This window comes from Peromyscus californicus, unplaced genomic scaffold (assembly GCF_007827085.1).
Source record: "Peromyscus californicus insignis strain IS unplaced genomic scaffold, ASM782708v3 Scaffold_7__1_contigs__length_154581171, whole genome shotgun sequence".
NCBI lineage: Eukaryota > Metazoa > Chordata > Mammalia > Rodentia > Cricetidae > Peromyscus > Peromyscus californicus.
This window is the reverse complement of record NW_026294595.1, coordinates 102185148-102329326: the sequence shown is the minus strand read 5'-3', so window position 1 is coordinate 102329326 and position 144179 is coordinate 102185148. Positions and strand designations below refer to the sequence as shown.

General features: G+C 42.9%; 4 protein-coding genes across 7 annotated transcripts in view; 3 read left to right on the top strand and 1 right to left on the bottom strand.

Annotated features, from left to right (window-relative positions):
- Positions 1–38171, bottom strand: part of Acoxl (acyl-CoA oxidase like) — a 293969-nt gene extending 255798 nt beyond the window's left edge. The window contains exons 1-5 of the mRNA XM_052724686.1: positions 38035–38171; positions 23450–23546; positions 7136–7219; positions 2656–2742; positions 1505–1603 (exon numbers count right to left, since the gene is read on the bottom strand). Of these exons, the coding sequence (XP_052580646.1) occupies positions 1505–1603; positions 2656–2742; positions 7136–7219; positions 23450–23546; positions 38035–38159 (492 nt within the window). The 5' untranslated portion in view covers positions 38160–38171. The remainder of the gene's footprint in view (positions 1–1504; positions 1604–2655; positions 2743–7135; positions 7220–23449; positions 23547–38034) is intronic.
- Positions 38172–48433: 10262 nt separating this feature from the next.
- Positions 48434–81042, top strand: Bub1 (BUB1 mitotic checkpoint serine/threonine kinase). The gene is made up of 25 exons (XM_052725796.1): positions 48434–48497; positions 50573–50632; positions 50719–50857; positions 52824–53020; positions 55326–55369; positions 56851–56951; positions 58325–58377; positions 58463–58647; positions 60518–60672; positions 62474–62700; positions 63997–64055; positions 65200–65328; positions 65421–65531; positions 66270–66366; positions 67621–67702; positions 70312–70486; positions 72467–72554; positions 74033–74241; positions 75910–76053; positions 77123–77238; positions 77543–77704; positions 77865–78022; positions 78123–78291; positions 79174–79280; positions 80717–81042. The coding sequence occupies exons 1-25, from the start codon at positions 48472–48474 to the stop codon at positions 80910–80912; spliced, it is 3189 nt and encodes a 1062-aa protein (XP_052581756.1). The 5' UTR covers positions 48434–48471; the 3' UTR covers positions 80913–81042.
- Positions 81043–85310: 4268 nt separating this feature from the next.
- Mtln (mitoregulin) lies at positions 85311–86708 on the top strand. The gene is made up of 2 exons (XM_052724836.1): positions 85311–85573; positions 86285–86708. Exon 1 carries the CDS (start codon positions 85340–85342, stop codon positions 85508–85510), a length of 171 nt encoding a protein of 56 aa, XP_052580796.1. The 5' UTR covers positions 85311–85339; the 3' UTR covers positions 85511–85573; positions 86285–86708.
- A 2846-nt stretch (positions 86709–89554) lies between these two features.
- Nphp1 (nephrocystin 1) lies at positions 89555–140565 on the top strand. Of its 4 annotated transcripts, none has more exons than XM_052724831.1 (20): positions 89555–89672; positions 96402–96475; positions 97369–97429; positions 99778–99902; positions 104501–104702; positions 107171–107272; positions 108405–108517; positions 109154–109196; positions 110091–110175; positions 112863–112957; positions 116584–116712; positions 119130–119204; positions 120996–121106; positions 123009–123091; positions 124975–125051; positions 127299–127398; positions 133212–133324; positions 135310–135383; positions 138415–138459; positions 140104–140565. In XM_052724831.1, exons 1-20 carry the CDS (start codon positions 89604–89606, stop codon positions 140374–140376), a joined length of 2049 nt encoding a protein of 682 aa, XP_052580791.1. In that variant the 5' UTR covers positions 89555–89603; the 3' UTR covers positions 140377–140565. The 4 variants fall into 4 exon arrangements, with proteins under 4 accessions (XP_052580791.1, XP_052580790.1, XP_052580789.1 ...); XM_052724830.1 differs by having other exon boundaries at positions 112860–112957; XM_052724829.1 differs by having other exon boundaries at positions 110088–110175.
- The last annotated feature ends 3614 nt before the right edge of the window (positions 140566–144179 follow it).

Sequence of the window (144179 nt, the reverse complement as noted above, 5' to 3'; positions counted from 1 at the left end):
ACGGTGGTACCCCCAGGTTGTCAAGGAAACCCCATGCGAGCCATGGTTAAGATTACCGCACAGGGGCTGGGAGAGGACTCAGTGGGAAGGACACTTGCTGTTCAAGCACGAGGACCTGTGTTTAAATGCCCAGGACCCAGGGGAAAAGCCAGGTGCGGCCCTACATGGCTGTGACCCCATGCTGTGCTGGGAAGAAACAGCAGTATCACTAGGGCATGCTGGCTGCTAGCCTAGCTCCATCCACATTCAGTGGGGGATCCTGTTTCCAGGGAATAAGGTAGAGAGTGGTAGAGCAGGGCAATCTACTTCTTCTTCTGGCCTCCATATGCTTAGGCATGGGTGCACATGTGTGCACATATATCACACATACACTCACACCATATCTTAGGGTTTCTGTTGTGAAGAGACACCATGACCATGGCATCTCTTATAAAGGAAAACATTTAATTGGGGTGGTTTATAGTTCAAAGGTTCAGTCCATTATCATCATGTTGGGACATGGAGGCATGCAGGCAGATATGGTGCTGGAGAAAGAACTGAGAGTTCTACATCTTGATCCAAAGGCAACAGAAAGTGAACTGAGACACTGGACGTAGCTTGAGCATAGGAGACCTCAAAGCCAGCCCTCACAGTGACGCACTTCCTCCATCAAGGCCACACCTACTTCAATGAGACCACACCTCTTAATAGTACCACTCCCTATGAGCTTATAAGGGCCAATTACGTTCAAACTACCACACAAACACACACAAGAAGAACACTGCATAATACAATTAATTGACCCTTTATTCACATGAATCCTACATCACTGAAGTCAACCAACTATGTATTGAGATACATTTTAATTACATCTATACTGACTACCTACAAACATTGTTTTCTTATCATCATTCCCTAAATGATATCGTTTAACAGGTACATAGCATCAGCATTACATTAGGTATTAGAAGTCATCAAAAATGATGTAAAGTATACAGGAGAATGTGGAAGGTCCTACACAAATACCATGCTACTTATATGAGGAAATTGAGTGTCTGTGTATTTTAGATTTATCAGAGGTTCCTAGAAGTCGTGATACCCCGTGAATATTGAGGGACAACTGTGACAGCATAGAGGACTTAGCTCCTGATCAGGAAACCTCAGCTCTGGATGTGCTGCGGTGTTCAGAAACAGCAAAGACCTCTCCTCCCTGCTTCATAGACTACTGTTGGAAAGAGCAACAATGTGGCTAGTGCCGTTCCCATGGAAACGTTTCAAGGGAATCACTAAAGAGTGCATGTACAGAGCCGTGTCCCTTTGGTGGCAGGAAGTGTGTGACTGTAGGCTGGCATTGTTCTCAAAGGCTGAGCTCATGTCCATCTCTAAAACAATCAGATGCTGTTTTGAGGCTCAGCTTCTCAACCAGAGCGCATGCCGAGGGTGTGAAGCCCAGCTCAGGAAGATGGGAAGGTCCGTACAGGTCCCCTGTTGCAGTGAACCATGAAACAGGAAACAGATTCTTCACCTGATTGTCAAGGTCAAAGGTGGCCTCGGTCTGGATCCCTCTCACGTTGCTCCCGTGACCCTTCTCTGTCATTGCGAACATCCCAGTAGACGTCTGCTCCTGGAGTTCAGGAGATATTAAAAGAAAGTTAGCTGGTCAGATGAACTCTAACTGAAGAGCTCAGGCCATTAACAATATTACAAGAAAAGGAGAAGAAAGCTGGAGACGACCATAAAAAAAATTATTTTGTTGACATCTATTATGAGTTCAGGAACATGACAGGTGAGGCTGGAAAGATGGCTGGCTCAGTGGTTTAGAGCACTTGTTGCTTTTGCAGAGGACCTGGGTTCAGTGCCCAGCACTTATATAATAGCTTACAACCATCTGTGACTCTACTTCCAGAGGATCCAACATCCTCTTCTGGCCTCTGAAGGCACCAGACACTCATGTGGTGTACAAACATACATTCAGGCAAAATATCCATAGACATAAATTTTTATTAATCTTAAAAAAAGAATACGACAAATGTAGAATAATATTTAAAAAGATAATCTTGAAACTCTAATTTAGAACAAATTTTTGCAGATTCTAATTCTGTTTTTTTTTTTAATCAAACACACACTCACACAAAAGTACTATGAATTTTTTTAAAATCTCCATGGAAAAAGCTATCTACTAATGTTGGAGAATATTATTTTAAGGTATGTTACTTTTGTTTATGTTGTATTTCTTTACTCTGTGAAGCTGTGTTACAGTGACTGTCTAAAACACCTGATGGTCTAATAAAGAGCTGAATGGCCAATAGCGAGGCAGAAGAAAGGATAGGCAGGTCTGGCAGGCAGAGAGAATATATAGAGGGAGAAATCTGGGAAGAGTGAAGAAAAAGAAGGAGCCAGAGAAGGAGAGGAACATCAGGGGCCAGCCACCCAGCTATACAGCAAGCCACAGAGTAAGAGTAAGATTTATAGACGTAAGAGAACAGGAAAAGCCCAGAAGCAAAAGGTAGATGGGATAATTTAAAGTTAAGGAAAGCTGGCAAGAACCAAGCCAAGCTAAAGCTGAGCATTTATAATTAAGAATAAGCCTCCATGTGTAATTTATCTGGGAGCTGGGTGGCAGGCCCCCCAAAATATCAAAAAACAACCAACAACATACTAAGGCAAGCATCATACCTTGAGTTGCTGAAACCACTTGGTAACATGTTCCGGACTTCCAAGATTGTTGATGGCACCGCCAAATAACAAGTAAATGATTCCACACTAGAAACAAAGACAGTACAAACAATGACTAGCCACAATCAACATCTTAGCAAAAACTAGACCCACTGGCCAAATCCATTCAAGGGGTATCTCTAGGGATCCTTCATGCTACACAGGTCTTCACACACTCTGGATCTCCCCTAAGGACCAGCCTGCCCTAGAATGGGTCTGAAGGGCTTTCAGGTGGCTTTAAGGATGAGTGTTGCCTACACATATCTGGGCTGCATCATCGCCATAGCCCTGAGGATGTGGCTTCAGGAACAGACCACGGATCTCAATGGGACCATTCCGAGTGAGCCACCAAGACACAACGGAATCCAGAGAGATGGAGACCTGAGGCAGCTGACTGCCATCGCCCACGACCTACTGAAAGAAGCCAACACACAACCACAGGGTCAAAGAAAGAGAACGGCCAAGAGGTTCGAGAACGCAGGTCTCCCTCACCTGTGGAATTCGTTAATTCTAGCAATTAAGCCTATTTTCCTCAATCAAGTTTAAACTGGACCTGTCGGTCAGGGAGGCAGTAGCGGGGAGTCACTGGTAACTGAATGAGTCATCTGTACCTACACATTTGGAAAATGAAATCAATCGAAAACGGTATTTTTTTTCTCTGTGTCTAGCTTAAAGACAATATTTTACTCCAACTAAAACAAGTTGGAATTTCCACTCCTAAATCTCTTTGGCTGATGGTGAATGTATAGGTTATCATATATTTCTTTTCCAGGTTTTTTAACTTTTCCTCCTCCTCGAGAATGGGAAAAACTGGAATTTTTGTACACACACTTGAAAAGCTTCCTGCACTAGCTACATTAGTAAGCAGTTAGGCCAGAGCGACCCACACCTTCGAAGAAAAGTGGCCAGCTCATAGACAACATCTATGTCACTTTCACTCACACAGTCAGGAAATGTGTGGGGACTTCCCCTCACAAAACCACAGTCTCCAAACGGCAGACAACATGACCAAGGCGGACCAAGTGCAGGAAGAGTCCAGGGAGGTTCCTGAGCAGATGGCCTCTGGCCTGACATGTGTACCGCAGAGCTCCTAGGAGGTACACAACCAGTTTTCCAGCCAGAACACCAAGTCAGGCAGGTAGGAAGCGGGGATGGTGGAATACATTGGTCAGCGAGGAAAGAAGGGGAGAGATTCAGTATAAATTCTGGAAACAAGTTATGAGTTGGATTTGGGAAGGGAAGGAGGGACTCTGGGAGATACCTGGCCTTTGGCTGAGTAACTATGTGCATGAAAGCCCATTAGCTGTCATGCTGGGGCTTGCAAGAGTTGGCATGAACCAGGGAGGGGATGCTCAAATGAAGATACTGAGACAGAGATGCTGCAGCTGACAAAAGATGGACATCTATCCAAACTGTCCTCCCAGAAGACACTGCTGTAAAACCATCCATTGTCCTGTCCCTGGTACACCACAGGAGGCAGAACACCAGGAAGCCCATCTGTGTTGAGACAAACTGAGGAGAGCAGTTGAGACACCTTATGAAAACCCTAACTGCAAACGTGTACTCAGCATGTACTGTTTTGGGTGCATCTCTCTCCTCTCTCCACAATCTATAGAAGAAACAGAATGGCTGCAACATCAGGAGTCTGAAGCAATAACCACAGCATGCCCAGAAAGGGCTGGCAGCAGCCCCTGCAGCTGCCCCTGGAGATGCCTAGAGGCTGGCATCTGAAGTCAGGACAGTGTCAAGAGACAAATGATGAGCCTTGGCAGAGCCTCGTCTCTTACACATGGGGATGAGAAGGTGATTCTGGTCACCAGAGAAGATGACCTCACCTCCATTTACCAATGAAGCCACCACCTGGGAGAAAATTAAGGAGGGCTCCTGGGTTGGACCGTGAGAGAGCTTAGTCAGCAAAGTGCCTGCCTTGTCACCACAGGGACCTGAGTTTGATCCCCAGAACCTCCATGAATAATATCCAGGTGCCATGACATGCATTTGGAGTCTCAGTCAGTAATGGGAAGGCAGACAGGAGGATCTCCAGGGCTCACTGGCCAGCCAAGCCAGTCTGCTCAGGGAGTTCCAGGCCAGTAAAAGACCCTGTCTCAATTTTTTTTGAAGAAGAAGAGTGTCCAGGAGATAGCAAGATGGTTCAGGGGTTATTGTTGCCAAGCCTGATGACCTGAGTTCAGTCCCCAGAATCTACATGGTAGAAAGAGAGAAGTGATTCCAACAAATTGTCCTCTGACCTCCACAGGCACGCCATAATGCGTTCATATTCTCTCTGTCCCTGTCTGTCTGTCTGTCTGTCTGTCTGTCTGTCTGTCTCTCTCTCTCTCTCTCTCTCTCCTGATTTCCCTCTCCCTTTTGTCTTTCTCCTCCCCAATCCCTCTTCTCTTTCTTTCAATACATAAACAATCTAATTATAAAAAAATATGGCTGAGGAATGACACCATAGTTGTCCTCTGGCTTCCATATGTGAGTACGCATGTGCAAGTACACACACACACACACACACACACACACACACACACACACACACCCTAGTCACATCTCAGAAGGTTATAGCAAGAGGAGCAGTACTTGGGGATGTATTTTCCCTTCCCACTTTCTGTCTCGCTCTTGGTCTCCCGGTCTGCTGTGATGCCGATTATCTGCTACACACTCTTGCCACCACGGCACCACCTGTTTCACCACGCCTTCTTCTCAGCCATAATGAGCTGAAACCGTGAGCCAAAATAAACCAGCCATTCCTCCTTGGGTTGTCTCCAGCAGGCACTTGGGTCACTGTAACGCCAAAGTAGCCAATACCATCGAACTTCCACGTAGGCTGATGAGAAAGCAGCAATGCTCTCCGTGATGTGATATACTTATGTAAAAAATAAATGAACTAATACAAGTTTAAAGGGTTCAATTTCCAAAACCAAAGATTTAAGTTAATGAAGGCAATGTCTTGTGACAATGTAGATCGATCTCAGCAGTGAGATCTAAGGGAAGAAAGTAAGTCACAGACATTTATGGTACTGTCTTCATGAAATAAAGACAAAGGAAGCCTGGGTAGTAATGACACTCACCTTTAATCCCAGCACTTGAGAGGCAGAGGCAGGCGGATCTGAGTTCGAGGCTAGCTTGGTCTACAGAGAGAGTTCCAGGACAACCAGGCTACACAGAGAAACCCTGTCTTGGAGGAAAAAAAAAGAAGAGAGAGAGGGAGGGAGGGAGGGAGGGAGGGAGGGAGGGAGGGAGGGAGGGAGGAAGGAAGAGGGAGGGAGGGAGGGAAGGAAAGGAGAAAAGAAAAGAATGAAAGAAATTAAGACAGACAAGAATAATCAATTAATACATGATATGTGTATTAATGAAAACAGTATGAAAAACCAAGCAATAAGTATCAGACATGCACTAGTGATTCCAGTACTTGGGAGACAGAGGCAGGGGTTCAAGGCCAGCCTAGGCCATAGGAAAACTATCTCAAAAGCAAACAAACAATTAAAAGCAAAGACAAGAATGAATGACGGTAGTGAAAGAGCAGGAAGATGGGTCATGATGTGGGAATGGGTGATGACTGACAGTGAAAGAGCAGGAAGATGGGTCGTGATGTGGGAATGGGTGATGATTGACAGTGAAAGAGCAGGAAGATGGGCCGTGATGTGGGAATGGGTGATGATTGACTGACAGTGAAAGAGCAGGAAGATGGGTCGTGATGTGGGAATGGGTGATGATTGACTGACAGTGAAAGAGCAGGAAGATGGGTCGTGATGTGGGAATGGGTGATGATTGACTGACAGTGAAAGAGCAGGAAGATGGGTCGTGATGTGGGAATGGGTGATGATTGATTGACAGTGAAAGAGCAGGAAGATGGGTCGTGATGTGGGAATGGGTGATGATTGACAGTGAAAGAGCAGGAAGGTGGGTCGTGATGTGGGAATGGGTGATGATTGATTGACAGTGAAAGAGCAGGAAGGTGGGTCGTGATGTGGGAATGGGTGATGATTGACAGTGAAAGAGCAGGAAGATGGGTCGTGATGTGGGAATGGGTGATGATTGACAGTGAAAGAGCAGGAAGATGGGTCGTGATGTGGGAATGGGTGATGATTGACTGACAGTGAAAGAGCAGGAAGGTGGGTCGTGATGTGGGAATGGGTGATGATTGACTGACAGTGAAAGAGCAGGAAGGTGGGTCGTGATGTGGGAATGGGTGATGATTGACAGTGAAAGAGCAGGAAGATGGGTCGTGATGTGGGAATGGGTGATGATTGACAGTGAAAGAGCAGGAAGATGGGTCGTGATGTGGGAATGGGTGATGATTGACAGTGAAAGAGCAGGAAGATGGGCCGTGATGTGGATGCGCTACAGACACCCATTCACTAACTACACTGAGAGCTCATGGTGATGTCACTCCCCTCCTCAGCTCCTGAAGGGTGAGATGCCCAGGGCCTCGCACCTTCACACATGTGGCCACATCCACCATGCAGAGCACTTCTCCCAGGGCAAGGCTTCGGCTGATGAAGTTCTTCCTTTTTTCTTCCTGAAAATATAAGATTTTTATATGTCAAGATTTACTTCTGGTCTTCTGATCTCGAAATATACAATTTAAATAATATGTGATATGTGTAATACTTTCACAATAAAACAACACAAAGCAATTTTAAGTTAGGAAATAATCTCATTGCTCTTCTGAAAATAAAGTTTTCATCTTGAGTCAATGTGGCCTTTGGTCTCTGGCCATTTGGGTGTGGTTTTCAAGGACTTTTTTCCTTTCTTTTTTTAAGTTTAAAAAAATAACCATTTATTTAGGGGTGTGTGCAACACAGTGGATGTTTAGAGGTCAGAGACCAACTTGCAAGACTCAATTCTCTTGGAGGGTCCTGAGACCTCCTAGAGATCCTTAATGATCCTAAATTGGATCATTAAGGTCAGCAGCAAGTGCCTTTACCTGCTGTTTCACCACCAAGAGCCCTGTGGCCTCTTTTCTTACACAACAGGAAGTCAGTTGCTCCTGCTTGGAAGTCAGCCTGGGGACAGATACTTTGTCCCCATCTGCCGTCGTCCCCCCGCCCAGACTCTACTTAGCCTGACCAAGCTTGTCCCTGGGCTCGCAGGATGTTTCTCCTGCAGTATAGACAGCCAAGACACCCTGCTTAGCTTCTCTAAGTGTTCATACAGCAACACTGACGTGAAGAAAATCCTTTAGAAAATCTGGGGCATTTTAGATAAAGGGAAAGCCATGGTCTTCTCTTTCTAAGCGTAGGCCACCCCTGGGTTTGATTTATGATTTTAAAACCATGAGATCCTGGTCTCTCATCCCTGCTGATTCTCTCCCTGTCACAACATCAACAACTTCCAAAGCTCAGTGAGTGTTCCACTCTCCACTGTTTAATCATAAAAAACAAACTGGAGCAGGCCTTAGGAGAGGGCCCAGTGGGTCAAAGCGCTTGCTGCACAAGCCTGAGGCCCGAGTCTGGGGCCTCAGCACCTGTGTAAAAGGCCAGATGCAGTGACAGGTGGGTATCTGTCATTCCAGCAGTAGAAACTCTAACAGAGGCAGGAGGATGCTAGGGGCCTTTAACCAGCCAGTCTAGCAAAATTACATTCAGGGAGAGAGCCTGTCTCAAAAACATATAGTGGAGAGTGACAGAGAAAGACACCCAACACTGACCTCTGACCTACACACAGACACACACACACACACACACAGACACACACACACACACACACACAGACACACACACACACACACACACACACACACACACTTTTCAAAAAAAATCCAGAAGCAACATTTCCTGAGAAGGTGGTAGCCTCTTGAGTGGACAATTTGCAATTATTCATTATTGGAATCATGCTAGTTGTCCTCATGGGTCAGTTTCCTCTAAGACCCCCACCAACCAAACTTGTACTGATTGGTCATGTGTGCCTGCATGTGCATCTATCTGTGCACACATGTATTTGTGTATTCAGATGTGGACACATCTATCTAGTATATATTGTATGCATGAACCTTCGTGTGTGTGTGTGGTGTGTGTGTGTGTGTGTGTGTGTGTGTGTGTGTGTGTGTGTGTGCATATATACACATATGTGGACATGTACATGTTCCTTTAAATACATGTGCATGTCTTAGTGTATGTTTCTATACACACATTCACATGTGGGATGATCAGCAGCAGGATGATATCAACCTTCTTTGGATGACTGTTTCCACACTGGCTTCAACTCTCTCCCTAGACATCCTCCATATTTTTCCCTCCCACAGGTTTTTACAATGTTTCTCTCAAGCATTATTAATTCCATCAAACACCATACTGTCAAGATTTATGCTTCTCCACATGGCTGCAACCCAACACATCTTGTATTGATTATTTCCTAAAATACCTCCAGGCTCTCGCAGAAACCATCGCGTGGCTCCAGCCTGGGATCGCACTGACGAGTCGGTTACAAGCGGATAATGAAAAACAACTGTAGCAGATATCGGCAGACTCTTTCAAATGGCCCAGTGTCCTGTTTCACCAACCCTTAGAATGACCCTGACCCCACATAAAAGATGGAAAAGCCTATGCTCAGGGAAATCAAGTGACTTACCCAACCAGAGTTACCTGGTGAGCATCACAAGGGTCAGAAACTAGAGCTTCGGAGCTCTTCTGAGAACGTCTTGCCACCACTGCCCTTCACTGTTAAGAACTCTGGCGGCCCAGTCTTCATCACTTTATTTTTTTACCACCAGAGAGTACTCAACATCATCGTGTCAAGGTGTCCCCATGTCACCTTCCCGAGTCATGCTGTCTACAGTCACATGAACAAACATCCCTTTGCTTTCAACCATTTGCTCTGCTTTTTCTAAACCCAAACCATTAAAGTGTAGTGGCACATGCCTGAAATCCCAGCACACAGGAGGCAGAGGAAAGATCCCAGTCGGCCTGGTCTGCATAGAAATTCCACACCAGTCAGAGCTACATAGAAAAACCCTGTCTCTAAATAATTATTAGTTAGATGATAGACAGACAGACAGACAGACAGATAGATAGACAGATAGTAAATCTCTTAGAAATATCGAGTGTAGATGGTTTTCTTCATTCTGATAACTCACGCTATTGATACAAGAATATAATTTTGTTACTAGTAACATCCAATTGTGGCCATTTTTACTCGCGAGTTTGAAACTAACTGCAAGCACATGTGTTGAATTCATCCATCTTGGAGCATTTGAAATGGTTTCTTATGCTGACTTCCCTTCCCCTGTCTCTACAGGAGACAGCCATGGTTATTATTAGAGCTGATGGGAAACGTCAGTGGAGGTTTGCCATTCCCTGGTGTTAACTCGAATGCGCACTTGGCCTGGTTCATTTTCAAAAAGTCAGATCAAAGTTCTGAAACCTGGACTGGGTTCCGTTTGATTGACGGTATTGCTGGCATATATTTCTAACAAACATCATCTACACATATAAATTCTCTCTTTTTTTGACTTTGATTGGCTAATTGTTTAATTAATGTCCATTATTGGCAAATTTATCCTGTCATTAAATTGGCAGCACTAGCTGGACTATCTATGTTGATTGTGATCAATCATTAGTCGATGTGTTCTTTGCATCTTTTTTAATATGTCTGCTGTGTCAATAGCTACCTTCATTCACATTTGATATATTCAAACCCAACTCAATGATTATAGAGTCATGTAAATTGATCATCATTTTAAATGATAGTAAATCCATAAATGTACAGCCAATAATTCAAACACATCTGCATAGTCAGTTAGTTTCAAACAGAAGGAAGACAGTTTGTCCTAAAATACTCTTTCAGGGCATTTACGTGGCAGATCTCTATGCTGTGATATTCTGCTACAAATTCTGGGGAGAAAAAGGTCTTATTTAACCCAGAGAAGTCCCTGAAACACATGTATATTTCCTCAATGAACGTCAAAAAGGTCCAGAACTATCAGAAGTGTGGAATCTGCATTGCCTTCCCTCAGATGTTAACATGCCCACAGGACCCTCTGCACCCACAGGCAGCCTGCAGCAGCTTTCCCACCAGCTGTAAATTCGGGCACTTTTAGTACTGTTTCCTCTTGAAGGCGCAGCCTTCTGTCGGCCTTGCTTTTCCACCTGTGGGCTGATGGAGGCCAGCGGAGCAGCCTGCCCACAAGACTGCCATTTGCGAACAATGCAAGAGCATTGTTGCTTTATAGCATTTGGGGTGTTTCACATCCACGAAGTAGAAATTGGGGCCTGCATGGGCACCTTTTCTTGTGTTTCTTCTTCTTTTCCAGAGAGGATGAAGGAGATCATTTGTGAGAAGCATGTCCTCATGAGAGGTCATCATCAATTTTCCATTTTTAATGAAGACCAATTTATCACCTTTTGCTTGTGCACGTTCAGTGGGGTCTAGAGAGTATGCTCTCCCCCTCCCTCCCTCCCACCTCCTCAGGAACTCTTGCTTATCCTAAAGTCAACAAGATAATCTTTGCTCTTCTGTGAGCTGATTCTAAAATCTGTGTTCTAAAAAGCTATATAATACACCTCAAATTACTTTTGCATGTGGTGTGAGGTGGGGATTTAGGTTTTCATTTTTTCTATTTGCTTCAGCATCATTATTACAAAGATATTTCTTTTCTTGTTGAGTTGCCTTGGCAACACTATCAAAAATAAATCAATTGATCAAATGTATATTTCTGTCAGGAGTCTCTATTCGGTTCCCTTGCTATGTCTGTCTTTTTATCAGAGTCACATAATCTTAGAAGCTTTCTAATGAGCCTTGAAATCATGTAATGAGAGCCCACCAGCTTGCTCTGTTACAGAATTGTGTTAACCATTCTAGGTCCTTTGTATATCCATATGTGTTTGGAATCAACCAGTAAATTGTGATGATAGCACTAGACACCTCCAAAATCAGTCTCACATCATGCCTTTCCCAACGACGAGAGCCTCCAATGACTCCAGTTACCATCTCAAGAAAATCTGATCATCTCAGTGCAGCCTCTATGTCTGGCTTTCATGTCCCGTGATGGTTACTGGGATCACAGCTTAGAGTGTCTGAACACAGTGCCGGAAACATTTGGTAACAAGGACTAGCTGTGTATTTCACGTACTTTTCCTCCCAGGAACTTTTGGCTACTCCAGAAGAAGCCAGTACAGGACTGATAAAAGTGACACTCCCATGGCTTTATCTAAGGGTAGTTTTCATGTCATGAACACATTACTGCAGCATTCTGACAAAATAAGATTCTTCCAAATTCTTGCCTCAAAATGATATACATTCCAAGCCGGGCTGTGGTGGCGCACGCCTTTAATCCCAGCACTCGGGAGGCAGAGCCAGGCGGATCTCTGTGAGTTCGAGGCCAGCCTGGACTACCAAGTGAGTCCCAGGAAAGGCGCAAAGCTACACAGAGAAACCCTGTCTCGAAAAACCAAAAAAAAAAAAAAAAAAAAAAGATATACATTCCCTTGGCAACAGATGCCTCCTAAGTCCCTACCCACGTACCTACATTTGGAAATTTTTCCAGCTAAAGAATAATCACAGAATTAGTTGATACTGACAGCATGTAATAATGAATTTCTCTATTGGCCTTACCAGCTCAATACATGAGGTTTCTTTCTTGTGAATACAAACTAAGGCATCTGACAACAGTCTCAATGGAAATTAATGATTGCTTATCCATTTTCGTCCTTGGACAAAAATTGCTTAAGTCATTGCACATTTTGAAAAATGAAAAGATTACTTGCTAAAAACTCGATAGTAAATCATAATATCACTTAGTACTCATTCAGCACTTGAGATTGCCAAATACTGTCTGAAGAACCTAACACATGGATGTCATGTGATCTTCCTATGAACCCTTTAGGGTGAATGAAGGAAACCAAGGCTCAGAGAGGCAAGGAAGTCACCCAAGGGCTTGGGTTTCTCAATCTATTCTATCCTTCATCTATCTGACTCTAAAATGGGGCAGAAAATTACATTTTGACCACCCCAAATTAATTTTAAAAGCAATATATATAATAATGTATATTATATATATGAAGTGCACTGAAAAAGACAACAACACTGGCATACATAAGCCCATTATTAGTTACATATGGTATTATGAGTCTGTGTGTATGTATAATTTTAATTTTCCTAAAGTGAGCATATCTTACCTTGACAATGTGAATTTTCAACAATTCTTTCAGTGAGTTTTGTGAATTTTTCTATAATCTCTATCTGTAATTGTGTGACTTCTCTAAACCTCACAGCATGACTAGAAGGTGAAGAAGTGAGCTTGAAACATGGGGTAAGAAAAAGCTGATCCCAGTACAGGAACCAGAGAAAATAACCTCGTATGGCCCAGAACTCATGACCTCAGCTGGACATGGCCAGCATGAATCAGAAACCTGATTTCTCTACCTGCATGACAACCCTTACCTGCTCACTGGTCCTGAAGATAGATTCTGATGGTTGGCCTTGAGTCCTGTGTTCAAGCTTACTTTTGCTACGGGGCAAAAAGGATGCCATAGGAGCCACCAGTGTTATCCATACCCATGTTGAGATTATCCCAAATCACAACAACTTGTCCAGGAACACAATATGGGGTAGAGCTTTGCCACATTTGGGCTATGGAATCAAGCAGGTGGAGTTTGACTTTTGCCTCTGTTACTTCTAGCATTTGACTTTAGATAGGTTAACCTTTTCCTGTAACATTAGCCCCATGGCCTGTGGCCTGTAAAATAGGGAATAAACTTTTCTTTATAATTTTCCTAGGAGGAGTTTGTTTTTGAGACAAGACCTTGTCATGCAGCCCAAAGTAGTCTTAATTTTTTTTATCCTCCTGCCTCAGCTTCCTGATGAGATTACTTGGGCAGTTGCATGTACCACCATGCCCAGTTTGCACAGCACATTGTATAACATATGAAAAGTACTTGCAGCTCTCTTCTGCTTGTGACCTATTTCTCTGGCCAGTCCCCCACCCCAGTCTCCACTCTGATCCTTTTCCAGAATCCACCAGACTCAGTCCTTGAGCCTCCTCTTCTCTGCCAACACATGTGGGGCTCCATCCAGCTTCACAGCTCTTAATTCATCCCTGTACTCACGATTTTCTGCATCCTATCCTATACATCTCGAATTTCCGATCATAAGCAAAGACTGACTCCTGACTCCGTGTCAAGCCAAGCACAGAACGGTCCTCATTCTCCTCTCCGCTCTGTCTAGCCATCTGTCAGCAGACCCTACTGCCTTTTCAATCGGATTTCAGATGAATCTCTAATTCAGTCGTTTTGACTATAGCCAGTCTGGTCCTGGCCAGCACCAGCTCTCTCGTAGGGAAGTAAAAATCCCCTCAACTCTTGTCATTATCAGTCCTGCCCCAGCAGCTGGGAAGGCTCCTGGTGAAATATCAGATCATGTCCTGCTTCACTCAGTCCTTCCAGAAGCTTCCCATTTTACCCACTCTGAGGAAAGCCAAACCGATTAAAACCTCCTCGTCCACCTTTCCCCCAGCCCATGATAACCACCGTTCTAGTCCTTGTCTCCCTGAACCTGATTACTGCACACACCCCTCATAGAGTCACACAGTAATTGTCCTCTTGTGACAGTCTCTTTCTCTTTAGACATAATGGCTGCAAGAGTCATCCATGGAACAGGTGTCAAATTTCCCTTACTTTTAAAATCTAAATATTTTTGTTTCGCATTACATGCCTCATTTTGTTTGTTCTTCCCTCTGCTGACAGACATTAGCTATTGTGCACAATGATGCTGTTAACATGGTGTGATGGTAAATGTCAGTTGGATCTGGAGTCAACCAAGAGCCCAGCTTCCAAGGGTCTGTGGCAGTGCTTCCCGGAAGGATTAGCTGAATAGCAGTACCTTCAGAGCAGCCTGGACATAAAGAAAGCCCCGCTCCTCCGGAGAACTGTGATCAAAACACATATACACCAATATTTACCCGACTCTACTTTCACTTGTTGTGGAATATATTAAGAAATGGAATTTCTGTATCATATGATTTAATTTTTAATGAAATGTTTAATTAAGGAAATACCACAGTGTCTTGAACAGATGCTATATAGCTTTACCCAGCACCAGCAACACATAAGGGTTCACATTTTCCTATCCTTGAGGGATTGTCTCATTTTTTTATAGACAGCTATGTTAAAGGGTATAAAGCAGTGGGTTTCAACCTGTGGGTCACAACCCCCTTGGGGGTCAAACGACCCTTTCACAGGGGTTGAATATCAGATATTCTGCCCACCAGATATTTACAGTTCATGACAGTAGAAAATCACAGTTATGAAGTAACAATGAAAATAATTTTATGGATGGGGGAAGGTCACCATGACATGAGGAACTGTATTAAAGGGTCGCAGCATTATGAAGGTTGAGAACCGCTGGTGTAAAGGAATATGTATCTCACTGCAGGTTTGATCTTCAATTCCCTAATGATTAATGATATCAGGCATCATTCTGTGTATTTATTGGTCACTTGCATATTTTCATTAGAGAAAAATCACTTGTATATTTTCATCAGAGAAAAGTCTTTTCAAGTCCTTTGGCCATTTTAAAACAAATTGTTGTCATTGTTTTCTACATATAAGATCATGCCACCTGCTATTTACACGGCTGTTTGTAGTTGAATTGAGGGAGTTCTTTACATTTTACAGCTATATGTCTTTAAAAAAAAGTGATTTGCAAGTATTTTCTCCCATCTCACGGACTGTCTCTTCACTCTGATGCTAGTATTCCATTAGTCCATTCTGTGCTATTCCAGAATACCTGAGACTGGGTGATTTATAAAGAACAGAAATTTATTTCTTATAGTTACGGGGCCTAGAAAGTTCAAGGCTGAAGGTCTTGCATCTGACAAGCATCCTACTGTACCATCCCATGGTGGAAGGCAAAACAAAAACTCACCCTTTAGGAGGAACCAGCTCCCATAACCAACCCACTCCTGAGACAATGGCATTAACCCTTTGATGGAAGCTGTGATGGCTAGTCTTGGTTGTCAACCTGACTACATCTGGAAACCCAAGCAGCTGGGTACATCTGTGAGGGATTTTTCTTAAATCATTAGAAGTGGGGAGATCCACCTTGAATCTGAGCCACACCATCTGGTGGCAGCCTGTATAAAGGACATAGAAGAAAGAACCTTTTGCTTTGTCTGTTTGCCCTTGCTCTCATAGGCAAATCCATTCCTTCACCGGCATTAGAGCCTGCTTCTTCCGGACCCTGGCATATACGGAAACCAGCTGAGATCTCCAGCCTGGTGTACTGAACAACTACTGGATTCGTGAACTTTCTGTTGGTAAGTAGCCATTGTAGAATAGCTGCATCATAGCCTGAAAGTTGCAGTAATGAATCCCTCTTATATAGAGAGAGATACTAATACAGGAGCAGAGTCTTCATATTCTAACCACATCCCAAAAGCCCCACCTCTCAACACAGCTATGATGGACCTTAAGTTTTCAGCACAGAAGCTGGAAGCGATACATTCAATCCATGTCACCCTGATGCACAAAAGTTTTAAATTGTAAGCCAGGCATGATAGTGCATGCCTTTAATTCCAGTACTCTGTAGGCAGAGGCAGGAGGTGGATCTCTGTGAGTTCAAAGCCAACCCGATCTATATAGAGTTTCAGGTCAGTCAGGGCTACAAAATGAAGCTTTGTCTCAAAAAAAAGTTTTAAATTTGGATGCACTCCGAATAGTTCTCAGTATGTAAGTGTTATGCCTCTTCAGTTCATATCATCCCTTAGCATTTTGTTATTGTCATGCTTTTGTAAATAAAATTAATTTTCTTTTGATCGTGCATTTTAAAATATAAACATGCAAAATATTTCTGCATATTGATCTTATCCTGAAACTTTGCTGAATTTACTAGCTCTAACATATTTTTGTGAATTATTATGGTTTTCTACTATAAGATCATGTCATCTGCCAACAAAGACAATTTTATCTTTTTTCTCTCCAATTTATTGTCTGATTTTAGTTACAGGTCTGTCACTGTCTGGTGTACCATAAATGTGTATGTTTATTACTCCACAGTGTCTCCTCCTATACTAAAATATAAGCTCCACAAATACCTGCCTTACTTCCTCCCCTTTGGGGTTTGACTCACAGCAGGAGCTGGTAAATAACTGTAAAATGAGTGAATTACCTCACCTGGAACACAGAAGGGACCTAACAAATGGTAGCAAGTAATAATTATTATTACCTTTTACACAATACTTTACTGCAAAAGTCGTAATTAAGTTTTCAAATAAAAAGATTTTATTTGTGAAGAACAGTCACAGTATCAAGAAATAAACAGCACCATGATCCCAGCTGCTCTAGAGTCCCTTGGCAGGCCACTCACTCCCTGGCAGGCTCTTTGAAGAAATCCCTGTGGTCCTCACAGATGACAACACACTTCGAATGCCAATCTATACAGAGGGACTTCTATAAACAGTCCACTCCATCCTGTCATCTCTGCTCAACTCTTCCACAGTATCCCATGGGGCCAGGGCTGGCCTGGCCAGAGTGCCGGCCAAGTGGCGAGCATCCAAGCCTGTGGAGCTGGAGCTGGGACAAAGACTCCTGCCAAACGCAGCACAGAGGCCCAAGATCCAGAGCAGGCTGTCACAGCCTGCTAGGAAAAGCCAGGGTTCTAGGACAAACAGAAGCCAGAGGGCCAAAAATGAAGCCAAGGCCAAGGCCAAAGAGGAAAGATCTCAGAGAGAGCAAGTCAGGAGCCGGCATGAGGTCGGGGTGGGAGAAGGCTTCTCTGTCATGATCCAGATGACCAATAGGGACCGAGGTTGGTGTTTGGGGCCTGAACAGGATGGGATTGTCATGAAGGACCAATGACAGACTGACTTCCTTGGCTTCTTGACATAGTCCCTGCTCAACTGGAATTTTGAAACACACTCATGACTTCCTGGGACAGTCTTACCTCTCAGAGGTTATCAGGAAAGTAACCCTTTTCCTCACTCTCAAACACCTTCCGAGGTGAACCGACCTGACCTTAGAATGTCACTCTGTCTTAGTCACCAACTCACGCCTCTCTAAATATAAAACACTCAAAAGTGAGTTTTCCGATGAAAGTAATAGATAGTTAGGATAAATACAGGTATCAGGCTCTCGGTCTTCTCCAAGTCCCCTCCAGCTCCTGAGAGTGGGCTTCCTGGAAACTGTGGATGGTTTAAATCAGTGTTTCTCAAACTTCAAGGTCTCTGAACCCATTTACACAATGAGACGGCTCAGTGGGTAAAGGTGCTTGCCACCAAGCCTGACCACCTGAGTTCGTTCCTCAGGACCCACATGGTGGAAGAAAAGCACCTAATCTCACAAGTTGCCCTTGACCCCCACATGCACCCTGTGGCACATGTGTGTCCACACACATACACACACAAAACAAATAAATCAGTAAATAAATAATTGTAAAAAGAAGAAAAACTACTGAGAATGGCAAGGAGCTTTTCCTTGTGGGTATATCTAGCAATTTAGCATGTTGGTAATTAGAATGGATAAATTTGGTACTTATTCATTGTAAATAACAATAAACTCATTGCATACCAAAGTAACTCTATAAGTAACTCTCCAAAATTTAAAAAAAAAAAAAAACAGTAAGAAGAATAGAGTTATCCTACACTTTACAAACTGTTTGAATAGCTGGCCTAATTAAAGACACCTCAGCTTTCACATCTGCTTTTGCTGGGAGGTGCCATTTGAGTTAGTTTGGAATGCAAATCCTGCGTCACACACCTAGGGAACTGGGCATTTACTTTTCAGGTAGCGCCTGCAAACATCCCAGAGACGTCCATGGATCTTCAGACCATGCATACTTAAGGACCGCTGGTCTAGGTCATGGTACAGTGCCCTCCCCATGCAGATTATCGGGATGGCGATGGCATGGGGTCTTACAGGGAGAACTTTTCTTTCAGCCTCAGGAGAGATGGTGGAGGTGAGGAGCAGCCATGGGGTGGGTACTTCATTATCCAAGAATTTATCTCCAGCCAGCCCCATACATGGCCAAGAATAGTCTGACCCCAGCTGCTTCCTTCCTGGGAGAAGGAAATGTTGAGTTAGAATGTCCCTATGAGCCATCCCTGGGCCATTACTAGGAGAAAGACTGGCTGATGAATGGGAGCAGTTTGGGGGAATACTGCAAGGGTCCCAGGAAGAAGGCATGGCATAGCAGTATTAAACCCTAAGTGCATTCTGAATCACCCAGTGATTTAAACGCTAACTTCATTGGTCAGGGCAAAAGTCTAGACAGAAGAAGTTTTTTATTGAAAATAGATTTTTTTCCATATAATGCATTCTGATTACAGTTTCTCCTCCCCCAACTCTTCCTTACCCATCCAGATCCATGCCCTTTCTTCCTCTCATTAGAAAACAAACAGGCATCTAAAATAATAATAATGTAATAATAATAGCAATATAAAATAAGAAACAAACCAGATTAGGACAAAACAAAGAAACAAATGGGGGGGGACCAAAAAAACACATACCAATTCAGAAACACACACATTCACACACACACAGAAATCCTATAAAGACACAAAATTGGAAACCATAATATATAAGCAAAAGACAGTTTTTTTAAGTGCCCAGACAAAGAATTAAGAGGAAAAAAATAAACAACAAAATACTACTGGGTTTGTTTTGTGTTGGCCATCCAATATTGGGCATGAGGCTTATCCTTAAGTGTTGTTTGTATGCCCAGTGAGGCTCCATTGAAGAATTTTCCTTCGAGAGACATTATTAATTGGAGATAGTTTCTGGGTCAGGGGTGGGGCTTGCTAGAAGAATTTTTAACCACACAACTACACTCCCCAGCTGGCTGTAATGTATAGCAGCATCAGGCTGAAAAGCCTAATAAGTCAATAACCTGGGCTTGAATCTACTCAACTAGTTCCACATACAATTGACACCACTCCCCTCAAGTCAATCACCAGTCTTTTTCACCTGTACTTGGGAGCACCATGAACAATGTGATGAACATTTAGCACAATTACCAGTTCAAAGTTCCTAATGCTGTTACTGCAAATTATGTGAGTTTTAAGTTTGTGCCATCATTCTCTGTTATGATGATTGTATAGACCATCAGTCTCTATCAGCTTCCAGGGACAAGTGTCTCTAAAGATGCTGCCACACACGTGACCAGGCTCCTGTGTCAGTTACTTTTCTCCTGACAGAAACAACTTAAAGGAGAGGGTTATTTGGCTCATGGTCTCCGTCCATCATGGCAGGCAAAGAGAACATGGCAGAGTTCACGGCAGCAAGAACCTGGACGTTTCAGGAACTAAAAGAGAACAGGACTGGAAGAAGGTCTGGTCGTAACCCTCAAGGCTTGCCCCCAATGGCCTAGGTCCACCACCTAGATTCTGTGTCCCAAAGCTTTCATAACTTCCCAAAACAAAACTCAAGTTGGGGGCCAAGCACTCGAGTGTGTGAACCCTTAGAACATTTCACATTCAAACCATAACAGCTTCCAAGGAAGGAATGAAAGCTCCCATCCCAGGCCTGCCACAGAGCGGACAATCACCCCAAGGTTTTAATCTCTTCACAGGGATACAGAGGCAGCAGTGCCTCCAGCTAGGACCCAACCCTGGAATTGCCTGGGGAACAAGAAAGTTCTTGGCTAAGGTACACAAAGCTGATGTTACTAGAAACCAATATAGGAGGTGTCGGTATAGTATGCAGTGATGGTGTTCACACTATGTATCCTATGTACACACACACACACACACACACACACACACGAGAGAGAGAGAGAGAGAGAGAGAGAGAGAGAGAGAGAGAGAGAGAGAGAGAGGAGAGAGAGACAGAGAGACAGAGAGATACAGAAAGAGAAACATACAGAGAGACACACAGACACACAGAGAGATACAGAAAGCTAGAGATAAAAAAGACACTCAGAAAGAGACACACAGGGACGGACACACACACACACACACACACACACACACACACACACACACACACGCAAGGAGGGAGAAAGGAATGAAGTGAAGAGGGAGGGAGAGAGGAACATATACACACTCACACACATTTTAGTTGGTCTCAGATAATGTTTTTGCCCCTTTAAGATTATTGAAACATTGTGTCTTACAGAGCAGACACAGAATGGAAATATTTTGAATGGCTTGTGGACTGTCTGTAGAGAACTGGAACAAGTGAGGATCCCGGACCGTGTGTGCCTGAAAACATCATCACACTTGCACTCTGCCTCTGAGCTCACTGGCTCACCCATGAAAGTTAATCAGCAATATGGCAGAGGGGCCGGGGAAAGAGGGAAAGGCCTGATACGCTTTCTGAATGGGCAGGACAGCCATGACTCAATATTTTTTATTGAGAGGCAGCATGAATCATATAACACTTCTAGGGTTCTGGGATGTAGACAGCTTTTCCAGCTGTCTGAGGGTGGGATCTGAGAACCTTCAAACACAGATGTACCGCCAAGTCTCATAACATCTGCCCAATGAGATGTGCCTGCTGTACTGACAACTGTTGGCTTTCCTTCGGTTTCATTGATTTTTGCAGATTCACACAGAGGGGGAGCCAAATGTGTCAAAATAACTAACAGAAGATGAACCAGAAGGATACTCAAGGGCTAATCCTGAGCCTCATGGAGGAATTAGATCCATTCATCCAGGACAGAAAGTGGTCCAGGTTGTCTAAAGCCACCAGGGGAGTTGCAAAAACAGGAAGGTAACTGAATCGAGGGTTCAACACACTTCATTAAGAATTCAATTACAAAGGTTAATCCTCCAGAGTCAGCAAGTAGGAAAGCGGTTATCAAGCCTCATTAAAGGATCAACTTCCACATTAGTGTCTTGAGTCTTGGCATTAGTTTGAGCTCTAGGTATAATGGGTTGATTAAGGGAGCAGAGGGCTGGTCTCATGCCAGGAGTCTACCTTCCCACCAACCCCACAGTGAGTGAATGAATTCTGGTCTCTAATGACAGCATTGAAAGCAAAAAGGGGTTGTCCCCCATAGGCTCATGTATTTGAATGCTTAGTTCCCAGTTGGTGGAACTCTCTGAGAAGGATCAGAAGGAATGGCCTTGTTGGAGGAGGTGTGTCATTGGGGACAGGCTTTGAGGTTTCAAAAGCCATTCTCAGTTAGTTCTCTCTGCCTTGTGCTTGTAAATCAAGGTGTAAGCTCTCAGCTACTGCTCTCACACCATGTCTGCCTGCCTGCCTGCTGCTATAGACTCGAACCCTCTACTGCTGGAGGATGTCTTTCTGTATGCTGTGAACATATGTTGTTCTCATTGGTTAATAAATAAGCTGCTTTTGCTATGGCAAGACAGCTTAGAGGCAGGCAGGAAATCCAAGGAGAGAGACATAAAGAAGAAAGGCAGAAGCAGAGAGACGCAAGCCCACTGCGGAAGGAGCAATATGATGTCAGCAGACGGCCACGTGGCAACATATAGATTTACAAAAATGGGTTGATTTAAGATGAAAGAGCTAGCTGGCAAGCAGCTAAAGCCATAGGCCATACAGTTTGTAAATAATATAAGCTTCTGTGTGTTTACTTAGGTCCAAGAAGCTATGGAACCTCGGGTGAGAGAGATTTGTCTGGACCACGGAGGGCTGGGTGGGACTGGAGAAACTTCTGGCTACACTCTGCAACCATAGCCATGGACTCTAACCTTTTGCAAGCATGAGTTCCAAATTAAATGTTTCCTTTTATAAGTTGCCAATGGAAAATAATTGCAACAGGAGGGTTAGGTATACTCACAGCTCTAAGTACATATTGATTGGCAATTTATTAGCTTTAAAATCTTGAGCAATGGCTATAATGAAACATGGTTTTGTTTTGCTTTTTCCAACCATGTGCTCTGTTATGTGGGGGGTTGTCTTTTCCAAGTAAACATCTTTCCACATGTTCTCCACTGAAGAGCAGTGTAGTCAGCTTCAAGGTTGCTGGCTACATTAAGGGGAAGTTGTGTTTAGGCACTGAAATCCCCTCTTGAAATGTTAGAGTCAGCCCTTACATCTCCTCAAAACAAGTACTCGGAGGTGAGGGATTGGTAGATCTATTCTCATTTGGATCTGAGCCCAACTCCAGCTCTGACTGGTACTCCATGAGAGCCACAGAGGAAAACCCCCACCTCTCAAGAGGCTGAGCTTCCTGCAAGGTAGTCTCAGCATCTCCCACACTGAGGTCTACTTCTGTTCAGGCCCCTCCCCATGGCTCTGAAGGAAAGTGCCTTTTTCCTGTGTGAGATCGTAAGGAAACCGTTGAGCTGGATGAGAAGGAAGTGGATCTAGAACTATAGAATATACAGTTTCTAACACTAGCACGGCAGAGGAAACTCCCATCTCACCATCTCTCTTCCGCTCCTTCTTTATCATGAGGCTAAGCTGATTAAAACAGTATCAGTGACATAAAAGTGGCAACTTTTAGATGACCAAGACTCATAAACTTTGGACAAGTCTAAAATGTTTCCAACTTTTTTTCTTAATGAGTTGTTCGTCATGTGTCAGCAATTTTTATTTGATGACCTGAGTTACACCAGCTTTATGAATGGACATTTTGTTAGTTCTGTTGTGATTTTTTTTCTTCTCTAGTCTGAGAGGAGTAAATACGTGGCCCAAAAAAACTGACCCCGTCTGGGGCTTGAGGCAGAGAGGGGGCTGCAGAACACGCTCTGCTCTATAATGACTGTGTTAGTGCTTCGGGCCGTGACTAGTGAGTTTACACAAGTTGCAAAAGCAAATGAAACATGTCTTGCTTTCTTACAGGCACACACACAGAGAGACACATATTCACACGCACACACTCCTGCAGAAATAACGGTGTCACTTACCTGCTCCTGGATTACATGCTTTAACAGAGGGAGACTCAGGACAAACTTCACTCGCTGATTTGTCAAAGCTCTCATTTCATCCAAACTTAAATCATACCTGCACAGAAACGATACCACACGGGCATTAACACCTTGAGTCTGTAAGTTGCCAGAACCAAATCCAGAGCTCTGGGAGAACAGATGTTTTTGCCCTGTGTGGGTAACAACACCTGAGGTCGGCTGGGAGGAGAAAAGGGAGGGCTTCCTGATAAGATTGAGTTAAAATCAGGCTGCTGCTCCATCTCCTCTACAGAGCTTTAAAGATTGCAGACACTTCCGCAGCCTGGAATGACTCAAGGATAGAATCTGTGGAGAGAGGGGCAGAGAGGAGAACCCATGTGGTGTAAGGACTGGACTGTGAGAGTGTGGGGAGAATTATTCAGAGTCAAGTCCAGGGGCTCCATTGCCATGCTTTGGAATGAAGTTCAGAGTCACTGGGAAGTTACTCTCCTGTCTGGCTATCCAGGCAGATGATTGAGCTTGACCTAGTAGTGTCAAAACTACTCTTGTCCAGTGTGAAACTTCTGCCTTTCTCCTACCCTACCCACATTCTGTCATAACTGTGGCAAAGGCTTAGACTGTGCGGTGTCAGGGACTATCCAAGAAGCTCTCTTCCTGTCTCCTATCGCAGGGTCCACCCTGCCCATCTGTATTTCACCAATCCCCCAATACTTTTGTCCTTCACAGTTATTTTCCTCCATTAAGTCTCTGGCATGTCTAGCTCCATCTTGGCATCTATTTCTCAACAAGCCTAAACCTAGGAGGAGAGGTTCCTCTGTGTCATCTAATATTTCCATGCAGATCACAGCAGAAGCCTAGAAGAACCTCATCCAGGGTTGATATTAGCCTCTGTCTGTGACGGTATGATGGCAATACCAAGATGAATCTGAGAGGGCCAGGCAAATATCATGACAGCCTGTCCTAATAACTCAGCTAAAAACTAGGCCTTAATTCCTGCCTCTTGAAACTGGACAGTTTCTGAGGAAGCCATGAACAAAGGGCAATTAATCACTGATGCCCCTGACAACAGGGACAAGGGAGATAAGATGTGCCAAGCCTGGGCCACAGTCAGCTCCCACAGTCAGTCAGTGTGTACTAGGCTAGCCAGCCTCCACAGCAGCTCAAGGCAATAACCAAATAAGGACAGAGCTTGGGATTTGTCCAAACTTGTCCAAAAATGGGAAAGCTATAGCCTTAACCAGCCCCTGACTAGCCCTAGCCAATTAGAACATACTAATATGATTGCTACTCATATAAGCCAATCATATCTGAGATGACCTAATTGTCCCTGAAACTCCCCTTGGCTATGCTTAAAAGGAGCCTGTGAGCTTCTCTCAAGGTTGCCTTTATGTAGGATGGACAGCCTCAGCATGCTGGTAATAAATACTCGTGTTGATTGCATACATGGATGGTAGTCTTTTGTGGGACTTCTCCAGAACCCTAACATAATCAGACACTGAAATATTAGAGTCATGATCTTAAAACAAGCATCAAAATAATATTACAGTAAGAAATTCAAACTCTCTTAAAACAAATGGAAAAATTCTCACCAAAGAAATATAAGTTGTTTGAAAGGAGGGGCATTACATAGGAATTATATAACTGAAAAATATAGTAGCCAAAATTAATTTAAAAAATAAAAACACATCTCTGTTGAAAATGGCACCTATGGAGGTGACAGAGAGTAAGTCTGTGAACTCCATGAGAAAGTGCTAGGTCTGAAAACTTGTGTCCTCTCTCTTTTCTTCCCCACCCCTGACCGCCGCCACCGCCAAGACAGGATTTCTCTATGTAGTCCTGGCTGTCTATGGCTCTGTAGACCAGGCTGCTGGCCTGGCACTCACAGATCAGCCTGCTTCTGTCTCCAGTGCTGGGATTAAAGGTGTATACCACCACTGCCCAGCTGGTCCTCTCCCTTTTCAACTCTTAATCACCAAAGAGATGCATTTGGAGGTAAGAACCTTTGGGAGATGAGTCTATCACATGAGAAAACTTTCATGAATGGACTGAGATGTATCACAATTCAAAGTCCAAAAACTAAAAGCAAAAATTTGGAAGGCAGCTTGAGAGAACCAATGCAATGGAAAGATTTACAGGGATGGCAACAAATTTCTCATCTGAAACCACAGAGGCCCGAGGGGAGAGGATTCAGGTTTGTTTGTTTTTGGTTTTTGGTTTTTTGTCTGTTTGTTTGTTTGTTTGTTTGTTTGTTCTTAGCTCAAGAATAAAAGAATGATCAAAGCAGGTCTTAAATCCAGTGAAACTGTCTTTCGTGGCTGAAAGGACTTCCAAGGAGTTACAGGTAATTATGAGTTATGGGATGTGGGTGCTGAGATCTGAATGTGGGTTTTCTGGAAGAGCTCTTAACCATCTCTCTGGCTCCTTGGGATTTATTCTTGATGGAGTATAGTCTATGGGTTTAGACAAATTTATAGTTGCATGCCTCCAACGTCAGATAAAGCAGTTTCACCCTAAACACCCTCTGGGCCCCTCCAACTCAGGCTTCTCTTGGGTGGTCTCTTCTCACCTTATTCTGGTCTTTGTCCTCGTAGAGTAGGCTGAGCTGGTGACGGGACGGGAAGACAAAGCATCAGCAGAGTGGTGGTAGCAGCTGCAAAGGGAGCCGCCATCAAGAGCCACAGGGACAAAAGGGCAGCTGGAAAAGTCAAAGGTCATCGAGCGTAGAAAGAACCAGGACAGTGGAAGCAGAGAAGGCAAGATAGGACAAAGAGCCTAAAATGAAAATCAACGGAAGTTTGTGACTTCTGTTGCCAGAGAAGAGAAGCTGTGGGTCCTGGTCGCTGGAAGAGGTCTCAGGAACTTCTAAGCTCTAAGGACCAAGGTCTCAGACACCCCAAGTTGAGAGCCCTAATATCAGTTGCCCGAGAGCTATAATGCTTGTTTCTGTAAAGCTGATGTGCCAGTACCCAAGGCCCATGCTGTATCTACTGTTTCCACTCACAGCGGCTGGAAGCCTCATTACAACAGCTGCAGAAACCCAGTGCCAGGCTTCCGGTGATTAAAGCCCTTGGCTAACATGTCTCCAACTTGAATTCCTCCAGCAATCAACCCTGACTTTGAAAACCAAAGGTGACATCGTGCATGAGGAGATGAGAAAACAAATTGAAGCAATCGGTTCTCTCCTTGCATCACATGGGTTCTGGGGAATCCAACCCAGGTCATCAGGTTTGGCAGTAAATGTGAACCTTCTTGTTGGACTATAAAACACATTTCAAAGCATATACTTAAAACAACCACTAGATGGAACTTGTTCTTCATGTGAACTGTTACCACAACTGACTTACAGTTATCAAAGAAATCAAATCAGAGCTGGATGAAAAGCATTAGGGAACACCTGGAAACATGAATATTTGTTCATCACAATAGTCCACCTAAGTGTCTAACAGTCTTTAAAGCAGGGGACTGAGAAGCTAGGCAGCCAGTAAACCAGAGCCGTACAAAGTCACAAGCACTCTAAAGCTCTAAGCATGTGCAGGTTTGATGGTATATTTTCCTCATTTAAAGACCTTTATTGGTCACTTCAAACACTGTTTGTATAGCAATGGGGTATAAGTCATACCTAATAGTTTACTTAGTATTTTCGCAGCTATAATTCCTATTCTGTTTTCCTGAGTCTGCAAAATATGGAGATGTGGCAGATGTTGCTCCCCGGTCTCACTCTACATACAGGGGTCCCACAGAACTAAGAGACTTGTTAAATCTAAGAGTCAATGGCACTCATGCCAGAATTAGAAGCCAGGCCTGGCATGCTCAGGGACATCTTGGGTCAGCCATGAAGAGTAGTGACATGGCAGAGAGGGTCCAGCTGTAACCCCAGCAGTTCCCTCACCACCTGACTCGGCTACCAGTGCTCTGTGTGGGATTGTTCTTAAAAAAGAGAATACAACCAATTACTGAGAACACCAGTTACCAAGAAAGTTCTCTGCATTATGGCATGCAACTAGAAAGAACTAAAGTCAGAGATACGAGGCTCCACCTGTCCTGATAGAGGAGTTGCTGGGAAGGGGGTATCGTAGGGGCAGTAATGAACTCTCAGAATGAGAGATCTCTCCAGGAAGCATGGTTCATAAGGCCAGGATCAAGGCACAAGGTTCTAAGTGAAAACATAGTCAAGTCACACATGCCTGTAAGAGTGGCTAAAATAAAAACAGATCATGCCAAGTGTGAGCAAGGACGTCAAGCCACCAGATGTCTCATTACTGGTGTTGGGATTGTGAAATGGTACAGTCACTTGGAAAAGTTTGATAGCCTCTCATGGCATTAAACATGTACTTCACATACAACCCATGATTCCACTCTCAAGTATCCACCCAAGAGAAAAGAAACCTTCTGTTTATCAAACAACAACAAGACTCAAACTGTCCACAAATGTTTAAAACAGTGTATTTGCAACCATCCGAAACTGGACACAGTCTTACAGATGTAGGATTTAGATTGAACTCTGTGTGAAGGGGTGGAGACACTTGGGGCAAGGGTGAAACGGTAAGGGGGTGGGGGAGGGTAGCAAGAGGAAAATATGAGCAAGGTACAATAATATATACATATGAAAGTGTCATAATGAAATCCATTATTTTCTAGGCTAACTAAAAAAGTTGATTATAAAACATTTTGCATATGGGGAAAAAACCCTAAAGACAATCCAAATGTCCCTCACATGGGGAGTAGATAAGCCCACTATGCTGTATCCATACAGTGATACAAAATGAACATCATTTGGATGGCTCTCAAAGGCAAGCATAAAAAAGCCAATCTCAAAAAGGTTAATCCTGGGGGCTGGAGAAATGGCTCAGCGGTTAAGAGCACTAGCTGCTCTTCCAGAGGACCTGAGTTCAATTCCCAATGACCACATGGTGGCTCACAACCAGTTATAATGGGATCTGATGCCCATGCAGGTGTACGTACAGACAGAGCACTCATACATAAAAAATAAATAAATGCCAGTGGTTGTGGTGGCCGGAGTGATAGTGCACGTCTTTAGTCCCAGCATTCGGAAGCATAAGCAGGCAGATCTCTGTGAGTTAGAGGCCAGTCTGGTCTATAGAGAGAGTTCCAGGACAGCCAGGCCTACACAGAGAAATCCTGTCTTGAAAAACCAAAAAAAAAAAAAAAAAGGTAATACTGTACAAGTGCCATTTTATAGCATTCTCAAAATGACAAAAATAATGGAAATGGATAATACCTCAGTGGCTGCCAGAGGCTGGGGCTGTGGAAAGAGGTTGACTCTACAGGAGAAACACAAAGGGGTTACTTTGTGATGTTGTACACCTGATTGTAGTGTTGGCCATACACAGGGATAAAATTCCACAGAAACACACACACATGTGCACACACACACACACACACACTCCAAGAGTTCTGAACAGATGCTTCACATAAAATGATATACAAATGATGAGCAAACATAGAAGAGAATGTTCAATGTCAACAGGCATCATAGAAAAACAAACCAAAACCATAATGCAATGCCAGTGTGTGCCCATCTGGACAGTTAACATTGTTTTAAGTGATGCTATCAGCTGCTGATGAGTGATATGAGGCTATAATGTAAAGACAACTCTCCTAGCTCGCTGTGGGAATGTAAAGTAGTATAAGCCCTTTAAACGATCTGGCAGGCTTTATAAAAACTAAACATACAGCCATCCTTTAACCCAATGGTCACAGTCCTGGGTTTTCACTCTACCAAAATGGAATCACATGTTCACAATGATCCTTACAGGAAGCTGTCATACCAGCTTAATGTGAAAAACTCCCAGCTGGGACAGCCCAGGTCTCCACCAATAGGAGAACAGATAAATAACTATGGTTTTTCATGAATGGCAAATTAGAAATAAGAAGGGATGTAGTGTTGAGACACATAAATGGCATGTGTTAATCAGGAAAACATTATATTGAGCTCTCTCAAGTCACTGGCTCTAGAAAAAGCCAGCAATCATGACGTGAGGGTCTTTGGGCAGCTTTCTGAAGAGATCCACAGCAGGAAGAGATGAGATCTCCTACCCACAACCGTGTTCAATGGACCATCTTACAAGTGGTTCTCCCAGTTCTGGTCAAGCTTTACACAACAACCGAAATGTTGTCTTGCAGGAGACTGAGCCATACCTAGCCAGATCAGAAGCTCCAAAGCCCAGACATGGTATGAGACAGTTTGTAATGTCACGCCGCCTGCTACCCTTTAGAGTAACTTCCTACTTATCCACAAACAACAAGTGCATACGTTATTGTCACACATGCATACAAAATTGGGAAGCAGGAACCTGAATCTTACTTTTTTTCATCTCTAGCATCTTATTTTTAAAACACTCTAATAATATGTAATGTATCAAGAACAGAGGCATGCATTATAAGTTATATGTCATGAAATTATTGCCAACTAGATTTACCTGTGTAACTCCCCGCCCAAGTCAACAGGAGAAAGGTATTCCCAAACCAGCATACAGAACATGCTCTTGGTTTCCCTGTAAGTCTCTATTTCCTTTCTCCTGACCAAGGCTGGCTGCTATCCTGGCTTATACCTCCATAAACTAATGTCTACTTATTTTGAATATTGAAGAAATTGGATTATACACTATGTGTTTGTTCTTTTGTGTCTGGCTTCTGCCATTCAGGATGGCTAATGAGAGTTGTTTCCAGTGATTGTTGTATCCATAGTTCATTCATTTCATCCCATTGTACTGTAGGATTGGATCATTAAATTAGAACACACCGTAAAAAGTTGAGAGAACAAATTGCATGGTTCGGGTTATATTAAATTCTAAAAATAGACAAAACTAATCTGTAGCAAGAAGTAGGGGTAACAAAGTGGTGATTACCTCCTAGAAGGTAGGGTAGAGGTTACCAGGCAAGGGATAAGGAAACATCCTCAACCACTATGATGCCTTGCTCTACCTACAGAGAGTCCTTGCCACCAAGAAGGCTCTTGCAAGTCCACTGTGAGTGGTGCCACCCATGGGCAGGCAATCTTGGATTGCCTAAGAAAGCAAGCTGAACAAGTCATTCAGAGCAAGGAAGAGCAGGAAGCAACATTTCTCTGTGGCCTCTGCTTTAGTTCTTGTGATGCTGAGAAGGGTGGCTGGGAGGGCGAACATTTACTTTATTAAGATTATGCTTTGTGGGGAAGCAACGGAAATGAATTCTGCTTCATCAGCATTGCAAGGGAATTCCTCAAACTGAACATGTAAATGTATTTTATAATCATCAAATCCTATTGATCCCCTTCCCAAATTATTTAATCTGCCTTTTCTGCCCTTTTCACAATAGTTCTCCCTTATTATCATCTTTAATAGCCAAGTAAATTATAAAACATTTACACTGTGCTGACACACACAGGCCTATGTATTCTGGGTTCAGAGCCCCTTGGCAATGAAGTGTCCTTCATAGGCAGGTGTCTTAGTCCTTTTCGCCTGAAGGCTGCTCTTCTTACGTCCCTTCCTGCCACCTCTCCCCTACTCCTACCTCTCTCTGCCTCTTCCTTTCCCCTCTCCTTCTCCCACCCCCACACACCCACCTTCTCTAGCTGGACAGGTGCCCAGACAAGGCCTGACTGAAGGTAGAACGTTCTCTGCCTGGTGCAGGGTCAGTATCTATAGACCTCAGAGGCAATGCTCAACCCTTCAGTCAGCACGCCTATCCTGTGAATCACACCTACAAGTAGGAGTAAAGGATTGAATGTTATCACTCAAAAATGACACCTTGGGGCAGGCCAGGAAGTGCCATCTGTTACCTGATGAGTGGGTAGGGTTGCATGAAAGAGCAGAGGCTGAAGAGTGGGTGGGAGACTTCCACAACTCACTAACACAAGGCGCCCAGACCTCTTTATCCTGCTAAGTCCTAGATCTGCAGAAGATTGAAAGAACACTGGTCTGCAGAGCCCTGGCTTCTCCCTGATGGACTTCCATTTTCCCAGCATGAAGCAGAATTCATAGAGAGAAAGTAGATCACTGGTTGCCAGAGGGCAGACTGGAGGAGAAACAGGAAGTGATTATTGAATGGTTACAGAATGTTCCCAGGAGTGATTAAACTTTGGAATGAAGTCACAGTGTTGATTGCACAACATTGAATACACCGAATGTTACTGAAGTGAACACCTAAACAATAAACAATTGTATGTTCTCTAAGTTTCATCTCTTCTCTGAAAGAACGACAGAAAAGAGATGAGGAAGAAGTGAAAGAGAGACGGGGTAAGAAGAAGCCACCTTCAGAAGCTTTACTATAGCTATGTCAATACAGGGACCCCCATACATACATGGGTGACCTAAAAAAGGACACACATATGGGGAGGAATATCTTTGCTGAGAGACTACTTCACAACCATAAGGTGGTACCAGGACCATCCTTATCTCCAGTAAAAACACAAATGCAGCCACACATTCCCATTTGCCTTGAGAGGCAGCAACAGCCCTCAAGGAACGGGCATCCAGTGGTCAGCGGGAGAACTGTGGAACAAGCACATCTCCTTTGCATCACATCTCTCCCAGCTAGTCACAAAGAACCAGTGCTGTGTGGCTCCTCTCATGTGTGCTATCTGCAAGGGTCACAGAGAGAAGTCAGAATGATGACTTCCAGGAGCTAAGAGGAAAGGGGGAACTCGTCTTTAATGGGTAGAGTTTCAGTTTAGGAAGATAAGAAAGTTCTGGAGATGGTTGGTAGTGATGGTAGCCCATCAGTGCAAATGTAATCAGTGCCACTAAAGTATATATATGTATGTGTGTATGCATATGTATATATGTATACATGTATATATATATATATATATATATATAAAGTTCGTCGTAGTAAAAATTTATGTTATGTGTATTTTAGCACAATTTTAAAATTGTGTTTGGAGAGGGAACCATTAAGAAAACTTTATTTCCAATATTATTTGACTCTGAGTATTTGAACATTATGAAATACTTATGTGGATAAATAAGACTGAGAAAAAAATTAAACATGAAAAAGGCAGGAAGTAAAAGATGAATTGTTCCAAGGAAGGAAAAAGAAGGAAATAAAGAGAAAGGAGATACAGAAGCATCCGGAAACAGTCAAAGGGAGCCTTGTGGAGCATGAAAGGCCTTAGAGGAACAGAAACACCTACTAATGGAGCTTCTGAAGGTGTCTGGCTGAAGAGTGTGACATACCCCTAAGATGTCAACCGCTCACCATCTGGTCTGCCGTGACAGAGCCTCTGCTTGCCAATAAACAAAATGAAAAGTGTTTAGGAGCATATCTCACTTCCAGCACTGCTTTTCCCATCCCTTGTATGAGGGCATTTTCTGCTACTATAATGAAATAACAGAATCTGTATGGTTTATAAAGAAAAGAGGTTTGAGTGGGGGAGATGGCTCAATGGGTAGAGGAGCTTGCTTGCAAACCTAATAACCTGAGGACAGCTCCCCGGAACCTACATAAAAACCAGATGCTATAGCATGACAGTGTGTAATCCCAGCATGCCTATGGGAAGTGGGAAGCAGAGACAAGAGACTCCTCAAACAGTGTAGAAAGGGGAGTACCAACACCTAATGTTTGTCCTCTGACCTCCACACAAGCACTTTGGCACAGATGCAATCAGACTCAGAGAGAGAGAGAGAGAGAGAGAGAGAGATCAGGAGGTGCAAGGGCATGATGCCAGTTTTTGCTCCACTCTGGCAAAGATCACATGGTAGGTGGTATCACAAGGGTGGGAAAACAAAATCACACGGTTCTGTAATTACTGTTCTATTGCTGTGAAAAGACACCATGACCAAAGCAGCTTATAAAAGGAAGCATTTAGTTGGGGGTTTGCTTACAGTGTCAAATAGTCTATTATCATCATGGCAGAGAGCATGGCAGCAAGCAGGCAGGCATGGTGCTGGAGAAGTAGCTGAGAGCTTTACATCCTGACCTGCGAGCAGCAGGCAGAGAGAGAGAAACAGAGAGACAGACAGACAGAGAGACAGAGACAGAGAGAGAGACAGAGACAGAGAGAAAAGAAGAGAGAGGAAGGGGAGGGAGAGAGAAGAGAGGGAAGGAGAGAGAGAGGAGGGAGAGAGAGGAAAGGGAGCGAGAGACTGGGCCTGGGAAACCTTAAAGGCCACCCCCAGCAACACACTTCCTCCAACAAGGCCACGCCTCCTAATCTTTATAATACTTCTCAAATAGTTTACAACTTCGGACTAAGCATGCAAATAGTATGAACCTACAGGCGCCAATATCATCTAAACTGCCACACATGTTGTGATAGTTTTAGTTATCAACTTGACTGGATCCGGAATCACCTGCTAGATGAGCCCCTGGGAATGCTTCTGGAGGATTATTTTAATGAAGTAAATTGAGTGCAAAAGCCAGCCCACTGTGGGTGGCATCATTCCCTGGACTGGGATTCTGAACAGTATAAAAAGGAGAGAGTAAGCTGAGCACAGATATCCGTCACTCTATTTCTTAATAGTGGATGTGATATGGCCAGCCTTCTCCAGCTCCTGTTGCCTTGACTCCTCCACAGTGATGCCTGAAATATGAAACTGTTATCCAAAATAAGCCTTCCTTAAATTACTTCCTTAAGGACATATGACCAAAAGATAAACAGGAAGGCAGAAAATGTGCAAGAGATAATCTTAAGAGCTTCCAGTAGGCTCTACCTCTTAGAGGTCCTACCTTTACTTAATATCACCACACTGGGAACTAAACTTCTTATGCATGAATCCTTGCAGAGCAAAACCACATTCAGATCACACAAGCCTTAAGTCACCTAGAATCCTGTTCTCAGAAAAGACAGCATGCTATCATCACAACAGCATGGCATAAGAGTATGGGAGCCCACAGAGGTTTCCTAGCGAGATCTGAGCTTGCTTTACACAACAGGGCTGCATTAGGGGATGACTTGACCACGTGCATGGTCACCAGGTGTCTGGGATGGTCTGCACTTGGCTGTGCTGCGGGGGGAGGTCTTTTGCTCCACCCCTTGGCATTCCTTTAAAAGCCCTTTAGACTAGACAGAAGGGACTGGTGGGCTTTGACCCAAGCCCTCCTGAGGCTATCCTGTGTTCCTGTCTCTCTCCTCTATATTTCTATCTAAATCTCTTGTTCCTCACCCCTCAAGAGTCCCTGGGGTAAGTAAATGTGGGAGCTGCCCACCCCACACACAGAGAAGGAATAGACTTTAGCAAGTTAGGGTATTCCCAGGGTCTGAAGGACTCTAGTAGAGGAAATTTGCCTTGGAAACAAGTCTTTGAAAGAGAAAGAACCATTCCTCAGGAGGGGGCAGTGGGCTAAGCCCCTGCTGCTCCTTATTGCTGAGGTCCAAGGACAAAAACCTGCCCTGAGGAGTATCTCAGGAAATAGGAAGTTTCATACTATTTTCTTCAGGGGAAAAGTTGTTTCCTGGACTCTTACTCTGAGAGTGTCTGACCTTATACAAACTTCCCACTGTGTACAAAGCACTCAAAGAACTGGGCTGACACAATCCCCACCCCACCCTCAATACCTACTTGAACTTCAAAGGCCCATTTAGGGGGCGTGTCGAAAGGGATTAACTATAGGAGGCTTAACACCACTTTTGTGGACAAGCAGATTTCAGTTATATCTTCCAGGCGGATTTTGCAATAGCAGAATGAATATTCATCCAGAAATAAGAGCCCTGACCTTCTAACCCCATAAAGATGAAATCTGATGGCACAAAGTGAACTTTCATATAGATATCAGAATCTTGAACCATTCAGGGGCGGGGGGAAGGGAATAGTAAAAATGTTATCTATGCTATTATGATTCTGAGATTATGAAATAAGCAAGAAAGAATGGCAAAACATTGGGATAGTGGGGTATTGTCTTTTTTCTCCTATGAGTGTAAAAGGGAAAGAGAAGGGGGATGCACCTGTGCTGGTAGTTTTATGTCAACTTGACACAAGCTAAAGTCATCTGACAGAAAGGAATCTCAATTAAGAAAATGCCTTCATAAGATGGGACTGTAGGCAAGCCTGTAAGGCATTTCTTAATTAGTGATTGATGGGGGAGGGCCCAGCCCATTGTGGGCACTGCCATCCCTGGGCTGGTGGTCCTGCATTCTGTAAGAAAGCAGGCTGAGCAAGCCATGAGGAGCAAGCCAGTAAGCAGCTCTCCTCCATGGCCTCTGCACCAGTTCCTGTCTCCAGGTTTGAGTTCCTGCCTGACTTCCTCCAATGATGAACAATGATATGGAAGAGTAAGCCAAATAAACTCTTCCTCCCCAGTTGGTTTTCCGGTTACGGTGTTTCATCACAGCAATAATAACCCTAACTAGGACAGCATTCAACCAATGTTCCCTAAAACTCTATTTAAGGGTTTCTCTTTTATGCTTCACAGCAGCCAAGAAGCTCAGACATTATCTCCATTTGGGTGTGTGGGGGTGTTTTTGTGTGCGTGTATGCTTGTTTTGTTGTGGTATCATGGATTGAGCCTTAGGAATGCACTCTCCAGCTGAGCTATACTCTCAGCCAGGAGCTCAGTGTTCAGGGTAGGGGTGGGGAAGCACCCTAGTGTTGCACCCGGGAAGTCAGCTGCCCAGAGGTTTTGCAATCCAGGTTTGCCATTACCTCTGTCCCCAAGAGGTAGTGTGATATATAAGTTGGTGACCTTCTATTGGCCCACATCAGTAGTTTGGATTGTAGAATTCTGTCCCATGTTTTAAAATACAGTCACCCAAATGGAAAGGCTAAGAGCCACCCGCCCAGAAATAAACTGAAGGCTTGGTGATACAGAAGTGAATATAGGCTAAAGGGATTCCCTGAACCCCTAAAATGAAGCCTCTCAATTCCTTGTTTGGTTGAGTTATATTTATTGATATTTATCCTCCTAGATGCTATTACAGAAAAGATTTCAAATCTTTAAATCATTTTAAAGTAAACATAATACATCCATTAAGTGTGCTTTATAAAAAAGAAACTTTTTCGAAATAAAACAAAGTTAAGAAGAAAACCGAAACTGTTCTGCATTTCCATAAATTCTTTAATGTTCGTCTTAACGGAAAGCAGCTGGAGTCTCACATCTGCTTTCCCAGTTAGTCTGGGGGCTATTGCCCTTCATGTCGTCCCTGGGGCCTGTTTCTGTGCATGGGTGGGAATGTGCATGAAAAGAGCCTATGACACCTTGGGAAATTGATAGAAATAATCTTGACACTGTTGGAAGCCGTCTTGGGTACCTTCTAGAGTCTAGAGACCTGGACCACACTTTGAGGACCATAGCCTCAAGAGCTATTAGTGACCGAAAGAGCTATTACCACACTTTGAGGACCATAGCCTCAAGAGCTATTAGTGACCGAAAGAGCTATTAGTGAGCAAAAGGAGATGAAAAGTGAGGGGGGCATTCAAAGACATACCAGGGTCTTCTCAAAGGGTACTTCGAAATCAGGACATCACCTTCCACTTTCAGTCTCTGCTCAGACTCTCTCTCTCTCTCTCTCTCTCTCTCTCTCTCTCTCTCTCTCTCTCTCTCTCTCTCTCTCTCTCTCTCTCTCTCTCTCTCTCTCTCAAGATAGGGTTTCTCTGTGTAGCCCTGGCTGTCCTGGACCTCACTCTGTAGACCAGGCTGGCCTCGAACTCACAGAGATCTACCTGCCTCTGCCTCCCGAGTGCTGGGATAAAAGGTGTGTGCCACCAAGGCCAGGCTCTCAAGAGAGACAAATTACACTTGAGATAACTGGGTAGGAGGGAGTTGGTTAATTCTCTCTGGAACACACTGACTTTTGTTTAGTTTTGTCTGTTTGTTTTAGGGTGTTTTTTATTGGGGGGGGTGGTTTTGTTTTGTTTTTGAGACAGAGTCTCTGTGGCCTCGGCTGGCCTGGATCTATGTAGCTGAGAAAAACGCTGAATTCCTGATCCTCCTGCTTCCACTTTCCAAGTGGTAGGCTTATAAGCCTGATATTAACATTCTAAATCGGAGTTTTCCTATGCTAAAACTACAAAGTGGCTGTAATCAGGCTTTTCAGAATTTCCGAAACGGGGTCAGTGACCCAGCAGAACCTAGGAGCAAGAGTTCCAGTGCTCACTCTCATGATTGAGCCGCTTCTACATCCATAAACTTAAGCTGCACCGACCCCTGGATCTCCCCGTCTGGCCTGCGGTGACGTCAATATCGGTGCCACGGACCTATCTCCTCCCTCCCCAGCTTTGCTGTTCCTCAGCACTGGCTCACCCACCCCGACTGCAGTACCCACCCCTCCCCGGCGGGGCGTCCATCCCAGCTGCGCGCACCCCATCTCTGTTTTCTGTCGGTTCTGCCCGCCTCCGGTGGGACTCTGCCAGGCCAGGCGGAAACTCAGAAACAGATTTAGATGCAAAATGAGTCTGAGCACCTACTCCTGCCGAGCCCAAGCTTTAACTCGGCATCTTCAGAGAGAGTTGTGGCAGGAGGGACAGCTTTAGGAGCTCAGGAAGGTGAAGGTGGCGGGCTGTGACCACACTTCTGCTAGATTCCCTTCCTCACCAGAGGTGAGGATGAGGCTGGCTGCCGCTAAGGAGCAACTCACACCTCACCCAGCCTCACCAGGGGCAAATCTGGCTAACCCAGGCTGGGACAGGAGTCGCTACTCCACTGGGTACCTGGGCTGGAAGAGAGAAGAGCTCCCCAGGGCTCTGCGCAGCTTGTTCTTGAAGCTCCAGAATTCTCCGTCCAGGTAGCGGTGCAGGGATGAGTCCCCAAGCCCCAGGTCGGGAGTCGGCTCCATCTGTGTGTGTGAGGCTGCAGGCTGTTCTTTCTACACACCTCCTCAGAACTCTCGGCTTATGGGCCCTCCTACCTATCATTCCACTAGACTCGTTTCCTCCCGGCTCACTGGGCTGTCTCCTCCCTCTTCACCTGTCCATCACACACCCTCCCAGGCGCCCTCCCTCCTAGGCTTGAGGCAAAGAGCTAGCTGTCCAGAGCGTTTGAGCTCCACCGGTGTTCTCCCATCCTTACTAGGAACCACTCATTAACTCTAAGCCCTTATCCCACCAGTAAGTTGTCCCTCCAGATTTGTGGGTCACTAGAAGCAAGCATCAGCTCCTTAAAAGGGATGCTGGTCTGATTTCTCTGGGCCACAGCCAGACAGACGCTCAGCGTTAAGCCATTTCATCTACTCAACAGAACCACCCACCCAGCCATTTTGCCTGGCTCCCAGGACCTGAGGTGGTCTGGCCTCTGCTCAGATCCCACCACTCCAAACTGGGCATTGTGTACCTTCAATCTGGAGGCGGTACAAACCTACAGGATGGCGGGACAAGGTACTTGGGAACTATAGACAGAGGTAATGAACACAACTCACCCACCAGGAATCTCTATCTATCTATCTATCTATCTATCTATCTATCTATCTATCTATCTATCTATCTATCTATCTATCTATCTCTCCCCATTATTGCTGTGATCATATAGAGGAAAATGTCCGCTTCTCCCTTCCTTTCAAAGGCTACTTTGTGCTGTCTTCAGGTCAGGAGATGCCACCTCAAGGAGTAGTTTCCTCTGACTCATAAATTACCACAGGTTGATTGCCTTAGATGGCACAAATGTAATTATTTATAGTCCCAGAAGACAGAAATTGAAGCTGGATTTCCCAGGGCTAAAATCAAGGTGTTGGTAGGGCTGGGTTCCCTTTGGAGGCTACTGGGGAAAAATCTGTTCCCATGGCTTTTTCTAGCTTTGGGGGGGGGGAGGCTGCCTGCATTCTTGCCTCTCCGCTCCTTTCTCTGGCCTCAAAGACCATCATTCCAACCTCTGCTCCCAGCATTCCGTCTTCTTTTCTTCTTCTCACTAGCCTTCTTGACTCCCTCTTAAATGACTCATGTACACTGATTCCACCTGTATAATACATGATAGCCTTCCTATCTCAACATCCTGAAGTCACATCAGCAATGTCACCTTTGCCAAAAAAAAAATAAATAAATAAAAGGCCACATATTCTTAGGTTCCAGAGATCAGGACATAAGCATTATTGGTGGGCCATTTATTTATCTACCACACTATCTGTGTAACTTCAAGAAGCAATACCCACCTGATGGCAGAGAGTAACATCCCTGTTCCTACATAATAGGAATCCAGGAGGTGGGAGCATTCAGAAGACTGAGTGGTTGGCTCAGGGTCATTCTTTCTGCTCCACCCATCTATCAATCATTTCTCTGTATTTTCTTTATCTTTTCATTAACACTTGTCTCTTCCAACCTATAGTAAGGATGTTGTCAAGTACCATGTGTGCCAAACTGAAGAAGCATCTTCTCCTGCATTTCATGGCAAGCAATACCATATGGCTCTGTGTAGCGTGATCACCATTAGCACCCACATTTTAGGGGTTTTAAAGACAAAAGTTTATTTCTCACCCATGCCACCTGGGAATTCTACTTCTGTCCTCTCACTTCAGGTCCCAAATGATAGAATCATCAACATTGTGTCACCACACAGGCTTTCACAGCTGGAAAGGACACAGGTGACATCCAGATTCAATTAATCAGGCAGAGCATTTCACTGCTGACTTGGGAAAGTAAAATCCTAGGCATGCCCAGAAGGCCAACACCTAAATCAGTCTGTGAGCAGTGCTAGTGACTACTGAATCTGCTACTTTAGCTACTGTGTCTTCCACAGGTAAAGTGAACTCCCCTCTCTGCAAGGGAGGCAACAAGGACCCACACTGTCACAGCATCAAGTCCAAAGTCCCTTCAGGAGGCACAGTGGTCACTGCATCAGTCAGGATGTATTTTCTCCTGACCTAAAGATCTAGAAACTAGGAAGACAAGTGACTACACTGTCTTCTATTGCATGAAGTTGAAGTGGAGGTGGGGAAACCTTCTGCTGTTACAAGTCACCATAAGTTTTTGGAGAATTGTGCATTACATGTCTATGGAAGATATTGGAAGAATGTTGGTGAATTTAAATATGTACACACAATATTAAATATAGACACACAAAAATATATGTGTGTGTCTGTGTACATATGTGTATGCCCATATATATGAATACATACATATATATATATACATATACATATATGCCCATATATATGGGCAGGAAGGATGGTATTGGAAGGAGGTTCATTCTAAGAAGTGATAGATGATGAGGACAGAGAGATGGCTCAGCAGTTCAGAGCACTTATTGCTCTTGCAGAGGATGCAGGTCTAGTACCCAGCACCCACATGGTGCCTCACAACCATCTATAGTTCTAGTTCCAGGGGACCCAATGCCCTTTTCTGATCTCCATAGGCACCAGGATCACATGTGGTGGATACGTAGATGTAGGCAAAATACTTCACACATAAACCAAATATTTTAAAATTTTAAAGAAGTGATAGGAGTTAGACAAAACTGTCATTGGTTTGTGGCATGCTTAATGAACACATGGCTCCAGGAGACACCAAAAGCATAAAAGAACATTGTATGTTGGCTGATATTGCTATGACAGCCATTTTTTAGCAAGAAGTGGGCTTAGAAAAGGCACAGCTGGTCAGGCCTGGTGGCACACACCTGTAATCCTATCATTTGGTAGATGAAGGCAGAAGGTCATAAGTTCAAGGTCAGCCTGGGCTATATGAGACCCTATCTCAACAAACAAACAAAGCAAAAGAAAGACACAATCATTTTGCAAGTGGAGTGAAAGGGAATAAAGAGGAACTTTGGGGGTGGAAGAGATAACTGCTTCATAACTTCTTTTCTATTAGGAAAAGATAAACCTGAGTAGTAGAGAGGTTTTTGGGGGGAGGGGGAGGGGAGCTGTTTTTAGGACAAAGGTTAATTAGGACTCAAGACCTCCAAACTCCACACTGTGACAAGGATAGAATCGAAGGTCCAGCTTGAACCCTGGTGACAAGCAGACTTCACTCTGACAAACAACCCCCTCCTCACTCCCAGGCCACACTGCTCCAAACGATGCCCATGTGAAGCTTTGCAGGCTTCTGGGTCAGAGACCAAACCAAAATCTGCCCCCTACTGACTGAAAGGATACTAGAGATGACACTCATACTCCAGACTATCCTGGATGATACTAGAAGATACTTTTCACATGCCATACCTTCTTCCAAGGGCCAGAGAAACATAATCCTTTTCCCTGCCCAGAGCAATAAGAATCAAAAGTTCCTTAGCCATCTCCAAAGCACTTCCTGCGAATCTTTTAATATTAGCAAGGAGAATCTGTGAAATAAACAACTTAGGAAAGTTGCCTTAGACTCACTTGGCTAAATTAAATAGGTCCACTGGCCACTGTTTTAGTTTCCTGCCGCAGAAATACTCCAAACTGATAGGTTAGCCACAGAAACCCATTTTCTCACAGATATGAATGCTGTCAGTCTGAAGCTGAAATGTCTGTCAGCAGTGTCTGGTCCTGTGAGCTATAGGGAAGAATCCTTCCTTACCTCTTCACAGACTGTAGTGGCTTCCAGAAACCTCCAGCATTCCTTGGTTTGTAGCTGCATTGTATCGTTCTAATAACCGTCTCACTCATCATGTGACCTTCTTCCTTGTGTTTATTTTCAAAGTTCCCTCTCACACAAAGACACGAGTCACTGGGTCAAGAGCTCAGCCTAATCCAGTATGTATGACTTCTTCCCAACCTGATGACATCTGCAAAAATCCTATTTCCAAAGAAGGAGGACTTCTGAGGTTCCAAATGAACATATTTTGTGTGTGTTGGGAGTACTATTCAAACTATTACACTCACCTAAAATTAATCTTGGGCCAATAAATGGAAAGAAGTAATCACTGTTAGTTTAGATAATTGATTTCTGCGTTAACCACGTACCAGAGAAACTAGAGTTTTTTTTAAAGGCTCAGTGACACTCTTCCTATCTCATAATTTCTCTATAATATACCCCTTTTCCTTCAGAAAGAGAACTTTGAATCTAACTCCTCTGTTTAGGTTTTTTTCCCTTATTATGACAAATAATAAGTTGCAACAACACCCCTAAACAAAGACAAACATCCTTTGGGAATGTGGGCATTGTTTTTTCTAGATTGCTTCCTATTGTCTGGGGGCACTGTTATCTTTGGGGGATCCTGAGAAAATTTAGGATAATGGTTAAGTCTTGACTGGAGTAGTCTGTGAGGCTGTATCATCTCAGCCAGCAGCCTTGGATGCAAAACTCTGAGGAAACTGCAACAGAGGTGTTCTAAGATATCGGATCACCTGGGCCATCTGTTTTTATTGGTGTTTTGTCCCCTTGCTCTGAAAATACATAAACTTTTGAAGTTAACATACATATTTGCATTAATACAAGTATAGACTGTGTATTGTACACAATCAGCCAAAGATGATTTTTTGTTTTATGTTTGAGCAGGTAAAATATACATTATATGTCTCATAGTTTTTCTAGGTTTATTTCTTTATATCTGTGCCCAGGATTTTCAGGGGTCTTCATTGATCTTCTTCAACCCTAAATGAATTGATATCCTTTCATTTTCTGTGGGAACAAAAGCATAATCTTTTCCCCAAAGCAACATGTCTTTTGACTTCCATTTTGAAGTCAAGATATTTTTTAAATATATAGGATAGCTTAATCCAGTAATTTTCATAATCCAATGTCACTTAACGGCTATTGTTCGATCATCAGCAATCAAGGAATTTAAAAACAACACAATAACATATAAGATCCAGACTCCCTGTATATTTTCCATCTCTACATGGCTTGTTGTTTCTTTGTTTTATTTCTCTCTTTAAAGACTTTATTATTTTTAAACTATTTCTCCTTTGACTGTCTATATCCTTTCTCTTTTCTATCCCAAGCTTATATACATTTTTAAACACACTGTAACCCGTTTAGAGGGTTTTTTTTCCCATCTGGATCTGTCTTTACTGCATATCTGTAAACTTTTCTATTTGCATGAGCAAGACCTGAAGCCCGACACACGACTTAGTTCATGGTGCACTGGCGGCTCAACCCCGCAGGCAGCTGCCGGGAGACAGCTCTCTGTACAAGGGCCCGAGTGAGAGACTTTGGGACTAGGAAACTGTGCTTGGCTCTGTTTTTGTGTATCTGGAACTTTTTCTTAAGCTTTTCTCAGTTTTATGTGAATATATGTGGCCTTGCCCCGTGTTGGAATGCCATTGGTAGGCAGAGTCTTTCGTTGGACTGCAGGCTCCCAAATAACCACACAGAGACTTATTATTAACTAAGAATGTTCAGCTGATAGCTTAGGCTTGTCATTAACTAGCGCTTACATCTTAAATTAATCCATATTTATTATCTACACTCTACCATGTGGTGGTACCTTTTCTCAAAAGGGCATGTTTATATCCTGCTTCCTTTATGTCTGGCTAGTGACTACTGTGAGAAAATCTGTTTGAATTCTTTTCAGTAAAATTGGAAATGCTTTGATTCACAAAACTCAAGGAAAACTTGGACATAACTGGAGGTCATTGGTGTGAAGAGCATCTCAAACCACTGGAACTAGCTGTCTCAACTCTCTGTCTCTATTTGTAATTTTTTTCCTCTCTCTCTTCCTCCCTCTTTCTATCACTGTCTTTCCTGTCTTCTTCTCTTCGGGCAGACCAAAGCCCATTCCCAAGTAGGAACTACAGAGATCAACAGGCCCCCAACCTCATATTTCTCAGCTCTAACCATAAGAAACTACCTTTACCAGGCAGTGGTGGTGCATGCCTTTAATTCCAGCACTCCAGGGACAGAGCCAGGTGGATCTCTGTGAGTTCTCAGCCAGCCTCATCTACAGAGTGAGTTCCAGGACTGTTATGCCCAGATTGGGACCCCAAAGACAAACACCACAGACTTTAGGTTCAGAATGCAATTAGCATGGTTTATTTCTGTTTGTTTACAAGCCGCGGGCAGGGAAGCTCGATCCAAAGCACTCACTGGTAGTGGTGAGGCCAGGAGGAACTTGCTTTTCCTTTGTGTGGCTAGCTTTTTAAAGGCAAAATCCACAAGCCCTTCAGGGGGGGTGGGGGAGTTTTGCACGGGTGCAACTCGGATTGGTTTATCTTTATCTCTGTTCTCTTTTAATTGGGTGAGGGTATGTAACCTTTGAATTTACTGGTTGGTGGTTACAATTTATTACTTTGGGGGCAGTCCAGCACAAGTCCCAGGCTTTGTCCTTGAGCCACCATGGGGGCTGGCTGGCCAAGCACGTACTGCACATAACTCTAAGTTGGTGAGGGGCCCCAGAAAGTAAACATCTGGCTAAACTTTGAGCAGTCTTTTGTTCATGGCCCTCCCAGAAACTGCTTGCTCAAGTCTCAGGAAACTGAAATTGAGGCCTGATCTCTGAGAGAAGACTGAGCAGCCTGTTATGGCATCTGCTTGGTCCTTTCAGCACTACACAGAGAAACCCTGTCTGGGAAAACGAGAGAGAGAGAGAGAGAGAGAGAGAGAGAGAGAGAGAGAGAGAGAGAGAGAGAGAGAGAGAGAGGGAGAGACTACCTTTGTTTCTCCCTCATTTCCAGCTGCAGCAACAATTCTAATATGCTTTGATTGGCTTTGTATGGGTCAGCTACCCACTGCAGAGCAAACAAATGCAGTTGAGTGTGTGACAGGAACCTCTATGAGAATGCTATGGCTTTATGGGTCGAATGTGGAGGTGCTGCCTACTCTGCCACCCCATCCAGCAGCTTCCTGAGGATTGGCTTTGACAGCCACCTCTCCTGCCTTCCAAGATCCTCCCCAGCTCTTTCCTTTTTCCCAAAGCCTTCAACCTGACAGGCAGCACAGTTGGACAAAGATGTTGCCCTCTCCAGAATGCTGAGGAGCCTCTAAACAGCTCTACAAAGAAGTAACCAAAAAGTACCCAGCTGGGGACTAGGAGTCCTTTAGTACCATCAGGAGGATAGGAGCGGTCAGAGGCAGCAGAGCAGATGTTCCAGCTAATCCTGGGCCAGGCCCAGAAATCTCTCCCATGAGAGATTCCAGATGAAGACCTGAGGAGAAAAGCTGGCGTGAAGGAAGCCAACAGTGATTAGCCTTGGAGAAGAATGAACTGGTCTATAGTCAACTGGAGATGGCATCAGGATTAGTCCCCAAGAGCTGTCCAGGTCTTCAGTACAAGAGCAAGGCTCTGAAACTGTCTCTGGCTTCTCTCTGCACTGCGCCTGTCCTCATGACCCTGGGAGGAACAGCAGACCAACACTCTCCCTCCCAGTACATCAAGGTCATTTAGAGGGCATTCCCACATGCAGTGGTTGATGGTGGGCTATAACACAGCCTTGTGCATTTGGTGGGCCCGTTTCCTTTAAGCTGCTTCTACAAATGAACAACCAGCCATGTTTAATGACTTGCCCAAGGGCACATGGCTCTTAGTGGCCTCCTGAATGCCCTATCCAGGGCTCACGTAGCTGAGTTACACTCCGTGGGACTGATTCCGGGACCTCATTAATGGATGCTGCTTTTATGGAGGCTCCAGGGCATGAACGTCACCACCCAGGGCTGTGGTTCTGTAGCAAGGTACAGCCTGTCCTCAGCATTTCAGTGTGTGAATTTTAGAAATCATAGAGCCATAATAAAGTCAAGAGCTTAAAGATACCCTGGGGCTTGTCCAGACAGTCCCTTCTTTTCAGATGAGGACACTGTAGCGAGGGGGGGGGGGAGGGTCCTCCAATGACATCGTTCAGAATTGTTCAGAAACTTGAGGTAAGAAAAATGGCAAAATTGGGAGCGGGACAAAAAAGCTGCTATGTGGAACAAAACAGGCAGGAATTAGAGCTTTCCTTCATGCTGTTGCTCTGGGGTCAGGCTCACGATGAGCGCAAAGGCGACGGAGGGAACACTTGGACAGTTTTTACTTATTGAAACTTCTTATCCCAAATTCTAGACAAATGTCCACGGAGAGGGAAGGGATAGACTCCTGAAACAGCCACCACAGAGTCTTCAGGAACGGCAAGGTTATGGGGGACACTACAAGGGGCAGTGGCCAAAGAAGGGGTCACCCACGGCTGCTTGTCCACAGGAGCTGCTCTTTTGTGAGTCCCACCAGGTAATGAGGACGGTTTTGATGGGTGGAGGTTTGATTGGAGGCATGGTTTAAAGAGCAGCAGCTCTGCGGTGGCAGGTCATGGTTAATTTTGAACAGTCGTGCTAGCCACACTTTTTTTTTTTTTTTACAGTGCCCCGTAGACTTCCTCATAGACTTCCCAGCATGTGTAAAACAAGACTCTGAATAGAAAAGCACAAATGACTACTCTATGATAAACCAAGCTACCACAGTTTTCCACGTTATCTTAACTAGAAGCTTTTGTTCAGAGAAATCCTCAGTTCAACACAGAGTGTGCTTGCGTAACATACAAGAAAATGGACGCTACGTATGCCCAAACTAGACATCTAGTAGATGTGTCTATACATAACTTAGGTTCACTTTACCTCTCCTCTATCCTTTCGTTAGCTCCCAACAATACAAACTAGAGAGTGTTGTTCAGATTCTGACTAAGGCAAAAGAGTTCTGTGGAGAGTGAAGTCCAGAAGGCCTTACACAAAGGCTACTAAATTAGTATATGAGAGCGACCTGTTGGCAAAAGGGCAGCTGGAGACTGCTAGGCTGAGGCCATCTGGAATTGTCCAGAGCCACTGGCGCTGAACCCCAGGGTGCCTGGAGGTAACATTATAACACGAAAATGCTAATGGCACATGTCATGCATGGATTTATAAACAACTACATGTAACAGAGCATGCACATGAAATTTCATGCTATGAAAATGACCCAAAAGCCCAAGAATGTGACACAAAAGCCCCAGTCCTTTGTACAGCATTCATCAAGTGTCTAAGCTTTCTCTCTGCTCTAGGCCACTCTCTCTTTGGAAGTGTATTTTTTGTTCATTTGTTTGTTTTTTGAGCCTGAGTTTCCCTGTGTAACAGCTTTGGCTGTCCTGGACCATGCTCTGTAGAGCAGGCTGGCCTTGAACTCACAGAGATCTGCCTGTCTCTGCCTCCCAAGTGCTAGAATTGGGAAGTGTATTCTTAATCTTTTATTTTGCTTGCTACTTTCCACATGGACCACAAGAACCCGGAACTCCCCCTAGTGGTGCTTACCATATTCTGATATCTGCGACTATCATGATTACAGGCAATATTTTAGTGCCAAGCTATAAAAGACGTATCAGAACCATCCCTCTAATTAGATGATTTTAAGAAATCAAATGGGAAGTCACTCTTAATTCTTTTCTCTAGATTAGGAAATATCTACCTGTCCAGAGCTGCAATTTATCTTTTTTAGCAACTTAAGGGAGCTGAAACACTCATTGGACAGCTAGAAACAGGAAGGTAACCACATGAGCTTTTTATGTTCTACTTGCTTTGGTCAAATGAGCCTTGAGAGGCAAAGTGGGAAGTTATTAAAACTCAAGAAGCAGAGAAGACTAGATTATTTCTCAACTCACTCTTAGGGCGCGTGAACGTGTTATGTATTTATTCTTGGATATCTGGACTCTTTAAAAATTACTTCTTTTTACGCATATGTGTGGGTTTGACTGTGTGAGTTTAGGTGCAGGATGATTGTGGTCTCCTCATTTGTTATATGTGAATGTGCCACAGCGAGCGTGTGGAGATCAGAGGACAACCTGAGGAAGTGGGTTTTCTTCCCTTTCACTTTGTGGATTCCGGGATACCGTCAGCCCTTTACCCGCTGAATCCGCTCACCAGCTAAGCAGTTTCTGTTATTTAAGCAAAGATTCGCGACTCTCAGGATCCAAGAAGGCGCAAAGAGTCACACAGTCCTCAAGTCCAGCCTGGTGGTGTAATTTTGTAACCCAGCCGCAATTTATATGGTTTCTAAAAATAACAATAATAATCCCTGTGTAAAATGGTTAGCGTCTCACTAGAGCGGAAACGGCACCTAGGCCAGGGTTCCCCCGAAGGCTAGGGGGAAGTGGGAGGAACTGCCGGTGCTGGGGGGGCGGGACTTCGTCTCCTAGCAACGGCCCCAGCGATTGGCCAGCTCTCCCTCAACTGAGACCAATGATCAGGCGCGCTGCCAACGCTCGGCTCTACGTCTGCGGCTGCGCGGGGGATTCGAATCGGCTCCGGGGTCGGTGACGAGAGGCGGCGGCTGGTTCGGTGTCGCGCCGCCGTGCGCTTTATCGCGTCATGGACAACCTAGAAAATGTCTTCCGGTAAGTGTCCCTCAGGTGGAGTGAGGGCGCGAGCCGCGCTGAGAGCCGGCCAGGGCGGTTGAGTCCGGGTGCCTCGGCCGGGCTTTCTCCTCAGCCGTTCCCTTGGGCCCCACCAGGGCTCAGCCAAGGCGGCGGCGGCGGCGGCCCGGGGTCCCTGGAGCGGGAGCTGCAGCGGCCGCCGTCCCGTGGCGGGGTTTGGGCGGCGTGCGGACCTTCCGACGCGGCGTGCGTCTTCTCCGCGGGGAACCGACCTCCTCCAAACAGACGCCCCGCCTTCGAGTCCCCAAACCTTGGGTGGCGGAGTGTTTAGGAGAGGATTTCAGTCTCTTAATAAAAACGCTGGTCACCTAGGGAAAGAATTTACTGTTTCTCATTTACCTGCTAGGTTTAAAAAAACAAACAAACCTGAAGCTGAACTTTATGGGGGGAAGATGCTATTGTTGAGTCATTTGTTTCTACCTGCAAGCAGATTTTTTTTAAGTTCCCACACTGATTGCTTTTTTCTTTGTCTTTTTTTTATTTTTCATTTTATTTTATTTTATTTTTTGTCTTACCCAGCCTGTGTTGTAAAACCTTTTAAAACTGTTAAATCATATTACAGGAAGTAAACTTTTATTTTTATCAGTCCTTTGGGTATCCGAAGAGTCAGGTACCCAAAGCCTAGTGGCATAGAGCAATTTAATTTTTAATTGTATCTACCAGATACTCTCTTTTGAAAGCCCCTCCCCATTTAAAAAAAGAAACTAGGTATTTTGACTTTTAAAAGGCTAGCTTGTTTTAACGATAGATGTTTTGGTGTTAAGTTACAGTGTGTGTGAGCCACTTTGCCGGGGAGTAGGGTCGGTGTGAGGCTGTTGAGTGTTGTGCTCTTATTTTGCTAAATAAGAACCTCAAAGGACAAAAGTAGTGGCGCTAGCAATTCAGACATGCTGAAAAGAATCCAAAAAGTGAAATTCCTTGACTTAATTTAAAAAATACTAGAAATGCTAAAATCTATGCTACTTCTGTGCACAAAATTATGAAAGAGCCATTGCTGTCTATAGTTTCTCTGAATAACCATTTCAGTATGCCAGTGAATTGTATTTGGAGGTTGATTTTTCTAGTCCTTTCTGGAAAAAAAAAATGCTGGTTTTAAATTCTTTTCCCCTAATCTTATCATTTCTCAGTTTGAAAACCTAGGATGGTTTATTCAACTTGCTTCCTGTTCAGAATACAGTTTCTTCCCATCCTGCCTCTCTGGCGCTGTACTCCAGCTCTTCTCTCCTGGTCCCACATACTACCCACTAGGACTCTGCTCCCTAACCCATTCCTACTCGCATTCCCACCCCTGTTCCTTTCCGTGAAAGAACAAAGACGTGTTAAAATGCAGATAGAACTCGACTTTGTCCCTCAAGTTCTGTCAGCCTTTTGATTTCCCTCACAGGGCTCTGGTAGCTATCTAGCATTGGTCACATGTCACTAAAGACAGCTTTTGCCCTATGCTTACTCCTTAGTTTGCCACCCCCTTCCCCTTTTTATTACTTCATGTGACAGGGCACTGTTTTTATGATTTTTGTTTACCCCCTAGCAACCCGAGGTCATTGGAATTTGATTTGCTTGCTTGGCTCCTTGAGCTGTGGCTAGGTGCTATGGAAGTAAGGAAAGGAAAGTCCTCTAGGAGCTCTGTGGGTGTTTACCAGTACTGTCATCGTGAGCTTTTCCTCTGGGACAGGGTTAGATTTGGACTCAAGCAAACTGTCTCTGGGGCTGTCCCACCAAAGGAGAGGCTTTCTTTGCATCTTATTCTAACTCCCTATCTTGTCTGTGCTCCTGAGAATAAGGAGAAGGGCCTGAGTAGACCTGTCTCAGTCCCACTGGGTGGCAGTGACATTAGGGACCAGTGAATCTAGATTGACCTGGGGGCAAATACTGCTTCTGATTCTTCTGAACACCTCTAAATGATTGTCCTTTTATGTGATGTTTGGGTTGATATTCAAAATTTCCATTTTCAAGCATATAGATAACATGATGTAGAATGTATCTTTGGCTTCTAGGAATTATTCCTAATTTCTCATGTATGTACTTTTCTATTCTAGCATGTTTGAAGCCCATATGCAAAGCTACCAGGGTAATGACCCACTTGGGGAGTGGGAAAGGTTAGTGTGTATTTTTTTGTTTGTTTTCCTTTAAACAAAGGAACCATATGCTACCCTGTGGAAAACTAATATCCATATTTTTCTAGCTTTATGAAGTGGATAGAAGAGAATTTTCCTGAAAATAAAGAATACTTGATGATATTATTGCAACATTTAATGAAGGAATTTTTAGATAAGAAGAGGTACCATAATGACTCAAGATTCATCAATTATTGCTTAAAATTTGTGAGTATAATTTCAGGTAGATAACTAAATATAATGTTTTACTTTTGGTCCCCTCCCCCGTTAAGATCATTTTAGACTGCCTTTCCATATCAATTTCTTGTTTATATTCATGAACTTTTTTAGAAGTTATATAGTCAGAGGTATGTATTTTAGAGTCTTAGCTTTTGAAATATTGAGGAATCAGTGATTTAATTTTAAAACTCTTCTTTATTTCGTATGTTCCAACATGAGATAGAAACAGAAAGTTAAATGAATTGTTGGATACGAAATGTGGTTGAAGCCGGTTGTGGTGGCTCACACTTTTAATCCCAGCACTTGGGAGAAAGAGGCAAGCAGATTTCTGAGTTGAGGCCAGCCTGGTCCACATAGTGAGTTCCAGGCCAGTCAAGGGTATGTAGCATGACCCTGTCTCAAAAAAAGGAAAGGAGGAGCAGGAGGAGAACTGTGCTTGAGAGAGAGGAAATAAGCAAGAGCTCTTAGATGCTAAGGTCTCTGGGAGTTTTAACTCAGAGACTAACTGTAGTGCTGAAAGGAGAAGGCAGTCTCGGGCTGTAGTAGGGTAGGACTCTCTCTTTATATTTGCATTACGACTTCCAGTTCAGTGATTGTGTGGGATTCCTGGGTGTGGGGACAAGTATGTCTCTGACTCTTGTGCCTTCTCTTGGTTTGTCCTGTTCAACTTTGATGTGGAGTTTCAGGTCTCCTGTTCAGGAGTAGTTGGCCAGCAAATAATGGACTTCACAGTTTTTTGTGTGCTTTATTTGGTTGCGACTTTTTTGTTGTTGTTTTTTGTTTTTTCCTTTTGGGGCATTGATGTATTCTATTTTCTAGGTTTGAGGAGGGTTGTTGTATTGGTTTTTTGTTTTATTTTTTTGAGAAAGAACTTCAAATTGGGTGAGTAGGGAGGAGGAGAGGATCTGGAAGGATTTGGGGGAGGGGAAGAATATGATCAAAATGTATTTAAATTTAAAAATCATTGTAAATAATAAAAATATAACAAACAACACATTTTAAAAAGAATTTGAAAACCAGTTAAGATTTGTACATCATGCAGTACAGGTAGAATAATCCTTACTGGGAACACGTTTTTAATTAAAATATTGTTAACAAAGCCAGGTGGTGGTGGCACATGCCTTTAATCCCAGCACTCAGGAGACAGAGGCAGGCAGATCTGTGAGTTGGAGGCCAGCCTGGTCTACAGAGTGAGTTCCAGGACAGCCAGAACTATTTCACAGAGAAACTCTGTCTCAAAAAACCAAAAAATAAAAAAATATTGTTACCAACTGTTAAAAGAGAATAGAACTCTTCTTCAATCTAATCTGAAATGAAAGCTTGGGGCTATGAATTCTAGTAATAAAATCATATGGAATAGATAAAGTGCACATGAAATTGTTCCCTAAATTATAAAATACTGTAATTAAAGGCACCCTGTGGAACTTGTGTAACCTCAGGTTAAGACTAAAGCAATATTTCATGTAATGGATCATTGTGAAATACTGAATCGGTATTTTGTGAAATACTTTCATAATCCTTGAATATCAAGGGAAGAGATAATTTTTAGATTTATCATCTGAAAACAACATAATGTCTTTACCTATACAATACATTCCTAGACTTTCATGAAGATTAAACAATGTAGGGCTTTCTAGGTTCTGGGACAGACCCAGCCTAGCAGTTTGGTTGTCTTGTGTATAACAGTTATTCATATGGAATAGAGTAACAACATGTAAACAATGTATGGCGTTGTGATCTGAATAATTGGTATATAACCTCCAATAGTTATCATTTCTATGTGTTGGAAATCAAAACCCTCTCTATTAGCTATTTTGGAATATAAAATTATCAACCACAGTTTCCTAGTGTGGAAGATTAGAAGTCATTCTCCCTGTCTAGCTGCCCCCTATATCCATTTACTATCTCTTTATACCTCATTGTTTTTGTGTGGTTCTGCTCTGGGTTTCTGTAGGCTGAGTACAACAATGACCTCCATCAGTTTTTTGAGTTCCTGTACAACCAGGGAATTGGAACCAAGTCATCTCCTCTGTATATATCTTGGGCGGGGCATCTGGAAGCCCAGGGAGCACTGCAGCATGCCAGTGCTGTTTTTCGGAGAGGAATTCAAAACCAGGCTGAACCTAAAGAACTACTACAACAACAATACAGGTAGTTTAAAAGTCTATAACCCATCTTTTCCTTTGTGTATATTTTGTATATCTACTTTAACTGTAAGTCATACTGTCTGTGTATTGTAGGTCTGAATGCAAACACGGAGCTTCATACTGTTCTTAGGATGGTGCGTGACAGATTTTGTAATGTCACTTTAGACTGCAGAATTGTGAGGCAGTACAGAATATCACATCACAAGAAGGGCACATACAAGAGACAGAACAAATTGTCCCCTCAGAATAACCTCTTAAGCCATGAATAGACTTGTCCATTCATGAAGACAGAGCTCTCTTGATCTAATCACATTTTGGAGATAACCTTGGTGTGTGTGTGTGTGTGTGTGTGTGTGTGTGGTTTTTCAAGACAGAGTTTCTCCGTGTAACAGTTCTGGCTGTCCTTGAACTCACTTTGTAGATCAAGCTGGCCTCAAATTCACAAGGATCCACCTACCTCTGCCTCTGCTTCTGCCTCCCAAGTGCTGGGATTAAAGGCCTGTGCCACCACTGCTGGAGATAACATTTTATAAATCCTCCCAGTGGGGACTGAGTTTCAACATGAGTTTTGGTGACAATTCAAACCATAGTAAATACTGCATATCAACGAATACCTTGTTTTTTTGCACACACATGTTTTTGTTCTGTTACTTTTCTGTTATTAAAAATGTCTCATTTAGGAAAACTTAAAAATATAGAAAGCTTTTTTCTTGCTATATTACAGAATTGCAAACATGCTTTACAAAGTCTTGCTACATACATACTATATGTCAAGATCTTTGCCCCTAAAGATAATATATTTCTTACATTTACCTTGTTTTGATAGCATCTAGAATTGGAATAATTGAATAAAAGTATGTTTAAACAGTTTCAAGGCATGTGGGACATAAAACCAAACCATCTATTTAAAGATTTTCTTCTGCATTCTCATTAGACAAATTGAAGACCTACTATTTACACCACTTGCCAGCATTCAATATACTTACCTATTTTTTTCAGTTTTACTATAGTATTTGTGCTTTAAAAAAATTTATTATAAGAATCTTCAAATTTACATAAGAAAAATCAGTATGTTTAATGGTTAACAGTTTGTTTAAAATATGGTAGTTTGCCTAAATGTATGTATGTGAACTATGTGTATGCCTGGTCCCCACAGAGACCAGAAGAGGGCATTGGATCCAGTTGTGAACCATCATCTAGGTGCTGGGAATCAAACCTGAGTCCTTGGAAGAGCAGCAAGTGCTCTTAACCTCTGAGCCATCTCTCCAGCCCCTTGATCTTTTTTTTTTCTCTACTAATGATATTTTTTTTGTCTTTTTAACTTATTTGTTTGGGGCAGGAACACCACTGCAAGTGTGTGGAGGTCAGAGGTTTCTGGAGATTGAACTCTGGTGATCAGGCCTGGCAAAAGCATTTTACCTGCTGAGTAGTCTCACTGTCCCTGTACTGATGGAGAATCTTTTCTCTCAAACGCCACTGCAATCCTCTTTAAAAAATGTTATCTATAGCCGGGTGATGGTGGCGCACACCTTTAATTCCAGCACTCAGGAGGTAAAGCCTGGTGGATCCCTGTAAGTTCAGGCCAGCCTGGGCTACAGAGTGAATTTCAGGAAAGGTACAAAGCTACACAGAAAAACCAAAAAAAAAAAAGTTATCTATGGACTTATTCTATGTCACCTAATAAAGTAATTCTTTAATAGTATCTAATTTTGTACCTTTTCAAACCGTCAGGTAAAATGGTTTTGTTACCGTTAGTTTGTTTGAATTATGAATCAATCAAAATTTAGTGCTTAGTTGTGTATTTATACACTTTCGCTTTCATTACCCACAAATGTCAGGCTTGGGAGCTGCACAGTTTTTAAAAGGTCAAATTGGTATGCAAAAGTGCTATGAAATGATGTATGTGTGGAGTTCTTACAGAGCATGAGTGATATAACCCATTGTCTTTCAAAACAGTGGTCTAAGTTTTATATTTTGATTTCCTTGAAATAGTATAATCATTTTGTTTCAGATTATAAAATATGTGAAGTAGTAGTTGAAACATTTTTGAGTTTTAACATCTGTAGACTTGGTTCATGGAGAAAAAACGTGCATGTGCTAGGTGAATTTGAAAAATAATGATATAAACTGTGTAAAAAGAAGACTTTTCTAATATAAACATTCCCAGAATTTTATGTCTGAAGTTTAAAGCAACTTGAAACTCAGTTTTTCTTTTTTTGTTTTTATTGTCTGTTATATTTAGTTTCCATTTCAATATAGATGTATATTAAACTGTAAGATTAAGATCTATATGTGTTTTCTATTTTTAGTCTATTCCAGGCACGTCTTACTGGAGCCCATTTGCAAGCTCAAGGTAAAATAATACTTTTTAAAAATGTCTAGATTGTTGAAAATTTAGTCTGTAATTTGCACTAAGTGTTTTTTGTTTTGTTTGTTAAAAATAGCCTCATGTAGTATTTAATGAAAACCAAAAACCAAATTACTGTTTTGGGTAATAGTGAAAGCACTCTTGATAATAATCTCACAAAACAGCTCTGGATAGCAGGGGGCTGTGTCTTAGCACTATAATAGAGCGAACCTGCAAGCAAAACTTAATGAATCTACCTCAAAAAGTAATAAGCTAATATCTAGATATAGTGTAGTGTACTCAGAAGGAAGGCTAACACAGAAGGAACATAAGTTTTGAGGACAGCAAGGGCTACATAACAGTATACTGTCTTTAAAAATATATATATATATATATTATCCCAAAGATGTTGGGGTGCACTGTATAGCATGGGACAGCTGAAGAAGAAGACACTCCCAAGATGAAATTTTAAGGCCAATGTGGCAGCAGGAAGGTCCAGCCTCTTGTGATAGAATGAACCCCGAAAGCCATACAAAGGTGTATTTATTGATTGTTACACAAAGTATTTCCTCATACCAAGGTCCCCAATCTTGATTTACATGTCTTACTGAAGGAGAACATCACATGCCTCCATGGCTCCAGTCTTTTATTATGTATCATGTGCAATACATAATAATATAAGAACCTCAGATATACCTGCAGCTTCTTGTAACCAAAGTCGTGGGATGGCTGCAAAGCCCCTTCAGCAAAACAACTCTACATATCACGGGAAATAATCACTGTTTTCCACAAGGATTCTTCAACGTCAAAGTACTTCTAAAAAAAACAGTTGTTCATTCTAGTATCTGCTAAATATCCTACAACACAAAGTGGGGATACGCTGGACTCTCCATCTGTTCAGAGCTGACATCAAATAGGTGTAAATACAACTTTTAAAAACGTGTCCTTTTCTTTTCCCTTAGAAATAAAGATCCCATTTCAACAACAGTCACTGTCATCTTGTTTAAAATAACCACTCAGTCTTTATATTCCATCCAGGTATTATCTTAACTTCTTGAGTTGGTTAAAATATTGTTTCTCAAATATCTTTCTTCACTGAAAATTAGTCCATTTTCTGTGACAATTTAAAATGGGTTGATTTTTAAAGTAATTTTTTATTTATGTGTTAGATATTTTCTTTTATATGTATGAGTGTTTTGCTTGCATGTTTGTCTGCACTATATACATACCTAGTGCCCACCTGAGTCAGAAGAGGGTATCATATTCCCTAGAACTAGAGTTATGGATGACTGTGAACCATGTGAATGCTGGGACTTATACCTCAGTCCTCCAATAGAACAAATGCTCTGAACTGCTGAGCCATCTCTCCAGCTTCAAATAGATTTTATTAAATACAACATACTGAAAGAACAGTGGAATGTATTGTTTTAATTCTATTTAATGTTACTTTTCACTTATTACTCGTTTCACTTTCTTTTCCCTTATAGCTGCAACCTCAGAAACTCTTCAGAGTGCACAGATTTTAAACCAAGTCGTGACAACAAAGTCAAGTCCAGGAAAAAACTCAGCCTGTGTTCCTAAGAGTCTGGTAACAAGGACATTTATTTGTATGTTGTATAGAAATCAGGGATGTTATTGGACAGCCATTCTGGCTATCTTTTATGTCTGCCTTTGCATCTTACTCCATTGACCCTGTCTCCTGTGACTGACCTCCATTTCAGCCACCACTCCATGGCAGCGCTGAGCCTTTTTATCCTCTATCTGTTCAACTCCAATATAGCTTGTTGTCAGACTTAAGGACACCTGCCTGCCACACAAACCCCTGTCTGCAGTTTCTTCCTAATATCCTCTATTTGTTCTGCTGGCCTCTTTGTAGGTCCGGGAAATCCCTATTTTGGATCACATTTGGTGGTTTTTGAGCCCAGCTTTAGAAAAAACCCAGAACCTCAAACATTTATGCACATAACCTCAACCAGAGCTCTGGCACTTTTCAAGCATTTCTTCCCTATGTTCCACACCACTCTTGATATTATATGTCTCGTGTACTTACCAGTTAATTCTTTAATACCAAATTATTGTGATTTTAAACTTCATTCTCCTCAAATTTGAGATGTGTCTATCTCACTCTCATAGCTATAAAAATACAAAGTATTTCTGCAACATAGCAGAAGATATCTTCTCATTTTCTGCTACCAACCATTACATAGGTAACTGCATCTTTCTCTGCTGTTTGCCTGGGAAAAGGTAGCTTCGTACTTGTGCCTACTTTTCATCCCCCTAAATATTTTTGACCCATCTAAATCTCTTCTGCCTTGCCTACTTATAAACATAAAAATACTCCAATCTCCTCTTCAGCTTTATGTTTCTTAGCATCTTTCTCTTTCATAGGACAATCATTCTTTAGGACCTTCTTGTAGCTTAATCCAATGTAAATGGATTAAATGTCTGTTTTACTAATTCGGTATATTCCTAGACGTAGAACATGCATGTCTAACTTTGATAGATTGTGCAGATTGTCACAATTTGTGTCTTAGAATGTTTTCCACCCTCATTCTTTCTCCTACTCTAAATTTTTACACAGATGAAATGAGTGTTACTTTTGGTCATATTCCCCAAACCTAGCTCATTGTATGATATTTGTGAAATATCAATAAATATTTGTTGATAAATAAATAATTGGGTTATTGCTACTATTGGGAACTTCTGAGAGTAAAAAAATACCAGAAGGGAATTTTACCGTCTTAAATTTAAAGTGTTTTCTTTTGGGGGACCTCAGTTTTAAAAGTTAAGTAAAAATAATGTCAATTAAAGCTCCAGCTATTAATCATGATTTCTATAAACATGTAAATCTACTTGAGATTAAGAGGCTCCTTCTCATGGAGCATTTTCAGATTGTGAAGTAATTTGTGTGAAGGTTTGTCTTTGGTAAGTGAGTGCTCATGTTTGTTTTCTGTCTTTTAGGGCTCAGAATGTTTTGGTGTGACACCTTCTGCTTGTGATAAAGAGTCTAATATGCAAGTACAATGAATACATTATTACTTAAGTTTCCTTCAAGTTACTTTAGCACACTGTTGTAAATGGTGTCTTTCTCCCCAGTAGGGAACAAAGAGTGATCATGATTTCAAAATCAGAATGCTCTGTCAGCTCATCTGTGGCACCCAAGACTGACACTCAGCAGGTTGTTATGTACTGCAAGGAAAAGCTTATTCGTGGGGATTCAGAATTTTCCTTTGAAGAACTAAGGGCCCAGAAATACAATCAACGGAGAAAGCATGAACAGTGGGGTATTTGCACTCAATATCTTGTTTTATCTTGTGCCTTTTTAAAGGATGAGCAATCACATAATTGAATGAAAGACGAGAGAAAGAATGTCTTGAGCTCCTTCTGTCAGAAGCCTAGAAGTCTTTGTTAGACACTAGCCTAGCAGCAAGGCTTGACCATAGGCTCCATTGCTGAACTTATAACAGTTGAAACAGCACCACAGTAAGCATCCTTACTGGTGTTGCCCTTGCATTAGTGAAATAGGCAGCATTTTGCTATCATCTGTGTGAATTTGATTTGATTGAGAACTGAGGTTCAGAAGAGATTTTCCAAGTTTGTATCTACTGTAAACAAATATGCAGAAGTAGTCTTCTGATCAGCATGCCAGGTTATTTATGTTTATAGAGTGAACACTACTTTTTGTTCCTCATAAGGAAATGTGCCTTTACTATAAAGGCACATTTAAAGTAAAATGTTTTTACTCTAACAATATAGAGGAAAATAAACCTTGGTTCCACTCAGGGTTTTATGCCCTCTAGGTTATTTGGACTAGATCTACTATGTGAGCCTTTTATTCATTACCTTTTTAAAGATTTTATTAATTTAAAGCTATGTGTAAGTGGGTTTTGCATGTGAGTACAGTGTCCTCAGAGGCCAGAAGAAGTTGTGTGCTCTGATACAGGTGCCAGGAACTGAACTGAACTTTGCAAGAGCGGCAAACTCTCTAAACTGCCCATATGTTCATTATTTTTATATTTAATCAACTTAGAGAAAAGTCAGTATTTGTTGGAGGGCACATTTCGAATTGTTCATGTGCCACAACCTGTAGTCTCTAAGCAGATTTGATTTTTATTGGAAATTTGTTTGAAGTCTGACCCTAGTACACGTTTTCCTGAAGAGGTGAGCTGCAGAGGTGGCTCAGCAGTTAAGAGCTGCTAGTGCTTTTGCAAAGAACCTGAGTTCAGTGCCCGGCACCCATGTCAGGTGTCTCAACACCCTGTAACGTCCAGCTCCAGGGGGACACAACACCTCTAGCCTCTGTAGGCACCATCACAAACATGTACATGTACACATGCACATAATTAAAAAAAATTAAAAGTCACCAAGTATGACTACCTGAGTTCTGACCCTAAGACCCACGTGGTAGGAGGAGAGAACCAGCAAGTTGTCCTCTGACCTCCACATATATACCTTGCTTGGGACTTGTGCCCTTTAATGCTTCAATATTCCTTTGAAAAGTTACATTTTTAAAAAATCTGAAGTGGGGGACATTGGTGGATGGGGTGATAACTCAGTCAGTAAATGCTTGCCATGCAATAATGAGGATGTGAGTTTGATTCCCAGGAACTACATTAAAAAGACAAGTGTTATGGCACACACTTGTAATCACAGCACTCGGGTAGCAGTGGCAGCCTAGACTCCTCGATTAGCTCCAGGCCAGTGAGAACAAAACCGAAGGGATGCCTCCTGAGGCTCTTTGGAGCCATATATACATACATACGTGTGCACATGAACACAAGCACATATACACATATGTAAGATAAAGTAATTAGAAATAAGAATGAGTGGAAAATCATTTTCAAGTGATTTGTAGCACAGTATGATTGTTTTATAAGAAATGTTTAGTATTAGACTACCATTGCTGAGTATTATTGATCACATAACAGGCTTTTTTTAAATATAACATATGACCGTATTTAATAGTAATTGTGGTGAGGACAGGTAAAGATTACAATTAAAAGGTAATATAAGTTTCAGTTCTAAAATCGAAAAAAATATGGAAAACTTTGATTTTAAAAATATCTGTCCTAAATTGTGACCTTTTGCTCATTTTGCATGCAATACTCTGATGAGATTTTGAGAGCAAACCATGCTTTTTAATGTTTCTTAAAGTTAGTGAAGACAGACATTATTTGAAAAGGAAAGAAGCAAATGCTTTTGAAGAGCAACTGTTGAAACAGAAAATGGATGAACTTCACAAGAAATTGCATCAAGTGGTGGAGCTGTCTCACAAGGAGGACCTGTCTACTTCCCAGAACAGGCCTGAAGTATGTCCACATTCTTCACTGTTACAGCTTATCACTAATACTACTAGCTGTTGTTCTCTATGCCCTGTTTTTATAGTTATTCTAATGTAGCTAGGAATCTTACTGAGTTTTAAAATAATTTGATACAGAAAGATGTATAAAATTTGGAATGAGCTGGACTGTGGTGGTGCACACTTTTAATCCCAGCACTCGGAAGGCAGAGGCCAGCCTGATGTACAAGAGCAAGTTCCAGCATAGCCAGGACTACACAGAAAAACCCTGTCTCAAAAAACCAAAAAAAAAAAAAAAGGATGAGCAAAGAAATATAGAGACAGGGTGGAAATACTTATGTCAATCAAGTCTCTGTAGTCGCCCAAAGTACAAGAGACCCTGAGATCTGTGGTACTTCTAATGGGGTGGTTGACCTGCGTCGGGACTGTTTTCACTCTTTACTAACTTGCGAGGTAGGTCATTTAAGTTACTGGTTTTGGATTTTCTTTTTTGGTTTTGAGACAGATTCTTAATATGCGCTGACCTGGAACTTGCTATGTGAACCAGATGGACCTTGAACTGACAGATGCCCCTGCTTCTGCCTCTGACGAGCTGTGATTAATGGCATATGCCACCACATCCAGCTTAAGATAACTCTTAGAATTTGTAAGAATGCTTCTGTAAGATAAGGAATTAGCCTTTCTGTCTTTTATTACATTCTATTTCCGTGTAAATAGAAAAGCAGATATTTTAAGAGTTTTTTTTATCCTTCCTCTTATGGACCATGTGCCTTTGTAGAAATTAATATAAATATATCCTATTCATTAAATACAAAAATGGCTACTAAGAAGATCTGAGTAGAGCACTGTGAAAATTTGATAACATTAATTTTAGTCTTTTCCCAAAACTAAGTAAAGAGAAATAGGACACTTTTTGTTTGTTTTGTGATTCAAGTATCTTTTTTTTATAGTTTTAACATAAGAAGTAATGGGTTTCATATGACATTGTCATACTTTGTTTCTGTTGCCCTCCTTTTCTTTTCTCTGGCCCTCCATTTACCATGTATTCTTTTGCTCCTAGTAGTCTCCTTTCCACTTTGATCTCACTGTATTGTTTCTCACTCCTCCGTTCTTGTTTTTGTTTTATTAGACAGGGTTTCACACTGGCCTCGGCTGGCCTGGAACTTGCTAGGTGACCAGACTAGCCTCAGCCTCCCTGCAGTTCTCCTGTATCTTGGACTCCCATGAGCTGCTATGTCCAACTGAGCTACTTATTAAATGCTGATATTATTATAGAAGCCAATTTGTTTTTCAGTGGTTTAAAGTGTAAGATGCTAGGCTGGAGAGATAGCTTAGCCAATGAAGGTGTTTGCTATACAAGCGAGATCACCTGAGCTTGATCCCAGCAACACATGTAAAAAAAAAGCCATATATGGTGGCACACCTCTGTAATCCCAGCCCTCATACAGTGAGATGAGAGGCAGAGACAGAGAAATTACCTGGAAGCTTGTGAGCCAGCTAGAATGGAATATGTGGTGCAGAGAATTAAGACCTTAGCCCAACAAGTAAGAGGGAGCCAGATCCTAAAAGTTGTCCCCTGACTTACCTGTGTGTATGCCTGTACACAAATGCACACACACACACACACACACACAAATAATAACGATAATAAAAAAAATTTTAATATAAGCTTTTGGTATGTCCGTGTTTAAGAAACCATCATAGAGGCTAGTCTTTTGTTGCTGTATTTTGAGAAGCTCTAATGACTGATTAGTAATATTCAAGACTTCCTAGTTTTGTTTTGTTTTGTGTCTTTTTGTTCAACATGAAAGATTAATTCAGTATGCATGGGACCAAATACATGTTCCCGGCAGGAACCAAGAGTTCCAAGTCTTCCATCCATCAATCAACAGACTTCAGAGAACTCAGGAGAGAAACCACAGGAGGCACCTTCTGTTTCTCTTATGGTAAATGCTGTTACCAGTGCTTTGATGATCCCAGCTGCCAGCCAGCCAACTCTTCCTATTCCTGTAAGTGGCCAGTCAATGACAGACTCCAGGTAAGCTAAATGTTGTTCTGGAGGTGATAGTAATGTGAATGGCATGTATAATTTCTTTTCATGATCTATAGTATGTTGTGTAAAAGATGAATGGTTCTTGTTTTTTAAAATTTTGTAATTATGTTGAAAAGATTCTCAAAATATTGACCTTGAATCTTTCAGACTTAATTCCACACTTCTTTTACAGTATTGTTTACTTTGTACTTTTTTCTTGAATTATAAACTTCAGACAGTTTCTCTGTACCTTCAGAATAGATAGCTGTAAACTGCAAACTGAAAGTACTTACTAGCTTTGACTACATACCTGTCACACTATTACTGCACAGAAAGTTATTTGACATATGTTCTCATGTTTTCTTTGTCTTCCTTCAGAAGCTATGAAGCTATTTGAGATCTGTGCTGATGATTCTTTGTGCCAAGATCTATCTCCCAATATTCCCCAGTTTTGAAGAAATTTTCTAGGTTTCAGAAATAATAATAACAACAAATTTCTTGTTTTACATTTTTGTCTTTGGTTATTCATCACTTAACTTGTGATTTGATAGGAATTTGTAAAAATAAAAGTGATTTGCACTTCTTTGCTTAACATTTTAATAAGGTTCTTTAAGAGAATTCTGGCAGTATTAGGCAGATGAGGTTGACTGCCACAGTGTGTTTAAAAGCAAACTGTTGGGGCCTGGAGAGATGGCTCAGAGGTTAAGAGCACCGACTGCTCTTCCAGAGGTCCTGAGTTCAATTCCCAGCACCCACATGGTGGCTCACAACCATCTGTAATGAGATCTGGTGCCCTCCTTTGTATACATAATAAATAAATAAATAAATCTTAAAAAAAAAAAAGCAAACTGTTATGTAAGTGGTTTGCTGCCTTTTTCCTTCACCCTCCTTGCTGTTAATTTAAAATCTGGGCATCACTAGTGGTTCCAGGTAACTAGTACAAGAAAAGTACTAGTTCCACTAACACACAGTGCCTGCAACTAGGTCTTAGGCCTTTAACATGCACCATAAATGAAGTGTGTTTGAATTTGGGAAGCCATTATTCTGTCTTGCCACATGGAGGGATGGTTTAGTGTGCTGAAATGCAGATCCAGTAGGTCGCACAAAAACATTCAGCACAAAAACATTCAATGGTTATCTTTATTTGAAAGAATTAATATTCTCAAAGGCAATAAATATTTCATTTACTTACACCATGGCCCTAAGCAGTTTTATCCTCACCCTTTCTTGAGAGTTAGTTAAAAATTCTAATATATAAAGTGTTTTTATTCTTCAGTGTGTCTCAAGAGATTTCTCTTCCAGGTGTGTGAATCAAAGTATTCATGAATTCATGCCACAGAGTGGACCAGAAATAAAAGAAGGTAGCGTTGCATTATACTAACTTCATCCAACCTGTTTGGGTAGACTTGGTCTGCTAAGTGTCTGTATTGTGACTGTGGTGTAGGAAGGCTTTCCTCTTCAGAGGGTAAGAATGATGTTTAAAGCCTTAGACAATTTTTGGGCAACAATAGAAATTCGTTTATTAGTCACATCTTCCTAGTTCAGAATCCTTTGGCATTTTTCTATTAAGCTTCTCAGTGTATTAATCTGAAAGTCATAGTTAATGTGTTAGATGGGAAAGGTGATTCAAAGTTTAGTTAGTATATTATATTCTGTTTGGTACCACAGTGGAGGCATTTTCATAGAAGATAATTTTGTCCATTAAATAATAAAGGCACAGTTTGGTCATTCACTTCCTTTCCTTATATGACTGGCATGCCTTCCACTAACAGTAGGAGCAGGACTATTTGAAATAGAGACTTATTGCACCAAGACTTTGTTCATTCTCGCTAAATGCAAAGCATAGTTCTGAGTGGTTAGCTAGGTAGTCATGATGAAAAAGGTGAGAATTTCCACAAGAAAAGAGGTATTATTATAGGGTGATTTATTATTTATTATTATGGGGTAATTATAGTTAGATTTCGAAGAAGGTGACTAGGAAGGACTGGTAAGTAAGCAGCCAACTTGGTGAGCCTGTTTCAGGCGGAATGAATGACAGATGTGGAGCTTTCAGGCAGCAATATTCCTGTTATGTTCTAAGCACCAAGATGTCAGTACTTCCAGATGAGCACGGAGAAGAGAATGAGAAAGAGAAATAAAGTCTGAGCAAACACCAGCTGAGTGAAATGAAAAACATCCTTAAGATTCACAACATAGTGGGAAGAAATGATTCACACTATGACCATAAGCAAGTAGCAGTTGGTATATTGTGAGCTAAGGATTTTTTTCATGACAAAACTCCTAAGTTGATGTGACCTTTATTTCTTTTCCTATAAAAGGACAATTCTTGACCTTACTTCATGGTATTATTACAAAGATTGAAAAGTTTAATCAATGATAATGGAAATAATAATAATTATTGACATTGGTAAACTTTTTAATTATAATTACTGTAATCAATCGTGTGCCTTGTAATGTGTTCTGAATGGCATACTGATAGTACATTTTGTCCCACTCCTTTGCTAGTGTGTGAAACAAATAAGGTTGCCAGCATTAATTCTTTTCATACAACTCCAAACACGTCATTGGGAATGGTTCAAGCAACACCATCCAAAGTGCAGCCATCACCAACTGTGCACACCAAGGAAGCATTAGGTAAAATATTTTGTTTGTATGCGTAGTGCCTCCAACAAATTAATAAAAACTGATTTGCAACCTGTTGACATATATTTTTTCTGTTCTATAAGGTTTCATCATGAATATGTTTCAGGCTCCGACACTTCCTGACATTTCTGATGATAAAGATGAGTGGCCTTCTCTAGATCAAAATGAAGATGCATTTGAAGCCCAGTTTCAAAGTAATGATTTATTTAAAAGCTTCTCCTTAAATTTAAGTACACATTATCACAGGAAGTTGCTATAGGTATTATCAAGATTTAGATATGGCCCTGCCTTTGAATAGTGTGCCTTGTCAGAGCAGGGAATGAATAAATTTCATTGAAAAGGTTGCAGTGCGTGTGGTATTGGTTTGGGTTTTTTTGTTAATTTGGATTTTTTGTTATTATTTAATAATGAGTGCTAAAGAACAAAAGCATCATGGGTAGGAACAGTCAGGAAATTAAGTTCTCAACATGAGACTTAAGCACCTCCTGACAAAGATGTCTAGGTGGAGTCTGGAGCCCAGCAGTGCTGGAAGCCAAAGATCATGACAAAGATAAGTAGAGTCTAGTGAGAATTGGGAAGACTGGAAATTAACATTCAAACATTAATTTTTTTTTTCTTAAAGAACATAAACAACAAAAAAATCCCCACAACTTTTGTTTTGTGCACTTTTGTTGAGTGAGCTCTGTAGCAACATTATAGGAGGGCAGACACTGCACTGTTTGTGACAAGATCTCCACTGGGCCCTAACTGCTAGACCCAGTGACCATGAATCAGTCACTTCTCCTCACTGCAAAGTAGCTTATGTCATTATGTAGGACCTAGTATTTTTTGAAGATTTCAGTACTTTTTCTTATATGTAGCTGAAGTTGCTTGCTAAAGGATAATGCCTTTTCACAAGATAATAATGAGATGCTGTTTGTGTTTTCTTGCAGAAAATGCAGTATCTTCTGGAGCTTGGGGAGTTAATAAGATTATGTCGTTGTCATCTGCTTTTTCTATTTTTGAAGATGGAAACAAAGAAAATTATGGGTAAAGAAAAGTCTATTCAAAATAAACTCAGGGGTGGGGGTGGAATACATGTCATCACGTGCCATAAGATGCTGCAGAGGGGCTTTTAGGACTTGACATTGTGAGGCAGTAAGGAGATAGGGTGATCTGGGTTGGAGTTCCACTGATGCCACCAATGAGCCTCTTACGTGCTATGCATGAGTTCCAAGACAACAGACTTCCTGTAGCAGAAGCACAGCTGAAGAAGAAATGTAATCTAGTTATAAGTTGTCAGAGAACTGTAGCTAAAGTTTTCCTGCCTGGCCCACAGTCAGTACAAATCTCTCTCACCTGCCAGTCCCACAGCCGTCAGACCCAACCAAGTAAACACAGAGACTTATATTGGTTACAAACTGTATGGCCGTGGCAGGCTTCTTGCTAACTGTTCTTACAGCTTAAATTAATCCATTTCCATTAATCTATACCTTGCCACATGGCTCGTGGCTTACCGGCATCTTTACATGCGGCTTGTCATCATGGCGGCTGGCAGTGTCTCTCTGACTCAGCCTTCCACTTCCCAGTTTTTTCTCCTCCTTGTTCCGCCTATACTTCCTGCCTGGCCACTGACCAATCAGTGTTTTATTTATTGACCAATCAGCAGCACACTTGACATACAGACCATCCCACAGCAGAGAACAGATGGATTGTCTAGATTTGAAATTATATTAAATGTGGATGAATCTGCCTGTACATCCATAAAGTGCAGGGCCAATAAAGTAGAACAGAAAGTGGCTTATGTTGAGTAATAACCACAGAGAAAATGTTTTAAGGTAGAATATCCCATTAGCAAGATCAGGGCATAGAATGAGGTGTTTTCAGGAATCTTCACTGTAAGTTAAAACAAATGAAGCTATGTGAGTTACAGGTATCTTGGCATGGAGGAACTTCATACTGAGGTAGAAAAGAGACAGCATGACCAGCTTGCAGAAGTGATATCCATATCTAGAACAGGCACCATAAATAAGACTTAAATGTTACCTGATACCCAAGACATCTTGCTGGCCAAGGTCCTTGTTTTCACTTGCTTCTTAAATTTGGCCCAGTATAATAAAAATATCTTCTGTTTACAGTTAATTCAGTTTGGACCCAGTTTTGGTATAATTGCTATAAAAATAAGGAATCTGTAAAACCACTAACTCATTACGTAGGATAAATGACAAATTTTTCTAACACTTTTAAGCTTATTTATTTCATCAGTGTGTTTTATGATTCGTAATTATACAAATCTTTCTTTAGCTTACCACAGCCTAAAAATAAGCCTGCAGGAGCCAGGACCTTTGGAGAACGCTCTGTCAGCAAATTTCCTTCAACATCAAATGTAAGTAAATCTCTGCTTTATCAGTGAAATAGGTCTTAGGATCTGTTTTTATTTTTACCAAATGATTATGCTTATCAAATGGCATAAGGTGTATACAACTTCTGGAAAATCCAATGTTGTATGGAAAATGTATTTGTCAACAAAATTGAATTCTATAGTAAGTAGAGAAAATAAAAATAATTATGTGATCCTTACCTCTCAAGAGTCATTCCTTGAGCTTGGAGGTGCCACCCAGCGGTATATATTTTTTCTTAGACGTAAGAATTAAGACCTACAATGGGATATTAGTGAAAAACCCAGAAAATTGAGAAAAATAGACCAACAGTACACCACAGCAGACAAATTTCACCTGTTCATTGGCCCGCAGTGTTCTTGTATGTTACAGCCATTGCATCTAGACTGTCACCATGGCCCAGCGTATTCCCATTATGCTTTTTGTCCATACTCCACATGCCCCTGTGACAATGGTACACCAACAAGGATTCCTCGCTGTTAATTTACACTTTCTGAGACATGCTGCTGAACCCTGGCTCCCTGTTTTAAGTCCATGATAGGTTCTACTGAATTAACTATTGTGAGGCTCTCAATCTTTTGATAAACTGCTTACTTAGCCTTACAATTTTCCTGAATAATGGACCAGATATTAGATTCAGTGCAACTATTTCAAAACTGTATTTCGTTGAATTATTCCACTACATACTTTAAAAAACAAAAAAGGTACATTTTCTATGTATGCTGGTGCTGAGCAGAAACTGGTGCGTTTATAACCATTCAGTTTTTCCTTCAATACTGGAAGGGATGGTGGAATTTATTTTAAAAAATGTGATGTATAAAATGTTTATGTGGCATTTTAAGAACTGAAGGGATTTATCAAGTTTAGTTCTCTTTCCCCACCGATTCTAAAACTTAGCCTATAATTATGTTCTTAAAGAAATGTCTGATTCTATAGGCCATGCCAGGGTAAATAGAAGATGAGTGTGGGGTAGCCTGTGCCAGAAATTAAGAATGTGATTGTTTTGGTTTTATGTTTTTGTAAAGTGAGGTGGGTGGCACAGGAACCAACTTGAACAAGTCAGTGATCAAACCTGGGATGATTTGAAAGAGCAAATAAGTAAAGTAATATTAAATTATAGCCCAAGAAATAATACTGTATGGATATGTGTCCATATTTATACAATAGGGTAGAGGGGACAAATCTCCCTTACAGAAGCATTCCAAGGAATCTAGAAGGTCACCATTAGAACACTAAGATAGTAACTGCTATAGGCAAGGCCCGTGGATGACTACTAATGTCACTGAGAAGAAACAGTATCTGCATAGCTCCCAAGCATCTTTTCAAAATTGTCAATTACTAGACTGGTTTAACACTTCTCCAAGAGGGCCAATGAGATGGCTCATCAGGTAAAGATATTTGCCACCAACCTGAAAGACCCGAGTTTGATCCCTGGAACCCACATGGTAGAAAAAGAATTGACTCTCACAGTTGTCCTCTGACGTCCACATGTGAGCAGGTACATGTGTGTACCAAGTACACACACTCACAAATAAGTAAATGTAGTATTTCTCCACTAATTCTTTGATGATGCCCTCTGGCAGGTAGAGTTTACTTTACCTCCCTTTCGGTATGGGCAGGTCATGGTGATTTGCATCAAAAGAAGCCAGGGGGAGAGGAAAAATAATTTAGTGAAGAAAACCTCAGGGATACCTGACCAAGTGATTGGGTTAACTTCACTAATAGTAAGGTGTGTTTATGACACATATTCCCAAAGTTTAATGAGATGGCCCCTGATAGCCTCTCTAAAATCTATAAGCCTAGTACAGAAGCCTCCATAGTTCAGACTAGAGGCACAGTCACAGATCCTGACCTCTATTCTAAAGGATCAGTTGTTTCCACAGGTGGTTGTCGTCAGGAGCGGCTGGGTAGACAGAACAGCCATGTGTAGTGTGTTGACCTATGTTGGAGGTTGGGGAGGAAACAGAGAAATCAAATAAGGGCTCCAGTTACTCGTATTCTTTTTTTTTTTAAATAAACCACACTTCGGACAAGATTACCATTAAAGGGAACATAATGAAGAAAAACAACCCTTTACTATCTCTAACTCTTCAAATTTAATGAATTTTTACAAGGTAAAAACATGTCCAATTGTTACACAGCTCTGTTGAAGTTTGCTAAAATCAAGAGGTTTATATCTATGTTTCTTTAAATCTTCCTTTTTTGTTTCAATTTAAAAATATTTGGAGTTTTGTTTGGTTTTTTTTTTTGGTTTTTCGAGACAGGGTTTCTGTGTAGCTTTGCACCTTTCCTGGAACTCACTTGGTAGACCAGGCTGGCCTCGAACTCACAGAGATCCGCCTGCCTCTGCCTCCCGAGTGCTGGGATTAAAGGCGTGCGCCACCACCGCCCGGCTTGTTTGTTTGTTTTAGACAGGAGCTCACTATGTTGTTCAGGATGATTTTGAACTCCTAAGCTCAAGCGACCCTCTTTACCTCCTCACCCTCCTGAATTGTTGGTACTCCACGGTTACGTTAACGGCCAGACTTAAAATGTTGATGTGTCAAGTTCATCAACAAAGCAGCCGTTGCTCTTTTCAATTCATCTTCTGTTGTAGGAAATGCCTCACATTGATGAGTTTGTGGACGATTCAACAGTATGCGGTTATCGATACAACAAAACCCTAGCTCCCAGTTCTAAAAGTACAGGAGATTTTACATCTGCTCCCCAGCTTTCGTCTACACCGTTTCACAAATTCCCAGCAGATTCAGTGCAGATTCCAGAAGATAAAGGTGTGTGTTCAGTTATTTTAGTATCTTCTGCAAAAGTGTACTGTTTAAACTGTAAAGAACCTTAAAATCCACTTATGTGTGTATCCATGGTTTTGGTTTTGTTTTTGCTGGGGTTTTTTTTTGTTTGTTTGTTTTTTTGACATTCTGTCTTCATAGTCTATATTTTAAAATTTTAATAAATAGGTAGAAAGTGGAAAAAACCTGTACAGTCACTTAAAGGTGTATATCCAACAGAAGTATGTTGTATTGTGATAGCAAAGAAAGGGCTACTACAAAAAAATTAAGTTATTTAAATATTAGAAACAATGAACATATATTAATTAGTAATGAATAACCAGTTTTTGTCCATGATATATCTACCTTCAAATTTTATCACTTTAGATATATGGACAAGTATACTATGCAGAGAAAATCACATTTTAATATTTTTATCTGATGATTTCAAGAGAGGAATTATAAAACTCCTATCAGTCCTCATTTCAACCTCATGTCTTCTGTAACTTTTATATAAAGATATACATGTGTGAGCTGTAGAGATCGCTCACCAGTTAAGATCACTGACTGCTCAGTCCTTCAGGGTTTGGTTCCCAGGGACCACATAGCAGCTCCCAACAGTCTGTAACTCCAGTTCCAGGGGAATCTCATAGCCTCTTCTGGCCTCTGTAGGTACTGCATGCTCAGATGCACAGACATAACGTACAAATAGAGCACCCATCCACATGAAATAATTTTTAAAATATGTAAACGATCTACATTTGAATTTATCTCCAATGTTACCACATTGAACACAGACATTAGGTACTAAGTTCCTATCTAAAAGGTACAAACTGTGATATCTGGAAGCATTGTGCCCTTTGAATAACTGTCAGTTTACTAGCTGACTTACAGCTGTCAGGACTTTTAGAAAGAATAATTGTTTACCAAAGCAATACCAAGGTACTGAGCTGGCTCAGCAGGTAAAGGTGCTTGCTGCCAAGGCTGATGACCTGAGCTTGATCTCCAGGACCCACATGCGAGAAGAGAGAGTATGACTCCTGCAAGTTGTCCTCTGACCTCCATACATATGCTCTGGCGTGCACTCACTAAAGCACACACACAAACACAATTTTAAGAACAGTAATTAACTGCTCGAAATTTTTACTTCACTAGATGGAAGATATTCTAATGGGATTGTGACCTAAAAACCTAAACATTGACTAAGGAGTATAAGGATATTTTCTTAGAGTACTAACCCAGTATGTTTTATTCCTTTTCTCAATCTTAAAGGAGAAGTTAGTTCATACTTGGACTATTTTTAAATGCCATCACAAGTTTGCTGCTCAAGTAAATTTTTTTTTTTAAGTTCTTCAAATTGAAAACTAATCTATGAAGAGTTCTTCGAAGTGCCGATAGTTACTATTCTTAGGGTATTTACCACTGTGGTTCTGTAAATAGAAGCTAATGTTCTCATATTAATAAGTATTAGTACTTGTTTATAAACAGATAGGATTGCATAGTACTAAACCACTTGGTAAAGTTTAGTCTATAATTCTGCCCCATCTATTGTCATGTCAATAAAGGTGAATTGTTTTGCTTTTAAGTTAGAAGGAACAGTGATTTAATTACTGCCAGTATCTAAATTCATTCAGTCAACTAAATGATGACTCAGCAGTTTGTTAAACTGAAAGACACACAAAACTCTATATAAAGCCCATTGGAAGGGTTACAGCCTTTTAGTCTGCCTCTGTGTCCTCATATCAAGTTCTCCTGCCAGTGACTGTCTATGGGCTGGTCATCCTGCCTAGAGTGGACCTGCTATTTATTCTTTGAATCCTAAGTAATTTTTTTTCTGATCATAGCACTTTTTACTATGGGGCACTGTTTTGAAATTATAGTGAAAGTCAGTATGAAAAGGAGTTCCAGCCTTTGTGACCATATCAAATGGTGTTTGTGTCTACATGTGTATGTAATATGTCTGTCTATGATGTTTTTATATTTCAGAAAATATGGTAGCCACACAGTATACACATGTGGCTTTGGATTCTTGTAAAGAAAACATGGTGGACCACTCAAAAGACAGAAAGCTTGGGTATTGTGTTTGTCACTCTCCTCTTCCATTGCATTTTAAGATAGAGTATTATACTGTATTCAAATGTGCTAAGGCTAGTAAGATTTTATTCAATGGTAGCTTTAAGTCAGAAGGTAATTATTTATTAATGTAAACACAGTGATGAATCTAAGCACTTGGTATATCAGGGCAGTTAGAGAAGCAGCTTGGGTAACAGATCCCTGAGCTAACATTTTCTGAAATTCATTCCAGGATTCAAGCTATAAATCCTCTTTTGATGGGTCAACTGTTGCAAAACTAAAAAAACACATAATTTGTGCTTTGCACACTCATTTAATTGAGAAAACCAGTGCCTCTTACGAGAAGATAGGATAGGATGTTTAAGCCTCTTTAGGTACTGCTGCAAAAGTAAATTGCGCCGGGCGGTGGTGGCGCACGCCTTTAATCCCAGCACTCGGGAGGCAGAGGCAGGCGGATCTCTGTGAGTTCGAGGCCAGCCAGGTCTCCAAAGCGAGTACCAGGAAAGGCGCAAAGCTACACAGAGAAACCCTGTCTCGAAAAACCAAAAACCAAAAAAAAAAAGTAAATTGCATTGTATTTGATTAGGCTGGTGCATGTAACAGATACATACATTATAATGCAGGCACGGTATTTATGCTTTCTATGTGCTGTGTCCTCTTAATCCCTGCAATAACTTGAGTCATGACAGTTACTCTGTTAAACCCTTATTATAAATGAGGAAATCAGGTCTCAGGGACAAATTGCTGATCTAAAGTCATAGAGCTTCTAGTTTATGGAATTGCTGATTAAAAGTACATGAATTCCATGATACCATACCACACACACAAACAAAGACAGCTGAGAACTGAAGTAATAAGGTAAAATATCACTTATTTGACCTGAACCAGGACTGACAGTTTTTCATTGTGCTGTAAGCTTGCAAATTACAGCAAAATCACATAAGTATTAATGTAGATTTTACAAATTTAGCACATAGGTGAAATCACAAATAAAGATACATGAATGAGAATCCTTTCAGTGTGTGTGTGTGTGTGTGTGTGAGTGTGTGTGTGAGTGTGAGCTGAGATATTGTATCAGAATCTTCTTGGATTATGATGATATTTTGTTTGTCTTAGTGTTGTAAAATAACGCATTTTTAGAATGAAAAACACTCAAGTCTTGATTACAGTAGTGCTATTTAGATGTAGCTTTGGGGAAAAAACTCATTCCTTCCTACAATTCCTATTAAATACCAAATATATCACCTTACCTGTTTACCTAATACATTAAATGGCTTTGGTTTTATTTCTGTTCATATTCATATCTTAGTAGCTTCAGTATTTACACATATTTGTTTAATGAAAGTTATTTGATCAACTCAACCTGTGAGATAATTTTGAATAGTGTTCTTAGAATGAAAGGAAGCTATTTTATTTTGATCAAATCTAATAGGCTTCTAATCATGTGAAGTTTTTGTTTTCTCTTTTTTGCACATCCAGTCCAATTCAGGAGAAATTTTCATCATCTTTACATTATCCTAGCCAGCCTGCCACAGGTGGTGTACTCACGCAGGAAGCAGTGTTTGGCCTTGAGGCTTATAAATGCACAAGCACTGACCTTGTGCCCATGGAGGACCTACCAGATGCCAGCGCTGGACTCCAAGTTGAATGGATGCAGACTAGTTCACTTGGAAATGTCAATGCTCCAAGTATGCACACATGCTCAATCTTAGTTATGCCTTAAGAACAATAGCATAGAAAAGCTATTCCATGAAAGAACTCAGAGTGGGGAGTTAAATACACTGAATAGAAAATAAACTTAGACAAACTTGTAACTGCATCACAAAATAATTCACTACTAACACATTTGAGATCAGTCAATCCATTTTAATCTTGAAAGACACCAAGATCGCTACTGTTAAAGGCGCACGCCTTTAATCCCAGCACTTGGAAGGCAGAGGCAGGCAGATCTTTGTGAGTTCAAGGCCAGCCTGGTCTACGGAGTGAGATCCAGGAAAGGCGCAAAGCTACACAGAGAAACCCTGTCTTGAAAAACCAAAAAATAAAAGAAAAGAAAAAGAAAAAGGAATTAGGGGTCTGGAGAGATGGCTCATTGGTTAAGAGAACTGTTTACTGCTCTTCAAGAGGACCCAGGTTTGGTTTTCAGCACCCACATGATGGCTCACAACCATCTATAATTCTAGTTCCAGGGAATGTGAACTCCTCTTGTGATCTCTTTGGTCACCAGGTACACACATAGTGCACATACACACATGCGGGCAAACACACATACAAATAACTCCTTCAAAAACAATTGTTTTTCAAGAGTTCAGGTTGAGAGTTTACTATGTGTCAAACATATAATCTAATGTTACCCTCACCCCTATATGTGACAGAACATCAGTCAAGACCGAATATTAAGAGGCATCTTCCTTTGTCCCTTGTTTATACAGAAAGTCTTGCATAGTGATTGAGAACATAGAATCTGGAAATAGACTAAGTTCTAAGACGAAGCTCCAATTCCCATCTCCCCAACCAAGTTTATGGTGCTCCTCTTTAAAGTAGAAGTCAGTTGGAGGATAACTCAGGGGTTAAGAGCACTGGCTGCTCTTCCAGAGGACGCAGGTTCAATTCCCAGCACCCACATGGTCTCACAACTATCTGGGACTCCAATTCCAGGGGTTCTGATGTCTTTCCATATACATACATGCAGGAAAAAAAAATCTATACACATTAAAAATTAAAATAAATATATCTTAAAGTGAAGGTTATACTACACCTTAGAGACTTACTGTAAGAACTAAATGAGTTAATAAATCTCAGAACTATGTTCTGTTTATACTAAGAAAGTAGTTTCCATGTTGGAGAGTAGCCTTTTCAAACCACCACTGATAGAATGTTTTATAACATGAAATTGGAGACAAGGCTTTGTCTTCCTTTAGGGATTGTTTTCTCTTTTGTGTACACAGTGTTCTCATTCATGCAAATCGTATGTAGGTAGTGTACTTTGTATATTAGTGGGGAAACAGTGAAAGAGTATGTGTCTGAGCACTAGAAGCAACTAATTAGTAGTGTCCAAGTGTACTTAAAGGCATGCAGTTTAATTTTTGAAGGCACGAATCCTGCAACTCCAGATGAGTCAGGAAGCAGCTAATTGATTCCCTTTATCATAGCTGCATAGTCACCTAAATTTGTAGATCTAAAGTGACAATAATGACAGAACTACCAATTTTAGCTTCTTTTATTATTGAATCAGTGCTCTACATAGGGTAAGATTTTGAAAGCTTATTTAATGAATACCTTTACTTATTTATCTAACATTTCTGTTGAAATATTTGAATGCTGAATTTGTTTCTTTTTTATTTTTCCTATTTAAGACTTTACTATTGAGAACCCATGGGATGATGAATTGATTCTTAAACTTCTGTCTGGACTGTCTAAACCAGTGAGTTCCTATTCAAATGCTTTTGAGTGGCCGTGTAAACTTCCAGCCATCAAGCCCAAGACAGAATTCCAACTGGGTAAGAATTATATGGATAATAGAACTTTGAATTCTTGTTTGTGAGAAACTGATAGTAACTCTGAGATTTTCCTACCCTTTCTGCCTTCAAGAAAGAGTTAATATCTACAGTATTGAAAAATTTTGTTAAGCTGTGATAGTAGAATTATGATTGCTCTTGGGACTTTTAATTTGGCAGTAATTTTTCAGAGTTAAAAATACATGTACTCAGCCGGGCAGTGGTGGTGCACACCTTTAATCCCAGCACTCAGGAGTCAGAGTGAGGCGGATCTCCTGGTGTGCAGAGCAAGATCCAGGATAGGCACCAAAACTACACAGAGAAACCCTGTCTTGAAAAAAAACAAACAACAACAACAAAACCAAAACAAAAAAACATGTACTCCAGGCTGGAGAGGTGGCTCAAAGGCTAAAAGCACTTTCTGAGCCGGGTGGGGTGGCACATGCCTTTAATCCCAGCACTCAAAAGGCAGAAATAGGTGGATCTTTGTAAGTTTAAGGCCAACCTGGTCTACAAAGCGAGTTCCAGGACAGCCAGAACTGTTACACAGAGTAACCCTGTCTTGACCACTACCAAAAAAGCACTTTCAGGAGACCTCAGTTTGAGTTCCAGTGTCCATGTTGGGCAGCTCACAACTACCTAAATCCCAAACTCTTCTGATATACAAAATTGGCCTAACCATTCTAAACTATTACAAATATTAATAAAGTTATTATATGTCTTTTTTATTCTCCTGTAAAATATGTATATTCTCCAAAAAGCATTGCAGATTTCTACATAGTCTTTGTAATACCTCAACAGTTGTACAGAGCAGGCAGAACAGGTAATGGAAGGGCCAGGACCCAAGGCCACACATAAAAAGTATACTGGGCCATCAGAGCTGCCCTCACCCCACTGTTACGGAGAATTTGTTCAGGATGCTCTTTCATGGCAGGTATATGGTTTACTTTTCTTTAAGTCTGGGAAACCTTCCCCAGATCATATCCAATTTAATTTATTAAAGTAGTTCAGGTACCAGGAATTCTTCACTTTGATAGTCCTTATAGCTTTTTGTCAATCATTGTCTTCCAAGGTTCTTTGCTGGTCTATGTGAATCACCTTCTTGGAGAAGGGGCCTTTGCCCAAGTCTATGAAGCTATTCATGGAGATATGAAAGATACCAAAAGTAAACAGAAATGTATTTTGAAGGTAAATGATCTGAGTAACTTCTTGTATAATGTAGATGTGAATTTTAGAAGTTATCTTCCCTTACCTCCTCCCCTTTAAATACTGATGTCAATGAGGCCTCAGTCAACAGTTAAACACAGATATCCTGTGAAGACTCAGAATTGTCTTACCACTAAGATTATCCTGCAAGCCCTATACTGCTGACCAGTCCTTGGCTTGTCCTCGATTTTTGTCACATCCTTAACTGGGAGGAGTTGCTTTCTTGCTATTCTTTTACAGAATATGGATAAGGATATGCATATCACATCCCTGATTTGATTTGCAGGTTCAGAAACCTGCCAATTCCTGGGAATTCTACATTGGGATGCAGCTGATGGAGAGACTGAAGCCAGCAGTGCATCACATGTTCATCAAGTTTTATTCTGCTCACTTATTCCAGAATGGCAGCATATTAGTAGGGGAGCTCTACAGCTATGGGACATTACTAGTAAGTATCTAATTTTCATGGCATGAACATAAAATGCATGTGCATTTCTGATTTTTACCTGTACTATTTTTCACAATTGGAACATTTATTGGAATAGAAAGCAGGTGTAAAGCCCTTGACTTAAAATTTCATTAATCCTCTACATTTGCATTATTTCTAGAATGCCATTAACCTCTATAAAAATACCCCAGAAAAAGTGATGCCCCAGGCTCTCGTCATCACTTTCGCTATCAGAATGCTTTACATGATTGAACAAGTCCACAGCTGCGAAATCATTCATGGAGACATTAAGCCAGATAACTTCATACTAGGACACAGGCAAGTGTGACACTCTTGTGGAGTTCTTCCCTAACATCTCACTACTATCCTTTTGTTATTTGTGCTCATGGATCCTGGTCCTTGTTTGTATTTAATGTAGATTTTTGGAGCAGGATCATGAAGACTTGGCTACTGGCTTGGCACTGATTGACCTGGGTCAGAGTATAGATATGAAACTTTTCCCTAAGGGAACTGCATTTACAGGAAAGTGTGAAACGTCTGGTTTCCAGTGTCCTGAGATGCTCAGTAACAAGCCATGGAACTACCAGGTATGGAAGGAAAGCAAGAGGTTTGAAAACATGTTCTTTATTACACCTATCAGACTTTCAAAATGAGTTTAGAGCTCCAGGTAGTTTGAACTGGTCTCTTGGCCATTGAAGGAAAAGTAGAATGTAAGGCTGAAAGAGGAAGAAGAAATTCTACTTTTGAAGAGTCTTCCTCTCTTAGTACAGATTCTGTCAACAGAGCAGAAAAGCAAATACATTCTGTGAGAAAGTTTCAGAGTTTTTAACAAAGTAGAATATTAGTTGGCAAGTAAAGTAGATACTACTAATTAGGGTAAATGTAAAGATTTTGAGCCTGGGTTAAACCAACTTCCTAGTTTCCAGATAAGAGCTGTGGCTTCCAGAAGACCATAATAAAGGGGACACAGGTTGGGGGGGGACTTATATCTAGTCAGTTACTCCCAGTAAGGCTTCAGGTAGATAAATGCTGATCTGGGGTTGGATTGTAGATAGTTTGCTATCCTACAGATTTGGACCACACTAGAACGTTCTTTTTTATTATGAACACATCACACAGAGGCATTGATACACACAATACCACCAGAGTCCCAGGGGATAGAATTGGAGCAATTGCCAAGCTGAGAGATTATTGTGTTTGCACCAAGTGATGGAACAAAGGACTTGAGGAGGACTTTATTTAAATGAAGATTGAGCTTCCCAAAGGGTTACCTCAGAGATATTAGTGTTTTGTGTTCATAGAAACCTCACTGAAAGCTTGAATAAGCACTCAGAGAAGCAAATCACTGGATTTGAGAATTCTGCAAATGTAAAAACCCTGTGGTTATTGAGCTTCTAAGTTAGAGACGTATTTTAATATACTCACATATAAGTTACTGTTTACATTGCATATATCTGTGTTCTTCATAGGTTGATTACTATGGAGTTGCTGCAACAATATACTGTATGCTCTTTGGGACTTATATGAAAGTAAAAAATGAAGGAGGAGTCTGGAAGCCTGAAGGTCTTTTTAGAAGGTAGGTTATTGGCATTGGTGCTATAGTAAAAAAATAATAATAACAGCAAAACAGTAGATTTTTATCTAGCCAGAAAATGAGCCTGGGCAGTGTGGTAACAGCATACTCCTGACATTAGGCACCAAGCAAATTCAGTGCCTTGTGAAACCAGTGAGAGCTCCTGGCCATGTGGGTTAGCATCCTTATCTTGACTATTTCTCTTTACTGTAAGTGAAGTCAATGTTGGTGAGCCCTGGGGTTTTGTTTGCTTGTTTTCTTCTTTATATAAATGGAAATGCTTTATACAAATGAGAATGGTGGTTCTGCTTTGCTCAAATCTTATAAGCAAACATAATATAGGTGAAGCTGTTTTGTAAATTACAAATAGAATGGGGTAACTTCTATTACAAGACAGGGTTTTAAACTCCAGCCCTATGTGACTTTAGTTTATAAAATACTTGAAGGTTAGTGACTGGTCTGGAGCTTATCATGTCAGCATTGTCCCTAAAGTAACACTGTAAACATACCTCTGGTGGTATTGAATTGAAGCTGATTATTCTATTCAAGTACATTTCCATATACCATATTAACTTTTTTGAGATATAAAAACGTTTACAGAAAAAAAAAATGACTCATGTTAGCCTAATGGAATTTGCATGTTTATTCCTTCTTGAAAAAATTTAGACTGAGGTTTCTCTCATTCTCTCCACCCACTATCAAAGCAGAAAAGGGAAAGCGTTTGCAGAAATTTTATAAACATCATGTACTATAGATTCAGAACCCAAAAGAAAACTTAGTTGTTTTTTATTCTGTATAGAACCATCCAGTTCAGCAAGTACTTCATTCACTTTGTTGTTTCCCTTGCCCATTGTCAAAGGAGCAGAGCGTTCAGAAGGCTTCTCTCTATTGCCAGTAGCATAAAAAAAAGCCCAAAGTTTCCTTCTCGGTTTCCATGTAGAGCGAGATTTCAGTGTGTCTGTTTTCTCTCCAGGGCCTTCTCTCCCTGTTTTGGAGTTTTTCTTAGTTAACTTTAACTACTATAAGTGGCTAAGACCCTTAAGTGTAAGCTCTGTCCTAAAGAGCGCAGCCTATCTGTCCAAGTATCTTGCCATATATGCAGTTAGGCTTATCAGAACCACGTAACTAGATTATCAGATTCTGGCAGTGTGGTGTACACAGGAAACAAAAGAAGATAGTTTTTTTTTTTAAAGGTGATTTTTCTACTGAAGAACTATTGCTAGAAGACTTTTAAATCATGTTTTTAGAACGAGGTATGTTTAGACATTTGGTTGGATGTTTAATTCGTCCTGTTTGTGATGGTTCTTGATTTGCTAAGATGCAAATGGGTGAGAGCTGTTCTTTTAACATGTCCACACCTATGGGAAATAGATGCAGGAACAGATTGCTGCGTGTGTTCAACATTGCATTTTTTCCATTGTGATACTTTGTCTCTTCAGGCTTCCTCATTTGGATATGTGGGAGGAATTCTTTCACACCATGTTGAACATACCGGATTGTCATCATCTTCCATCTTTGGATTTGTTGAGACAAAAGCTGAAGAAATTATTTGAACAACAGTATTCCAACAAGATTAAGACCCTGCGTAATAGGCTAATTGTGCTGCTCTCAGAATATAAGCGGTTGAAAAAATAAAATATGGATATGGACCTTATCCAAAAAAACACTTTGTAAATTTAAAACTCCCTCCCATTTTGAATCCTATTTTTTCCACACTTTTATTTATGTATGTATGTTAAAAAATAAAGCCCATAAGATATGTCCATGTGCCCTAGTTGTTATAAATAGTTTAACAAAACGACAAAGGAGACTCATGTGAAGCAGGCTAATCAGTTGGGTTGCTCTTTGTATACAAGTTTTTATGAGAATGATTCAAATTTAAATGCTTTCTAGAAATCACCTTTCTAAACACTGACCTATTTAAGTCCAAAGTAGGCCAAAAAGACTTAAAATTTATGTTTAATTAGCATATGTAGGATTAGGTTTCCTTATGGCACTTTCAGACAAAATTTGTTTTTGTTGATTTTTCTCCCCCATCCTTCTCACCCCTTTGTACTTTTTTTAAAAATATTATGTATACAGTGTTCTGTCTGTATGCCTGTATGCCAGAAAAGGGCACCAGATCTTATTATGGTTGTGAGCCACCATGTGGGTGCTGGGAATTGAACTCAGGACCTCTGGAAGAGCATCCAGTGCTCTTAACCTCTGAGCCATCTCTCCAGCCCACCCTGCTTTGTACTCTTAACACATCCTCCCCCATAGCTTACTTTCTGTTTTCATATCTCATCTGTCCATGTCCCTTCCTCCTTCCTCAACATCTTCTTTTTGCTTCTCAAGGTCTTTGTAGTTTCGTAGCCTACTGTTACTGTTGACTCTACTTATATGCATGTAAACATGTAAGTTAGGGTCTGAATATGAAAGAAAACACGTTTTGTGTTTTTCTAACTTGAGTTATTTATACTTTCTAACTCCATCTATTTTCATACAAATTTCGTGATGTACATCTGAATAGAACTCCATTCTGTATGATACCACATTCTCATTACACAGCCATCACTTGATAGACATCTCGGCTGGTTCCATTTCCTTGCTGTTGTGAAGAGAGGGGCAATCAATATGGATGATCAGATTTCTCTGGTAGAAGATAGACTCCTTAGTATACCCAGGAGTGAGATAGCCAGGTCATAAACAGTTCTGTTTTCACTTTTGTGAGAGACCTGCACACTGATTTCCACAGTGGCCACACAGGGTTAAATTTCAACCATCCTCACTAGCATTTTTGTCTCTTGTTAGTGGTAGCTGTTCTGAAGAGGGTGAGAGACTCAGAGTAGTTTTGGTTGGTGTTTCCCGAGTGGCTAAGAATATGGAATGCTCTCTTATATGTACTTGAAGGCCATTGTAACTTCCGAGAACGTTCACGTTAGCCCGTTTATTGACTGGCAGATTGTGTGTGGGCGTGCATGTAGTTTTTTATTGCTCTTTGAATATTCTGTATATTTACAGTGAGGGAAAGTTTTTTCCCCACTGTGTAAGCTGTCTCCACTCTGCCGATGTCTCCTTTCCTATGCTACTGGAGTTCTATTCAGAAAGGTTCTGCCTACATCCATGTGCTGTTCTTTTGCTTTGCTTTGCTTTTGGTTTAAGATAGGGTCTCCTTAAGTAGCTGTGTCTGGCTTGGAGCTCCTAGAGATCCGCCTGCCTCTGCCTCCCAAGCGCTGGGAATGTCCACAACTAGCCCCCATAGTCTTATGCCGGGGTCCACAAGGCCTTGTTCCTGTGCCGCTGCCACCTGACATCAGGCTTTTGACTCATTGGTTTGGCAGGTAAATCGTATTTCCCTGTAGTCTTAATTTGCATTTCTCTTATTGATTAGGCCAAATATATCCACTTTTTTTGTGGGGGGTGGGGGTGGGGGGCGGGGCTAGGCTTGTATTCTTTTTTAGTGAACCCCCATTTGTCCATTTTCTGTATGTTCTCTTTTGTAAGACTTGTATGTAACTTCAAATTATTTATCCCAAATGAACTTAGAGTTCTGCTTTATAGACTGATTTATAGTCTTTTTTTTCTTTTTATTATTATTATTAAGAAATTTTCTCTTCACTTCACATACCAACCACAGATACCCCCCTCTTCCCTCTTCTCCCTCCCTCCCCCAACTCACCCCCGATCCCACATTTCTCATGGAGAGTCAGGAGAGCCTGGCATACTCAGCTGAGGCAGGTCCAAGCCCCTCTCCCCTGCACCAAGGCTGTGTAAGGTGTCACACCCTAGGCATTGGGCTCCAAAAATCCTGCCCATGCACCAGGAACTGATCCCAATCCCCCTGCCTGGAGGCCCCCCAAACAGTTCAAGCTAAACAACTGTCTCTCGTATCCAGAGGGCCTAGTCTAGTGCTATGGGGCTCCATAGCTATTAGTCCACAGTTCATGCGTTTCCACTAGTGTGGCTGGTCATCTCTGCATGTTTTCCCATCATGATCTCAAGGTCCCTGATCACAGAATCCCTCCTCTCTCTCATCTATTGGATTACTGGAGCTCAGCCTGGCGCCTGGCTGTGGATCTCTGCATCTGCTTCCATCAGTCACTGGATGAAGGCTCTCTTAGTCCAATCAGCGCTGGCCTGATTTATAGTCTTATATGGTGTTTGACTTTTATGTCTTAAAATGTTATCCTCAGCCAGGCGGTGGTGGCGCACGCCTTTAATCCCAGCACTCAGGAGGCAGAGCCAGGAGGATCTCTGTGAGTTCAAGGCCAGCCTGGTCTCCAAAGCGAGTTCCAGGAAAAACGCAAAGCTACACAGAGAAACCCTGTCTCGAAAAACCAAAAAAAAAAAAAAAAAAAAAATGCTACCCTCAATTGAAAAAAGGCCCTCTAGTTTTATTTCAAAAACTAGTACTAATTTAAATACTTAGGACTATATTTCCTGGTTGTTTCTTTTCTTTTTTTTTTTATTAAGAAAAATTTTTCATTTATTTTACACACCATTAAAGATCCCCCCTTCCCTCCTTCCACCCCCCCAGCCTGTCCCACCCACTCCCCCCCAACAAGAAAGCAAGTTCTTCTATGGGGAGGCACATCCAGTAGAAGCAAGTCCAAGCCCTTCGCCTGCCTCAAGGCTGCACGAGGTGTCCCATCATAGTGGTTGTTTATTTTAAATCAGCCCCCTCTCCATGCTATTTTTTTTAAGCTGGGAGTTTAAAAATATGAAGCCTGTTGATTTCAGCTGACTCTTTGAAATTTCCATATTACTTTTGGTTTGGGGGGGGGTAGTTTTGTTTTTTTGTTTTCTTTTGGTTTGGTTTGGTTTCATTTTTGTTTTTTGTTTGTTTGTTTGTTTTGCTTTTTCAAAACAGGGTTTCTCTATGTTGCCCTAGCTGGCCTGGAATTCAGAGATCCACCTGCCTTTACCTCCCAAGTGCTGAGATTAAAGGTGTGTGCCACCACCACCCAATGCCATGTTACTCTCTTGATGAAAGCAGTGTGTGTTTGCGTCATTTCCGTTTTTTGCTGTCTTTACGTTAAAGGTTGAAAATTATGTTAAATAATGGTACAGTGCTACTGGACATTCTTTTGCTTCAGTGGGAACCCTTCCAGTGTTTATCTGTTAAACTTCATGATACTCTCTTGATAAGGCTATTTTAAATTATGTTACTATCTATTGACATTGTTGGTTTTCTTGCCCAAATTTCCATTTGTATTGATCCAACTGTATGCTAACCCCCTCTATTAATGACATGTAATTGGTTTCACACTTGCATTGCTATAAAAAGGTAAGTAAGGGAGATTCCCAAATAGGTATTTATTTTGAAAACAAAACAAACCATTCTGTCCTGAATTGTTTCAGTCAAGGCAATGATTCAAACACATGCTTTCTTAGGCCTATAGAAAGGCCTTCTCCATCTTACTGTAACTGCCAGTGTATTTTAAACTGCCTTGATTTATGACTTTCTTTGTTATGTAAAACTATAAAACTTAATGAAACTGCTTCCACGTTGGAACATGGAGTTTGGAGTAACCTAAATCTGTGTTCCCAGGCCATGGTCACTCATAATGGCTCCAGAATAAACTCTGACTTCCTTTAACGTGAGAGCTGTGCTTATTGCATTGACACTAGTAACTCGGAAGCTGATTGATTACATATTGACATAACATCATGTGTGCTGAGGTAAACAAAATGTACTACTAAAGGCAATTTCGTCTACATTCGTTCATTTAAAATGTATTATTAAGAAGTTTCTCTATTCGTTTATTATTTTAAAATCAAGTTACCAGAAAGCTTAGTTATTCAGCTGCTAAGAAAAACGAACAGGAGTAGATGACACCAACTCAGCTATGATGCAAGGCCATGTCTGACTAATGTCAAACAAAAACTGCGGAGCCTATCCAGAAATCAAGACAGTCTTGCAGCATGGTAAGACTGTACTAGTCAGTTTCTCCCTGACCCAAGAGCCGCAGAACGCTGCTCCCTTGCCTCACGCATGCTCGGGGCGGGTCCTAAGTGGGCGCTAAGACGTTTGATCCTTGCGCCTTTCCGTACTCCACTCTACGCACCCGGTGGTTGCAATGGCGGACGTATCAGAGAGGACGCTGCAGGTGTCGGTGCTAGTGGCTTTCGCCTCTGGAGTGGTCCTGGGCTGGCAGGCAAATCGGCTGCGGAGGCGTTACCTGGACTGGAGGAAGCGGAGGCTGCAGGACAAGCTGGCGACGACTCAGAAGAAGCTGGACCTGGCCTGAGCGCGCGCCGCGGCCGGAGCCCTCCGGATCCTCACTCTCTAAGTCCCACGCGGTCCGGATAGGGTGAGCCGCGCGGCTACTCGCCCGGGGGAGTCCTGGGTCGCCTTTGCACGGCTTGCAGGAACGTGGCTTGCACTAGAGCTCAGAAAAGTTTTGTCTTCTCTAGTCACTTACTCTTCCGGTGTTACAGCTCAGTTTAATGGAATGTTTGACCACGTGCGATGCAGTTGCACCTTAACATTTAACTTCGAAATGGAAAACACTGGACAGAAAAAAGTGGGGAGCGGGGAGGAGAGAAGGAACTGTGAAGTATTTCACGCCCCAGCCCCCAAATTCTTTTTTTTTGTTTGTTTGGTTGGTTTTTTTGTTTTGTTTTGTGTTTTGTTTTGTTTTCGAGACAGGGTTTCTCTGTATCTTTGGCACCTGTCCTGGAACTCACTCTGTAACGCAGGCTGGCCTCGAACTCACAGAGATCCGCCTGCCTCTGCCTCCCGAGCATGCTGGGTGGGATTAAAGGCATGCGCCGCCTGGCCAAATTAATTTTTAATAGACCCACTGTAGAGCTATGGCTTTGATGTTTCTGCAAACTTCAATTTGAAATCTTAGTTTTTGGTAGCCAGATAGAGTAATAAAAGTGAATGTCAGGAGCCTTGCGTTTCATCATAACTGTTCATCAGCGCTGTAGTTTTCTTAGCATTCTTGGTTTACCTTCACAGTACCGTAATTTAAAGATTGTGTGTTACTGATTTTTTTATTCTTTCTGTTTTTCAACAGCTTGTCGAAGATGGATATAAAGCACTGGAAAGAAATGATTTCTTCTTGCACTTTATGAATCTATTTTTAAAATAAAAAAAATTAAATATCTTTGAATCTTTTCCCTCCTCACAAAGGAAAGGAGTATTTTGCCTACCATTCAGTTTGCTGCAGCGAGAGCTCTGGATCCTGAAAGAGATCTTCTTGTGGAATCTTCCACATCCTTGGTACAGCCTGGAGGCAGATTTGATCCAGGGGCCATTATGGGTCCTTTTTCTAGATGTATTCAGAAAAGATAGGAGCTGTGGCAAGTGACTGAAGTAAACATTATAGATGTGAGAATGAAAGTTTACTGCAGTTGTCAAGTTGTGTTGACGTGGAATGTACATGTGAAGGAGAAACCTTTGAGTGGAGCTTAATGATAAATGTCAGTGGTGTCAAATGACCAAGTCCCCGGTTGTTTATTTATAAGATGCATTTCCGACGCACTGTCCTCATTTTTAAGAAAATCAGTTTTGTGTCTCAGCACCATTTAACATAAGAAAATTAAGAAAGTTCATTCTTCAGGAAAACCCCACTACCCATTTTCCTAGGATTGTTGTGCCTTATTTCTTAACTTTGTTCTTACTCTGTGAATCTATCAAGGGCTGAAATGTTGCTTCTTAGAGCTCCAGCCTGTTTAGTAGGCTGAAGCTTTTTAGTCACCATCCCTCACCCAGCTTCAGGTACTTGCATAGATTGCTCTCCACCTTTTTCTTTTCCTCATGTGTGTGTAATATGATGCATGTGCACGTGTATGAGTGTGTATGTGAATATATATGTAGTTGTAGATCCAAAGTTTGTCTAGGGACTGCTGCTCCGCTTGGGCACTTACGTGGGTTCTGGGACTCCTAACTAGTCACTTTTGCAGCAGGGACTTTAACCATGGACCCATCTCTCCAGCCCCTCACTGCAGCTGGGAATTTATATTTGGCTGGTCTGGTCTGCCTGTTTCCAAACTCAGGACCCTGATCCTCAGCACTTGTGTTACACATTGCCCTGTCCCACCTCGGGTTTTTACACGGATACTGAGTGTTTGGCGGCAGATCTTCATGCATGTATAGTAAGCATTTTCCTAATTGAGCCTGAAGGGACTCTAGCCAGTCCAAGCATGGCAAACATGACCTGCAGGCCTTACCCTTCTCCCCATTCCCACTTCCTTGCTAAAAACTAGGGTCCAATCCCTTATTTGGCCACTTCCTCCTGAGGCTGACTACCAAGGTCCAGTATCAAAGTATTGAAGTCCAGCAATCAAAAGCTTCCATTGACATGCCAATCAAAATTGAACACCTTGTCCCAACATGGGGTTTCTTCTTTTTACCTTTATAAAGCACCATTTGTCTATGGGCCATATCTGTCTCTCTAACCAGAGGCAGTCCTTTGTCCGTCGAGCCCCCCCCCCCCCCCAGGAACAAATATTCATCCCCCTTCTCTTCCTCTGAGAAATTCATCTTGGGGTATCTTTTTTTCTTTTTTGAAAAGTTGGAAGTTGCATTTTATCATAAAAATACATTCATTTTACTCAACGGGGGCTTTAAAAATATCAGTCCTTAGGTATAGTGTATAGCCTTAGCAAACTATTAAAGCAGTAACAAGAATAAAAGAAATAACAAAATCTTAATCCAATATGAAGAAAACCAAAAAAACCAAAGCACAAATACCCAAGATATAAACCAAGAAAAAAGACAAAATCAAACATATTTCAGAGTTTCCTTTGGAAATGAGACAAGGAACTGGCTTATTCTCTGTAGTGAATTATCTTCAGCACACTTGTGCATGACATGGCATCAGCTTCCGTCTTGGGGTAGCTTGTGCTGATACCAATCTCTTTAGAGCCATCTCTCCAGCCCCAGGGTAGGGGAAGTTTTTTTAGTCAACATCCCTCACATTTTGTCCCAAACTGAAAATACAGGGTTAAACTAAGTTGTGACTGGACCAGCTCTGTCTCTGGGCCTGTTCCTGGAAGGCCTGATATTTGCTTTGTTTTTTGTTGTTTTAAATTTTATCTGTGTGAGTTTTTCCCGAGTGGGTATCTGTGTACCATATGCATGTCTGGTACCTGCAGAGGCCAGAAGATGGTGTCAGTTCCCCTGGAACTGGAGTTTTAAAGCAGTTACGAGCTGCCATGTGGATGCTCGGAATTGGACCTGGGTCCTTGGCAAGAGCAGTCGATGCCCTTCAGCACTGAGCCACGTCTTCAGCCCTCTTTTCTCATTGCTTACATGCAGCATCCAGATACACTCAACCTCCTTTTATGTGTCTCCTCTGAGCATCCCTCTCTAAACATGTTGGTGTCCTATGCCATACTAATCTCGTTTTCTACTATGTGTTCATGTTATATGTCCTGTGTGTCTCTAGCCTTATAGTGGACCATTCACCTTTGAGACATCACTTGTGTCAACATATCTTTTGCTTCTACCTTCTCTTATTTAAATGTATGAAGTTCCCTCCTTCCCCACACCGAAAAAGTCTTCCATGGAGATGGTACTTCTATTTTGGTCAAATTGGAATCAGTAAATTGGGAGCCAGGAGTCACAATAGCAATCAGATACATTGGAGATAACATCGTCAGCTGGTGAATTTGGATCATCACCATTCGGAAGTGCAGGGTTGCTGTAGTGGAGTTGGGAATTGGATTTAGAGGGTTGAGTCTCGGGAAATACTACCACCTTTCCTCAGAGTGAACAAAAAAGCGGGGGCTCTTGAGAAATACCTATTTGCTGCACAAGACAGAATCGCCACCCTCAAAGAATTCAGGATGGACCACATGAAAACTTGGGAGAGACATTTCAGCAATACCCCAAATGGCAAGAATTTAAAACCGCCTCTGGGCCAAGTGTGATGACACACGCCTTTAATCCCAACACTAGGGAGACAGGGAGGCAGGTGGATCTCTGTGAGTTAAGGGCTACACAGTGAGGCTTTTTCAAAACTCAAATAAAACCGCCTATCCAGTGACAGTATGCAGCGAAACCGTGAGTCCCACAAATGCCACAAGAAAGCTCTCTCATTAACTAGTTTATCATACTTAAACTGTTTTAAAGATTAGTTTCGCAGAACAGGCTTCGGAAAGCTGCACAGAACAGAGCACTGCACGGTACAAGGTCGTGACAGTGACAAGAAGCACAGTCCGGGACGCCAAGGTTCGTCCCCATCCTAGGAATCCAGAGGCGTTGTTTTCAAGTCCTCTAGCGAATCCCGTGGCGCTGGGTAGCGGCGCCCGTTGATAGCGTCATCTTGCTGAGCTCCCGCATTGGTTTCCTTGGCAACCGGCGCGGTCCCGCCGGCGGCGGCTAGGCCGATGCTCGCCCGGCGGCCGCGGGACCCGCTGCAGGCGCTGCGGCGCCGCGGGCAGGAGCTGAAGCTGCAGGTAGGTGCCGGGGAGAGGGCCCCACATCCCAGACCCGAGCGCCGGCGGCAGCGTTCCAACCCCGGCCCCCGCCATCGACAAAACCTCCAGAAAGCCTTGCGGGTCAGCTAACACCTCCGCTAACGACTCACCAGCTCCCAACCCCCGCCTCACCCCTCCCGCCCACGTCTAAACCAGCCAGTTCCACCCCAGGCCGGCGCAGCTCTCCTTTAGAAGTCATCCCTTTGTCAAAGTCGAGTGTTACAGGTGTCAACGAATAGTCTTAATACCTGAGATCCAATAAACGAGCCAAAGACAGGAGAAAAGTTAATTTCAAAGGTAATCAGACACTTACAAAAGAGATAAGCTCACAAAGATTTTTGAGTCCTAACCCTCAGTGTTGGAGAAGACGTGATGGAACAGGCGGAAGCTCTGGTGTATAAGCTTCATTTCTGGACAGCAGTTTGACAAGATCCTCCTAGGCTGGTTGATTACATTTCCAGGAATCTACCATTTGTAATTAAAACTAGGACGGAGGCGGATATATAAAAGGTGTTCACTACATTTTTTGCTTATAATAGAAAAAACTGGGTATGAATAAAAGATCAATATTAGGGGGAAGGATTAAACTAACCCATAGATGGATTGTTATACAGGGCTTCTCAGTTCTTGAGGGAAAGGATTTAGTGGCAGGACACAAAGCTTAAACAGAAGTTTCTATAGTAAAACAAAACATATGCTCCAGCGAGACTGGAGTGGGCTGCAGGAGCTGGAGAGGAGTAGATTTTAACAAGTTTTAATCGATATTGATGACATGAATGGCATACCCATGACCCTCTTTCTCTCCCAAATCACGGTTGACTGGACTCTCGTTTTAGGGTATTTCTGATGATCCTCTAGAAATGCCCGTGTATTGGGGTGGGGGGAATGTCAGAATTGCAATGTAAGCCATATAATGAAGTCTGATTCTTTGAGGATGCGGCACTTTGTTACGGTACATGTGTGGCAACTGAGAACGTGGTCTGGCCTCCTTGGTTCTGTTATAACAGGAGCAATCTTAACTGCAGCTTCAAGAGTGTTTAACCACAAAGGGGCATTCTGACTGGTCAGGAGACACAACTACCAAGGCCAGGCTGCAGTTTTCCTTGGTGAAGTCATTTCCAATTCCTTATCTACTTAGTATTGTCTGGTGGCATCTGATAGTGCTATGAGCATATTTTCGCTAGAGCTTTTGGTGTTTGGAGGTAAATATTTGTGGCAAGATATCAAGTTAGAAAAAGAATGTGAGGAGCTGGAGAGATGGCTCAGTGGTTGAGAACACTGGCTACTCTTCCAGAGGACCTAGTATAGTTCCCAGCATCCTCATGGTGGCTCACAGCTGTGTAACTCCTGAGGAGCTGATGCCCGCCCGGTTCTAGATTCTGAGGGCACTGGGCATGCATGTGGTACACAGACACACATGCAGGCAAAATACTCATACACACATAATATAAATATGAAAAGGAGAAAGACTGTGAAATGGAATACACACTATTTCAACAACATTTGTTATATATAGTGTACATAAAAAGATATAGAAGGAAACGGGACAAGAGAGTATGTAGGACAAATTGCTAATGGTTATCGTTTGCCTTTATATATATATTTTTTCAAGGCACTGAATTTCTGTTACTCTTAAAAATAAGAACCAAGGAAAGGGGGAAATGATGTAATTATAATCTCAAAAAAAGTAATAAAATAACCAAATAAATAACAATTAATGGATTGTCTATTTCTTTTCAGAAATTCTTGTTTTATCTTAGACAGGGCCTGATTATGTAACTCTGGCTGGTCTGGAACTTAATAAGTAGACCAGGTTAGCCTTGAACTCACAGAGCTCCTCCAGCCTCTGCCTTCTGAGTGCTGGGATTAAAGGCATATGCCATCATACCTGGCTATTTACTTTTTAAATATGTAATCTATTACCAAGGGTTTTTTTTGTTAAATAATTTAATAATCTCTAACAGATTAAGAGATTTAATGAAGTGTATGTGTTACTTAGTTTTGGACTTTTGTTTTAAAAGTACAAAATTTAATAAAGAATTTATTTTTTATTTAATAAAAATTTTATAAAGAAGTGATACTTTTAGACCATGATTGAAAAAAGCACAGGGACAAATAGCCAAACTAGTGGAAACACATGAACTATGACCCAATAGCTGAGGAGCCCCCAACTGGATCAGGCCCTCTGGATAAGTGAGACAGTCGATTAGCTTGAACTGTTTGGGAGGCCCCCAGACAGTGGGACCAGGACCTGTCCTTAGTGCATGAGCTGGCTTTTTGGAGCCTGGGGCCTATGCTGGGACACTTTGCTCAGCCTGGGTAAAGGGAGGAGGGGACTGGACTTGCCTTGACTGAATCTACCAGGCTGAGCTGAATCCCCAGGGGGTCCTTGCCCTGGAGTAGATGGGAATGGGGGGTGGATTGGGGGGAGGGCGGGGGGGGGGGGGGGGGGTGGCAGAGGAAGGAGGGCAGGGGAATCCGTGGCTGATATGTAAAATTAAATTAATTATAAAATTGAAAAAATAATAATAAAAGAAATGATACTTTTGAGAAGATAGATATGAGTAACCTGAAATTAAATGTTCGTGTATATTCAAACATCATCCTTAAATATGTACAGTTTCTGCTCTAGAGACAGTGGGACCTGGGAGGATGGAGCCAATAAATGAGGTAGACTAAAGTCTCACATCATAGCCAATTTTATTCAGAGCCTCAGACAATTTATACTCTGACGGTTAAGAAAGGTCACGTGAGTAAAGTTCTCATGAGTTCAAGCTGTATACAATCACCAGGACAAGCTGCACGTGGCAAAAACAGTGTGTTTCCACAGAAGCCTATGAGTAACAACAGCTGAAATAAATTCATTCCTATCCACTACTCCTGGGAGGAGCCTGAAAACACATTCCAAGAACAACTCAATGTTTTGAAGAAACTGAGGTCACAAGACTCTAGTTTTCTTGGGAGTTTTCTCACGAGCACTCAGAATTCTCTCAGACTCCATTCTTGGACAGTGTTCCAACAATGTACAACTTCTATTTTTTTTTTTTATCTATCAGCTAAAACTTAAATTTAAAAAATTTAAAGTACAAAATATTTGACAAATAAATATGTAGACAACTTTATATTTGAATCACAGTGGTGAAGCAAAAGCAAACTACGGGCTGGAGAGATGGCTCAGAGGTTAAGAGCACTGGCTGCTCCTCCAGAGGTCCTGAGTTCTATTCCCAGCAACGGCATGGTGGCTCACAACCATCTGTAATGAGATCTGGTGCCCTCTTCTGGTGGGCAGGCATATATGCAGACAGAACACTGTATACATAATAAATAAATCTTAAAAAAAAAAGCAAAGTACTATCTTCTGGAGAATACAAATAAATTAGTAGAACACTGACTTCCACTGAGTTTAGTAGACTTTTAATATGGGGTTCTAGATCTAATTTTAAATTTACAGAGATATTAAGAAAACCAAAGAAAGCTTCAGAAGTACCTTATAAAAGTAAATATTAGTTGAGCATGGTGGCACATGCCTATAATCCCAGCACTTGGGTAGCTGAGACAGATCAAGGCCAGCCTGGGCTACATAGCAAGATGCTCTCTCAGTCTCCTCTGCCCTCCGCCCCCCCCCCCCCCGCTGCCCCTGTGTGTGTGTGTGTGTGTGTGTGTGTGTGTGTGTGTGTGTGTGTGTGTGTTTGTATGTATGTATATATAATAGCTATTATTGGGTTTTTGGATAATATTTTTTAGTTGCTATTAGATTATTATTTAGACTATACCTAATCTGAGAGGATATAAAAAATGCAGGTCAGGGATGTTCTAGCTGTTTCCTGCTGAGGAGGGTCTTTGTCAGAGGAGGTGGTTCTGGGTCTGTTGAAGAGGGGGTCCTCTGGTGGTGTAGCAGGGAGACAGTCTTAACTTGATTGGCTGTGATGGATCACAATTACCATCCTGTATCCTTGAAGAGCTTAGAAAATCATTATTAGAGGACTGTAAACAGATGATTAAGTTGTAGAGTAAAACTGAGAGATTTTTCTGGGAAGGCTGGGGAGGGGGAGGAGCAGAGGCAGGAGAGACTGGGTCAGAGAGAGAGAGTGGGCATAGAGTTAATTCAAGGTGGCAGTGACTGGTACCATTGTCAGGACTGTTGCCCCAAAATGAGCTATGAAGAGAAGGGAACAGGCAGAAATAGAGGACAGGTAAAGAACTGCATCTGGTCTGGGATGAAAAGGATGAAGGCCCCTTTTAGCCAGATTTCTCCACGACATCTGAAGTGTCTTTTTGCAGATGTATTGGGAACAAATGGAGCTGTTGTAGGGCGAGAGCTATTGGGAGAGCTTGTATGGAATCTTCTGTTTGGTAGAGGGTGAAGTTCAGTAAGTAAAATATTTAAAAGACAAGCTGAAAACATAAGTATGGGAAGAATAAGGAGGAAAGCGTGAACAAGGGTGTGTGGGGGGGGGTGCAGAGTGGGAGGGAACCCTGAGTCCATCAATAGGAGGAGGCCTGTGGTTGAATTTCATCTGGCTCCTATCTCTAGGCATCATCTCAAACCAGTTAGGATTTGTTGGTGTGAAAGCAGCACTGTTCGAGGGGCACAGATCCCATCCTTTGCAGCAGCAGTCAGAGCCGGTCCTTTTTAATTTTGGAGTGTGGCAACAGCCAAAGAATAGAGTTGGTCCTGAAGGATGTTAAGCTGATCTGACTTGGTGAGACAGAGAGGTTAATGGATGCAAAGGAGGCTTCAGTCCAGCTGCTTTAGTTCTGAGTCCTAAAAGCAATGTCCAGAGTGGCAAGAAGAGGAATGAGTTGGATGACCCATGGCCCATTAGTTTCCTTTTTTAGGTCATCTGAACTGCTTTTAGGGGTTTGGCGGCATCAGTCTCTTGGTAACTGCTTCAAGGCTGACAGAAAGGGGAGCAGCAGCTAGGGTGTCTCAGAAGACGATCCATCCAAGGGGGCAATGAAAAATCTAACAGATGGCAAAAGTCCAGAACACAAGTCAAGAGATAATAACTGTACAACTTTGTGATGGGCATTAAGAGACAAAGGTACACGAGGAAAACTTTTACACCGAGATGAGCATGAGTCAGTATAATGTGAGGTTAAATGCAGTTGTACAGCTGGCTGGACCATCACCAGAGTTCCGCAGAAGGATAAGGTGACTGTAATTAGCTGTGTGTTTACATCAGACTCCTGCATAGAAAGCTGTGTAAAAGAAGTCAGGGAAAGTCAGCATCCAAGGAATGAATCTGAACAGAAAGTAGCTAGTGATATTCCTTGCTTCTACATAGGATGACTTTTGTATATTTGTTTCAGATATTAACAATGACCATTATTAGTTAATGAACAAAAACAGTATCTCAAGTAAAACATAATTTTTGGTGAAAAACAATTTGCTAAGGTGAAATTTTAAAAACTGGGACCCTTACCTTAAATGACCGTATCTAGCATTTGAAAACATGACTGTTGGTGTCTTCTGGTTGTTCAGGTCTTGTTTCCGCAGCCATATTGGTGAGACTTGTCAGTGTAAGAGGCACTGTCTCCCAGCAAACTTCTGTTCCCTTGGCTTTTGCAGTCTTTCCGTCCCCTCTTCCAAAATGTTCCCTGAACCTGAGATGCAGAGGTTGTGTTGTAGGTGTATCCATTGGAACTGGGCTCCACAACTCTGCGTTTTGATCTGTTGTGGTTTTCTGTAATGGTCTTTTGATTGTAAAGAAGAGTCCTTGGTGAGGACGAGGAGCCCTTTAACGCCGTGTCTGGAAAGGATGCATTGATATCATTGGCTAGTTTTTGCCTGTTCCCACAGAGATACCTGAAGGGAAAACCGGAAATAGATTTCCATCTCGGTGTCCACAGAACACAGAATCACCTGTCATTTGGGCCATGGCTTTGATGGCTGGCCCTGTCATTGGGGGGCGAATTTTAATAGCACTTTGCTGGGCACCACACACCAAGAGTGAAGAGGAAGCTAATGTAATTTTATGTCTCCCCTCCCCAACACTGCCTTTTCCACATACTCTGTAGAAAAGCCAAAGAATTCGTGCCTCTTGGTGGGTGCTTACCAAAGGTAAAGAGAGTGCTTCAAAATACTAAGTCAGGAGAAAGTCCTGGTACAGTCAAGACCATGAATCTTACTTGGCAGTAAGGAATAAGCAGAGGTGTGCAATATGAAATAAAGCATGAGGCTCAGGAGGCTTACCAGAGCCATGCCAGCCAACTCCCTTTACAGAAATGTCCATGAGCAGGAAATCTCATTTGTACTGGGACAGTGAGCAGGTGTATCTCAGGAGAGACAGAGTGAAGATTTATTAGGAAATAAAGTCACTCTTCAGGGCAATATACTCTATCTTGGTAAGGTTTGGGGTTATAAAGCATATCCATCTGTTAAAATGCAGCCAATGCATGCTTCAGATTTGTGCACCTTCGTGGGAATCTTACATTAAGCAGTGAGCTCTAGCTAGTGAGGCCAATGGTAGATTATTTGAGGAAAGTGCATTGGTGACTTGCAAGGAAAAAAAAAGCTGGATAGTGAAAACAAACAGGTATAATGAGAGGATCCGAGTAGTGCTATTTGCTATAAAATTCTACTTTATGGTATGCCCATGTTCAGAACTGTTTATTATATATTGGGGGGAAAGACTAGTAAAATTCTATTTCCTGAGGCTATACAGTAATTAACATGTTGTCTTAAATTGTCTCTGTTTGTCATAGGTTGATAGTTTGGTTACTGAAAGCCAACTGACAGGTGCTCTGGAACCGAGTAAAAGGAGAGATATTTACCAAAGGTAACGGGTGCTGTTTACGCGCTGTCCAGGGGCTGCACTTCTCAGTGGTGCTGTTTAGATAGTCAACAGTGAGGCTCCCTCTCCCTCCCCTCCCCTCCCTCTCCCTCTTCCCCTCCCCTCTCCCTCTCTCTTTCTCTCCCCCCACCTCTCTGTCAGTCTCTCACTCTCTAACTCTTACTCTCCCTCCCCCAATAAAATAATAATGCAGAATAATGTGGAAGTAACAGTGGGTAAGCTTTTCAAAAATGTATGTAAAAATATTGCTTTCAAGGGGGTCTGTATTAGAATGGAGAAGGTGAGGACGGAATTGTGTTAGGAAGAGGGAAGCCTGCTTACATTTTCTTCTCTGTGCTAAGCCTCATACTTGGTACTGTGCAAACTTTTTCTTCATTCATCTTCACAATAACACTGTGAGATACCTGTTAAACATAAACAAGAAAATCAAGTTAGACGTTGAAGTCGGAAGACAATACAAATGTTTAGAGCAGCCGAGAAACAGGAGTTCTATGAAGGGAGAGGTGGTACTTAGCTGCATCCTGTGGTGATGAGCCTAGAATTTCTGGGTAGTGATGTAGCACAGGTCCAGAAGAACCACAACATAGCTGACAGTGTGGACTTGCTGTCCTCATGACAGTAACTGTAAAAACAGCAGCTTAGGAAAAGTTACCCTAGTATACTGGCCTGAGGAGCCCAGATTTGGTGACCTGGTCACAAATCTCTAAAAGCCATTTGTCTGTGCTCGGGGTAGTAAACTTTAACTGTCTTCATGTGACGAACTGTATTCTAGGTGAACAGTGCACCTTACCACTCAGAGACTGAATGATTTAATAAAAATAATGTCCTAGTTCTGATAACAGAGAACTGACTTATACTTTATCTTTTCAAAATTTTAGATGTATCCAGTTAAAACAGGCAGTAGATGAAAATAAAAATGCTCTTCAAAAATTAAACAAGGTAAGTATGATGAACAGAAATCTCCTTTTATACAAATACTTTAAGTGGGAAAGAATTTCAGCTGGGAAGTTCCTGAGTTTGCTTTAGAGATGAATTCTGGCCACAGTCAGCTCTGAATTGCTGTCTAGTCTGCTTCTGTGGCTGTGATAAACACTGAGCCCCAAACCAACTTCAAAGAGGAAAGTTATTTAACTCACAGGTTACCATCCATCATCAAGGGAAGCCAGGGCAGGAGCTCAAGGCAGGAACTCAGAGGCAGAAACAAGTGGAATGCTGTAGACAGATTTTTCTTTGGGCCGCCAGCTCGCAAATTATGACCTGGAGACTTATTATTAATTATAAAATCTTGGTCTATAGCTTAGGCTTGTTCTGGCTCTTATAACTTAAATTAACCTGCTTTTATTAATCTATATTTCACCATATGGCTTTCTTTCATTCTGTACCTCTGACTTGCATCTTCTGATGTCTCCTCTGTGCTTGGATTCATCCCCAATTACTCTCTTTGCCTGGAAGTCCCACCTAGTCTTCCTGCCTAGCTATTGGCCGTTTAGCTTTTTATTAAACCAGTCACAGTGGCACATCTTTACACAGTGTAGTCAAATATCTCACAACAGAATGCCACTCACTAGCCTGCTCTGGGGCTCACATTCAGCTGCCTTTCTTATACACAGGCCCCCCTGCCTGGGCTGGGCCCTCTTTCAGCCATGCCAGCAGGCCAAGTTGATGGCTGGGTTCTTCAGTTGAGGTTCCCTTTGCTAGGTGTATCAAGTGGATAACCAGGAAAAGCAACCACAGTTACCCATTAGCTTCACTATGAAGCTTTACTTGAAATCAGAGCAGCCAGGACCTCAGATATTAAAAGACTCTTGCTCTGATCACATTACCCAACATTGCCAACTCAGAAAGCCTGGAAATAGCTACTTACAGGGTTTTCCCTTCTTTTATATTGGAGTAGTTGTGTGTTACAGTTTAGAAATGCTTCTGTGGAAAGAGTTTAGAAATGCTTCTGTGGAGAGAGAGTACCTGGTTAAGAGGTCTCTTGATGACACAATATCTCTCATATCAATGATTCTACAGAAGTAAGATGAACAAGAATTTGCTCTTGACAGTCCTGTGATTTTTAAACATGAACCAGAGTTTCCATGGTGTCCAGAGCTAAAGCCCCATGGAGCATTTAAGTGGAGTCCCCTGTTGTGAAAGCTTGATTCTGCACCTGAGCATCTGGTCTGGACCTCTCCAGTGACACAGAACTCTTCAGTGTCAGAGGCAGGCTAGCCCCTTAGGGTCAGTGAAACCTAATTACTCTTGTTCCAAGAACAACAAAATGATGCTCCCAAGGGGAAAGAGACCTTGTCTCACCAGTAAGTGTTGTAATTTAGGAATGAGCCTTTTATTTTCTTACTACCAAAACCTGTCTCATACTGACTATACAAGATCTGTAATACTTAACAAGGAAACAAGAAAACGCTATGTTTGAGTCGTATAATTTTATTTTTCATTTGGTTTGAATTCCAAGTCAATGAACTATAAACTCTTATTCTCCAAGGTGAATGTAATCTTGTCTTACAGCATTTATTGGAGTTTTGTTTGTTTATTTATTGTGGTTGTTTGTTTTTTGAGACAGGGTCTTACTAGATAGTCTTGGCTGTCCTGGAACTCACTGTGTAGACCAGAGTGGCCTCAAATTCACAGAGATCCACCTGCCTCTGCCTCCTGAGTGCTGGGATTAAAGGTGTGTATTACGATCAATCCACGTGAGTCTGTTAAATGGGTAACAGAATTAATTAAGATATATATTGAGGAAATACACTCATGATTACAGAACGAAGTAGACAGCAGAAGTCAAGTCGTCCTCTGATCTGACCTGGAGCAAATACACCTCACAGCAGGAGCAGGGAGAAGGGGCCTGTGACCTTTCTCCAACTCCTTATAAGAGGTCACATACAATGGCAGGAAGCACCGCCTCCTTTGGGCCGTATAGCCCAAGGTCATGGGCGGAGCAAATACCACTACAGGTGTGCACCACAACACCTGGCTTCTTTTATTTATTTAAAAAAAAATTTTTTTTTATGTGTATGAATGTGTGCCTGCCTGGCTGTATGTGCCACTTGCCTATGCAGTACCCTCAGGAGCCAGCAGAGGTCATTGGATTCCTTAGAGCTGGAATTTAGGCACTTGTGAACTGTCACATGGGTGCTGGGAATCAAACCTGTTTCCTCTGCTAGAGCAGTAAGCACTCTTAATCATTGAACCATCTCTCTAGCCCTGATGTTGTCCTTTTTAAATTAAATATATTTAGGAAACCTGGGGCTGGTTTTCCAATGAAGCAGATCCATGTTCTCTCACAGGCTGATGAATCTGCACCTGTCGGGAACTATGAGAAGAGAAAGGAGGAGGAGTACAGTCTTCTGGAGAAGCTGACCTGCCAGCTGCAGGAGCTCGCTGTGGGTGTCAGCAAGAAGGACACACTCAAGTATGCTCCCTTCTTCCTCTAGTCCTTTGTCCCCACCTTTTATATTTGTTTAGGAATAGAGACGTACTGCAGTGTGAGCAAAAATGTATGTATGTGTTGTGGATTCTAGAATGTGTTAGCTCGTGTGAGAGATGCAAAGAGGCATCATAGTCTCTGCCCTCAGACTATCCTAGCTGAAGCAATAGACTAGAGATCTGAAAAGCTAAATAAACCAGTGTTAGAAAATACTCAAGCAAGGGATGTGATTTAGGTTGTCTACTTATATCATTCCCTCTTTCAAAGAACGTAAATGTTGAAATGTTGAAAGCAGAAACATGCTTTTTGTTTTTGTTTTTGCTGGAAAGAGCATTAATAATAGCTTTTACAAATTATAGAACAAAAATCCGGTAGGTCTAAACAAACCCAGTTGTGGAGAAAAAAAATCAATTATTGAGACTCTTCAAATGCTATTCCTCAGGCTCTTGCTGTATAGTTCAGGGTGGTCTTGAATTTGTAGTCTTCCTTTCTCAGCTGCCTCAGGGCTGGGATTATGGGCATATGCCAGCATGGCCAGCTTGTTCTCTGGCCTTTTACACTGAATTTAGGGAGAATGATGGATATACATGCAAACATTTTGGGATTTTTCTGATTTCTAGGATTGAGAATGACCGAGTAGCTAGTGTTGTGTTTATGCTCCCATTAGAAACAACTGTAAGGTCTGGGGGTGGGGGGTGGTCAGCTGTAGGAAGACACCCCACAAAACGGGACTGATATCCTTCATACACCGAGATGTTCAAAGTGAGTCCTGCCTTCACCTGTTCCCTGGGGGTGAAGTGGACTCTAAGCAGCTAACCAGCAGTCTCACTGGGCTGAAGAGTCAGAGATCACATTTTAGAGTTGCTGAGTCCACTGGGCCTGGGTCCTGGTATCATAGAGTGGAAGGACTTGAAGAGAGACAAGTACAGACACTCACGTCAGCTTGAGCTCCCAGGGCGTGATTCCAGAAGACCTAGCAGAAAGCCTGTACTATGAAGCTGACAGCACCGGGCGGTGGTGGTACAGGCCTTTAATCCCAGCACTCAGGAGGCAGAGACAGGTGGATCTCCATGAGTTTGAGGCCAGTGTGGTTTACAGAGTGAGTTCCAGGACAGCCAGGGCTGTGTAGAGAGACACTGTCTCAAAAAAAAAAAAAAAAAAAAAGTTGAAGCTGAGAGTTTAACAGATTGTAGAGGCTGGAAAAAATTCAGACTTAGAACCTAGAGTAAAGAAACCTTAATGAAAACCAGGCGGTGGTGGCGCACGCCTTAAATCCCAGCACTTGGGAGGCAGAGGCAGGCAGATCTCTGAGTTTAAGGCAAGCCTGATCTATAGAACAAGTTTCAGCCAGGGCTATGCAGAGAAACCCTGTCTCAAAAATGAGAGAGAGAGAGAGAGAAAGATTGACTTTAATGAGATCATAGGAAGTCACAGGAACTAAAAGTAAGGAAGAAACTCTCAGAATAAAGACAAAATGGAAGTAGATGCCCAAGAAAGCATAAAAGTAGACTGTAATGGAATAAGGCAACTGTATAACATTAAAAATATCACCACTCTAAGAACACAATATAATCCAGTGTGTAAATGTGCACATGACAATAGCTAATAAAGAGTTACTAGAAATGCCGAAACATAAACAAAACTCAAGGGGAAATAAACGAGCAGCAGAAGCAGGTAGCACACTGATAGCAAAGGCAGGATCAGATCTGAACAAGACAGTGGAGCTGGCTGGCAAGGACTTCTGAAAATGCGAGTAATACACTAAAGAAAAGTCAACCTGGAAGGAAAGACAGAAGAAATAGGAAGAGATAGCAAAGGTTCATAGAATCCTAGTGCAGAAAGAAATCAGAGGAGCCTTCTACAGCCAAAACACACACTGTGTAAGGTGACGTAATGGATGAGAACTTCATAAATCAGGTTCAGTCTACAGATCTTAAAAGATGGTAACATACCTCATAAGCAAAAGGGACAATAATGCCTAGACACCAGATGAACCACATGTGAGGGTTTGAAAAAGGTCTGTAGAACAATAATTTCCAATATGCTGACAAATTTATAGACAAAAAGGTACCTATTAGATGAGAAGATTGGAGTGGTAAGTGGGAAATGAAAACTAGGGAAAAAGCAAAGGTCTGAGGTAAAACTTACAGTAGATGAAAATTTAAACATTGAGTGGTTTAACATTACAATTAAGGGAGGAATCTGTGACCTCAAGGACAGTTTGAACATTTTCAGTCTTATACACAAGAAGGAGAAAGAGGAGGAGGAAAAAGAGAAAAGGAAGAGGGGAGAAAGCCGAGGAGGAGATGACAGTGACAGTAGTTTATTGCTCCAAACTCCAAACCAAATATATGTTTTCTGTCCCTATTTATCTTTGGTTGTCAACACTATGTCTATATATATGTATGTATATGTAGTCAGAAGTTTTCCTGTGTTCACCCGGCACCAAGGTCCCACAGCCATTTATAAAATTCATATGTCCCGCCTGGTCCAGAGTCAGGACAAATCTCTCTCACCCACCATCCTGCAGCCACTCAGACCCAAATAAACACACAGAGGTTTATATTATTTACAAATGATATGGCTTAATGGCTCAGGCTTCTCACTAGCTAGCTCTTACATCTTAAATTAACCCATTTCTGTAAATCTATACTTTGCCTCATGGCTTGTGGCTTACAGGTACTTTAACATCTTGCTTCTCCTGGTGGTGGCTGGCAGCGTCTCTTCTCTCTGTCCTTCTCCTTCCTCTCTCTCTAGTTAGAATGTCCTACTTAACCTTATTCTGCCTCACCATTGGCCAAACAACTTTATTTATCAACCAATCAGAGCAACACATATTCACAGCATACAGAACGATATCACCCATCATGTATGTGTGTGTCTGTCTATCTATCTATCTATCTATCTATTATCTATCTATGGAGAGGGAGAGAGAGAGAGAGAGAGACAGAGAGACAGAGAGACAGAGAGACATAGACATAGTGTAAACAACCAAAGATAAATAGGAATAGAAAACCTTAAAAGCAGCCAGGGAGCCGGGCGGTGGTGGCGCACGCCTTTAATCCCAGCACTCGGGAGGCAGAGCCAGGCGGATCTCTGTGAGTTCGAGGCCAGCCTGGGCTACCAAGTGAGTCCCAGGAAAGGCGCAAAGCTACACAGAGAAACCCTGTCTTGAAAAACCAAAAAAAAAAAAAAAAAAAAAAAAAAAAAAAAAAAAAAAAAAAAGCAGCCAGGGGAAGATGTTATGTATAGACAAGTAACAGTTTGAGATATAATTGACATGTTAGTAAAAGAATATGCAAGTCAAAAGACAACTCTGTAACATCTTGAAAGGACTGAAAAATACCCATCAACCCAGAATTCTGTATCTAGAAAAAGCAAATTCCAGAAATTAAAGAGAAAGGCAGGTTCAGACGAACAAGAACTGAGGACAGTTGTCAACCTGTCTGTGTAGTTGCCTTTAAAGGAAGCTTTTCAGGCCGGAAGGAAAGTGATCCCATGTAGATATCCAGTTTGCAAGGAGTGAAGAGCTACTGGTTTAAAAGTGAAAATGAGCTCAGTCTAGTGGCGCACTCCTTTAATCCCAGCATTAGGTAGGCAGAGGCAGGCAGATCTCTGTGAGTTTGAGGCCAGCCTGGACTATATAGTGAGTTCTAGGACATCCAGAACTACATAGTGAGACCCTGTATTGGGAAAAAAAGAAAGACAGGAAAAGAAAATATAGAAGACTAGGCTTTTCTATTTTGGATGTCTTTCAAAGATACTTGATTTGTTAGTATTTGCATGTGATATATTTTTCCAGTCTTTTACTTTTGAAGTATCTAAGTTACAGCCAAATTCATGTTTAGGGGCAAATGTATAGCTTTGAATGAGTAGTTTGGAAAGAAGATTGAAAATCAGTTATTAGAGCTTCCAACTGAAGAAGCCACAGAAGAAAGGAAGGAACCAAAGAAACCCAAGAAAGGAAACAAAGAAATCTATGAAAATGAGAACAGATAAGCACTGGGTCAGATCAACAAAGACAAAAGTCATGGTTTCTTTTTCTTTTTCTTTTTTTTTTTTTCTTGAGAAATAATTACAGCTCTTTCTGAGCATGGTGGCACATTTCTGTAATCCCACACTTAAGAGGCTAAGCCCAGACGATTGTGAGTGGCCAAGTACTGAGATTGTAGCTCAGTAGTAGAACATTCACCTAATATGTATATATAAGGCCTTTGGTTCAATTCCCAGAACTCTAAAAATACAAGACCAACTAATCTAACCGAAGGTTATCCAAGGAAGAACGGGTAGAGGCAGAGTTTAAACTCAGTGCCCATGCTGTGAGCACCGTATAGAGATGCTTGAGCGGTGTGTGCAGAGACAACTCGAGGGTTTGAAAACAGTCCAGTGCCTCGGCTTCTTCCTCCTCAGTCCCTCTAGCCCCTGAGCTCAGCTCAATGGTGGAAACTGTCATCCACACCTCTTCTACTACTTTTCCCTTCCAGCTCTAAACATGGGGCAGCTTTTGTCCATACAAGCTTTCTCCGCTCACTCTGCCTGGATGTGACTTCAAGTGATCCTATTGATAGAATTGTTTTTCACAGAAATGAGGCCCACAGTGACAAAGAGGAAGATGATTTGACTGAAGAAGATGAAGAAGAAACTGAAGAAACTGGTGGAGAGGAAGAAGAATCAGGAGAGGAGGAAGAAAAGCAGGAACACACCTCCCCCACACAAGCAGACATCGTCAAGTACTTTGCTCTCGGGGACTTCGCTGCTCAGCAGGCTGGGGACCTGACGTTCAAGGTAGGTGGTTAGTCTGCCGCTTAGCCTGGGGAAGTGCATCCCTAACAGTTAGAAAAGTCCAGGAGCTGTCTGTGTGGTTGTGTTACACAGTCCCGAGAGCTGTCTGTGTGTGTGTTACACAGTCCCGAGAGCTGTCTGTGTGTGTGTTACACAGTCCCGGGAGCTGTCTGTGTGGTTGTGTTACACAGTCCCAAGAGCTGTGTATGTGTGTGTTACACAGTCCCGAGAGTAAACCTTTCTTTAGAAAAATAACCATAACTTATAAGTAGCACTAACAGGAGGTTCTCTTATTAAAATGACTGCTTCTAAAGATTTTTTTCAAAATAGCTATAGTTTGACAACTCCTAATTAAGGCTACATTTCATAATTGTGGTATGCATAAAATTATTCAACTCAGACAGAGCCTGTAGCTTGAAGTAATAGGCATGCTTCACTTTGTTAGAGGCAATTCTTCAGTAGCCTGGCACTGTGCACAAGCCTTTACTCCAGCACCCAGGAGGGAGAGACAGACAGATCTAAGTTTAAAACCATCCTGGTCTACATAGTGAGTTCCAGGCCAGCCAAGGCTGCATAGTGAGACCTTGTCTCAAAAACAAAACAACCCCCCCCCCCCACAAAGTCATTTCTTCTAGTCACTCATGCTTGGTACATACATAAGTAGCAGGCAGGTGGAAAAATAAACTCGGGATTTGTTTCTTAGTGCTGGAGAGCACACCATAGGCTTTATGTGTGCTAGGCAAGCACTTTCCCACTAAGTCAGCCTGGCTTCAGATGGCGGCTTTTTGTTTTTATTTTTCAAGATGGTTTTTCTGTGTAGCAGTCCTGGCTGTCCTGGAACTCACTTTGTAGACCAGGCTGGCCTCAAACTCACAGAGATCCGCCTGCCTCTGCCTCCCGAGTGCTGGGATTAAAGGCGTGCGCCGCCGCCGCTGCCCCACCACCACCCAGCTAGACCTGTGGTTCTTACATTTTGGGTTGTGAACCTAGCCTTTAATGGCTGAGCCATCTCTCCAGCCCGACTTGTGGTTATTAAAAAAGCTTGCAACTTTCTGCTACCAACACAAGTTAAAGTTTTAAGACTATGTTAGTCTTAGTCCTTGTAGTTATCAAATTTCAAAATAAAAAAACAAATCAATAAATGATATACCAGTGTATTATACAACTAATATATTTACATTTTTAATTCATGGAATTATTTTTCAGTTCTGAAGAATGCCATCAATATTGACAGAATATATACTCTAAGAAAGACTTTGTTTCTCAATATCTTCAATGGTAGAACTTCTTTGATAATCAAAGATGGAATATATGCCAGTCAATGGTGGCACACACCTTTAATATATAATATATATATATATATATTTAACATGGTCTCACTGTGTATCTCTGCCTGGCTTGGAACTTACTGTATAGACCAGGCTGGCCTCAAACTCAAGAGATCCACCTGCCCCTGCCTCCCTAGTGCTGTGATTAAAGGTGTGCACTACCATACCTGGCTGGTGGATTATATTTTCATGTGTGGATAAATGTCATTCAAAATGTGAATTGGGATATATTAGACGAGTACTATTTTCACTTCAACATCTGTTTTAATTTCAATTTCACAGAGCTGATTTTCCTCAAGGATTCACATGCTGCTTCTAAAAGATACTTTCCAAAGAGAGATTCACAAATTCAGTGTTTCTTTTCTTTCTTTCTTTCTTTTCTTTTCTTTTCTTTTTTTTTTTGGCTTTTTGAGATAGGGTTTCTCTGTGTAGTTTTGGTGTCTGTCCTGGATCTCACTCTGTAGACCAGGCTGCTCTCGAACTCACAAAGATCCTTTTGGTTTTGCCTCCACGAGTGCTGGGATTAAAGGCGTGCACCACCACTGCCCAGCAAATTCAGTGTTTCTTATAGAATGATCAAAGTGTGGGCATAAGCATGATGCCTTAAAAATGATAGTGAGGGGGCTGGAGAGATGCTCGTGAATTAAGAGCACTTGCTGCTCTTACAGAGGACACAGGTTTGGTTTCCAGCTCCTACATGTGGCTCACAACCACCTGTAACTCCAGATCCATGAGATCCAAAGCCCTTTCTCACTTCCATGGGCACCAGGTATGCATGTGGTACACAGACATGCTTGTAGGCAAAACATTCAGACACAGACACATACACACACACACACACACACACACACACACACACACACACACGTATAGTGAAGAGGTGCTTCTCATTAGAATATAAGCTTCGTGTGTGTGTGTGTGTGTGTGTGTGTGTGTGTGTGTGTGTGTGTGTAACCAAATGAAGTGGTTCATTTATAATCATGGAGTCAGTAGTAGAGTGTTATGGACTTTATTTTTAAATGGGACTAAATAATTAATAAAGCTTTTTTTACTTTTGTAGACACATATTTGGAAGCATTTGTAATGAAATATTGTTCATGGTTATTGAGTTCTTGTTCAGTTTCTACTTGGTTTTTATTTTAGAAAGGGGACATTCTCCATATAATCGAAAAAAAGCCTGACGGTTGGTGGCTGGCTAAGGATGCTGAAGGGAATGAGGGTCTCATTCCCAGGACCTACTTGGAGGTTAGTCCTGTCATTTATGCCTTTCCTGCTACAGAGTATTTCCATTTTGATGGTAATAAGGCATGGAGCTGTACATCTGACTTGTTAGCAAGTGGGGGGTTTGAGATAGAGAATTAGCTTTAATTTTGAAGAGACTGTAAGTAGGGGAAGTGCTGTGCATTAACCACCTGCCTCCTGGGACATGCATGTGAGCTCTGGAACACTCCCATCTTGAAGATGCTCTAGGGTTAGTGCTGTTTTCAAGTACCATCCACCTTAGTTTTGAGACAGGGTCTCTCACTGGGTTGCCAAGTAGGCCACCAAGTCTGGGGGATCTGCCTGGCTCAGCTTCCCCAGTGCCTGCCCAGTGATCATTATTGCAGTCAGAAATTTTTTTCAGCACTGAGATGCAGAGTTGGAGACCAAGCAGCTGCTGTGGTGATAACCCACACAGCTGTTTTTGGACTTGATTTATCGTACCAATCTGCCATCCCCTGAGAGCGTTTTCTGGTATGTTGGACAGTGTTGGCTGTGGCCATCAAAAGCCATCTCATTATTGTTTTGTTTGCATTCATTATACTCCTTGTTTCCAACTTATATAATTCCTTATTGAATGGAACAGCTGTTATTAATGAAGATGTTAACATTCAGACATTTGTGCTTGATATTTTTGGTCACTTCCAGCTGTGTGTATTTTTGTTAGGTAAATCGGTCAGTGGTCTCACTATGATTTTTGGTTTTATATTTGATATTACTTCTGAAAAGGGCTTTCTTATTCCAAGGTTATCTTCTTCCAGCACTTTTACTGATTCTTTTTTTTAATTTTTAATTTAAATTCCATCTAACATAAACAGATATGTGATTTATTTTGGTTAAACTTGTCTCCTTTTTTTTCTTCCTCTTGGACATGCTCTAGCTGTGGAGCCCAGACTAGCCTAAAACTCATGATCCTCCTGACTCAGGTTCCCAAGTTTTGGAATTAACATGCCTCTCTATCTTTTTCAAATAGTGAAATTAGCAAACATATGTTAAAAGATTTCCCCATCACATACAAATATTCTCATCTATGACAGACTTTCCTTGAAATACTGGTATTTTTGTTGATTGGTTTTGGATTGATGTGAAAATCACTTTGTATGTCCATATTTTCCAGCCCTGCACTAAGAAAGACAAGCAAGAGTCAAGTGAAGAAGGAAGCAAGGAAGGCAGTGAAGAGGACGTGGAGGTGGTGGATGAAACTGCGGATGGAGCCCAAGTGAAGCAGAGGTAATGAGGTGGGAGAGGGCATCAGCGCAGCCTAAAGAGACGTGCGTTCGTGTGTGTGTGTGTGTGTGTGTGTGTGTGTGTGTGTGTGTGTGTGTGTGTGTGTATGTGCATGTGTATGCGCATGCAGGCCAGAGTGGAACCTTGGATGTTGCTCCTCAGGAGCTATGCACCTTGCTTTTGGATGCTGGGTCTCTCTGGGAACCTGGGGCTTGCTAATTAGGCTAGGCTGCATGGACAGTGAGCCCCAGGCACCTTCCTGTCTCCACCTCCCCAGCTCTGAGATTACAAGTGCATGTGCTCTGCTTTCTGTGTTGGCTCTAGGGGCTTGAACTCAGGTCTTCACACTTGCATGGCAAGCATTTTACCAAGTAAACTATCTCCAGCACCAGAAACTTTGGGCTTTCTTTTTACTATCATAAATAATTCAACACTTTCTTGAAATGCAGACACGTGTTGCTGCTTTAAATTTGTAATGATTTTTAGCGCATTTAGTCATAGCCTGGCTTCCTCCAAGAAGATGACTAACTGTTGAGTTTTCAGTACTGATTGATGATTACATACTCTTTGTTCTCTGACTGCCCAGTTGGAATAGGCATAACTGGTCTGTGCACTGACCTTGTTCCTTTGTCTCCCTAGAACTGATTCCCACTGGAGTGCTGTTCGAAAAGCTCTCTCAGAGGTTGGTATTTCCTGTCTTGTGTTTTGTGTCTAATAATATTGACGTGATTGACAAGTGAGATATACTTGGTCTGTTACCTAGTAGTTCAGACTGAGTTCAGAGCAGAACAGAGCCTGGAGGGATGGCAGAGATCATAGCAAGTGCCAGGTGGTCAGAGCATAGGGCGTATCTTCTGCCTTAGTGGGCCTGTGATCCAAATAGCATTTCTCCTTAGGTCCTTCTAGAGAAGTAGAGAGTCTCATCTGTAATGGGATTTGAGAGCTTGGGATTATCCTGTGTTCCTACATGAAATTTCTGTCATTTTGGGAAAACTGATATTAAATTTCAGCTATTTGAGAAACATAAAAAAGACATTAGAGTAAGAAATTATCCATAATTCCATCACCCGGATATTATGTAACATGGTGAAAATCCTTCCTCTGAGCCCTGTAAACCATCCCCATTAGCAATGTGGTGAGTTGCCTTCCCGACCCTTCACTCCCTCCCTTAACTACAAGGACATGCTTGTATGAGTGGGTCAGCAGGTGTTCACACACACAAAACATCCGTTGATCATGAAGTACGTGTCAGGTGTAGCGGTACCCATTTGTGGAGTGGCATGTGCTGTGGAACTTGACAGGAGTGGACATTTTGGTGCAGGATGCACTTGAAGCAGCTGCCGTAGAACCCAGAGCTCTGTACTCTAGTCACTATGGGGGTCAGAGTCGTTAAGAGACCAGGGTACGTGATGAGTGTCCCCCTCTAGGAAGTGGGGGTTACACTGCAGTATTTCTTACCTCAAAGTCTGTGTTTTGTATTTTCCTCCTTTGGGTTATGGCTGCAATGGTGTTGAAGTATTACAGAGAGAAGGAGAGGAATGGAAACAAGTCTATTTCATTCTCCTCTCTTCAGCAGATAAACACTATTGATATGTTAGCCACAATGGGAGCTATTCCTGCAGGGTTCCGGCCTTCCATGCTCTCCCAGCTGCTGGATGAAGGTAACATGGGGCTTTCAGCCTCTGTACTCTTGTAGTTGAGCAGTCAAAGCTGAAGTGTAATTTTTCTGTCATCATCAAAACAAGTTGAAGATACTAAATCTACCCCCACCCCCCCGTGTGTGTGTGTGTGTGTGTGTGTGTGTGTGTGTGTGTGTGTGTGTGTGTGTGTAAATGTGCTGAGGCCGTGCATCTTTCTAAACTGTTCCCTACTGTATTTTTTGAGGCAAGGCCCCTCACTCAGTTTGCCTAGACTTGCTAGCTAGCAAGCTCCAGGGAAGCCCTCCTCCATCTCTGCCCTCCAGCACAGGGACCATAGATGTGTACCACTGTACTACACTTGGTTCCTGCCTGGGTTCTGAGGGATAGAATGAGGTCCTCATGCTTACATGTGTAGGTGGATTTTTCTATCCCTTCTGCCAGCTCCCAAATCATGACATGGAGACTTCTTATTAATTATAAAATCCCAGCTCATAGCTTGGCTTGTTTCTAACTAGTTCTTATAACTTAAATTAACCCATTTCTATTCATCTATGTGTTGCCATGTGACTCATGGCTTTTACCTCTTTTCTTTCATGTCTGTTCCCTTTAGTTGGCTGGCGACTCTGCCCTTCTTCCGAGCATCCTCTCTACCCCGAAAATCCTGCCTAGCTATGGGCCATTCAGCTTTTTATTAAACCAATCCAAGTGACAAATCTTCACAGTGTGTACAAAGAGATTATTCTACAGCACACATGGCAAGTGCTTTACTTACTGAGCTGTCTCCCCAGCCCTGAATTTCACTCTCTTGAGTGTTCATCCCTTCCTTGTCTTCCCTGTGGCACTGAGGATGGCCAGGCTGTGTATGGTGCTCTGGGTTCCAGCCCCTTTCCTTTTTTCACAAACGCAATTTCTACTGTGTGGTTCGAAAGAAAATGGCCCCCAAAGGGAATGGCACTATTAGGAGGTGTAGCTTTGTTGGAGGAAGTGTGTCACTGTGGAAGTGGGCTTTGAGGTCTCATATGCTCAAGCCACACCCAGTGAGACAGACCACTTCCTGTTGCCTGCCGGTCAAGATGTAGGACTCTTAGCTCCTGCTCCAGCACCATGTCTGCCTGCATGCTGCCTTGTTTCCCACCATGATGATAATGGACTAAACCTCTGAAAATGTAAACCACCCCAATTAAGTGTTTTTTCCTTTATAAGAATTATCATGGTCATGGTATCTCTCCACAGCTATAGGAACCCTGAATAAGACACTTGCCCTTCCCTATATCTTTGGCCAACCTTTCCCAGCCTTCCCCCTATTGGTACATATCCAATCAGTATTAGCAGGACACCTAATCCTGCAGCCTTTAAGGACCAACCCCCAAGCCCCATTCCATTAAGCCCTTCTTTGTAGCAAGACTTTTCCAGAGCATTCTCTCCACCTGGTGTTTGTTTCCTTGTTCATTTTGGGCTTTCTCGGTGCTTGAGAACATCTGTCTGTCTGTAAGCTGTTATAAAGAAGAACCATGGTGACAGGTGTCACCTGTGTACCTGAGCTGTTCAGTTCTCCTTGGAAGGAATTCTTGAGGTTACCTCTGATGGAATGGCTCTTTCCCGTGTCCTTTCTGTCCTTCCTCAAGATGCCTACCATGGTGGTGTTAGTTTCCCCTGCACCCTTGACACTACTTGAGTATAGACAGACTTTCTTTTTGGTTGCCAGCCCCATATAACAACACGGAGATTTCTTATTAATTATGAAGGTTTGGCCTTTAGCTTAGGCTTGTCTCAACTAGCTCTTATAATTTAAATTAACCCATTTATATTAATCTATGTTCTGTTATGTGGCGTTACCTCTCTTTCATCTTGCACCTCCTGTTTCTTCTCTGTCTGGTGACTCCACCTTTCTTCTTCCCAGAGTCCTCTCTGTCCCCAGAAGTCCCACCTAACCTCTTTCTGCCTAGATATTGGCCATTCAGCTCTTTATTAAACCAATCAGAAGGTGCCTTGGCAAAGACACACCTTCACAGTAGAAACAAATATTCTGCAACATTTGAGCACCTTAAAACTCATGCATCAGCGTCGTGTGTCAGACCCCTCACGCAGCTGTAAGCTAATGAGGGCAGGACATATCTCTCAGGTTCACTGTTCTGTTTCTGGCTTTTAACGTAACACTTGGCACAAAACTATTTCTTGAGTGAGTAGTGATTTCTGTAATGAACAGTCCAGTTGTAGGCCTGCGATCCCAGCCTGTGGGAGGCAGAAGGAAGAGAACCAGAAATTCAAAGTCATCCTTGGCTACATAGAGAGTTAGAAACCAGCCTGGTATTTATAAAAGGAGACATTGTCTCAAAAAATTAATTAAAAAAATGAAAACTAATTATGTAATATTTTCCTCAAATCTCTAAAACGTGATTACAAATTTCTTACATTTTACACAAGTATTTGAATGAATCATCATTATCATGAGGCATGCTTTTTGTCTAAAAATCTTTAGAACTCTCAGAGCTGCCTTGAGGTGATCTTTATATATTTATATCTTTAAGTTTTATGCCCTGTTTTAATATATAAATGTATATTGGTACATCTGCCTTGGAAATTGAATTCTTAGTGAGTACATGGCTTTTCAGAAACTTTTTGCTAAGTTTGTCCTGTAACATTATGGATTTGGGATTTTGACTTTCATTTCTCTTTGTAAGAAAATAAAGGGGATGTTCTTTTAGCAGGGAACCAGTTTCGAGCAAGCTACTTCTTACAGCCAGAGCTCACGACATCGCAGCTGGCCTTCAGAGATCTACTGTGGGATGCTAAGGCAGGCACGGTAGGTGTGCTTTCTGTTGATCAGATGGGAGTGCCAACGTCTGCCCTGTGACAAGGATGTAAACAGCATGTAACACGGAAACTGACAAATCCATTGCAGAGAATACACTGTGTTTCCGAGATACTTTATAATTTGAACTCTGTACCTCGACTTTATCTTCCTCTCTTTTCTGCTGTTCTTCTCTTATTACAAAAGAAGTAATTCAGGCTGGAGAGATGGCTCAGAGGTTAAGAGCACTGGCTGCTCTTCCAGAGGTCCTGAGTTCAATTCCCAGCAACGGCATGGTGGCTCACAACCATCTGTAATGAGATCTGGCACAGAGGCAGAACACTGTATACATAATACACAATAAATAAATCTTTTTTTTTTTTTAAAAAAAGAAGTAATTCTAAGTTTATATCTTTTTAAAATAAATTTATTTATTTATTTTACATCCCTGCTGGTTTCCCCTCCCCTCTCCTCCCAGTCCCTACCCCAACACCTCCCCTCTGTCCCCATCCTCCAATCCACTCCTCCTCTATTTCTGTTTAGGAAAGGGCAGGTCTCCCATGAGTATCAACAAAACATGGCATATCAAGTTGCAGTAAGACTAAGCACCTCCCCATGTATTAAGGCTGGGCAAGGTGACCCAGTATGAGGAGTAGGGTCCCAAAAGCCTGTAAAAGAGTCAGAGACAGCCCCTGATCCCACTGTTAGGAGTCCCACAAGAGGACACAACTGTAACATACAGGCAGAGTGCCTAGGTCAGTCCCATGCAGGCTCCCTGGTTGGTGGTTCAGTCTCTGTGAGCCCCTATGAGCCCAGGTTAGCTGATTCCGTGGGTTTCCTTGTGGTGACCTTGACCTCTCTGCCTCCTACAATCCTTTCTCCCCCTCTTCTGCAGGATTCCCGAGCTCTGCCTAATGTTTAGCTGTGGTCTGCATCTGTTTCCATCAGTTGCTGGGTGAAGCCTCTCTGAGGACAGTTGGGCCAGGCATCAGTCTGGTCACAGGAAGTGGCCAGTTCAGGCCACTTATCTATTATTGCTAGGAATCTAAGCTGGGGTCCTCCCCATAGACTCCTGGGAGGTTCCCCTGCACCAGGCTTCTTCTACTGGACCCGAAATGCCCCCCAGAACTTCCCCTCAGCACTCTCCCCCTCTGTGCCCGCCAACCTGATCACTCATGTCCCCATCACCCACCCACCCTCAGTCCACTCATTAAATATCTTCTATTTTTACTTTCCAGGGAGATGGGGGTGTCCCCCCATGAACCCTTCTTGTTACCTAGTCTCTCTGGGTCTATGGATTGTGGCATAGTTATTCTTTATTTTACAGCTAATATCCACTTATGAGTGAGTACATACCATATTTGTCTTTCTGGGTCTGGGTTGCCTCAGAATGATTTTTTCTAGTTCCATCCATTTGCCTGCAAATTTCCTGGTGTCCTCATTTTTAACAGCTGAGTAATACTCCATTGTGTAAATGTACCACATTTTCTTTCTCCATTCCGTGGTTGAGGGACATCTAGGTTGTTTCCAGGTTCTGACTGTTACAAATAAAGCTGCTATGAACATAGTTGAGCAAGTGTCCTTGTGGTATTGTGGTATGATTGAGCATCCTTTGGATATATGCCCAAGAGTGGTATTGCTGGGTCTTGTGTTAGATCTAAGTTTATATCTTAATCATTTTTTTTGAGACAAGGTCTCACCATGTAGCTCTGGCTGTTCCTTCTTTTTTTCTGAAAAAAGAAATTTTATATAATTTTTTATGTGCATGGGTGTTTTGACTTCATGTATGTATGTCTGTGTACCACATGTGTGCTTGGTGCCTGCAGAGGCCCGAAGTGGAAGTTGGGTCCCCTGGAACTGGAGTAACAGATGGTCAGGAACCACTCTGTGGGTGCTGGGAATCTAACCCAGGTGTCTGGAAGAACAGCTGGTGCTCTTAACCACTGAACCATCTCTCCATCCCTCTCTCTATCTTAATCATTCTTTACCTCAATTTTTTCAAAGGGAGTGATTAATAATAATAATAACAATAATTCTTTCAACACAGCGTTATCATGGGAATTGAATGATAAAGAACAATGCCAGGCACATAAGAACTCAATAAATGTTAGTGTTAAGAGTTTGGTGAAGTATCTCTGTTGTGTGATTTTACTGGGGAGATATTTCTGTTCACCCCAGATAAAGAGGACCATGACAAACCAAAGAAATAATTCTGTGGAGTCCAGTATGAACCAGTCAGTCTCTGGGGTCACTTACAGGAGCATGGGTGACTTGTGTAGCTGTCACTGAAAAGCCACACCCAGCATGGGTGACTTAATGAAAGCTCCATTGGGTGGTGTTGCCCGCCCCCTCTACCAACCTACAACTCATAAGCAACTACGCCAACAAGCCTCCCCCAACCTCAGAGAGGGGTTGTCCTAAGTAGGGTTTCTATTGCTGTGTTGAAACACCATGAACAGAAGCAACTTGGGGAGGAAAGGGTGTATTTCTTCTTACAACTCTCAGATCACACCCTGGCACTGAGGGAAGTCAGGGCAGGAACTCGAGGCAGGAACCTGGAGGCAGGAACCTGGAGGCAGGAACTGAAGTAGGTGCTCGGAAGAGTGCTGTTTCCTGGCTTGCTCCTCGTGGTCTGCTTTCTTCTCCCAACTGCCCTGGCGTGGCACTGTCCAGAACTGGAGCGGGCACACTCCTTCCCAGCAGCTACTTCTCTTCAATGTTTTCCTCTTTCCTTCCCCGGAGCCTCAGGGGAAGAATCGAAGCACCATGTGATCAGGGTTTGGGAGGAGTGGTACAGAATATTAGGGCTTTTTGTCAAATCATAACAGAATCCAAACAAAGAAGGATTGAACTGGGTGACACTAATGTCATGTCCTGGTGCTACGCTGTAGTAGCTGTCCATGTTCACACACATCTTATAGGAATGACTGGAGACTAGAGTACAGTGATTCCATAGTCTCATTTATTTTCCCTGTGAGTTCTGCATGTCCTTTTCATAGAAGTTTGTAAGTAATTGAGAAAAAAAATGCAACTTTCAAATACAGCTGTATGAAATTTTTTTGTTTTTATTTTATATAAAGAAAATTTTCTAGTCATTTTACCTATCAGCCACGGATTCCCTTGTCCTCCCTCCTCCCATCCCCCAGCCTTCCTCCCCAATCCACCCCCCATTCCCACCTCCTCCAAGGCAAGGTCTCCCCTGGGGAGTCAGCCCAGCCTGGTACATTCATTTGAGGCAGGGGTGCATGAGCTGGCTTTTTGGAACCTAGGGCCTATGCTGAGACACTTTGCTCAGCCTTGGTGCAGAGAGGAGGGCAATGACTGTTTTTTTATTTTAAGTGTACTATTCTGAAAATTGTATATATGTTTGTGTAAAATTCTTGGGTTTTTTAAGTCTCTATATATTTTCTTTTTATTCCTTCGCTTGCTTGTTTTTAAAACAGGGTCTCATGTAGCCCAGGCTGGCCTTGAACTCCCAATCTTTCTCCTTCACCTCCTAAGTGCAGAGATTTCCAGAGTGAATTGCTACACTCAGCTTTGTGTTTATTTTCTTAAGCTGTATTTATAAAAGATGTTTTGTAAAATGGATTTTATTATAAATAATAAATAATAAATTTTGTGCTTAATTTTCCTTTCAGATTATGTCAAGACCAAGTCTTGTTTCTTTGATTCTGACCCTCTGGAGCTGTAAAATGATTCCTCTCCCAGGAACAAGCATACAGGTTCTCAGCAGACATGTGCGCCTCTGTCTGTTTGATGGCAATAAGGTAAGAACTACGTCTACTGGGAGCTAAGTCAAGTCACCCCAGGACAAGGAGAAAGGATTTTATTAGTACCATGTATTATATATATATAATATATATACACACACACACACACACAGTATGTACACATTAAGCAGCTACTGCCCTCCCTGCCCCCCCCCACCCCCCGTTATATATACACATATCTGTATGCACCCACACTGGTTCTGATTATGTAATTTAACTCTTTGAGTTGGTTCTTTGAGTTGTTGAGTGTGATATTGGTACATCACAGACAATGTATCTGAGCTAACATCTCTAAGGTACTAATGCTTATCTCCTACTGTTATACGCAGCTCAGGTGTTAACTACAGTACTGCATTTTTGATAAATATGTACAGTGGTGTACCCAACACCAAGAAAACAAAGCGTTGTCGTGTCTATACAAAGTTTCCTGCTCTTTCCCTCCCTGATTCTAGAGACTGTTTTTCACCCAGTACCAAAGAAAGTCTGCATGGTTCTTTTTAAAACAAATATATCTTTTATGAGAAAATTCTTAGCACCTAGATAGAGATTTGTAGCTTTAACTGCAAATACTGGGAAGAGTAAAGACTCCAAGCCAGTGGTCCAAGCTACCAACTTATCATAGAAACCGAGGAGTAGAAGAGTGAGTTCAGCCCCTGGGGGAAGACCCGTGCAGAATGGGCGTGGCACATTCCATAGACTGAGGTTGCAGGCTGAGTGAAAGGGAAGGGAAGGTGAGCTGAGCAGCCGCACTGGGCTCTCCCTGTTCCCTGGCTGAGGTCAGTGTGACCAGCTGCCTCGAGCTCAGCGGCCACATCTAGAGGCACTCTCTTACCACCAAACTCCCTGCATGGTAGGGTGCACTCCCAAGCAGTGAGCCGATGAACCCTGCCTTCCTTCCGTGTCTGTATTCGGTTATTTTGTCCCAGCAGTGAGAAACGTACCTGCTATAAACAGCAGTAGCAGAAAGATAAGTAGAGAAATCCTGCAATATTTGGTGGTCAGGACAGCCAGCTGGCATTGACAAGTGAACAAAATGTGGAGCCAGCTCACTTCCGATGAACCAGCTCCACCATTTGCTGGCAGGAGACCTTGAGCAAATGATGTGACCTTGCTCACACCATCCTCAGGGGTTGTGTGAGGACCAAAGCATTTAGGACTGTACTAGGAGCACAGGGGTGCTACGGAGGTGGGCTTGGCGAGGGGTGATGCTAACAATGGAGAAGGAGGGTACTGCAGAGGTAGATGAGGAGGCAGGAGTCCACCAAATGTGTGGACTAGATGGGGGCGGGGCAGAGTGTTAACAGGCAGGAGGTCTTAGACTTGCACATGCGATGGATGAGGTCATCCTTCAGTTGAACTTGGAATGTATAGTAGTGATCCTCATTTCCACACTTGTGTACAGAACCCCTGCCAGTAGGTGTCACTGGTGACCACTGGTGACCCAAAGGAGAAGAACTGCCTTTTATTTTGTTTGTTTGTTTGCTTGCTTGTTTTGGAGACAGTCCCAGATACACACTCCCAGTCTGGCCTCTCAGAAGAACTAGGAGCCTGGCTGTGTGTGTGTGTGTGTGTGTGTGTGTGCGTGTGTGTGTGTGCGCGCGTGTGTGTGTGTGTGTGTGTGTGTGTGTGTGTGTGTGTGTGTGTGTGTGTGTGTGGGACGGCGTCCTCCCCAGGCTAGCCTGGAAATCATCTTCTTGCTTCTGCTGGGATTGCAGATGCACACCACTACAACATGCTTCAGTTTGAAGTCTGATTTTTTTTTTTTACTAATACATCAAAATATTAAAACGTACACCAAAAGCATAGACATTAACTCATGAAACTGATTTATAACAGATTTCGTGTTATAGGTGTATCTAGTAGGAATGCATATCCTCACACTGTTTATTTGAATTCTTCCGCAATAAATCTGCCAAAACTAAGAAGCACTGCTGTTAATACCAAGCAAGGACATGGCCCTGGGAGAGACAGCCTCCCCACACCGCCCGACTCTCTGAGCAGTTCACTAAAGGGCCCAAGGCAGCAGGCAGATGCTGGAGAGGGGCCTCCGGCTTTCAGCTGGATGCTTCATCTTTGCTGATTTTCTCTTGTTGGTAGAAATGGAGTTCAGTACCTCATATGTGCTAAACACATGCTCCGCACTGGGCTCCCCACCCTCACCCCTCAGCTGTGTGCTTGGTTTTTTCCTCCTTCTAAACTTTTGTCCTTCCATTTTCTTTGTCCTATATACACGGGTGTGTGTGTGTGTGTGTGTGTGTGTGTGTGTGTGTGTGTGTGTGTGTGTGTAGAGAGAGAGAGAGAGGTCACACATGGGTGCTGTCCAGTGCAGCCATTGTTGATGCCGTGGGACTCAGAAGTGTGGGTGTCTCAAGGGCTCCTACAGTGCGGTTTCCAATGAGAGAATCTTGTTTCAGGTTCTGAGCAACATCCATACAGTCCGAGCGGTCTGGCAGCCTAAAAAGCCCAAAACGTGGACCTTTTCTCCCCAGGTAAGTCATCTGCTGAGTGGGTTTCTTCACCTGTGGAGTGTATGATCCAGCCCGAGGCTCCCCAAGTGTGGTGATGGAGCATGCAGTGCATAGGGTCAAGTGGAAATCTTTATTGTTCTCTGATGATTTGGGCAAAAATCCCTGGGGCCCCTGAATCACTGAAGCTGGGGCTTCTGTGAGTCACCTCTCTCAGTTTAAGGAAATGTTCCTTGATGGAGCAGAAAGCAAGAACGTAAGATTAGGATTGGGATATTTTTCAAAAATGAAATCTCCCAACTGTGCCAATGGCTCTTGTATTTTCCTCAGATAAAAATCCGAGACAGCACCTCTGGGTCTAGTGCATTACACCCAGATCCTGTCAGGCTGGGGTGAGGTTAGGGCTTCGAGCCACTGAGTCAGTTCACACAGACGCTAGTGAGTCAATGATTTCTTCTTGTTCTTTATACAGTATTATTTGTGGTTTACTTTTTTCCTACCTCCAAGGACTCATTATTTTAGCATTCACTGCCCTCCCACAACTGACTCCATTGTTCCATGGCAATCTAGAAGCCCTTCATTTCCCTTCCTCTTACTGCGTCAGGTCTGAACACAAGGGTCAGGGAGAGGACACAGGCTGTGCTGGAGGCTCAGCCACCTCTCTTGATGTGGCATGCGTCCTTGTCTGTGGCACAACTCCTCAAAGCCCTTGGTTCCCCTCACACCTGCCTCCAGGGAGCACTGCTGGTCTCTTGGCTCAGACCTTCACGGTTTGCTGCCTGTCACTTGCATGTGCAGTTAGGGTAGGATTTTCTGTTTTCCCAGGGTGTGAGGAGGAGCTGCTGGGAGGAGGGAGGAGGGAGGAGGGAGCTTCTTGAATGCTCTAGTCATGTGGAGTTTGCATGTACATACATACACATCTGTGAATAGCTAAAATATCCACTACTGGTGGACACTGGCCGTGGACAGGCCACATGCACTGTGGTATTTAGTCCTTGGTGCTGCCTGTGAGTTGGGTTCTGTGTACCATTCAGGTAGAGCACAGTGCTCATGAGGCTCCAAGGATGTTGGAAGCATGGTGGTGAGAGAAAAGGAAGGATCATTCCTTAGGCCCAAGGAAGATTTTGAACAAGGGAAAGTAAACCTTGGGGAATGGGTAGGGCTTTCTAGGCAGGAAAGAAGGGTATCTCTCCAATCCGGGGAGATGGAATGGATTGAACAAAGGGAATGGGATGTCTGTAAGGCAGGATTCAGGACAAGTGTGCGTTGGTCTTTGACTTTAGTTTTGCTTACAAACAGCAGTAGTTAGTGTAAATAAAACGTGCAGGACTGGGGACTGACTTATAGTTGCTTGCTTCTTTTTCTGTTCTTAGCAAAAAATTAAGAAAGTTGAAGGTAATTTCCCTGTCAACAGAGAAGCTAAATGTTTCTACTTCTAATCGTTGACATGTGAATCTGGTCCATCTACTTTCAAGAAAGTGTTTGTTTGTTTGTTTGTTTTACATTTGTCTGTTTTAGCACATCCATGTGAGCATGGATGACACAATGTAAGTGAAGGTCAGAGGGCAGTTTGAGGAGTCAGTGCTGCACTTCTACCCTGTGGGTCCAGAGAGCAAACGCAAGTCTTCAGGCCAGCAACAAGCCCTGCACTCACTGAGCCATCGCCATGGCCCCCATCTCCATGGCCCCCATTGCCCTGGCCCCCATCGCCCTCTGTTACAGTGCAAAGGCAAGAGCCCTCTGCGGATGGCTGAGGCTGGAAGCCTGGCCCACTCTTCACTTTTGTCAGTAACTTTGGTCTCCTTATCCTTCTAGGTCACTGGCATCTTGCCATGCTTGCTCGATGGTGACTGTTTCATCAGGTCCAATTCCTCAACTCCAGACCTTGGGATATTATTTGAACTTGGAATTTCTTACATTCGCAATGTATGTCAAAGTTGAAAGACAAACTGTTCTGGTGCATCGAAGGGGAACAATTAGAAATGTGTCTGACTTTTAAGCAAAATAATAGAAGCTGTGTTAGCTGCTCTTCTGTTGCTGTGGTAAAATGCCTTGACAGAAGCAACTTAGGGGAAGAGTTTATTCTGGCTTACAGTTCTCGGGACTCATTCCATTGCAGCAGGAAAGGCATGCCAGGCAGCAGAGGGAGGCAGACCATGAACAGGAAGTGGGACTGGACTAGAAACCTCAAGGCCTACCCCAGTGACCCACTTCCTCTAACACAGTCCACCTCCTAAAGGTTCTACACCCCAAATCCCAAACAGCACCACCAGGTGGGGACCAGGTATTCAAACACACACATGCCTGGGGGGACATTCACACTTAAACCACAGTGGAGGATTTCTGTGTATCAGAAATTGAACTATGAAGAAACCAGAGTGATGATGATTCTCATTTTTAAAAAAGTATTACATTTATTCCTGGGCACAGTATGGCAGTCAGAGAACAGTTGTAGGGTCAGCTCTCTCCTTTGACCGTGTGGTTTCAAGCATCAAACTCTCGTTGTCAGGTTTGGCAACAGACACCTTGACTCACTGAGCCTTCTTGCTGCCCTGGTTCTTGATTTTTATGTGGTACTGCTAAGTGGTATTTAAGGCAGCAAAGGGGTATTTGTTGGCATTTATAGCATCATTGAGCCCCAGTTGCTTTTAAAGAACAAAAACTCATAAAGTGTGGGACTTTCCAGAGGTAATTCAAAAGTCCTAAGGGCATTCTGGGGAATGGGGGGTTCAGTTACCTCTGTCTTCCAGAGCTGAGTCCACTTAACTTTGTAGGTCACAGTTCTCACTCAGGGACTTGAGAGGGTGGCCAGGGGAACATGCTAAGTGTGCTTTAATGTTATCATGAGAATACTAAGCCCACTGGTATGCACCCTCACTAGTGACTGCATGTGTCCGTATTCTGGGCATAGCTTGAGAGGTGTAGCACATAAATTTGACAGCTGCACAGGGAGCTGTCACAGGAAGATCATGTTAATTTACTGCATCGTCCTATATGTCTTGAAGACAGATGGGTAGGACATGAGAAGAGCCAAGTGAGCCCCAGTGGTCCCTGGCAATTGGCAGGAGGGCTGAGCTTCCTAGCAAGGGGATTATAGGCAGAGTTTCTCTGTGTCTCAGCAGCCGCTTCCCAAATAACCACTCAGGGGCTTACTATTAATTCTAAATGCTTAGCTGATAACTCAGGCTTATTACTAACTAGCTTTTACAACTTAAATTAACCCATATTTCTCATCTAAGTTCTACCACATGGCGCATGGCTTGTTACCTCATTTTGTACATATCCTGTTTCCTTTATGTCTGGTTAATGACTCCCCTGACTCTGCCCTTCTTCTTCCCAGTGTCCTTAGTTTGGTTCTCCCCACTAACCTTATCCTATCCAGCTATTGGCCAGTCAGGTTATTTATTAAACCAATCACAGCAACATATATTCACACAGTGTAAAGGAATATTCCACAGGGGATCTTTGAGTTATTGATTCCTGTATTCCATCCCCCTGTAAAACAAAGCTTCAAAATGTCATGTAGTATCCTGTGATTTGATATTGTTCCCAAACTGTGTATAGCACTGGAGAACTAGTAGCAACTGTTACCTCAGAATCGGGTTTAAAGGACCTTTCAAAGCAGCTGTGACAAAGCAGGATTGTCATTTGAAGTACCACTTTTAACATCTGACCTGCAGGTGAAATGGAGCCATGGTATGTCGTATCGTATTTTCTTTCAGGGGCAGCTTAGTCCTTAGAGTGAGTGTTAGCTGTGCTCCTTCCAGAGGGCTTGGTGTGTTATTATGCGCTTATGACACCCTTCTGTGTGCCTGTTTTATTTCATAGTCTACTGGTGAGAGAGGAGAGTTAAGCTGTGGCTGGGTGTTTCTTAAGCTTTTCGATGCCAGCGGAGTTCCTATTCCAGCAAAGTAAGTGGGCTTCTTATTCCTCACAAACGGGCAACTTCGTAGAAAATTCCTAGGGACTATCTACCTCAGGTTTATTGTTACTATCAATGAGTTTTGGGAAGAGGGCTTTTCATATTGATCCTAGTGTTTGAGGGAGCATGGGAAAACAGTACACAGTCTCACCCTAGTGAGACACTTGCATGGCTGCCTGCTGAGAGCATTCAGTCTGTAGTCCTTGTGGTGTCACCGCACACACCATGCTGGAAATAGGGCCTGGCATTCTTCAGAAGGCTGGGTCTGCAGTCCTCTCCCTTCCCACAACTGTAAACACATTGAAGCCATAAGAGCAAAAGCAGACTGGCCAGTACCTATGCTCACACACAAGGGTGAGGGGATTGTCTCCCTGTCTCATAAACCAACAAGAAAATAGATAATCTCAACTTTAAAGTGGGGAAATGAAGACTTGAGTCAAGGACATAAGCAGTAAGCTTTCAGGAAGGATACAAGTGGGCAGACAGAGGGACAGACCAGGATTGGGACTCTCATTGGAAGTTGGACTGTCCAGAGCTTTGGACCCAGCTCTTCCCGGGTGATTGTTCCGTAGCATCTCCAGGTCTCAGTTTCCTCCCTCTTCAATCTGGAGATTATTTCCTGTCTCAAAGCCTCATGTGAGGATTACTTTATACAATACTTCCCTCGTGCCCTTCTTTCTCACCAGTGGGCAGAGTTAAGAGTCCTGGCCACTGGTTATATCTGATATCACCCTAGCAGGAAGGAGAGGGCATTTGTTACCACTGGGTTGTTATGGAACCCTGATTTCTTACAATTTTTTAAAAATTATATTACAATATGTGTAACTCGAGTTTTCCTGCCTGGCCCACAGTCAGGATAAATCTCTGCCACCCGCCAGTCCCACAACCGCTCAGACCCGACCAAGTAAACACAGAGACTTATATTGGTTTCAAACTGTATGGCCGTGACAGGCTTCTTGCTAACTGTTCTTACAGCTTAAATTAATCCATTTCTATTAATCTATACCTTGCCATGTGGCTTGTGGCTTACCGGTACTTTACATCTTCCTTGTCCTGATGGCGGCTGGCAATGTCTCCCCCACCCAGCTTCCTGTTCTCTCAATTCTCCTCTCTGTTAGTCCCGCCTATACTTCCTGCCTGGCCACTGCCAATCAGTGACTTATTCATTGACCAATCAGCAACACATTTGACATACAGACCATCCCACAGCAAATATGGCTTAGAGTTATATTGCACTTGGTAGAGGAGATAAGGAAATGCACATGTCCACCTTTCCAGAAGTGGAGTCACAGCTCTTTTTAATCCCCTCCAGTGTATGTCGTGTGAAGGAAATTGTAGAATGATGTGACCAGTGTGACTCCACTTTTATTCATTTACGCTGTGTGGGTGGATCCAGGTAAACTGCTCCAAGGAGCAGAGTGGGGAATAACTTTTCGCTTCACTTCCATAAAAGAGAAGCACATGGGACCCAGGGGGCAACAACTCAGAGAGCCAGTGCTTACCTAGCAAGAGAGAGGGAGGGAAGTGTGGGGAATATGTAGAAACTCATAATGACTTTATTGCACATAATGACTCAATACATTTGAGAAACAAGAGCCATTACTTCTTGGCATAAATCATTAAAGTCAAATCATTTTAGTGACGTCAGAACCTTCCTCTTCACATGGAAAACCACAGTTTCTGCAGTTAGTGATGAGGAGGGCGTCTGTCTGTTGAGATGCTACTCACAAAAGAGTGAGCACCTTGATTCTCATTTACCAGTGAGTTGAATAAAGTGCCCATGAATACCTTTGTGCTGAAAAGTATTCCTGGCTGAGTCTAGTTCTCAGATGCCCATGACGTGGACCCATCACGTATGCTGTTCTTTTGCAGAACATATGAACTCTTCTTGAATGGCGGCACTCCTTACGAAAAAGGCGTTGAAGTGGACCCTTCAGTGTCCAGAAGAGGTACAGCCCATGTGTAACCCTCTGTCAGGGGCTTCTTAGCACCATGACCCTGCCGTAAGCAAGTTAAAGGCGGGAGGGGTTATTTGGATCCACACTTCCACAGGGTTTAGTCTGGGGTCACTCTGCCCTATTGCTTTGGGTCTGTGTTAGCAAAGAGCGTCAGGGTCAAGTGTGTGGTGAAGAAGTCTTTCACCTGTGATGGCTGGGAAGTGGAGAGCAGAAGGGCAAGGGTCCCTATGTCTCCTTCACAGACACAGCCCCAGTGGCCTAAAGGTGTCCCTGAAGGCCCCACCCTCAAAAGGTCCCACCACCTCTTCTTTACAAGTCTTTTTTTTAAAAAGATATTTGTTTTTTGTTTTGTGTGTGTGTGTGTGTGTGTGTGTGTGTGTGTGTCTGCACCACACGCATGCTTGGTGCCTGTGGAGGTAAGAAGAGGGTGTCAGATGCCCTGGAACTGCAGTTACAGATGGTTGTGAGGCACTATGTGGGTGCTGGGAACTGAACCTGGGTCCTCCGCAAGAGCAGCAAGTGCTCTTAACCACTGAGCATCTCTCCAGCCCTCATAGGCCTTTGAGTGACATCTCAATCCAAACTGCATCACCCTCCCTTCTTAAAGAGGAAGCAAGCAGTGGAGAGCGAGAATGCAACTGTGTCCTCCCGAGATGCTCTCCACTCGGAATCAAAACCTTAATGTGTCACTAGTATGGAAATTAAGCCACTTTCATCTGAGTGTTTGGTTTTTGTTAACACGTCTGAGACTCTAAGGTAGGCAACTGTGGAGAATGGGGACCTGTCTCAGCTCCTTTTTATTGGACACTAGATTGATACTTGGCTTAGTTGGGGTTTCTATTGCTGTGAAGAGACACCATGACCACGGCGACTCTTACAAAGGGAAACATTTAATTGGGGCTGGCTTACAGTTCAGAGGTTTAGTCCATTATCATCATGGCGGGAAGCATGGTGGTGTGCAGGCAGACATGGTGCTGGAAAAGAGCTGAGAGTTCTACCTCTTGATCCACAGACAATAGGAAGTGATCTGTCACACTGGGCATAGCTTAAGCATAGGAGACCTCAGAACCCACCCCCACAGTGACACACTTCCTCCAACAAGGATGCAACTATTCCAGCAAGCCACACTTCCCAATAGTGCCACTCTCTTTGGGGGCCATTTTCTTTGAAACCACCGCAGTAGTCCATCATGGAAGGAAGTCAGGGCAGGACTCAAACAGGGGAGGAGCCTGTTGCTTACTGGCTTGCTTCTCATGGCATGCTCAGCCTGCTTCCTTATAAAACTCAGGACCGCCAGCCCAGGGGTAGCCCCACCCACAGTGGGCTGGACCCTCCCCCATCAATCACTGATTAAGAAGATGCCATATAGGCTTGCCTGCAGCCTGGCCTTTTGTTTTGTTTGGTTTTTGGTTTTTGATTTTTTGGTTTTGTCGAGACCAGGTCTCTCTGTAGCTTTGGAGCCTTTCCTGGAACTCAGTCTGTAGACCGACTGGTCTCGAACTCACAGAGATCCGCCTGTCTCTGCCTCCCAAGTGCTGAGATTAAAGGCCTGCACCACCACCGCCCAACTGCAACCTGATCTTATGGAGACATTTTCTCAACTGAGGTTCCCATCTCTCAGATGACTCTAGCTTGTGTCAAGTTGACATAAAACTGCCAGCATAATACTTGTGACAAGTATAGAATGAGTAGGAAAAGCTAATTCAAAGGATATTTGAATGCATGTCAGGTTGCCCTCCAAAAGAAACTGAGTGCCCTTAATACCATCCACCCAGCAGTGTGCTGGAGAATCAGGAAAATGGACAGTGAGACAGATAGATATGGTCCTTCCTCATAGAATGTGAGTCCACAGACCTGCAGTACCTTGGCACTCCTCCACCATCTTGGTCCTGGCTTGGTGCTCCCGACCCTTGCCACTGCCCCACAGCACAGGGTCCCACCTTTCAGAAGAGACAGGGCTTTGGAGTCTGTGGATCTGTTGGGTTTCCCTGGGGCCAGGTGTGTTTTGTCGGCTCCCTTTCTTCATGTCACAGAGCACCCATCACAGTGGCCTGTGACGTACCCTCTCGAGACACATAGGCATTCATGTCAAGGCAGGCTCACAGAAGCTGGGTGGGTGACCACTGCCTTTCATGCAATCCAGCACCACTGGCTATAAGATTGTCATGGAATACTTGTTTAAATGAACACTGTTCCAAGCACTTAAGCTCTGTCTCCACGTTCCTGATGTCTTCGTAGCACAGGGCAGTGTTTTCCGTCAGATGATAAGCATGCGGAGGCAGCCTCAACTGCTGGTGAAGCTGCGGTCTCTGAACAGGAGGTCCAGGGCCATGCTCAGGTGAGTGGCTGGCCTGACTCTCTCGGGGATAACTGGGGTGGGGGCTTCTTGTTTGACTTTCATCAGTTACTCTTTGCGTCTTTGAGTACTCAGCCGAAATCCATACGGGCAACAGAATAGTAATAAAGCTTCAATTCACTTCCTCTCCAGTTAGCTCAAATGGTAGATGTAAGGCCAGGGGAGACGGCTCAGTGGTTAAGAGCACTTGCTGCTCTTGCAGAGGACCTGGGTTTGTTTCCCAGCACCCATGTCAGGCAGCTTACAGCCATCCATAACTCCATCTCCAGGGGATACAATACCCTCTTCTGGCTCCCCTGGGTGCCTGCACAAGTGTGATACACACATATATACACCTAAGTTGTATTTTTTAATGAGGCATAATGTCTTTTTTTTTAAGATTTTTTTTTTTAAATTTATGTATATAGTGTTCTGCCTGCATGTATTCCTGCACACCAGAAGAGGGCACCAGATCTCATTGTAGATGGTTTTGAGACACTGTCTGGTTGCTGGGAATTGAACTCAGGACCTCTGGAAGAGCAGCCAGTGCGCTTAACCTCTGAGCCATTCTCCAGCCCTATCCTAAGGGACCTGCTTTTCCATGTCAGGGTTAAGAAGACTAATTAATGTGTAGTAAAATTCCCTTTTGATCCAGCAGTTCTCAAGTCTTGACAAATGTACATGATGGTGTAATAGTCCCTGCATTCTCATCCTCTCATTGGAAAAAAGCTCTCTTGTGTCGATGGGCTCCCCAGCCCCAGCCTGAAGCAGCCACTCATATGTCTTCTTCTGAACACCTCTCTTTTCCAAACCATCATGAATTACGGTACCGTGTAGACTCAGAGTCTGGTTTCTTTCACTCAGCAAAATGCACTGGAGGCTCAGCCAGGCTGTGGGTGTGTTGGTCACTTGGTCCTTTCCATTCTACATGGTGTTTCTAGATCTGATCAGTCAGGAGTCAAACTCCCCCAAATACTTGCATATAATGTTTACGTGCAATGCATCTGTCTACATTCCTTATGGGCACAAATGCCTAGGAATGGAGTTAGTAGCTCATATTGTGTCGCCTTAACTTGATAAGAAGCTGCCAGACTGTTGTCCATATGACTGTGCCGTTTACATTGCCTAGCAAAGCATCCGTTTCAGTTACTGGGCATTCTTGACAGCACTCAGTATTATCTATTTTTTTTTTTTCTTTTGGATGGACCATTCTGATGTGAGAAATGTTTACCCCTGTTGTTTTAACTTGAATTTCCTTGGGGATTCAAGTTACGTGAGTGATATGTATCTCAGATCTGCCAATGCCTCACTCAGTGCCCTGTAGTCATGTAAGCATCTCTCCCAGGATCTCAAACTTTAAAACAATGTCAGCCCTACAAAGCTGCAATAAGACTTAATAAAAGGAAGCATATAAAAACAATTAGCCTATGTTTATAATGTGTGACGCACACCCACACGTAGTGGTGCTCCCTGTATGTGTTAGTGTAATTATTTTATGCATAAGTAAATGTTCAAATGAGAGTATGTGTTAGCTGGTAAGATCAGGGAATTTAAATAGGCCTTGAAGGGCCGAAGGGGTGTGACTGTGGGGCACACAGGGAGCCAGGGGAAGGGAAAAATACATATAGGGCGGAGCCTGCTGCAGAGGGCCACCCTGCCAGGACCTGCTTACTGCTCACCAGTCACCAGGAGGTGGGGAAGAGGTGCCAGAAATATGGCTCACAGGTCAAGGTGCTTGCCACTAAGTCTGACCATCTGAGCTTGATTCCCAGGGTCTACAAGGTGAAGGAGAGAAACAACTTCTAAAGGTGGTCTTCTTTCCCCTGCGTACATGCTATGGCATGCGCATCCCCCACACACAAACAGTGAATGGTATGGCTTTAAAATTTGTAATGAAGTAGGGAAGTGAAATGCGGCTTGGTCTGCCCCTCGAGCGTAGCTGTTTTCAGCCCAGGTTGAGCTGTCAGTCCAGACAGCCCTTGTTCTAGCCTCATGCTGAAATGTGAGGTATACTTACAGTTCAGTCTGTCAGCAACCATTAATAATATGTTCGTGGATCTTAGTTACTCTTGGCTCTCTTTTATTTTTTCCTCCTTAGATATCCATAGAGTCTCTAATCCACCCTCCCCTACTTTTGGCCAATCTTATTTGAAAAATTGTTCCTTTTCAAGGTGAAGAAAACAAAAGCCTCCCAGTAGCAGCCTTTGTAAGAGAAATGTCTGTCTTCATCCTTCTTATTGCTGCTGCCCACTGCTCAGCTGCGGCCAGACTCCAGCTCTTAATGCTGCTTCCTTGGCTCAAATTCTGCTTCTCAGATACACTTTACTGTCTCAGGATCAAACTGGCCTGTGAGGTCGGGAAGGCAACCATCTGTCTGAAGTGCTGAACACTGCCCTGTGTTGTAGGGTCATGAGCAAGAGTCCTTAGTCCCTGCCCCCCAGACGTCGGGGACCCACCTTACAGTGTGCGCCTCACAGTAGGCACAGAAACAGATGTGTGACATGATTTCCAAGTGGAGCTCTTCCTGCTTCCAAGTGTCCTCTTGTGCCTCTCAGAGATTTCACTTCCACTGTCCCCAGCCTCTCCTGCCTGTCTGCTGTGTGGACCCACAGACTTGAGCTGTGTCTGGAAATTGCCATTCTACTTTGAGCACCCTGTGGGTGTGAGCCAAGCACTGGCTGGCTCTCATGGAAACCAGGCCATGCATGCATGGACTTTCTGGGCCCAGAGGATTATGGGCAGTGAGACTTGTGCTGTGGGTTCAAGGTGAGAGACTGGGCACCAGCATGTGAGCTTTACACACAGTTCTCCGAGCTTCCACACCAGGGAAGGGAAGACAAGCAGGGTTGTCCTGTTCAGCATCCTCACTTCCCTAACAAGCCACTCTCCATGGGTTCCAGAAGGGTAATGATACCTTCCACATTATTCTCCACCTTTCAAAGGTATATCCCACTTCTAGCCCCACCTTCCCCTGCTGACCAGCTTCATCCCTGTTTAAGTACAGTTCTGTTCTACTCAATGGCAAGAGATGCTCCATTATGCCAAGACACATATAACAGTGTAGGCAGAGCCCCTGGCAATAAGCCCAGTCTGAATTTTCACTGGTGCCCATTTTCCCCTAAGACCCAGCTCCAGCTTGCTTGTGGCCCCTCACCCATCCAGCAGTTTTGCATAGGCCCTAGGTATGTATCATTTGTATATCAGAAGACATGAAGATACAAAGTGCAGACCCTCCTCTTCTGGGTTCTCGAAACAGAGTTTCTCTGTATAACAGCCCTGGCTGTCTTGCAACTTGCTCTGTAGATTATCAGGCTGGCCTTGAACTCAGAGATCCGCCTGCCTCTGGCCCCTGAGTGTTGGGATTAAAGGCGTGCACCACCACCACCCAGCTAAGTCCCACTTCTTGAACCAGTTTCTTTGAACAAGGAAGGGCCGTGTGCCCCCTGGGCCCATAGCCTCAGTTTGTGGTTGCTGTTACCTGACAGGAACTCCATGTTCAACTCCACCAACACTTGTCCCATTTCCCTTCTTTCTTTTCTTTCTTTCTTTTCTTTCTTTCTTTTCTTTCTTTCTTTCTTTCTTCCTTCCTTCCTTCCTTCCTTCCTTTCTTTCTCTTTTCTTTTCTTTTCCTGAGATAGAGTATCTCTACTATGTATCTCTGGCTGTCCTGGAACTCCCTATGAAGGCCAGACTGGCCTTGAACTCATAGAGATCCACCTACCTCTGCCTCCTAAGTGCTGATATTAAAGGCATGGACCACCCCTGCACACACACACCTGGAGCAATTTTCCAAACGGGCTTAACTTGATTCAGTCTGACCCAAGGCATACTTCTATGTCCTGAGGAGAGAGTTCTGAGTTGAAGCTCTCGGGGTCCTGAATGTCAGGAAACACTGGTCCAGAGCAGTGGTCTCTATAATCCCTACAAAGTTACTTTCCTTCATCTGTTTGGTGTTTTCCCATCCCTTTCTCTCTTTCACTTATAGTTTACTCTTATTTAAAGTGTGGTAAGAATGTTATTGCTGGACCCACTAATTCCATTTCCCGCACTCTGTTCCTGTTTGCTGATTTCCAGGTGGAGTTAAAGGAAAGTGTGTTTTCACTTCTTGGGATCAGCCTTTAGCTTAGAACTTTCTGGTCATCTTAGGTGTGGAAAAAATGAGAAAATTTCTAAGAAAAAAAAAGTGAGACACCATTGCCTCATGAAGAAGGGAGGTGGAAGGAAAGGAGTGCCCCCACTAAGGAGTACCCACGCCCTCCAGACAGATGGAGCAGACAAATCTATAGGAAAAGGGGGCAATGGAAGGAAGGAAGGGTCCACCCCTTCCCCTGGCAGAATCAGTGACTGGTTCAGCATGAGCCCTGTACTTGGCATGCCATGGAGCACTGCCCACAGAGGACACGGCCGGACGGAGAATACCCTAGGAGTCACAGCATAGTGGCATCAGGGCACTTTAAGTGGTCCTCAGCAGTCAGTCCATGGAATCTATCTTGACTTTATACCACATCAGTATTTTTTCATGCTCAGTGAACCAAATAGTGCATGTGACTATGGTAAGACACCCTAGAAATGCAGGGATAAGGAGTGGCTGGGGATGCTCATCTCCATTCCATGAAGCTACTTACCCATGGACTCCTTTGCTCCTACACACCAGCCTAATGGCCACACCCATCTCCTCTTCCAACCAGCCAGAAGCCTGAGCATCACCTGTGTGATCATTGTCCCTTCTAAAATTCACTAGATATTAAAATAAAGGATTAATTATAAAAATTGAGGCTAATTTTTTGTAACCTTTGAATTATGTTTTTCCTGCATCTAAAGGAAGCCTCTTGTAGATAACATAGTTGAACTTAACTTTTAAAATTCATTCTTCTAATCTATACATTTTGATTGGGGAGTTTTGATCCACTTACATTTAATATAGTTGCCCATGGGGAGTGCCATCATTTTGTCATTTTTGTTACTTATTTTCTGTATGTCTTGTAACTTTTTTCTTTCATATTGTCTTCCTTTCTGTTTAGTTGATTTTTTTTTGCACTGACACTTTTCCATTTCCATTTGTGTATAGTCTGTAGATTGTGTGTGTGTGTGTGTGTGTGTGTGTGTGTGTGTGTGTGTGTGTGTGTGTTTACCATGGAAATTTTTTACATATTGCACCACAAAGTTATAATAATCTATTTTAAACTAGTACCATCTAAACTTTAATATTAATTTTTTTGAGCCCTTGCTATATACTAGACACTATATTGAATGCTGCACTTGCTTCCTTTTAATCCTTTCAGTAACCTGAAATTCCGGTATTACTCTTGGCATCCAACAAATAAAGAAACAAAAGCACACAGAGAGTGATTAATTAATCCCTCGTCTGACTGCTAGGAAGTAGCAAAGTCAGGATTCATTTCAGGTCTGTCCCGCCTCCTGTGTCCCACCCAGCCCATGAACAGTCTGAACTGGCATTTCCTCTTCTTCCACCACATCAGGCTTGGCAGCAACATGCTTTTGTTCAAGCTTGTAGCTCACTAGTCCCTTTCCAAAACAACACATTAATGACTTTCCTTTTTATTTGACATTTAACACGGGTGTGTACGCTAGTGTAGAAGCACAAGCATGCAGCCCAGTGCTGAGACATAAAAGTGTGTATCTGGGGAGTCCAGTTATCTCTGGTTTAATGTGCCCAAGTTGTGATATAAGCTGTAAAATCTTTTTTCCAATAATAAAGTAAAACTTGGAACTGTTTGTTCAAGTCATACCTAGAAGAAAAAACCCAGTAGGTTGGACTCAAAGGGTCTGTTTAATGAATGCCTCTCTTCTGTTAGCCTGCTGCCAGAAAACTTGGTGGGAAGTATGTGCTGCACTCATATACTGATATTTTACCGACAAATTCTTGGAGATGTGCTTCTGAGAGACAGGGCAAACCTACAAAGTGCTGGTAAGTTTGGGCTGTTCCCTGTGCTAATGCTGTAACCCTGGAAGGTATATGGCTGTGCCTGCCTGTACCTCCTGCCTACAGATGTGCTAGCGTCAGCACATCACTTAGGAGCAGCTTTGTGAGCTCACATATAGTCGGTTCTTTCCCACTGCTTTTCCATTCTGGGGCTTTCAGATCCTGAGCCTGGGTAGAAACACTTTCCTTTTCGGGCTTGGAATCACCTGTTTTCACCTGTGACTTATGCATGCCATCTTTTTCAGGAAGAAGCCAGAGTCATGCCAAATAGCTATTCTTAAATTATTGAAGTATGTCAGTGGGTCACAAGTCAGTAAATCAAATAGTGCTCTAGTTTCTATGCACTGTTTTTATCCTTGGTATTTCTCTTTAATTTTATGTATGTGTAGTGGATGTGCAAGGGTGCCCATGAATGCATGTGGGTGTGGAGGTCCAAGCTTAGTATTGGGCATCTTCATCCTTCATCCCTACCTTATTCACTGAGGGAGGGCCTCAGCTGAGCCTGGAGCTCTCCCATACAGCTCACCTGGCTAGTTCTAGGATCCACTCTCTACTGGAATATAGGTAGGCTGTTGGGCCCCGCTGGCATTTGCGTGGGTTCTGGAGAGAGCAAACGCAGGTCCTCATATTTGTATGGCGTATGCTTTCACTGTTCAACCATGTCCCCAATCTTGGTCATTTGTTTGGAGTTCAAAACTTTTTTCCAAGTAAAAAATTAAAAATAATTTTAAAAATCAACAAACTGTCATACATGAATGAACTCCCAAAAGGAGCGCACGTGCTGTAAGAACTTAGCCCCAAAGTAAAACATCCTAATTCTTTTGTGTATCACCCAAACTAGAAATCAGTGTGTCCAGATACCTGTTGCCTTCTGGGTCTATGATGTTGTGCCATTGTGTGATGAATGAAGTAAGTATGGTTGTAACCACCCTAATGGAGCAACCAGGCTTCAAAATAAAATAACACACGCCCTTTAGCCTTTTAGAATAATTGGTCATAAGGAAACTTCACAGAGAGAACATGCACCGAGAAGACCTGAATTGATGTGCAGCAAGAAGAAAGGCTTCCATGAGCTGACAAGGGATTAGACCCGTGGGGAGATGTGTGAGAGAATCATTTCTGATTAGAGTAACCGATGTGCCTGGAGGTCCAAGACAAGAAAATGCGTGGATGCTGGCGCGATTGAAGTTGAGGGCAGGCAGGCATGGATGGAGCAGGAGCAGGGCAGCCCGGTGATGCTCACACTGTGGACAGTTATGTTCCCTGTTAGAGAGGAGTCTACACCAGCGTCTTCCCCAGTAATGTAGAACAAAGTCAAAAGAGGCACAGAAACGTCCACAGAAATATTTGTGACTCCAGGGAGTGACTCTCGGGCTTCAACCATCACGTGCCCTTGGCATTAAGACTTGGAACCTTCACCAGGGTCACTGCTCAAAAGCAGGCTTCCTGGTGTTCCTAGAGGCAAGGAGGCTGTTCTCTCTGCGGTTCTCTACTGAGGCACAGGATTGGGGAATGTACTGCTCTTGGCATTTCAGAAACAAATGCTACTGCTTGAACGTGTCTCTTTCCAAATTCCTGGGGTGCCACTATGACAGTCTTAAGAGGAAGGGCCTTTGAGAGGTAATCAGGGCAAGAGCAGTGCCCATGACCCTGTGAGTGGATATAGGTGTCTTTGTAGAGGGCTTGATGCAGCGAATTCTAACTGCCCTTCTGCCTTCTTCCACGCTCTTCTACAGAGACCACAGTATGGCCACCCTCATTGGACACCCCATTTCAGAACTTCCTAGATGTAGAGACACAGAAAAATTAAAGGGGATAGCTTTGAGCCTCTGAACCCTCCTGGAAGTCAAAGTGTGTAAAAGTGTTATCAGCAAATAATTGGCATAATAATTTTAACCTGAATACATATTCTGAGATCAGATACAGTAAAATCTGAATGAAGTTTGAACTCTTCCTGATGTGTGTTTCAGATTTAATTAGTCATCCAGTGCTGGCCACCTTCCCTGTGCTCCTGGAGCAGCCCGACGTGATGGATGCTCTCAGGGTGGGTACCACGTACTATGATGAAACCCGCTGTAACCCGGTGTCCCCAGTTCCTGGTCATTGTCTAGCTACCTCAGTTTCATCCTTCCAAGCATAATGAATATTACTCCCCAGGGGCTACCTTTCCTGATGCAGGGGGACTGCTGAGGTCAGCACTGTACTTTCTGGCCTGTTATATTCTTCCATGTAAGATGCCCAAGAGGGTGCTCTAAGAGCGAAACTCCAGAGCAGTCTGTGGACAGCGAGCTGAACTTTCAGGAGAGTCAGGGTGAACATAACATCCTTTAATTGGATTCAGCATACTATGCTGTCTGAAATATACGCTGGATGTTAAAGTGAACAGTTTGAAATCTCTGATTTTGGGCTAAATTTGAATTTCCAAAACCACTGTCTTATGTGTCTCAGCCTGAAGCGTTAGTGTCAACAAAGAGAGAAACCTTGTGACCATGCAAGGCTCATACACAGATAATATGGTAGGTGCCATGGCCAGGTTTGTTTTGGAAGCCTCAGAGATTTAAGGAAAGCAGCAAATGATGATCAGAACTCGGTCTCATTAAAGATCCTTAGGTGAAAGGGACCTAATGAAAGGCTGGGGCCACAGTTTGACCTGTTGACAGGGATGAAGGCACAGGTGTGGGAGGATCAGCAGAAACCCTTTGAGGCAGATTGGATCCAATTTGGCATGATATATGGGGAGGAGCCATGAGTGATCAAGACCAGAGGCTGCATGTGGAGATTGGGGAAGGCAGGGAGTGCTGGGTGACCAGGGCGTTTCACTGAAGGATGATTCTTCTGGCAGTGCAGAGAGGCAGAACAGCACATGTCCAGCAGGACTGTGGCCATGTCAGTTGAAATTCTTGCTGAGAGTAATGTCATGAGACAGGGAAGCATAAGCTCCCTTTTATAGGTTCTTTGTCTTATAGGTAAAGAATTTTAGAACAGACCCAGAAGGGAACTTGAGGACAGTTTTATTAGGTTTTATTCATAAAGTAAGCTGTGTCCAGTGTTCTTGAACATAGCTTTCTTGAAGAGCCTAGCAGAACTCCAAAAGGGAAGCCATGGTCCAGTTACAATCCCATCTTGCAGTGCAACCTTTAGAACAGTGGGCTTTTATGGTTGAAGACAAGTTTGCCAGCTTTAATATCAGAGGGACCTGCAAGAGCAGAGCAAGAATATTTTCATATTGGATTCTGAGAGACAAAAACAACAGGACCAGCAGGCTGAGGATCTCAGCCAATGCAGGGGGAGGGAGTTGGGAAGAGGGAGAGGGCCAGGTGTACTTTATAAGTCAGAGGTCAAGAAAGCAGGGCAGGCTTCATAGCGGAGGTCTGAGAAGCAGCCTGGGGTAGGGTGTCTTTAGAAAAGAGTTGTTCCTCACTCATGGTAGTCATCCAGCATGACTCCGTTCCATAGTTACCCAAGGACGAAGGCTGGTGAAAGCCCTCTTCTCTTCTAGAACCATCTGGAATGAGTAGCTTTCTCTTTTGCTGTTTGTCCCTGCAGGAAAAGGTGAAGGTTGACCTTGGGATTTCCACTGTCTTTGCCTCAAGAGCCTTCTGCTCTCATTTCATTGGCCAGAACCAGGCATGTGATCCTCTTAACTTGAAGGGAGCTGGAAAAGATAGGCTTCTGTTTGATTCAGAAGGAAAGGATTGGGTCTTGGTGAGGGGGCAGTGACCCCCCACACACACACACACATGCTTTCTATCCCCACTGAGTCCCTCTGTGTGAAATCCTGCACTGCTTTCTGCGGGCTAAAAGCTAAGGTTGAGTCTTCACACCTGACTGACAAACAGTTGGCCATTTTCCAGACAGTGAGTCTAAGTTACTAAGTGGCGTTCACATTAAGCCATATTGTCTTTTAAGATTTACATTTGGGGCTGGAGAGATGGCTCAGAGGTTAAGAGCACTGACTGTTCTTCCAGAGGTCCTGAGTTCAATTCCCAGCAACCACATGGTGGCTCACAACCATCTGTAATGGAATCTGATGCCCTCTTCTGGCCTGTAGTCATACATGCTGTATACATAATAAATAAATAAATCTTTAAAAAAAAAAAAAAAAAAAAAAAAAAAAGATTTACATTTGAAGTATGTGAGTCTCCTGGCTTTACTTAGCTGAGTTCAGTTTGTGATTAGTGTTTTAATAATAATGACACCTGGCCTGTTGTAAAAGGCTGTAGCTCTGGACAGGTTCTCTCAACCTAGAGGCAGTAGGTAAAGTTAATTGGGTGGGATGTCACAGTTCTAGGAGGCAGAAATAACTGACTATACCAAGACTTCATGGTCAGCCCATCAGTACATCCTTTCTCCAGGGGGTGGAAGAAGGGGCCCCTGTCTCAGCACCTTGTGACCACAGGCACTAGGGCCTGCCCTACCCAGGAAGGGCTAATGCTTTCCGGTTACCTGTAGAGTTAGGTACCAATAGGTAGTTACCTATAAGTACACACAAAATCAGCCCTGGACAGTCAGCCTGGAGGTTGGGCACATTCCCCCAGCCTTATGGACTGCCAGGGACTTGCTTTGCCAAGGTGTTCAGTTCATAGCTGTGGGATCCGTTGATCTCTGGCTTCTCTATTTGAAGAAGCTTTTTGTGAAGCCTGTGAACAGGCTGGAAACGTTTACTTGCAAATCGACTTCTCTTGCACATCCCACCCCTTGTCACCAGTGTGTCAGGCAGAGTCACTGGCGTGGGGCACTTGGCAGGGCTTCCTAATTTTGCTGTCTCACCTCGGAAGCTCATGACTTCTCGGCACTGTGGCTGGCTGGCACAGACATCTGCTTTACCCATTCCTTCTGTGAGTTGGTTTTACCTTCTAATAACCACAGGTTTCTGAGGTGTCCTTTACCTGTGTGTCTGCCTTCCCTGTTGGACTGGTTCTGAGTTGCTGGCAATGGTGTCGCCTCTTGCGTGGTGGACGCTGTGCAGTGATTCTGACCCTGCCCATAACTTAACTACGGGGTGAAGTTGCAGAAGGCGTTGCCAGGACTTGAGGGTGCTCTGACTAATACAGGATTTCCATTTTCTTCTTTAGAGTTCGTGGGCCGAGAAAGAAAGCACACTAAAACGATCAGAAAAGGTAACGGTTTTCACACTGACCTCGAGAGTGACCGATTTCTCACGCCTTGTAACAAGGCCCCTGCTTCAGTGAGGCAGCCCTAGGTGTGACCCCTTACTCAGCGGGACTCTGCATGCCATTGTGGCTGCACAAACACAGTCTAAGAAAGCATGTTTGCCCTGAACAGGTCAGTCATTTCAGATCCCTGAATTTGACGTAATGAAGTAAAGCAGTCTTACAGTTAGCTAGCAGATACCCTTTATTTAAAAACAACAACAACAACAAAAAACCCTCTAGCTCTCAACACACATATCAAGTAAAGAGAGGGGGAAAGAAAGCCGGCCCAAATGGTGGGGTGCACCGAATGGGGTGCCTGGGTCAGGCTTCCACAGCTGCAGAAACATGGTCTAGCCAGGCAAGCCTGGCCTTGACCGGTGAGGTGGGATGTCACTGCCAGAATCCACTACACAGAAAATTCAACAGACGTTTTCTGTTTAGGACCAGGTAGTGACTTCAGACAGGCTTTGTAAGGCTCATTGTCTCTCCCACAGTGAGGCTAGTGTCATCGAGAAAAAGCAGCCATAGACAGCGTGTGAAAGCCCAAAGCTCTGTGTTTCTACAAATGTTTGCTTACAAAAGGAGGCAGTGGCCACATTTGGCCCGTGGTTTTGTACTTCTGGCAGGTGCCACATGTGCCCTGGGAGAGCTATAGATGCAACCAAAACAAAATTGTAAAAATACTTAAACCACTGAGATTTTCCCTTGAATTTTTTGCATGGTTTCCAAAAGTTAACTTTGTAGATGACATGTTGTGTCCCAATGTCAGAAGGCTGGATACACCTGAAAGTGTTAATTGTTTACAAAAAATGTAAGAGAAAAAAAAAAAAAAAAAAGAACAAAACTGAAAAAGCCTAAACCTCGGGCCAGGAGGGGATTACAGCCACTGTGTCTTCACCTGAGCTTCCACATGGCCTGTGACACTGCACTTTATTTACCCCATCTGCAGTTCTGGACCTTTCTAGAACAGCAGTGGGTGAGGTGTGCCTGGGCACTCCATGGGAGCAGCCCGCTGTGTGTGGAGGCCTCTGCACGCAGCTGCAGTATGCTCTGAGAGCCCCCTCCCCCCCCCAGCCTGTTGATGCCCTGTCTGGGGAGGGTCTGATGCCCTCGGGACTGATGAACAAACACTCCTCTCTCCTCCCCAGGAGTCTCCATGTTTGGGCCTCTTCTCTCCAGCTCCCACAGGATGCGTGGCACTTCTCCCCTTTGTTTTGTTTCTTGAATTAAGTTCTTACTAACCAGCCTGGCTGGCCTGGATCCTGTTAAGTAGACTTGCTTGGCCTCGAACTCACGGAGCTCCACCTGCCTCTGCCTCCTGAGTGCTGGGATTAAAGGCGTGCGCCACCATGCCCAGTCCCATTTCTTTCTGACATTGAGACAGTTATTTCTGGCAGACTACAGTCCAGCTAAGTCTACACAGCCACCTTGCATTGTGGTATGTGTGTATGTGTGGTGTGTGTGTGTGTGTGTCTGTGAGACTAGAGTAGATTACAACACTCTGGTCTCCTCGATGGAACATATGAAGCTGGACAGCTCCTAGGATTTTGTACTCGGAGAGCAGTGGCACCGGTCTGTTCATAGTTCCTTTGTGATGTGTTTCCCCAGAGAGACAAAGAGCTGCTGAAGGCCGAGTTCCTCCTGGTCTACCATGACTGTGTGCTCCCTCTTCTGCATTCTACACTGCTGCCCCCGTTCAGGTGGGCCGAGGAAGAGACGGAGGCTGCTCGGTGGAAAGCCATTGCTGACTTCCTCAAACAGAGCAGAGAGAACGAGGGGTCCCTGAAGGCTCTGCTGTCACCAGATGGGGTTCATGAGCCATTTGACCTTTCAGAGCAGACCTACGACTTCTTGGGAGAAATAAGAAAGAACTCAGCCTGATGGTGGCCATGGCTGGCGCTTCCCACTGGACCCCGTGAGCTCCCATGATGACTTGGCTCAAACGACAGAACCAAAAGAAGTGGACTGGTTAGAACTTAGATCATATTCTTTTGTGTACAAATTATATTTTCAAAGAAATGTCTAATAATTTTATTGTATGTAAAACAATAAAATAAATTTTTTAAGGAATACTGTTATAGCTAAGTTTGATTTTTTTTTCTTCAAAACATTACTAAAGTGTCAATCTGAAGGTACAGATGCCTATGAAAGCAGAGTTTTTATCAAGGGCGAAATTTGTGATTATCCAAGAAAGTGAAAATATAATCCACCACCTGGGAGAAGGTATTTCCAAGTCATAAGTTTAGTGTCCAAGGGCAGGGCTTGGTGGTGGAGTGCTTGTCTAGTGCATGCCAGGCCCTGGGCTCCAACCCCAGCATTGCAAAGACAAATAGTCTGATATGCAGAATATTTAAACTGCTGAATATTGCTAATGATATTTTTAGTTCATTTGAGAAATTGTGTGGTTAGTCATTTAATTCAGTCTGACATTTGGATTGATTTATCCCAGATAAGAACAAATGCAGAGAGAATCCTTGACTTTTAAAGTCAGTATAGAAAGTCTTTTGTTAAATGTTTTTACCCACACTGAAAGTGGTGCTGATGTGATTTTTCATGGAACACCCAGGTCTTAGTCCTTTTCAGATAAACTCACAAGGGCTGCAGAATGTCTCACACCTTTATCATTAATGATAGAGGCACCAGGCATTCCTCGGGTGCCCAGATGTGTTGCCAGGTAACCTGGTTAATAGTGAAGTACCAGTTGTCATTCCTGAGAACCTGATTGTATTTATCAGTACTCTGTGCTAGCTAGGTGATCTTCTGAGCTACTGTAGGATCCAGGTTCTGATCATTACCATTGAAGAGACAGACCAAGCAGGTTATATGACTCACATAAGGTCAGAGAGCTAGTCAGCGGCAGAGCTGATGTGCCATGTATCATGTCTCCTGCCTCAGAGGCTCTACATCATCATGCAGACTTGAGAATTGTATGTGCACACAAGCAGTACTTATTACTGCAAGCCTGCTGCCCCATGCAGTATATTCTTTAAAAGAAAAAAAATGTGCAAATAAAATTTAAGAAAGATATTTGAAGAAAAATATGGATCAATGAAGAAGAGGCCAATCTAAACTGTTATAGAGTCCCCGACATACATTTTAACAGTGTATTGACCAATAAGAGACCTTTATTATTATAAATTTGTCATATTATAACACTTCTGAGCTATTGCAGCTTCCACTAGGCCCAAGCTCTTAAAAGTCACATTCCTTTCTGGCATTGCCACACTGGGACTAAATTTACAACCTGTGAAATCTAGGGGGCCATACTTACAGTATTTCCAAACCACAATGGTCCTTGATCTCAGAAATTAACACGGTCTGGCAGGATTCCTGGCCCATAACATGACTAACAAGTAGGAACTTGGCCTTGAAAAGAAGTATTCATTGTGCCCCTCTGTGTGAGCCCTTCTGCCCTCAGTCACTGGCAAGGGTGTACCAGGCTTTTTCTTTTGGGCCACCAACCAGCTCCCAAATCATAACAGGGAGACTTATTAGTTATAAATGCTCGGTCTAGCTTAGGCTTGTTTCTTGCTAGCTCTTATAACTTAACTTGTTTTTCTTCATCTACATTTTGCCTCAGGGCTTTTTACCTTTCTGTGTGTCCTACTCTGTGTCTACTGGCTAGTGGCTGCCTGGCTGGCCCTGGTTACCTCCCTCTCTATTCTCTCCTCTCTTCTCTCATTCTTAGACTTCTCCTCCGACTTATTCTCTCTGCCCACCAACCCCACCTATCCCTCTCCTGCCTAGCTATTGGCTGTTCAGCTTTTTTATTAGACCAATCAGGTGCCTTAGGCAGGCAAGGTGAAACAAATGCAACACATCTTTACGTAACTAAACAAATGCCGCACAAAGAAATGTAACACACCTTTACACAGTTAAAGTAATATTCTGCAGCAGAAACAAATGTGACACATCTTTACAGAGTTAAAGTAATATTCCACAACATAAGAAGCTGTTGGGGACACCCTTTCTGCCCATCACTCCAAGGCACACTATCTAGATGGCTCCTTTCCTTCCCAGGGTCTCTCCAGAAGCTGTTCCCCGAGTCTTTGCCTGGTCAGGACTCCAGGGACTCTTGTCCTACCCAGCCCTTGAGTTGCCCCACCCCCACCCCAGTCTCCAGGAGGCCTGTTTTTAAAGGAACCTGAAACTATGTCACCACCACCACCACCCACTGTGAAGTCAGGGTTTTCTGTAGAATCCACGTTTTTGTTTTAACTACTTGGCTTATTCTTGGCCTGGGGCTGGGCATTTGGGATGAAAATAAATGCTGGCCTTCCTTTCAGTGGATGTGAAGCCAGGAGGGAGACCTGCTTTCAGAACTCTCAAGCTGTCTTCCCTGCTCTTTTGAAGTGTGTCAGGAGTTGACACCTGTGGACAGCCTCATAGTTTTTTACATGTGAAGAAAGTACAGAGACAGCCACAGACAGTTCGGGTGATGCTGGGTCAGAAAGAGGGACATGGCCAGTCAGCCAGACAGCGCCATGGGGTGACGTACCTTGCCCATGAGAAACTCCTCCTTTTCAGTCAATGGAATCTTGTTTTTTCAGCAAAACCTCTCTGGCTTCTTAAATGCCACTTTTTAGCCTCCAAAACAGGAAAGCGTTGTTAAGGAGCCAAAAACATCCTGGAAACAGTCCTGGGGCATGTGTGTCAAGAAGTGAGGCTCAGCAGCAGGCTGAGTTAGGCCTGCAGGGGAGAGGAGTGGTGGGAGAAGACAGGTCAGGACAAGCCTTCTCCACAGGGGCCTCCCTGGAAGGTGAGGAGGCTCCCTGCATCAGAATCATGTAAACTAAATCACAAGGCCGGTTCTTCCTCAGACTCAAGACTCCTAGCCTCTTTATTAGTGCCTTTTAGAGTGCATATGTGTGCGTGTGTGCGTGCATGGGTGTGTGTGTGTGTGTGTGTGTGTGTGTGTGTGTGTGTGTGTGTGTGTGTTGCTCAGAGGACAATCTGAGATGTCAGTCCTAGACACCTCGTTTAGGGAGGGTCTCTTGTTCTCTGCTCTGTATAACAGGCTAGCTGGTCTATGATCTTCCTGGAATTTTCCTGCCTCTGCCCCGCCAGCTCAGTTTAGGAGTGTTGGGATTACAGATGCACAGTGCACCGGATGTATGTGGGTGCTGGGGATCCTCACACTTGCACAACGAGCACTTTGCCCACTGAGCTGTTTCCTCAGTCCCTCTGGCCACTGCTTGAGTGTTCTACCATCAGGTCTGCTGGAGGTCCCCGTGCCTGGGTGCTTGAGATGATGCTAAGGGCAGGGGGTCTCAGGCTTTGGTGAGTCAGTGGTCTTGTGTATTCCTGTGGAGCCTCCAGACTCTACAGCAGCCCTATGGACAGGACAGCTTTGCCTGCCCATCCCAGGAGCATCTTGGAAAGCCATTATCTCCACAAAGGAATAAGGAGGCAGAGGTCATCCGTGAGGGGAGGGCTTTGTCAGTCTGTAGTGTGATAGGATATCCTCTGCAGGGTGCCCACACTTCCTCCTATGTACAGCATTCCCAAGTCAGAAGAGTTCTCTGGCAGGGACAATGACCAGAACGAGTTGCTGGCTCCCTGCTGTGCATACTCTTTCCAAATATACAAAGCAGTCGGGACAGAGCCCTAGGTACCTGCACGTCTGAGGGGTGTCATTGTGTACTCCCTCGTTTATTCCAAACGTTGCTGGGCAACTACTATGC

Coding starts and splice junctions, on each gene's coding strand:
- Nphp1 (XM_052724828.1), top strand. CDS start 89,604: ATGCTCGCCCGGCGGCCGCGGGACCCGCTGCAGGCGCTGCGGCGCCGC. Junction 107,273..108,404: donor TTCCCAGGACCTACTTGGAG/GTTAGTCCTGTC, acceptor CATATTTTCCAG/CCCTGCACTAAGAAAGACAA. Junction 112,958..116,583: donor GGGATGCTAAGGCAGGCACG/GTAGGTGTGCTT, acceptor TTTTCCTTTCAG/ATTATGTCAAGACCAAGTCT.
- Mtln (XM_052724836.1), top strand. CDS start 85,340: ATGGCGGACGTATCAGAGAGGACGCTGCAGGTGTCGGTGCTAGTGGCT.
- Bub1 (XM_052725796.1), top strand. CDS start 48,472: ATGGACAACCTAGAAAATGTCTTCCG. Junction 62,701..63,996: donor CAGTCAATGACAGACTCCAG/GTAAGCTAAATG, acceptor TTTCTCTTCCAG/GTGTGTGAATCAAAGTATTC. Junction 76,054..77,122: donor CAAGACAGAATTCCAACTGG/GTAAGAATTATA, acceptor TTGTCTTCCAAG/GTTCTTTGCTGGTCTATGTG.